This window comes from Miscanthus floridulus, chromosome 3, assembly GCF_019320115.1.
Source record: "Miscanthus floridulus cultivar M001 chromosome 3, ASM1932011v1, whole genome shotgun sequence".
NCBI lineage: Eukaryota > Viridiplantae > Streptophyta > Magnoliopsida > Poales > Poaceae > Miscanthus > Miscanthus floridulus.
Window position 1 is genome coordinate 82551997 of NC_089582.1, and position 144179 is coordinate 82696175.

Consider the following 144179-nt stretch of genomic DNA (forward strand, 5'->3'; position numbering starts at 1 on the left):
CGGATTGTGCATCGGATGATTGGAACCATCCCGACAGATCATCCGTCTTTTCAATTACTTGATACCACATGGAAATCTAGTTATTGCTTGCCCATTTTTTTCAATTCTTGTATAACCATTCTTGTTCTAGCTTGTACGTACTTTGATCTTTGTTTGGGTGGAAGAACCTTATTTGGCAAGTAGGTTTCTTTTTTATGCTTGTATGCTCTTAGTCATAGGTTTTAATTCTGCAACTAATAAGAACCTTATCTTTCTGTGACATGCAAGTTGTGATCCAAACAAAATCCCTAAATGTTAAATTGTAATCCATAGAGCATGCGTATTGCCCATATTGTTCATTATAAGTTACAAATTATTTCTTATCAAGCAAGGAATGACCAATGACTCTCATCTGCTTGTTTGTGCAGAAAGAAAGGGAAATATTATTCATCGACTCTGCGGCACCAAAAGTGAAGTGAAAAGTTGGGGTCAAATTTGAGCATGTTGAGTGCTCTAAGGAATGGTGGGATGAACACCTAGCTGTAAGCACTTTACTGTCATTATTCATTGTTCATTTTCAATGCTTTCATATTGTGTTACTTGCCTTATTTCAAAGGCGCTATTGGAGCTATAGACGGTTCACATGTTAAGGTTGCCGTTCCAGCAGAGGAAGTGGTTAACCACACATGTCGACATGGATATACATCTCAGAACGTGCTAGTTGTTTGTGACTTTGATATGGGGTTTATCTTTGCGGTTGCTGGTTGGCCGGGTTCAGCACATGACACACGAATCCTCAATCATGCATTAGCAAATTTTCCTTCATTTCCCGTGCCTCCCAAAGGTATGCATTGTTGGTTAAGAGTTAGTAATAGTTCTATTGTTGTTTTCCTTTGATGATTTGATTTGGTTTTGTAGGAAAATATTATCTTGTGGACTCTAGTTATCCAAACCGAGTAGGATATCTTGTCCCTTTCAAAGGAAGCACATACCACATACCAGAATTCTAGCTTCGTTCTGGGCATCCTCCTCAAGGGAAGTACGGGATTTTCAATTTTTTGCATTCATCCCTTCGAAATGTCATTGAGCGGGCTTTCAGAGTGTTGAAGCAGAAATGGCGTATTTTGAAGGACATGCCAAGTTTCTCCACTCGTACTCAGAAGCATATTATTCTTGCTTGCATGACATTGCATAATTTTATTGGTGAGAGCAATTTGCATGATAAAGTGTTCGATAGATGTGATGCTGATGAGGACTACCTACTACAAGAGACATGTGGCACAACCCAAACACAAGGAGATGAGAGTCCAGATGGGGAGAATGAGGATACAATGAATATCATTCATAGTAGAATAGCTGATGCTTTGGTTAGGACAAGAGGGAGATAATTATGTGGACCATATGTTAATGGTGGACATTTATATGAACCCTATATCTTTTGTCAAATGTTATCTATGTATTCATGTTGACAATATGGTAATGGTGGTTGCAAAATTAAAAAAAAAAATCCTTTCTAAAATGGTAATTTACATGTGATTAAGTGAACAACACAGTGTTTTACGATCAATTTGCATATCAACAGTCCCTCGTACCTTCCAGGGGCATTACATACCTTTCTTGCCAAACCTACAGTCTCATAGCTGTTTCAACAAAACGGCTTTCGGCTTTCTCACAGCTGACAGCTCACAGCCCACAACAGCTTTTCCACAGCTCACAGTCCAACCAAACAGACCCTTAGGGTGTGTTTTGTTGAGCTGTGGCTGTAGGAAAAAGCTGCTGTGGGCTGTGAGCTGTGGGAAAGCTGCTGTGGGCTGTGAGCTGTAGAAAAACTGAAAGCTGTTTGGTTAAACAAGTATAAAATATACCTTCTATCTTTATCTCTCTTGAAACAACTATGAAAAAACTTTTTATGCCACCAATTTCGAAAAGCAGAAAGCCAAAAGCCAAAAGCAGGGTCAGACCAGCTTTCAAAAATGTACTACGAAAAAGCAGCTGCTTCTGAAAAAGCAGCCTGAAAAAGCAGCCTCTTTGATTGGGCTTTTGGCTTTTTGGGCCAAAAGCCAAAGGCAAAAGCCCAACCAAACACACCCTTAGGCTTGCCCACATTCTCGACTTGGCAAGATGGTCGCACTCCTAGATTTATTTTATTTAGTAATTAATGGTGCTATTATATATTTTAGTGATATGTGATATGTCCATCTATAGCGTGCACGTGTGGTATCTTTATCAATCTGAGAATCTTTCCACGAGTGTGTTTGCGCTAGTATCGTGTTTCTTGACATAAAAAGGCTTGGTTGAATTTTACCTTGAGTTTGAGGCACTTCATGTAGCACCGTATGAATGTCATCTTCTTTACACCTTATGAAAACAACAAAAATCATGGCACGTGCAAATAATGCAGATTAAGAAAATTTTAATCCACAAAAGCAAGTCCATGTCAATTTCATTGTTTTGCTGAATCAAAATGAAATAGACATATAGTTGCAAAGTATATCTTTGGTTCTATAGCAGTACGCAATAGAGCAATGGTGTCTTAACTTTAAAAAGTTATGATAGGTACCATTTGTTCAGAAAAAAGAAAAAGATAATTATATGCGGAATAAGAAAAAAAATTGAAGTCGGACACAAATACAACCTACGACTTTCTGCAGCACCATTTTGATGTTCTACACTTTTTTTTTCAAAAGCTCGCAAGCCTGACCATTTATATATATAAAAACGGCGCCACATTTACAGGATAAGATTTTTTTTCTTAATGCATAGTTCATTTGGATACATTGACTGTAGTGTCTGGCCACCCTTCCACAGATCTCCAGAACTAAAGGAGAAGAGATCCTTAACAACTTTCAGACAAAAGAAAACAGACACCTGCTCTCAGAAAATAGCAGTTATCATGGCTATCAATGCAATACCGGCCATGAGAAGGAGAAAAGATCTGGAAGACAGGCAAAAAAAGATGAGCTCAGTATCTTGGTAGGAACTGTGGAACAATGGGAGCACTTATCAACTTTTGCAAAGTGGGATCCTGTGGCATTTCTCCATCCACCACCTTTATTTCACAAACGAGGTATGCACTGTTAGTGTGCGCCCCCGAAAGCTGTGTGCTCCCCACAAGCACTAGTATGCAGATCAGCTTTTTGCAATTTCCCATGCTAAAAAATTAAACACAACTAGATCAGCTGAATTAAACTACCTAGGTCCTTCTTTTCATTTTAGAAAAATTCGTAAACCTGATCGGCTCTAGTATACATGTACAGAGCAAACTGACAACCTCTCTTTATAGACCATGTAACCTTTCAGAAACATGGTCTAGTCGAAGCGAGGCACCCACTATGATTTTTTTAACATATTTTTTAAACTAATTTTAAAACTAACACTGTCTTTTTTTTTTTTTCAAATCTAACACTTTTGGCCGCGCCTATTCGTACGGGGCGGCGAATTAACGCTACCGCGCCATGCATTGGGGTGCGGCAAGGCTGCCACGTAGGCAGCGACAGGGCGGTTGACCGGTGACGTGGCCAGCCTTGCCGCGCCACTGATCATGGCGCGGCTGTGACACGCCACGCATCAAGGCACGACAGTGATGTGCCACTCGTCAGGGCGCGGCAGAGGTAAATATAGGCCCGTGGCCCAGTCCAGCCGCGCCACGCCACCGCACGCCTGCCGCCCACGCACGCTGGCCGCCGCGCCCACCGCGCCACGCACGCCGGCCGCCGCGCCCGCCGCGCCACGCACGCCGGCCGCCGCGCCCGCCGCGCCACGCACGCTACGCTGCCCGCCCCACGAACGCTGGCGCGCAACGGCCGCCGCCCGCCCGCCGCGCCCCCCGCCCACACACGCCGGCGCGCCACGCCCGCCGGCCGCCCGCCGCGCCCTCCGGCCACGCAAGGCGGCTGCCCGCCACGCCATGGATGCCCGCCGCGCCCACCACTATTGTCGCCGCCCTCACTGCCGCGTCGCTGCTGTACACCGCTCTCAACTTTCGCACGCCCTTCTCTCTATCCCGTGTCCACCCGCTGCCGCCGCTGAGGCCAGTGCCCACGCCTCCCGGTCCGGTCTAGCGCACCGCCGTCGCGAGGACGAGCGCACGCTGCTGCCGCGAGGACGAGCGCCGTTGCCGCGAGGTACTCCCCTAGTGTATTTGTTGATTGAATCGACATTGTTAGTATAGTAAGTTAGTACAATAAGTAAAGTTAGTATAGTTAGTAAAGTTAGTTAGTTTAGTTAGTATAGGCAGTATAGTAAGTTAGTTTAGTTAGTAAAGTTAGTTAGTTTAGTTAGTACAGTTAGTGAGTCTAGTTAGTTATTGTATTTAGTATAATTAGTTGTTGTAGTTAGTCTTGTATAAATGTTAATATTAGATTAGTTAGTATAGTTATAGTTAGAATAGGTATTAATATTACTATAGACAGTACGTACGACGATTTCGATGACTTGATGAAGTTTCTTGAAATGGATTGTTGTGTTAGAGTTTTTTACGGAGGAAGTGTTAGGAGAGAAGATGGTATGTTTGAGGATATGGAAGAAGAATTGGAATGGTTTGATGAACCTCCTATCTTCAACGACCTTTGTGTCCGTTTGAATGCAAAGTTTGGCGGTGATTTCGCACTGAAGGGGAGGTTTGATACTAGGAAGACTAGGGCACACTATGTCCTGATGCCCTTGCGTGACCTTGCTCACTGGTCCCTCTACACTAGGGAGCTCCAAGGTTCCAATGTGCACATGGCTGAGGTGGTGGTGGAGAATGGGTACAGGATACAGGGTGTCCTGGACGGGCCGTCCATTGACGGTGTTGGAGGCAATGAGAAAGAATTGGGGGTTGAAGGGGAAGCAACTCAGGGTAACATGGATTTGGACGGTCAGTTGACACAGGAGCAGTTTCATTCAAGTCAAGTAGGTTGTATAAGTAGTGACTTCGATGTTTACGAGTTTGAACTGGAAGAGGAGCAGGAGGAGGAGGACAAGATCGGTGATGTAGTTAGCAGTGATTCGAACGAATCAGATGATGACCAGGGAGATAGACATGCTTTGCCCACACCGGTTGATGCCATGCCAGTACCTATTCATGGTATACCATTACCAGTACCAACTGAGGTTTTGCATACTATCCAGGCTCAGGGTAGACTAGTCACAGATTTGCCAGCAGATGATACCCCTATGATTCATGGGGCAGAATTAGCGAAGCACAGCAGTATGTTCAACCACCACCTTACACAACGACTGAGCTTGAGCAACTAAGGTCGATGAATATACCTTTCAGGGGCGTTCCAAACTATAGGGATGTTAGCATGATGGATATGGCAGTTTGTGACACCGGTCTCCAGATGTGTAGGAAATCATTGTATGACCATGAGAAAGAAATCCATAGGAAGGGGATGATATTCAATACAATGTCAGAGATGAAGCTCTTCCTTCAGAACTATGCTGTGTATCATCATAGGCTATACAACGTTACTCATTCGGACCAGGAGTTGAGGTACCACATGATATGCAAAAACGATTGCATGTGGAGGTTAAATGCATGAAAGAGACATAGTGATGGAACGTGGAGGATAAGTAAAGTTGTCGAACCCCACACTTGCCTAACAAATGGGGGGAAGGAAAATCATCAGCAACTCACTGCACGTTACCTTGTCTGTCGTATATTGGGGCTCGTTGATGACAGTAACGACATTTCAGTGTCTTCTTTACAACACTCCATATCTGGATTCGTTAAGTATGATGTGAAGTACGGAAAGACTTGGCGTGCTAAGCAAATTGCCTTAGCGATTCGTTGGGGTAGTTGGGAGGAAGCGTACAATAGGGCGCCCCGCATCTTATGTGCAATGCATTACTACAACCCTAGCTTGAAATGGTTTGTGGACACCGGAGGGATGTATTTTTGGCACCCGTTGAGGCTTGTCCTCTATCGTGTGTTCTGGTCGTTCGCGCAAATAGAACACGCATTCCAGTTTTGTTGGCTAGTCATACTTGTTGATGGCACTTTCTTGATAGAAAGTACTAGGGCACCTTGATGATGGTTGTTGCTATTGATCCTAAAGACTAGATAGTACCCATGGCTTTTGCTTTGGTAGAGGGAGAGAACAATGAATCGTGGTCATGGTTCATGTGACTTCTATGTGTACAAGTGCTTGGCCCATCTCGCACTATATGTTTGATCTTGGACCATCACCCAGGGCTTCTTAATGCTGCAACTGAGCATATAGATGGGTTCCCGCCTCTAGTGCATAGATGGTGCATGAGACACTTTGCCGCTAATTTCTGACGGCGTCAGAGGAAGAAGGATGTATGTGACAAGGTAAAGGCTCTATGTTGTGTACGTACAGAGCACCAGTTCAAGACGACAAAAAGAGAACTAGACAAGATGCTAAATGAAGCGGGAAAGGCCTGGTTAGAGGCGCAGATGGAACAGAAGGATCAGTGAGCGTTAGCATATGACGAGGGGGTTTTAGGTATGGCATCATGACCACTAACTCCTCGGAGTCTTTCAACCATGTATTCACCGGAGTTCGATCATTGCCTGTGTCTGGAATTGTTGAGTTTTCCTTTCATAAGTGCAACAAATATTTTGTCAAGAGGTAAGAACTTGCGTAGAGGAATATAGCTGAGCAGGGGCATTTTGGAAAGGCCGGAGCAGAACATTTGGAGGAAGCCGACGAATTGGCCAAGCAGCACACCGCCAAGCCGTATGGACCCCACTGCCATATCTTTAGTGTACAGGGCAAGGGTGACGCAAGCTTGGGCGGCGAATGATATGGTGGATGAAACTACCGAGTTGAGCTTGAAAAAGTAGAGTGCAGTTGCAACATCCCTCAGATCATGCATGCCCCTTGCTCTCATATGATCACGGCCTGCAGGGTTCGTGGGTATAACTATGAGGATCTACCATATATGTCACCCTTGTATCTCCGTTCGAACACCATTAGTATTTGGGAGAGGAGCTTCGAGCCATACCTTGACCCGACATAGTGGCCACCTTATCATGGTTATGACTACGTGCTGCATCCGGATCTAATGATGGTAGGCAAGGGTAGGAGGAAGAAGAAGCGACTCAATGGGGACATGGACGCTATGAGAGGGTACGTCGAAGACATGTACGAAGGGGGAGACTTCAACGAGACCCGTGACAGGAATGTTTGCTCCGTTTACAAAGAACCTAGTCACAAGGTTAGTAGGCATAGAAGGCAAGGGCAGCAGGTGCATATAGCATACATTTTATTATATTAATGTTAATTGTTTGCTATGCTATTTAAAACTACTATGTTAGTACATTGGAACTTTGGAGCTATGTTTATTATGATATATGTTTATTCTATAAATTTGCATAATAATTTATTCCTTTTACATTTACTTTGTTTTTATGCACTAATGTTCCATCAAATTATAGTACTCTTAATGTTTATTCTAACATATACATTTGAAATTTGAACTAGGATGGGAGATCATCATCTGCAGTATCCTATTCTTGAGGTGCACTACGACAAGGACCACCGAGCCAAGCGCCTATCGGAGCTTCAGGAGGACTTGGTACATCTTAGACTATGCATGCACCAGCCGCACTGCTGGGACGAGCAATACCGCCTGTACATACAGTGTGCCAGCTTCCTTGAGATCGTCCACGTCTTCAACACTAGGCTACCGATCCTCGACCCTACACTTCTCACTGTTGCTGTGGATAGGTATGATTTGATACACGTTTGCGACAGTACAAAGCATTTATTTGTCTTATTGTTTGAATTAAAAAACTTCTTGTATTGAATTAAAAACCCATAGGTGGAGGTCAGAGACCCACACCTTTCACCTTCCTTACGGCGAGATGACTATCATGATGCAGGACGTGAAGATGATTCTATGTCTGTGGTTGGGGGGTCTTCTAGTGACTGGGATCCTTGATAACGATCACTAGATGGACTTGGTGGAGCAGTTCTGTGGCAGAATACCACCCAAGGACGAGGATGCTAAGAGAGCAAAGTAAGAATTTCTACGTTCCAAACATTTATCATTTTGACACCAGCACATGCAAGTCTTTGGTTGGTCTTTTATATCACAAATATATGTTATGGTCTAAGTCTGTCGTTGATCTACATATTCTGCAAATTATTTTACTATTTAAATAGAGGGTTTAGTACATAAATTTTATGATGCGTATTGTCTTTGCCTAATTTAATGTTTATTTTTGTTCCCTCAGCTCTCATGTAATTGTCCTTAAAAAATTGCAGGAAAACATCTAGTGTCAGTTCGGTCTGGATAACAGAAAACTTTAGGGCGCCGCTGCACCCAGACGCTCCAGAGTAGGAGATCGAGAGGTATGCTAGGGTGTGGCTGTGGCACTTCTTAGGTGTCTTCCTGTTCCCCGACGCGTCGGGTGACACCATCAGCTGGGCCTTCCTCAACGTGCTGAGCCTGCCATGGGAGAATATAGGAGCGTACAGCTTTGGCAGTGCGGTCCTAGCATGGATCTATCGTCAGCTCTGCGTTGCCTGTCGATGCAGTATAGGAGGTGCTAGCCTAGGAGGTTGTTCCTGCCTACTACAGATTTGGTGTTGGGACTGCATAGGCCCATTGTTCATGGTTTACTTGTAAGTGCATCAATTTTTTATTTTCTTCAAACTTGATGCCGCACTTGTGACTGACTATCCTATTCAATGCAGGCATGGAATCACATGGACGTAGGATCGACTGCTCTATACGTCTGGTAAGAAGCGAAGGTAGTTAGAGGGAACCCGAAGCATCGGTACAGGCAGTACTCGGACACGCTAGACGTCCTGACATTGCACTAGGTAATGACAACTTTGATACTGCTAGTCGGTGTTGTTGCTTTTTGTTATTCCAAAAAACTAACTGTAGTTACCTAACTTTCAGGTGAATTGGTGTCCTGGTCCAGATTCGAGCTAGAGCGGTACCTAGTCCTCGCACTAAGGAAGAGTCGGATGAGTGGCTTTTTAACGGGTCACTAATTTTCTTCCACGTGGTCGAGATGCACTACCCTATAAGGGTGTATAGGCAGTTTGAAAGATTGCAGCCATGCCCATCGCCGTTGTACACAACCAACAGAAAGTTGCACGGGTGCAACAACTAAAATATAATAATTTAGCAGTCATATTCATACATACAACCACTAACTTATGTTAAACTTGTAGGTACGATCGAAGGAACAGGTACATGGAGAAAAAATGGGACGTGACGCGCGCCTCGTTCATCCATGAATGGGACAGTCGGCAAAGGGTCCTGATCGCCGAGATACCGCCACACGACCAACGCAACTTCAACCGCTACCTCCAATGGTTGCATAGGAGTACCCGCACACATATGCAGGCCCCCTACACTAACAAGCCAATTGATGAGGACGAAGACGAGGATGACATCGCTGATGCATACGATGAGGTGACAAGGATGGAGACACAACTTCAGAGAGCTCCGGTATAGAGATACGTGGTAAGAAATTTGAATTTCAATACAACTGCATGTCGATGTTCCTATGAATTGAAGTGATACGAACTTAGCTCGCTTGTGTATGCAGGCATCACAGTTGACAAGTCTATCCAACAAAGCAGCCGTGCGACTTCATGAGACTAGAGGGGAGCCGCACGACATTCTACACGTCTTCGTTGATGTACATTCTATTCTTAGAGACATGACAGTGGTTAAATAGTTCCCATGAGTCATTCATCCGTGTTTTCTTTTTTTTGCAGAAAGTGAGGAGGAGCTGCAAGAAGCTGGCATAGAAGCTCATCTACGTGGATACTCCATGGGAGATGCCCTATGACCTGGACCTGTCTAGTTCCTTATGCTCAAGCACTATGCCGACATGAGCAGGTTCCTCCGACATGATGGCTGGTGGGACCTCTTATGTTCGTACTCTCAGCAATCGCGGCAAGGGTCCTGTAGAGCATGACGTTGAGGAGGACGAGGATGAGGAGGATGAGGACGAGGACGACGACGAGGAGGACTATGATGAGATTAGGATGTCTCAGCTTGGTGATGCATCATTTCCTACACAGTTCAACGCACAGCTACTTGAAACAACCCTTCACCATATACGTCACAATTACTTAAACATTGTAAGTAACGATGCCTATATTGTAATTGCAGGGTCCTAGTTACACTCAGCAGTACCACTGGGTGTACCGCCAGCAAGACCATACCGACGTTGGGTTCACCCCTAACGTGCTACCTTCACATCCAAAGAGGCAGCGACGTCCGCGGTCACCATATACTCCTAGGTCGTAGGAGTTCTTTAGGATGCACTTGTACTCAGACACCCATATACTGATGGAACTGTAGTATGTCGAGTAATGTCAAACTTATGTATTGTTGAACTTGCGTATTGATTGTCTCGTGCACTTATCCTTTCTGTTGACCTATTCATTAAATCGACATGACGACATAACAAAAGTGCCTTGTTCCTTTTACTGCCGCTTTGATCGTCGCGCCATGCTGAGCGCGCCATGCTCAGCAGTAGCATTGTAATACCATTTTTCGTGGCGAAAGTTTAATGAGATAACACAATGTCCGTTATAAAAATGAAACAATGTTTGTTACTTGGGTACAATACATAAATAGTTCAAATGAAACACAATGCAGCACCGAGAAAGTTCTACTACGATACAAATACCAAATCTAAAACGTTAAACTAGCACACCTGTACCAATACTCAGTCTGAAACATACTGAGTAAGCAACTCGTCATCCGAGTACCAGTCCTCTAACACAACCTCATTGCTGTGGCTAGGCTCACCGGCATTGCCCTGATCTGCCTATCGCCTATAGTAAGCTGCCTTCGCTTCACCCGCGGCCTCTGCGGCCTGAGTCAAGAATGCATCCTCCTCCGTCTGGCTCATGGGGCTAGGCTCACCTACATTGCCTTGATCTGTCTGTCACCTGTAGTACGCGGCCTCCGCTTCATCTGTGACCTAAGTGAAGAACGCATTGTCATCCTCCTCCACCTGCAAGCTCGCCTCTGCTAGAGCGATGAGCTCTCTCAGTCTACCAGTGTCGTCCTCAGCCTCCTCCACCTACAAGCCCACCTCTGCTAGAGCAATTAGCTCACTTAGTCTGCCAGTGTTGTCCTTAGCCTCCTCGGCCTGCAAGCCTGCCTCAGCAAGAGCGATGAGATCGCTCAACCTGGCAGTGCCGTCCTCATCCTCGTCTCCCTCATCAGACAACACAATCAGAGATTGAACAGTGCGACCAGCTCGCGTTATGTGCTCATGTAACTTCTTTTCCTCAAATCTTGCATGGGCCACCTCTGCGGCATGGTCCTCGCTATATCCAATCCCTTCATGTATGAAATGCAATAAGTAAGCAACGTGATTATATTACATTTAAAAGCAAGCAATGAAAATAACAAGGCTTCCAATGACTCACTGGCACATAATGCAACAACATGATCGTTCAAGACCTACATCTATACTCTTTAATCCTCCCTTGTCTCCTTCCTTGCTCTTTCCTCCTCTAACACCCTTCGTCTCTCCAATTCCCATTTGTCAAACCCAACATTGATCGGGTTACGAATACCACGCTGTCTAACAAACTCATGCATCTTGTTTTTGTGACGTTTAACGAATAGGTTGACGTAGTCAGGTCCATATCCCCTCTTCCGTGCAATTACTTGCCTCCCCTTTAGTTCATCCAAGAACTTAGCTTGACCATCATAACATTCCCACCTGCATTTCCTAGTGCTCTGTTCAAATAAAAAAATATATCATATGTCTTAGCAAAAGAAACAAAATATGATTTCATGTTTACCATAAAAATAACCAACCTCATCAGAGTCAACCATATGGCCACAATAATGTCCTATTCCAAGCTCCGAAGGGACTAGACCATAGTTGGATTTAACACTACATTCGTACTTGACTAGAGGTGCTTTATAAATTAACCTTTCTTTCTTCTTTTCCTTTGCCTTTGGTGGCTCCGGCCATTGATTCTTAGGACAGTAGAGCCACTCATTGAAATGACACTTCGCAAATCCATAACACTACAAGAGGATACATTAGTACACGCACACATATAGAGCTAAACATTTAAACAGATACACTTTTCACTTACTTCATGTTTGTTCGGACACACAAACTCCAACGTATTCTCAGGGTTTATCACAGCTCAATTTCCGCATTTGCACAGAGGAGGTTCCTCGAGTCGTCTAACTGCAGCTAGGTGCGTCTCCTTAGCCGTCATTGGCGGAGGGTTAGGGGGGTGGAACCCACCACTAGAAGTGCTCACGTGGATGTCTCCCTCTACACCAATCGTCGAAAAGGAGGTACCTAGGGTCAAACTTGTCTGCATCGTCGATCCACTGAAAGAAAAAGCACTCTCATGGTCCTACACAACAAGATTCCAACAAAATATTAGTAGCCTACTTACACAAATAAAGAAAAAAGATAGTGGAAACAATTACTTACATCAAAACGATTGCATGTGTAGAAGCAACGCGCCACTGTGTCTGGATGTCTCGATTGAAACACGTCGGCCGAGAAACCACAGTCACAGTTAGGGACAGGGAGGTCAGGAGGGACGAGGGCATCTTTGCTAGACGCGTCGGGGTATAATTCTCGAGGACGACGCCCTTTTCACCAAAACTCCTCCCGATACATTTCTTGCATCTAACAAAACAGTTGTAATTTAACAAACAAAAATCAAAACATAAGAAATTAATGTCAATCAGAACCATTTGCATTACAACAAATACAATATAACCTACACTTTGGTGCAAACTCTATCTTAGATGCAAACATGAAAACTATATAAAAACTATACTTTGGTCAGTAAAAAATAAAATTTGGCACATCAACAGTGTGTCCATATATTTATTCACATATAAAAGTTGAGATGTAAACTCAAACAAGCAAAATACATGGTAATCATAATTCTAACTAACCAATTAACCTTAACATTGACAATCCTAATCCTAATCCTTCAATCCAATGTTCTAATGAACTCATATTTTTCTCCATACCCTAACTACTCATTCAAATCATTCGATTCACCGTGGAAGACGAGGAGGAGCTTCATTACCTTGACAAGGCCGAGGAGAAGCTTCGGGAAAGATAGGGAGGGGAACGGCAAGGGAGGAAAATTCGGCGGTCGGCCGTGGGGGAGCCGGGAGACAATGGGAGGCGCGGCGGCGGGGGCAGGGCGGCACAGAGGTGGCTGCTGTGCGGCGCGGAGTGAAACAGAGAGGGAGAAAAGGGACTGAGCTGCGGGCCTATATTTGCCTCTGTCGCGGCCTGGCGAGTGGCGCGTCACTGCCGCGCCCTGATGCGTGGCGCGTCACAGCCGTGCCCTGATCGATGGCGCGGCAGAGCTGGCCACGTCACCGGTCAGCGGCCCTGGTCGCTGCCACGTAGGTAGCCTTGCCACGCCCCCATGCATGGCGCAACAGCGTTAATTCACCGCGCCGTGCGAATAGGCGCGGCCAAAAGTGTTAGATTTGAAAAAAAATAAATAAACAGTGTTAGTTTTAAAATTAGTTTTAAAAATGTGTTAAAAATAAAAAAATTCCCCACTACTAGGTGGAGTTGGCACATTGAACATCAATGATCAAAAGCACAAAGACTGTGTCGTCACAAATGGAGGAGTACACAAGATGGAACCATCGGTTTCAGACATGGAAATGGCACCAACTGATCAGGCTGAATTACATTACATAATGACACCAAGCCTGCTGATGGAGTTTGAGTGATGGCCTGAGTGTCTGACCACTCTAGCTTGTAGCCTATGGTGAATGCTTACTTGTGCACTAAGAAAAATCCGGTATCTTTTACTTCATGCCAAATCGATCACCTACATGTCAGCGAGGCCTAAAGGTTCAGAATTTATGGCAAGGCCTCATCAAAAGAGAAATAAAGAGGTAAATAGTACTACTTCAACCTTCAACAAAAACTCCCCTTTTGATTCTGCCTACTTTGCCAAACTAGATACAGCTGTTACATACATCACGGATCAAACCAAATTTAATTTTTAGCCATTGCGCTAGTCCTGAATAACATAAATAGAACAGTGAAGAAATGGCGTACCCAGTGCAGAGAGCTCCCGCTCTGTGCGGGGTCTGAGGAAGGGTGTCAGTGGCAAGCCTTATCCTCGCCTGTGCAATGTGAAGAGACCACGACTCGAACCCGGGACCTTCCAATCACAGACGGTAAGACTCTACCCGCCCTTCAGAACAGTGAAGAAAGATCTTGAGAATTTTCCTACTGATTGTTTGGCAGAAAAAACCAATCAATCATGCCAGGTCATGACCATCATGACACATGGACGGATGATGTGGAGAGGACCTTGAGCTTCAGATCATAACCACCCATCTTCATCTTGACATGTGAATATGGTTGATTGATTGATTCCGAGAACTGATAGTGAGGCGGCATTACTTTTGGATTCTAATAATCTTTGAGCGGCTTGGGTTTGGATTTGTGTGGTTTATATATATGGGCAGTTGTCGTCATGTGGGCTGTGTCAGCTTATTCACCCCATGCTTGCACATCTTCTTAATTAACTTATCTCTGGGTTCATGCGTTGCATAAATAACGTCAAGTCAATGAGAATCTTGAAGTAATTTATTCCAAAGCTTAGGTGCCTATTTGACTTGATGGTATGTCAATAACATATTAGAATAGTCTGCAGTCCATTGTTGGGCATTCAGATCTGAAAACTACCAGAGGGCAGCTTGGTCCTTGGCCGCTTGGATTGAATAGAAATACAGTGACTTAGTTTTTATAATGACACTTCTGAAAGGTCCTTGTGTGGTTTTAGTAATTGAGTGACAACTCTAGGGGGACTAATTGTGTTTATTTGAGATACACAGGTGATTAGTCAACAAGTACATGTGTGTGAGCAACATATGTCGTGAAGGTGAAAATGGTTTTGAGATGTTGCAAAGCTCACACATGTGATGATGAAGGAGCTTATTGCACATGAGATATGACATTGAGTCATGTGATCAAGGTGGAGAAGATCAAGACAAGACTTGGCTTGATGGACTGGTTGCAAACGTGAAGGACAAGTCGGAGGCTTTGAAGCGATGGACCACGTGGCGGTGAAGCTTGAGCAAGACTTAGCGCCGATGGACGAAGGCAACGGTGAAAACCAAGTGAAGTCAAGATCGATGAAGCAATATGATCACGTGATGATATAAAGTGGATCATATCATTGTTGATCATGTTGGTGCATATGTTGCATCGACTTTGGAGGAGATGGAATGAAATGCGCAAGGCAAAGATATAACTTAGGGCATTTCATTTCACCGGTCATAGATGTGTAGATAAGTTGATGACAAGATTTAGGATAGATGGCCATACTATCAAGAGGGGCAAACTTGGTTGCATATCAGTCATCTGGTGCCACTCGAGTGATCTAACTTTGCATCATCACTAGGATCGAGTGACGTGGCAAGTTGAGTGACTAATCCTTTGGAAAATATTTGTGAAAAGCTAACACACATACACATGGTGGTGTTGGCACATTTGCAAAGGAGAAGAAGTTAGAGTTGTTGTGAATCAACTTAGAGAAGAGAAAAAGATTTTTCGGTGTACTCCAAACTATAGGATGGTCCTTGGATTGGAATACTACTTTGATCCATTGTGATTTGGATCAATTATGCATGTGGGATGTGTAGCCCTCTGAGTAAGCTTTCCAAAATGTCTAAGATCATCGAAATTGGAGTTCGGAGCTAAGAGTTATAGCCGTTTTAGCGCTGAAAGGTCTATGACCGGACTCTGCAACCTGAGCGTCCGGTCAGCACCTGCGTGTCCGGTCTCAGCGTCCGGTCAGTGATGACTGGACGCGTCCAATCGCTGAAAAACGTCTCTGGAACCTCTCTGTGAGTGATCGGACACTGGAGCATCCGGTCCTTATGACCTACGCGTCCGGTCAGTACGCACTTTGCTCAGTAAAGGGGTAACGGCTATTTTAGCCCTTGGGGCTATAAAAGGAGTGTGTGGCCGGCCTTGGGCTGGCAGCTGAGCACCCTCACGCTTATGTGGCTTGTGTAGGAGTGCTTGGATGCCCTCTAACTCACTTGTGCTTGCAAGAGTGTGAATCAATTGCGAGTGAGTGTGATTCTAGTGCGTTGCATTGTGAGATTGCATCGAGTGGTACTAGGTGATCGAGTTACAAGCCGGTGGTGCTTGTTACTCTTGGAGGTTGTCACCTCCTAGATGGCTTGGTGGTGGTCTCCACTGAAGCCCGCAAGAAGCTTGTGTGGTGCTCTGAAGAAGAGCTTTGTTACGGGCATTATGCTCGCCCTGGGGGAGCCACAAAGAGCAACTCTAGTTGAGCATGTCATTGAGCTACCCTCACTTTCAGGGTAGGTTCTTACGGTGCCCGATGTGCGGGCTTGGTGGGTGATGCTAATTAGCCGCTGAACCACAAAGTGAGCGGTCAACACAACGGGGACGTAGCGTGTTGGCAAGCACGTGAACCTCGAGAGAAAATCACCGTGTCAACCTTGTTCTTCCTGTTGGTTTTCAATCCCCTTACACAAGCTTGTGATTACTTTTATATACATTGTGCTTGTGTAGTTGCTCTTGTGATTAGTTAGCTTGTTTAGCTCACTAGTTACCTTCTTACTTGTGTAGCATAGAAGTAGCTCCCTTGCGTGGCTAATTTGGTTTGTGTAATCTTGTTAGTCACTTTGCTTAGTTTGTGTAGCTAAGTATTTTCGCTCTCTAATTTGGCATTGATTGCCTTGTTATTGAGCATTGCTAGTGAGCTTAGTTGGCTTTGTGCTTTTGCTTACTAGCATGTGTAGAAGCTCCCTCATTGCTTAAAATACTAGTGGCATAGGTTTATATGACCTTGCTCCTAGAATTGGTTAGGTGAGCTCTAGTTGGCCTGGCATCTTTATTGCTTAATTAGGATCTTTACAAGGTGCCAGAGAACATAGATAGAGGGGTGTAGTCTTGGCTCGACTGATAGTTTTAATTCTACACTTGTTTCGGTTAGTTGACGCGATTAAGTTTTAGAAACAACTATTTACCCCCCTCTAGTCGCCATCTCGACCCTTCAAGTGGTATCAGAGCTAGGTCTCTCATTTGTGGTCTTCACCAACCTGAGAGGATGATGTCTAGTGGGCTAGATGTTTGTGAGACTTACATTTTTTATGGCACAAACTTTGTATTTTGGAAAAATCACATGCTTGATCATTTTCATGCAAAGGGACCTAAGTTTTGGTGGATTGTCACTAGTGGTCTCACCCTTGTCTTAGACCATAGAAATCTCACCAAAGCTCAAAGAGTTCTCTATGAACTTGATGCACATGCTTGTTGTTTTCTAATGGATGCATTGAGTTTTGATTTGATGAAACAAGTAAACTACACGGAACCACTCGTGAGATATGGGAGTCCATCAAGCGCACCTTTGGTGATTCCTCCACATGGGATGATGTCAAGTTCAAGGAGGATGAGCCTAAGAAAGTAGTGCATGAGGATATTGGGCATGACCACAACTTGGTGATTGTGGAAGATTGCTCCACCTCATGGTCAAGTAATGATGATGATCAATCTACCATAAGTTCACTTGACAAGGTTGATGATGACACCACAAGTGTTGCACATGAAGATTCTACCTCAAGCACACTTGATGGTTATCTTGATGATGATGGTTCATGCTCGGACCATGATTGTGATGCTACTACAAGCTCTTTTCCATCACCACCATGCTTCATGTCACAAGGTGACACCAAGGTATCAAATGATAATGTGGTTGATCATGTTGATTCATATGATGAGCTTGTTAGTAGACTTGCTAGCATGACCATGTCTTCAGAAAATGAGAAAGCTAAAACAATGAAATTAGAAAATGAAAACTCATTTCTAAAGAACTCTTGTGAAGAACATAAGAAATTACTTGATGCTTTTAAATCTTCACATGATGAGCTAAAATTGAATCATGAGACACTACTTGCATCTCATGATAAATTATTAGAACAACATGCTTCTCTCATTAAAGTGTTTACAAAGAAACTTAAAAATAATGAGAGCTCATCACATGGATCAAATGATAAATTGCAAAATATTGCTAACCCTTGGGATGTAGGCAAGAAGCATGTATCCACCTCTTGTGATGATTTATTAGAAATGCCATGTTCTTCACAAATAGATGCTTGTTCTACTTCTATGTCGTGTGAGACTAACCTTTTGAAGGAGAACAATAAGCTCAAAAATAAAGTGAAGAATTTAAGCAACAAGTTAGAGAGGTGCTACAACTCAAAAGTCACCTTTGAGCACATGTTGAAGACTCAAAGAAACTATGGTGACAAGTGTGGCCTTGGCTTCAAGAAGAAGATGACAAAGGGCGAAAGAAAGAGAGAAAGAAGGATGAAGAAGCTGCAACAAAGAAAGCTCTCTCATACCATGTGCTACCGGTATCATGAAGCGGGACTCCTTACAAATGGTTGCCCTAACATTGAGAAGCTCAAAAAGATAAAAGAAGAAGATAGGCTCAAGCATGTGAAGTGCTTCAAGTGCCGCACTTGGGGTCACCTTACCTCAATATGCCCAACCAAGCAATTAGTGAAGTAACTAGAAGAGCCTCAACCAAAGCCACAAGTTGAGCAAGAGAAGGCACCCCAAGAGCAAATCAAGATCAACCATGAAGATGGTGGTGATTTGATGATAAAGAAGAAGAAAGCAAGAAGGGGTGGAAAGGCAAGGCATCCAATGCAAACTCAAGATGCTAAGATGATAAGCAAGAATGAAGATGAGAAGAAAAATTATGCTCACATCAAGTGCTTCAAGTGTGGAAGTATAGGTCACTTTGCCTCTAAGTGTCCTACCAAGCTTGAGAAGAAGGCTTAAGCAATCCATGAGAGGCAAGGCAATGAGAAGCACCACATGAGCAAGGAAGAGAAGGCTCAATCAAAGAGAAAGTGCTACTCATGCCGGGAAAGGGGACACATGGCACATTCATGTCCCCTAGGTAACACTTCTAAGCCTATTTCAATTGATGATGATTCTATGCTTAGGAAGGATGATAATGGTACCTCTATGGTTGCTATTGCAAAACATCCCGCTACTCATACTAAGGCTTTGCCTAAGTATGTCGCTCCTAACTTGAGAGGACCCAAAATTGTTTGGGTACCATTAAAAAGTGGATGATTGATTGTAGGTACCATTAGCATTGGAGACTTGATTCAATTGACTTTATATTGATCATCATATGTTGAGTCAAGTTATGAAGCCTAGTGCACATCCAAACCCAATGCCATGATAATTGAGTGAAGTCCAAATGTGCTACAACATACAAGTGTCATATTCAAGTTGTTGGTGATTCATTGGATTGTTTGATGGCTTGCAAATATTTGAGTTGAAGCTTGCTAGTTAAATGATCATGAGCTAATCAAGGTATATCTCTTATTGATTATTTTATATGGGTGCATATAAGTTGATTGAATTAGATAAATATGCAATGCTGCTTGCTATAAGATGTTTGAATAGATAATTTGATTAGTAATTAAGTTTGGATTGATTTGTGTTGGATAAATTTTTTAGATGACTTTTAGTAAGTGGTTTGAATGGATATATGTCTTATGGAAGTATTCAAACAAGTTAGTTTTAAGTTTAATTCATATTTGATGAAGTATGCCTCAATTGTTGAAATCTGTCCTATATTACAAAATCTGAGCTAGCTGTGATCTTAGCCATATTTGAGTCATAAAAACTTATTGGATTGGCATAAAAATTGGTGTACATGCTCTAGACTTTTGGTATAAGATGTTGTATAAATTTCATGAGAATTGGATAAGAGATGCTTCGGTTTTAGAGTGGATCTTGTCAGCTATAATGCTGCAGTTTTCAGCATGTAGCACTGGTGGAAGAATTGAAATCTGATAGCAATCTAGAAGTCAAATGAATCTCAAATTTTTACAGCTGCTATATAACTTAGCGATGCACACCTCCATCAAATTTTGTGGTATTTAGATGTGTACTTTGGGAGATATGCATTTTAATTTAAAGAGTACAAAATCTGTCAGAAAAGTGACAAGTGTTGGATTGATCTAGAGTCACTTTGATTGAAAGGTCCTCAAGTTGAAAACATGTTTATAAGTAATTGAGGCACCTAAGTTTGGTTTTGAGATGATCTAGAAGCATGACAAGCAAAGAGTACAAGGCCATTTGATTGTGGAGTATACTTTGCACACTTTTGGTACTCAAGATGAAGATCAAGATCATACTCAAGTTGAAGATGAAGTTTAAGTTCTAGATATGATTGGAGATCATTTGGTAGAAAGAAAAGGACTTAAAGAAGGAATCAAGGTTACTCATCAAGTTAAGTCCATCACTTGGATCAATCAATCAAGTTATTTCAAGTGAGTATCAAGAATGGTTCTTGGTGAGAGGTCACTTATCCCTATTGTAGGGGTTTGCCGCTTATGAGTAGGTAAACCAAGTGTGGTACTTGGAAGGCTAACATGGAAGTGGTGATCCGAGAAATATTTAAGATGCTTAGTTGAAGCAATCAAAAGGGTTGACCAAGAAAAGCAAGCAACACCGAAATGAGAGCTAATCATAATATTTCAAGTGGTATTCTCACGTTGATGCTCTCATGCAAGCATTGATCAAAAGATGAAGCAAGCCATCCACAACAAGAAAGTGCACTTGATCATAAGTGGTATTCATTTCATATGGGTGAAGAATGGAATTCAAAATGGTATCTATTGGTCTTCACCAAGCTTATAATTGGACTTCACATTGTAATGTGCATGATCATTTCATCCCTTACTAGTATGTGGTTAGTGCATATAGTATATACTTCATAGGATCATGCATAACAAATGAAATGTTTACATTCATAGCCTACCACTATTGCTTGAATGATTAATTGATCTAGTGGTTAGTATATGAATTTGTTCATAAGCTAAGTAAACCCAAGTACTTGATTTAATTTGGATTGCCAACAAGTGACAAGTACAACATTGACAAGATAACCCTTGCAAGAGGTGTGAAGAAGCTTGTCATTGGTTCAAACTGGACTTAGAAGCTTAGGTAAATCAATTTAGTTCAAGAAGCTCATGATGGTGATAAGAGTACAAGCACAAGACAACAATACAAATGGATATCTAGTTTGTTACAAGTGGTATCTAAACTCAAGTATTTCATCAAGAATCTACAAGTGATATCTAGATCAACTCACAAGTGATATCCTATAAGTGGTACTCATAAAGATAGCAAATGTTCAAGAAATAGTTTTTATTGATAAATCCAACAAGTGGTTCTGTCGGGGACCTAATACCGGGGTACCCCAGAAGGTGGAACCAATAACCACCGAACGTGAAAAACTTCTGGACGTATAAGGGCTCCGTTTCATCCCTTGTTCGAGTGACAGGAGTTTGGTTCTGCCTCGCCCGATGCCTTTGTGAGATAACTCTGCCTCGCCCGAGGGCTCAGGGTTAATCTTCGTCTCGCCCGACGCCTTTGGGACAGGCTCGGTCTCGCTCGAGGGCCGAGGGATAAACTCTGTCTCGCCCGATGCCTTTAGGGCGGGCTCGGTCTCGCCCGAGGGCTGAGGGATAGATTCTGCCTCGCCCGACCCCGGAGGGGCGAGGTTGGTCTCGCCCAAGAGATAGGAATTGGTCTCCGTTTTGCCCGACGGCAAGGAACGAGTCTCACCCTGCTCCATATCTAAAGATTGGATTCATCTTAACTGACAACTTCTCCCCATTCCCTCAAGATGATAAGTACAGGGCAAGACAAGACGTTCGGGTCAACCATGGCTCCAAGGACCATACCCTGCGCCCTAGCAGGAAAAGTACTACCAGGGGATGACAGGATAGGTGCTTTAGACCCTTCCGGGCACCGCAGAGCCCGAAAGGTTGGATAGGTGCGTGCTCCTTGCCCTATAGAGTTGTAGGCGCCGCCTTCAGCCCTGGGACACGGAACCCGACGAAGATATACGACAACCGCTACGCTCCAAAAAAGGATTTGCTATCCCCACGAACGACGGATTTTTCGTCACCACACTATGGACCCAAGGGAGTGGCGCCTGCTTCCCGACCCCTTAGGTCCGCCAAGTCAGAAGGCCTTGACCACAGCATTACGCCGGATCCCGACCCCTCGTCCCTTCGACGAAGACTCACAAGAACCAGAAGGTGTGCGGAGCAAGGCTAGGGGAGGCTAATAAGTCAAAACCACTGTACTACAGCCCATACCCTGCGCAGGGCAATGTTCTGTGATCAACCTAACATTCTACAGAGACATCAACAGTATTGTAGGCACTTGTCTTCCTTTGCACTCATCAGAATGAAGGAGGACTGGGTAGACGTGAGCCACAAGAATAAGGTAGAGCCCTCATCCTTGTAAAGTCAGCCCCTTCATCTATAAAAGGGGATGTGCTTCCTCCATCAGAGGGACGGACTCTTGAGACCAAACAATACGACACACAGATACACACAGTCAAGTTGCTTCGAACCTCTTGACCTACCTTCAACCCTTCCATCAGAGACTTGGGACTAGTCCCTCTCTTGATTGTTTGTACCCCTTACTACAGACCATTCACGGTGCTGATAACACGAGCAGCAACAAACTGGACGTAGGGACATTCGGCCTGAACCAGTATAAATCTTGTGTCCTTTAGCGCATCATCCGAGCCTAACGCGCATTACTATAAATTTACTTGCCGGTGCTCGTATGAAACATCAACAGTTGGCGCGCCAAGTAGGGGAGCTTGCACGTTCCAAATTAGGCCTCGGATGGCCACCCACGCAATCAACTGGGCCCCGGGCGCACACGTGCGTTTCAGTGACCTAGATTTCATCATCACACTAGGAGGAGAGCTGGCGCTGACCCACTCAGCCGCCCCATCTCTCCCTTCCATCAACCTCGGCCGTCTTAGGCTTGAGGGCCCATCGGGCAACTCCCTGGGAGTCTAGTCACCAAGGGAGGCCTCTCACAACGCCACCCTATGTCCAGAAGGGTCCATTCAGAGCGCCTCGACGGCATTTCCATTCGGTCTCCGCAACGCTACGGCGACCGCTGGCCGCCTTCAGGCGCTACATATGGCTCAGTCACCCACGGACATCGAGTTCATGGGGGCGATTGAGCACGATACGGAGACCCTCTATGGGCTCCTCAACAAGGAGCCAGGATCATTCTCTAGCTTGGATTCCAGTAGGGGGAGCCACCACCCTTCTCGAGAATGCTTCATGACGCAGACCCCCGAGGGTCACGTCGAAAGTGTCTCCAGGGAAGAGGTCACCTCTACGAACAACCCTGATAGCAGATCCAGGGAAGAGACGACGGCCCCATCTCGCCTAAGGATGGAGCAGCTGAGGGCCTGTCAGCAAGAGATCGATGAGACCGAGTAAGGGCTCGTCCGGGAATACACGGACATCAATCGCGAGATTGAACGCCGCAAAGACGGGGGGCACGCATGCGCCACGGCCCGCACCATACATCAAAGGATCCTCACCGACGATGGGGCCCTTCCTCACTTTGCCCGAGCTAGCCAGAACATCGCCGCAGCAACCACCTTGCTGCATGGCCTTTCGGAGGCCGCGACGTCCGAGGATCGCCGCGCTCGCCGGGAGATTCGCACGTTGCTCAAGCGTGCAGTGGTGCAGCAGGCGGAGAGTTCGTTGTCTCGACGATGCGAACCCGACACCAGCTAGCGCACCCCCTCAGTGCGTCCCACCAAGGACGCGTCCGTTCACCAAACACTGCCAGCCGACAGGCAGCCCTCCGTCGTCCCAGTACATCAACGCCTCGGCCATGGCCGCGACGTACGCAGCATCATCGACGCTCGGAGACGTGCCCACGGCGACGATGGAGAAGCAGCACGCCACGGCTATCATCCCCGACATGGTGGATGCTACGACAGCAACGAGGACCGAAGCCCAAGCCTCGGCCTGCCAGGCCCTCAGGCCTTTGGCCGACACATCCTCAACGTTGCGTTCCCCCTAAGGTATCGACCGCCTACCAACATCCCTAAATATTCTGGCGAAACAAATCCCGAGCTTTGGCTCGAAGACTATCGGCTGGCATGTTAGGCCGGTGGTGCGAGTGATGACAATTTCATTATTCGCAATCTCCCGCTGTTCTTAGCCGATTTGGCACGAGCATGGCTGGAGCACCTACCGTCCAATGCTATTCGGAGTTGGGCGGATCTGACGGAGATTTTCGTGGGCAACTTCCAGGGCATGTACAAACACCCTGGAAACCCATGGGACCTCAAAAACTACCGCCAGAAGGCCGATGAAACCCTTCGCGGGTACATTCGGTGCTTCTCTCGACAGTGCAACGAGCTCCCTAATGTCGCCAACGCCGACGTGATAGGAGCCTTTCTGTCCGGAACAACCTGTGAATCCCTGGTCCATAAGTTAGGACGTAGGGGCCCGCAAACTACCAAGGAACTCCTGGACATCGCCACCAGTCACGCCTTTGGAGAGGAGGCGGTCGGAGCCATCTTTGATCGCTCCGACGAAAAGATGAGGTGGGACAAGGACGCCGGCGAAGGCGCCTCCAACCGTCCCGCCAAAAAGAAAAATAAAAAGCAACGGCGCGATAACTCGCTCATGGCCGCTGCCGACCGCAAAGGTGGCCGGAAGCCCACGGAAGGCACTCCGAACCACTTCGAGAAAATGCTCGAGGGGCCATACCCAAACCACGCCTTCCTGGCCAAGCATCTATACAAGGATTGTGGCCTCATGCGCAAATACTTGGCCGGGGGCCTCAACAAAGGGGAGCAGGTGTAGGAACCTGTTCCCACCACAGACGATGTAGAGGAGAAGGATGACGCCTTCCCAACGCCGACCGACGCCCTCATGATCTTCGGAGGATCAACGATCTACGACTCCAAGCGTCGCTAGAAGCTCGCAAGCCGCGAGGTCTATACAGCTGGACCAGCCATGCCAGCCTTCCTCCGGTGGTCGGAATCCTCCATAACCTTTGACCGGACTGACCATCCAGATGCCATCCCACATCCGGGAAGGTATCCGCTTGTCGTCGATCCGATCGTCGGACCTAAGCGGCTCACGAAAGTACTGATGGACGAAGGCAGCGGCCTCAACATCATGTACGCCAAGACGCTCGACGAGATGGGCGTCGATCGAACGAACCTCCACCCCATCCGAGCGCCTTTCCATGGCATTGTGCTAGGTAGGCAGGCTATGCCACTGGGGCAGATCGATCTGCCCGTCACTTTCAGGGATCGGTCCAATTACTGGACCGAGACCCTCACTTTCGACGTAGTGGGGTTTCCGGGGACTTTCCACGCCATCTTGGGACGACCATGCTACACGAAGTTCATGGCCGTCCCCAATTATACGTACCTTAAGCTAAAGATGTCGGGTCCCCGCGGGGTCATCACCATCGGCACCTCCTTCCTGCGTGCTTACGAGTGCGAAGTCGAATGCTGCGGACACGCATCCGCAGTCATTGCCTCCGAAGAGCTTGCCACCCTTAGGGAAGAGGTCATTGAAGAGGCACCCGACGCGAAGAAATCAATCGGGTCGTTCGAATTAGCAGAAGGCTCCAGGGAGGTCCTCTTGGACCCCAGCAGCTCCGAGGGCAAAAAAGTCCGTATCGGGACCGCGCTCTCCTTCGAATAGGAAAGCACGCTCATCGACTTCCTCCATGATAACAAAGACATCTTTGCATGGAAACCCTTGGATATGCCAGGCATCCCGAGGGAGGTCGCCGAGCATACTCTCCAGATCCTCCCGGGCTCCAAGCCAGTGAAGCAACGCCTGCGCCGCTTCGACGAGGAGAAACGCAGGGCCATCGGCAAAGATATAGCCAAACTGCTGGCCGCAGGATTCATTAAGGAGGTATACCACCCAGAGTGGTTAGCAAATCCCGTTCTTGTGTGAAAAAAGAGCGGGAAATGGAGAATGTGTGTCGATTATACCGGCCTCAATAAAGCGTGTCCAAAGGATCCGTTTCCTTTGCCACGAATAGACCAAATAGTCGATTCCACCTCGGGGTGTGAAACCCTCTACTTCCTTGACGCATACTCTGGCTACCATCAAATCACGATGAAAGAGTCCGACCAGCTCGCGACATCTTTTATCACCCCCTTCGGATCGTTTTGCTACGTTTCAATGCCATTCGGTCTAAAGAATGCTGGGGCAACGTACCAGCGCTGTATGCTCAATTGCTTTGGAGACCTCATCGGGCGAACCGTTGAGGCCTATGTCGATGACATTGTAGTCAAAACCAAATGAGCTAACCACCTTGTCGCCGACCTTGAGCAAACCTTTGCGAAACTCCGGGCAAATGGCATCAAACTCAATCCCGAAAAATGTGTTTTCGGGGTCCCAAGGGGCATGCTGCTCGGCTTCATCTGCTCCGAGCGTGGCATCGAAGCCAACCCAGAGAAGATATCAGCCATCACAAGGATGGGCCCGATCCAAAACATAAAGGGGGTTCAGCGGATCATAGGGTGCCTCGCCGCCCTCAGCCGATTCATTTCGCACCTCGGCGAACGAGGACTCCCCCTTTATCGACTCCTAAAGAAAGCTAACTGCTTCGAGTGGACGACCGAGGCTCAGGAGGTGCTTGACATGGTTAAGCGATTTCTAACCAAACCACCGGTCTTAGTTCCTCCATGCAACGGAGAATCCCTCCTACTGTATATATCATCCACCACCCAAGTGGTCAGCTCTGCCTTAGTAGTAAGAGGAAGAGGGGCATGCCTTCAAGGTGCAGCGCCCTGTGTATTTCATCAGCGAGGTGTTATCTGACTCCAAAACCCGCTACTCCCAAATCCAGAAACTCCTCTACACCATCCTCATCACCAAAAGGAAGCTACACCACTACTTTGAGTCATGCCCCGTGATAGTAGTGACGTCGTTCCCCCTCGGCGAGGTCGTTCGTAGCCATGACGCTACGGGAAGAACCACAAAGTGGGCACTCGAGCTGATGGATCAGGGCATTTCCTATGCTCCCCGAACAGCGATCAAATCTCAGGTACTAGCTGACTTCATCGCGGAGTGGACCGAGGTCCAGATGCCACCAGCGGCTGTCGATCAAGAGTACTAGATAATGTACTTTGATGGATCGCTGATGAAGAAGGGCGCCGGTGTAGGACTAGTCTTTGTATCTCCCCTCGGGGTCCACATGAGGTACATGGTTCGGCTCCATTTCCCCTCAAATCGCCATCATCAAACAATACTGCAGAATACGAAGCGCTCATAAATAGCCTACGAATCACCATTGAGCTGGGCATCTAATGCCTCAACGTCAGGGACGACTCTTAGCTGGTCGTCAACCAGGTTATGAAAGAGTCATGCTGCCATGACACCAAGATGGAGGCATACTGTCAAGAAGTCCGACGGCTGGAGGACAAATTCGATGGCCTCAAACTCAATCACATCCCCAGGCGCCTCAACGAAGCAGCTGACATGCTCGCAAAAGCAGCATCCGGCCGAGAGCCAGTCCCAACTGGCGTCTTTGCCAGTGACCAACACAAACCCTCAATATGCTACGTGGGGTCGAAACAAGCCAACGATGGCCCTTCTAGTCCGACCCCAGGGGCCGATCCGCCAACTGCTCCACCCGACCTCGAGGTCATGGAGCTTGAAGAGGACCCAGCAGTGGAGTCCGACCCTCCTAATGACTGGAGAATGCTTTACCTCGACTACCTCCTCCATGACACACTACCGGCAGACAAGACGGAAGCCCGACGGCTCGCACGACATGCCAAGTCCTTCGTTCTTGTAGAAGGCGAACTCTACAAACGGAGTCACAGCGGGATTTTGCAACTCTGTATCCCTGGCGAACAGGGAAAACTCCTGCTGAATGACATCCACGGTGGAGTCTGCGGTCATCATGCCACACCAAGAAAGTTGGTTGGGAATGCATTCCGACAAGGTTTCTACTGGCCCACCGTAGTAGCCGATGCCGAGCAAATTGTACGCACCTGCGAAGGGTGCCAGTACTACGCTCGGCAAACACACCTCCTGGCCCAGGCTCTCTAGATGATCCCCATCACGTGGCCCTTCACGGTCTGGGGGCTCGACCTGGTTGGGCCGCTCAAAAAGGCGCCCGGGGGCTTTACCCACCTGCTTGTCACCATAGACAAGTTTACAAAATGGATTGAAGCTCGACCAATATCCACGATCAAATCCAAGCAAGCCGTGCTATTCTTCCTCGACATCGTCCATCGCTTTGGAGTACCGAACTCCATCATCATAGACAATGGCACGTAGTTCACCGGTAGGAAATTCGTTCGATTCTGTGATGAACAACACATCCGAATTGATTGGGCAGCCGTCGCACACCCCCGGACGAACGGGCAGGTCGAGCACGCAAACGGCATGCTCCTTCAAGGCCTCAAACCCAGAATTTTCAACCGATTGAACAAATTCGGCGCACGCTGGCTAGCTGAGCTCCTGGTCGTGCTCTGGAGCCTAAGGACAACTCCTAGCCGGGCCACCGGCTACACGCCTTTTTTCATGGTCTATGGTTCCGAGGCCGTTCTCCCAACGGACCTTGACTATGGAGCACCAAGAATTAGAGCATACAACGAACAGGGGGCCGAAGCATCTCACCAAGATGCCATGGACCAGCTAGATGAAGCTCGTGGCATCACCCTCCTCTGTTCGGCTAAGTACCAGCAGGCGTTGCGACGGTACCACAGCCGACGGGTGCGGGGTCGAGCCTTCAACATCGGAGACCTCATCCTCTGTCTTGTGCAGAGCAACAAGGACCGCCACAAACTCTCCCCACCCTGGGAAGGGCCCTACGTCATCATGGAAGTACTTCGCCCAGGCGCCTACCGGTTGAAAACCATCAACGGCGAGGTCTTCACCAACGCCTGGAACATCGAGCAGCTACGTCGTTTCTATCCTTAAAATAAGCTTACACTCTTCCTTATCAGATTTTGTCATAACAAAACCCCGATCCTTAGTGACTTCTGACCCCTACAAATTGCGAGGGGTCAGACCTCACTCAGGGGCTGGCACATGATTGTAACATATGACATATGTAATACAAGTATTACGCTTGCAAAAAAACCTCCTGTGTTATATTTACAAACATTCTCTAAGTTTTCCATTCGTCTCATAAACGAGTCTCAAGGGCTAAGATTTTGGGAACCAATTCTGAATACAACTGGTAGGACTACGAGACACCCACGCCCCAGCGGCTACAACCTCTTTGCTCACCAGTTCAATCAGAATTAGTTCACCCACATTCCTAGCTTCTTATGACTTAGACCATGAGAACGGTCGAAAAGCACTAAAATCATTCCTACAGAAAGGAGAAAGATAAAAAATTGCTTGCCATAAGCAAAGGATGTAATTTTGTTCATTTTTTTGCATAAATTCATCACTTACAAAGCAATTTCATTACAAAAAGGAACAATATACTTATAAATTCAGAGGACTGTTTACTCGGGGGCTTCCCCACAAAGTTATTTCATTACAGTCTCTGCTTAGCTCTACTACAAGTACTACTATGGTCGCCGTGCCACGCTCTCCATCGGCGACGCCTGGGGCATGTACATGGGCCAGCTCATCTACTGCGGTCGCCGTGCCACGCTCTCCATCGGCGATGCCCAGGGCATGTACACGGGCCAACTCGTCCACTATGGTCGCCGTGCCACGCTCTCCATCAACGACATCCTGATATCCCGCCGCTTCGCTGGATCCTCGAAGGCGCCACCATCTGCAACGCCTCCGTCGGAGCGTCCGGGGACTATGCCATCGTCGTCAGCCGCAACCCCGACAGCGATGCCTCCGCCGGAGCGTCCGGGGACTACGCCATCGTCGTCAGCCGCAACCTCGACAGCGACACCACCGCCAGGGCGTCTGGGGACTATGCCATCATCCCCAGCCACAACCCTAACAACGGCGTATGGGCAGAAAACGCCTCCCGCCAAAGGAGGAGCACAGCGGACGACGGCATAGTCGACGACGTACGACGCCCACCGGCGCCTCTTCTCCTTCGGTAGCAGTGACTCCTCAGCAAGGGCGGCACGCACCATCTCATCTACGTTGGATAACCTCCGGCTCGACATCACGCTCCAGATTCACGAGCGAATCTGTAAGTTTTCTCTCTCTTTGGCATTACTCTTCCTCACTCAGGAACCACCGCGATGCACGAACGCATTTGGTGGAAAGGAAGGAGAGATAGTGGCTCGGATGTAGAAGATGAGGTGGGATGAGAACTCCCCTCCCCCTCCCTATTTAAAGAAGAGCCATTATAGCTAAGGAAAGGCGAAAGGTTGGACGAAAAACCCTCTCCCTTCTCCTCTTTAAATACAAAATCAATGCTGATTGATACCTGAGGGGACGCGCCGAAACTGACGGGACGCGCCCCGGTCGATGAGGCGTCCTCCCTGGTCAAACTGAACACTGCCTGGGTATGGCCCACCACTGACCTGCTCCGGCCGCGGCAATTAAGGCGCCCACATAGGCAGACAACCCTTCGCCTCCCCATGCAGGACTACGGGACGATCCGACGGCACGACCTTTTTTGGATCTCCTGGGCCGGCCATTTGGCCCAGAAGAGACGACAAACGAACGTCCAAAGAAAGATAAGCATCTCAGCTTTCTTACTTTATGCGTTAAAATTCATTCTCGAGCTTCCAACCCCGTCAAACGGCGGAACACGAACATCACTCGGGGGCTACCGAGGATGTCTACCAGTCTAGACATCCTCCCCACCCGACCCCCTTCGTACACTTGAAACTAAGGATGCGAAATACGGGCATAAAACTTTGAGTAAAAACTGGACGAACTAGCAGACCCTACGCCTCGATAGCTACGGAGTTTCTTTTCACCAGAAAAACTATGCTCAACGCCCTTCGCGTCTCTGGCTTCAACATCTGCCTTCTCAAGAAGGGTTTGGAGGGATCTGGCTACAGAGTCTCTCCCAAAGGAGAAGCTGTCAGGCTGCCCAAGTTAATTAAATGGCTTGGATCGCCACTGAGATACGAAAAACAAAGAATAGCAATTCTTATGCAGGTTACTCCGACCTCATCGCGAACATCAGGGTCCGAACCCCGCACGGACACATTTGGCAGGAGCTTTTTTGTCACTCATATCGCCACGGTAACGTTACCGACCCCGCCTTCATTTCAATTATATTATACATATGCAAAACATCCCAACGCTTCGTGTTGCATCACGAAACAGCCGTCGCCTCATTCGATATAGGCGTCCACAGGCCGAGGTTTGAAGGTCGGTCCATGAAGGGCTCGAGGCCACCTCATGCCAAACAGAGCCAGGGAGAAATAACTAAGACAAGCCCTAGCGGCCCTGCCCGACTCCGCTCAGAAGCGGACAGGGACGTCTTAACCTTTTCTCGTTTGATTCTAACCCCGAGCCAAACCCACGGAATCTCCATCGAGGAGAGGCCATCAGGCCACCAGAGCCTATCGAACGGCTCAGGCATCTGCCGGGAGGTGGGTTAAGAAGTTATGGAGTGCCACCAGAGGGCTCTGCCGACCCCATCAGCAAATGATGGACCCGGATTCCACACGAACGTACCCGTTAGTGAGCTCGTTGAGCGCGATACTCGAGCCGTCGAGGCAAGTGTCGTTCACTCAGCCCCTCCGATTGCGAAAACCGAGGATGGGGTAACACGCAAATAACGGCCGACCCCTATCAGACCCTAACAAGGCTCGGGGGCTCGAGCCAATCAATACAGGGACACAGGTTCGAAGGCCCCACCTTGCCGAGCCCATAGAATCCCTAGTTGGGGATTTCTATTGGAAGACAGGGCGGGGAATATTGCGATGTCATCCATGGGCTTCGTCGACCCTGTTACCAAAGCCACGGTTCCGATCTCCAGTAACCCCCGACCCCAGCAAATGCAGGGGGTCGGACCTTACTCGGGGGCTGGTTAAGGTACAACTACCTCCTTTCTTTCTTTTGAAACAATCTCCTCGCATCATGACCAGCGGCATAATTCAGGGGAACCGATTGGTAAGATCGCAAAAAATCAAACAAAACAAAATTACGACGCAAAATCACAAAACCGCGTCCAGACTCGAAAAATACCGACACTTGTCCACATATTACATATAAGTTGTTCTCAAAATTGTTCGACTAATTACTCCTGCGGAGTGAGAACCATCTCTTTCAGATTGTCTGCCAGGTTTTTCACAAGGGGAGCAACCGTCTCCTCCATTTCCTCTAGCTCTTCATCCTCATAGGTGGACGGGAAGCCTTCGCTCATCACCTTCAGCTTGCAAAAGATCGTGCTCATCGCTCTCAACCTGAAGGGCCCTTCGTGCATGGGTAGCCTCTTTTTCTAGCTTGACGGAGACGTTTTCAGCGCTCAACCTTTGGTTCACCGTGTCACCGAGCTCCGCCCGGAGAGAGCGGACCACCTCGACGTCCTCGTCCACCTTCTGCTAGAGGGCCATGGCCCTACTCTCGGCCTTCCGCCGGAGGTCCCACTCCATCTCCAGCTCCTTCAGGACTTCGCCGGCCTTCTTATTAGCCGCGACATTCCTCTGCAGCAGCTCGTCTCGCTCCTTTTGGAGCTTGGCGATCTCCTCCCCATCCAGCTTGGACCTCGTCGACAAATCCTCAAACATCCCATGGGCCTCCTCCGCGTCTTGACACGCCAGGGCCTCTCGCTCCTAGGCGGTAGCAAGCTGTGCAGCCATGTCTACTCGCAGCCGGGCCTCCTCGGAGAGGCGATCCCACTCCGCCTTCTGCTCGCGGAGGAAGCGGGATTTATTCTGGCTACGAGCAACAAGAACCTGAAGAGGAAGAAGACTGGAATTAGAAATGCGAAAACACAAAAACATGCGGAGAAAGAAGAAAATCAGGCAAGTACCTGGGTAGTAGGAACGACAATTTCATGCAGGGCTCCTCTGGCCTGGTCTAGGGCCTCCAGCATGGTCGAAATTCTGATGTCAAGACCCTCCCGCTCCATGCTCTCAGAATGATCATCGAGTGAGAACAGAGCTGACGTCGGGTCCTGGGCAGCCATCCACTGAAGCGGCGGCTCCCCCCGCGCGGGGGAGCGGCTTCCACCCGACAAAGGGGCTAGGGGCGGCTCCCTCCTAACCCTGTGCAGCACCACCGCCGCACTCGAGGACCCTCCGGCTGGACCCTCCTCCCTCTGGGTTGCTTTGAGCGCCACGGGTGGATCCACCTGGGCCCCTGGTGGCGTGGATTGCACTACACCCTCGAGCGCCACCATGACCGCGCCCGGCTGATCCTGACTTGGCGCGATCACGACCACCTCCACCGAAGGTATGCGGCCCTCGGCCGGCTGTTCCACGTCTGCCATGGAGGAGGCCGCCCACTCAGTAACCTCCGCGGGCGTAGGAGCCACCACGGACGCCGTCGGGTCGGCCAACGCGGCCCCGACGTCGGCATCACTCCCACCCGAAACAGGGGTGACGCCAGGTGATGCTGTCTGTCCCACTTGAATGGCGAGACTCTTCTTCGGCGCCAGCCCTAGGGGGTGACCCGTCCGCAAGAACCTGCACAAAGGTATTAATCATTAGACCAAAATAGAAATGAAAAAAGGATGAAAACAGGGGAATCAGCAGCTCACGTTGACGTCCTTAGCCGGCGGAAGCGTTTTGAGGACGGACCCTAGATCCCTGCCCAGACTCATCTGAGCGGGACTGTTTCGAGCCTACTCCCTGCTCCGGGGTAGGGAGGCTTACCTCGGGGGGGGGGCGCGGCTCCAGACCCGCTTCCCTCCATCGTCTCATGGGGCGCGGCACTAGAGCCGCTCCCCTCCATCGTCTCATGGGGTGCGGCACCAGAGCCGCTCCCCTCCATCGTCTCATGGGGCGCGACACCAGAGCCGCTCCCCTCCATCGTCTCACAGGGCATGGCACCAGAGCCACTCCCCTCCCCCGTCGCTTCGGGGTCAGCAGCGGCAGGCCCACTTTCCTCCAACCACCGGTCCTCGACTGGCACGCCATGCGAAGCAACGGACTCGCCGGCCTCCACCGACCTCATCGATTCACTTCCCTCCATGTGGAAAGGGAAGGGTCCCTGCACGGATGGGTGGCCACTCGTCAGCGTGTCCTCGTCCTCCAGGATGTCCCAATCCACGCCGACGGCTACCTCGTCGTCATCATCATCGTCGTCGTCTTCATCCTCACTGCTCACATCCTCCCCCCGATCCCGTGCCTCCTGCTTCAATCGTTTCGCCTTCTTCATCTCCTCCCTTGCTTTCCTATCCCGCTCGGCCGCGAGTCAATTCGCCGCCGCCACGGCCTTGTCCTTCGGCAGCGGAACTGGACTATCCTTGAAGACTAGCCCCCTCGACTGATCCCAACGTCACAAAAGCAAGTATTAAAAAAGGGAGATTCAGGAGAAAGAAAAGAGCACGGGAGAAGAGGGCTTACGAATTCAAAGAACCTAGGCTTCGGCCGCATTGGGGGATGTCCGGGCACCAGATACACGATGTCGAGGACCCTGCCGGTGGAATCCTTCGTCGGCTCCGTCACCTCCTTGATGCGCTGCGCCACTTTCGAGTAAGGGAGCGCCTCATCAATGAGCACCGTCCCTTCAAATGACATCCTAGGCATCATCCGATGCAGGGGAAGCACGCGCGCCATCAGTGGCGCCACCCTCCTCACATGGTAGGCACCGATAATCCCCATCCCCTTTACACCCCGATCCTTCAGGGCTTGGAGGGCGAAAAGAAGGTCAGAGATGTGTTTCTTATCTTTGGACTAGACGCCCCAGCTCCATGACTCCGGAGCATCCACAATAAGGCATCCAGTGTACCTCGATAGGGTGGCACTCACATCATCCCTAACATAAAACCACTGTGAATGCCATCCCTTGTTGGATGTCGCCAGATGCATGTATGGGTAACCCCTCGACTGGGTATGGCGCAGATGGATGCTGGCACATCCCATCGACACGTTCATATCTTTTCCCCCAATCTTCCTCTTCGATAAACTAATGTTAAAGAAATATCGCCACAGATCAAAATGGGGATCGATCCCTAGGAAACCCTCGCACAGGGCAACAAATGCTGCCATGTGTTGAATCCCATTGGGAGTTAGATGCTGTAGCTCCACCTCGTAATAATCCAGCAACCCCCGAAGAAATCTATGCGTGGGTACCGTGAATCCCCGCTCATGAAAGATGGCAAAAGAGACAACATACCCTTCGGGCGGCACCGGCTCACCCTCATCGCCAGGTAGCAGCCACTCCTGGACGGCAGACAGTGGGTGGAGAAGGCCATGGCGGACGAGGCCCTCCAGACGCCGTGAGGTGATGTTAGATCTGCCCCACAACTCCATTAAAGCAATAGGGGAGGAGGGTAGGCGCGAGCTTGACAACGGCTGCAACACGAACACAACCTGGTCGGTGGTGGCGATACGGGCGTAGGAGGCTGGGGCGATTGGCGGTGGATGTTTCAGAACGCAAAGGCAGGGGAGCGAAATACAGAACCTTGGGGGTGAACCCCATGGTTTTATAGGGGGCGACGGACACAAGAAGGGCAACCGTCCGCCTCGATCTCCGGGCCTGCCACACACGCCACCGCGTCACGTCGCGGGACACGCGCCCGCAGTCCCTATCCTCTCACCCCAAAAATCTCGGCGGACGATTCGCCTTCCCCAGGCGAATCCAAACTCTCTACCCACCTGGGAAACGCAAGCCACGAAGGCCTTTTCTTTTCTCTTTGGCCCCCCTAGGGCCCAGAAGCTCAGCGACCGGCCCAACTAAGGAAGGATCCGCAAACGATCCAAAATCAAGGGCAGAAGCACCAGTTAGGTCAGCCCTGAATCAGTTCCCAGCGAACGGGATGCCACGACCCACTCGGAAAAACATCCAGTTGATGAAAAACTAAGTCCTTCAGCCTTACCCGCGAAGGGACCGATACAACCCCCCAGGCGACTCTACTCGAATCACCCGGGGGCTCGGGGGCTACACCCATCGGGTGCGCTCGCGCGCACCCTCTGGCAAAGTAACTTCGACGAAGTAAAAAAAACACCCTCTAGGCGGTTCTACTCGAATCACCTAGAGGCTCGGGGCTACTGTCGGGGACCTAATACCGGGGTACCCCAGAAGGTGGAACCAATAACCACCAAACGTGAAAAACTTCTAGACGCATAAGGGCTCCATTTCATCCCTTGTTTGAGTGACAGGAGTTTGGTTCCGCCTCGCCCGACGCCTTTGTGAGATAACTCTGCCTCGCTCGAGGGCTCAGGGTTAATCTTCGTCTCGCCCAACGCCTTTGGGACAGGCTCGGTCTCGCCCGAGGGCTGAGGGATAAACTCCGTCTCGCCCGACGCCTTTAGGGTGGGCTCGGTCTCGCCCGAGGGCTGAGGGATATATTCTGCCTCGCCCGACCCTGAAGGGGCGAGGTCGGTCTCGCCCGAGAGATAGGAATTGGTCTCCGTTTCGCCTGACGACAAGGAACAAGTCTCACCCTGCTCCATATCTAAAGATTGGATTCATCTTACCTGACAACTTCTCCCCATTCCCTCAAGATGATAAGTACAGGGCAAGACAAGACGTTCGGGTCAACCATGGCTCCAAGGACCATACCCTACGCCCTGGCAGGAAAAGTACTGCCAGGGGATGACAGGACAGGTGCTTTAGATCCTTCCGGGCGCCGTAGAGCCCGAAAGGTTGGACAGGTGCATGCTCCTTGCCCTGTAGAGTTGTAGGCGCCGCCTTCAGCCCTTGGACACGGAACCCGACGAAGATATACGACAACCGCTACGCTCCAGAAAAGGATTTGCTATCCCCACGAACAACGGATTTTTCGTCACCACGCTATGGACCCAAGGGAGCAGCGCCCGCTTCCTGACCCCTCAGGTCTGCCAAGTCAGAAGGCCTTGACCACGGCATTACGCTGATCCTGACCCCTCGTCCCTTCGACAAAGACTCACAAGAACCAGAAGGCGTGCGGAGCAAGGCTAGGGGAGGCTAATAAGTCAAAACCACTATACTACAACCCATACCCTGCGTAGGGCAATGTTCTGTGATCAACCTGACATTCTACAGAGACATCAACAGTATTGTAGGCACTTATCTTCCTTCGCACTCATCAGAATGAAGAAGGAGGATTGGGTAGACGTGAGCCACAAGAATAAGGTAGAGCCCTCATCCTTGTAAAGCCGACCCCTTCATCTATAAAAGGGGATGTGCTTCCTCCATCAGAGGGATGGACTCTTGAGACCGAACAATACGACACACAGATACACACAGTCAAGTTGCTTCGAACCTCTTGACCTACCTTCAACCCTTCCATCAGAGACTTGGGACCAGTCCCTCTCTCGATTGTTTGTACCCCTTACTACAGACCGTTCACGGTGTTGATAACACGAGCAGTAACAAACTGGACGTAGGGACATTCGGCCCGAACTAGTATAAATCTTGTGTCCTTTAGCGCACCATCTGAGCCTAATGCACATTACTATAAATTTACTTATCGGTGCTCATACGAAACACCGACAGGTTCCATACTAGAAGATTCTTTCAAGTGGTATCACATCTACACATGGTATCAATCATGCAAGACGATGACTCCACAAGTGATCCTCAACTCTAAGTGATCATTAAATGAAGAATACATCCCTCACCTACAAGAACTCAAGTGTATCAAATGGATGACCCATACTATCACATAGGGGGAGGTGTCACACAAATTGGTATCAAGATCAAAGATCCTATGTGTGGTATCTCAAGAAGCCCTACACAAGATACAAGTGGTACAAGTTATAAATAGTATCTACAAGTGGTGTCATTCCAACAATCAAGTGATGTCCATAAAAATGTAAGATTCAAGTCTCAACCATCTACCCCAAATGCACACCTTTGCATCAATGAGAAGCATACCTTTTATGGAGATTGATGACAAAGGGGGACAGATTGTACAAAGATATGAAAGCTTTAAGATTGAGATTGTAGATATGAAAGCTGTGGGAGAGATTGAAACAAAGTAGAGGTTGGACATGGACATGGACAAAGAGGGAACAACATTGAAGAAAAGAGATGGATCAAAATTCTTGGACAAGAGAAGCACACAAATAGGTGGAGTAAGCTCATGAACTTTGATTGATTGCATTTGATATGTGCATATTCATGTGCTTGCTTGCATTGCATAAGTTCTTAAATTCAATATGCATGCTTGTGTGAGGTATGTTAGTTGTAGAATTTGATTGATGAAATAAAAACTAGCATGCATAGGATGATAACTAGACACTTGGTATGTTTTTCAAGTAATGCTAGTACCTTGGTTTTAATGTTAATCTCACAAGGTATCTAGTGATTTTATTTCCAAGTGATATCTAGCTAACCATGGTGCTAAGGATGAACTTAAAGGTGCAACTCCAATTGGTATCATGCTTCAAAGGTTTACTCCATACACCTTAGCATCATTTAGTAATAATTACTCTCCCACAATTTCAATCTATGCATATGTGCGAGCTTAAAAACAAACACTCTAGCACATATGTAGGGGGAGCTAATACTATCATTTTGGGTTTGTGGTACTTATCCAAAATCATTTACATATGGTAAAATTGTTTGGGCAAGCAACATGAATCCAAAAGAGCTTAATTTCCATATCTTTGTAGAGTTGTCATCAATTACTAAAAAGGGGAAGATTGAAAGGTCCTTGTGTGGTTTTTGTAATTGACTAACAACCCTAGGTGGACTAATTGTGTTTATGTGAGATACATAGGTGATTAGTCCACAAGTACATGTGTGTGAGCAACATATGCCATGAAAGTGAAAATGGTTTTGAGATATTTCAAAGCTCACACATGTGATGATGGAGCTTATTGCACATGAGACATGACATTGAGTCATGTGATCAAGGTAGAGAAGATCAAGACAAGACTTGGCTTGATGGACCGGTTGCAAGAGTGAAGGGCAAGTCAGAGGCTTTGGAGCGATGGACCATGTGGCAGTAAAGCTTGAGTAAGACTTGGCACCGATGGACGAAGGCAACGGTGAAAAGCAAGTGAAGTCAAGATCGATGAACCAATATGATCACGTGATGATATAAAGTGAATCATATCATTGTTGATCATGTTGGTGCATGTATTGCATTGACATTGGAGGAGATGGAATGAAATACGCAAGGCAAAGGTATAACCTAGGGCATTTCATTTCACCGGTCATAGGTGTGTAAAGAAGTTGATGACCGGGTTTAGGATAGATGGTCGTACTATCAAGAGGGGCAAACTTGGTTGCATATCGGTCATCTAGTGCCACTCGAGTGATCTAACTTTGCATCATCGCTAGGATCGAGTGGCATGGCAAGTTGAGTGACTAATCCTTTGGAAAATGTTTGTTAAAAGCTAACACACATACACATGGTGGTGTTGGCACATTTGCAAAAGAGAAGAAGTTAGAGATGTTGTGAATCAACTTAGAGAAGAGAAAAAGGTTTTTCGGTGTACTCCAAACTATAGGATGGCCCTTGGATTGGAATACTGCTTTGATCCATTGTGATTTGGATCAAGTATGCATGTGGGGTATGTAGCCCTCTGAGTAAGATTTCCAAAATGTCCAAGATCATCAAAATCAGAGTTCGGAGCTAAGAGTTATAGCCATTTTAGCGCTGAAAGGTCTGTGACCGGACTCTACGACTTGAGCGTCTGGTCAGCACCTGTGAGTCCGGTCAATGATGACCGGACGCGTCCGGTCACTAAAAACATCTCTAGAACCTCTCTATGAATGACCGGACGCTGGGGTTCAGCGTCCGGTCATTATGACCTGCGCGTCCGGTCAGTACGCGCTTTGCCCAGTAAAGGGGTAACGGCTATTTTAGCCCTTAGGGCTATAAAAGGAGCGTGTGGCTGGCCTTGGGCTGGCAGCTAAGCATCCTCATGCCTATGTGGCTTGTGTAGGAGTGCTTGGATGCCCTCTAACTCACTTGTGCTTGCAAGAGTGCAAATCAATTGCGAGTGAGTGTGATTCTAGTGTGTTGCATTGTGAGATTGCATCGAGTGGTAGTAGGTGATCGAGTTGCAAGCTAGTGGTGCTTGTTACTCTTGGAGGTTGCCACCTCCTAGATGTCTTGGTGGTGGTCTCCGTCGAAGCCCGCAAGAAGCTTGTGCGGTGCTCTAGAGAAGAGCTTTGTGAGGGGCATTGTGCTCGCCCCGGGGGAGCCGCGAAGAGCAACTCTAGTTGAGCATGTCATTGATCTATCCTTACTTTCGGGGTAGGTTCTTGTGGTGCTCGACGTGCGGGCTTGGCGAATGATGCCAATTAGTCACCGAACCACCAAGTGAGCGGTCGACACAATGGGGACGTAGCGTATTGGCAAGCGCGTGAACCTCGGGAGAAAATCACCATGTCAACCTTGTTCTTCCCGTTGGTTTGCAATCCCCTTACACAAGCTTATGATTACTTTTATATACATTGTGCTTGTGTAGTTGCTCTTGTGATTAGTTATCTTGTGTAGCTCACTTGTTACCTTCTTACTTGTGTAGCATAGAAGTAGCTCGCTTGCGTGGCTAATTTGGTTTGTGTAACATTGTTAGTCACTTTGCTTAGTTTGTGTAGCTAAGTATTTGCGCTCTCTTATTTGGCATTGGTTGCCTTATTATTGAGCATTGCTAGTGAGCTTAGTTGACTTTGTGCTTTTGCTTACTAGCATGTGTAGGAGCTCCCTCATTGCTTGAAATACTAGTGGCATAGATTTGTGTGACCTTGCTCCTACAATTGGTTAGGTGAGCTCTAGTTAGCCTGACACCTTTGTTGCTTAATTAGGATCTTTGCAAGGTGCTAGAGAACATAGATAGAGGGGTGTAGTCTTAGCTAGACTGATAGTTTTAATTTCATACTTGTTTCGGTTAGCCAACGCGATTAAGTTTTAGAAATGACTATTCACCCCCTCTAGTCGCCATCTCGACCCTTCAACTCCCTTGCCTTTGATAGGCAAGGGGACTCCCACTTGCTACAACAAATTCTAACCACTAAAGTGGATGCTGAGCATATTCCTAACACTAAGCTTGGAAGCCAAGGAAAGTAAAAATACATGAAAAATAAGATGCAAATGCTTTAGCACTAGGCTTATCTATCAATTCTCCTCCTAAGCCTTGTGCCGAGCACCGGAGGTGATCTATTGTAGCCCAATCCTCTCCCTCAATCTCTTGGAACTTGGACTTTCCTAGCGACTTGGTGAGAATGTCAGCCAGTTGATTAGTAGTGGCAATGTGGCTGGCCTTGATGCTCCCATCCTTCAAGCAATCCCTAATGAAGTGATACTTAATGCAGATGTGCTTGCTTCTTTCGTGGAAGACATGGTTCTTGGCCAGAGCTAGAGCAGACTTGTTGTCCACCTTTAGCTCAACCACATTTACCTTCCTGCCAAGGAGCTCTACCAGCATACTTGATAGCCATAGCACCTAAGTTGCAGCAGTGGTGGTGACGATGTACTCCGCTTCATAGCTTCAGAGGGCCAGCACCTTCTGCTTGAGGGACTGCCAGCTGACCAAGCAATCACCGAGGAAGAACATCACCCCGGTTGTGTTTTTGCTAGTATCCACATCACCAGCGAGGTCGCTGTCACAGTAGCCGATGAACCGCGCCGTCCTAGGGGCTCTTCCATAGTGGAGACCATAGTCAAGGGTGCCCGCCATGTAGCATAGGATTCGCTTGACGGCCTGCAAATGCTCCATCATCGGCCACTCCATGAACTGGCTCATGTACCCGACGATGAACGCAATGTCTGGCCGGGTATTGACTAGGTAGCGCAAGCTCCCGATCAACCACCGGTAATGGGTTGGATCGACCTCCTCCGTTGTGCTCTCCCGACTTAGCTTGAGCTTCTCCTCAATCAAGGTGTGAGCCAAATTGCAGCCTGTCATACCACCGAGCTCGAGGATGCGCTTGGCGTATTGGATTTGGTGGAGGGCGATCCTGCTAGCATCCTGGCGCACTTTGATGCTGAGGTAGAAATAAAGGAGGCCAAGGTCGCTCATGTTGAACGCCTTCTTCATCTACGCCTTGAAAACCTCCCACCTTCTGCTCTTCAGCGTTGGTGATGATGAGGTCGTTGACGTAGACGCCGACTAGTAGGACGCTGTGTTCACTGCCCCACCGGTACGCTGCCGCCTCATGCGCGCTTTGCTTGAAGCCCATCTTCTTGAGTGTGGCATCGAGCTTCATGTTCTAGGTGCGCGGTGCCTAGCACAGGCCGTAGAGTGCCTTGCGCAGGCGATACACCTTCCCTTCTTCTTCGGCGATGGCATAGCCAAGTGGTTGGTGCACGTAGACCTCCTCCTTGGGGTCGCCGTTGAGGAAGGCAGACTTCACGTCCATGTGGTGGACTAGCCATCCCTTTTGAGCCACCAGTGCGAGGAGGACACGGACTGACTCCATGTGTGCCATGGGGGCAAAGGCGTTGTCATAGTCGATCCCCTCCTGTTGGACGAAGCCATGCGCCACCAGCCATGCTTTATGCTTGATCACCACGCCTAGCTCGTCCTTCTTGAGCTTGAACACCCACTTTAGGGTGATGAGGTGGTGGCCATCAGGCAATGGCACTAGCTCCCATGTGCGGTTCTGCTCGATGGACTTGGGCTCTTGCTCCATCGTTGCTAGCCACACCGGATCACCCTATGCCTCAGCATAAACGGTCGGCTCATCGGCGTGCGTCAGATGTAGCTGGGCGAAGAGCCACTTGGGCTGGTCTGGTGAAGACTGGTCTCCAAGGATGTTTGCCACCGTGTCGTACTAGAGGGGCTCATCGTCATAGTAGGCGTATAGACGGTCTTCATCATCCTCCAACAGCATCGCGTACTCGACCTTCGGCTACCCTACGTGCACTAGTGTCATAGCGGGCGAGGTAGAAGATGCCGAGGAGGTCAGCTAGTGCACTAGAGAGGTCGGTGCTATGCTAGATAGGTTGGTTGTGGTGTTGGAGAGGTTAGTTGCAGTGTTGGAGAGGTCGACGCTGCTGTCGATGAGCTCTCTACCACCACCGATGGACTGCCAACCACCGTCGATGGGCTTTCGAGCTCCCCAAATTTGGTGATGGCGAGCACGGCAGAGCTAATGAAGAGGTCAGCGCTGGTGAGAAGACCTAGTCACCGATGAGGATGCACCTTGTGCGCCCTCAGCACCTCCCGCCCACGCATACTCGACTGTGAAATTATGGAGCTCGACCACCGACCCATCGTCCACCGCCTTGTCCTAGGCCCAACCACGTCCTTCATCGAACATGACATCACGCACCATGCGCATGCACCGTTTCACCAGGTCAAGCACACGGTAGGCCTTAGACCCCTTTGCATAGCTGATGTTGACCCCTAGCGAGCTGTGATCGTCGAGCTTGCCGATGTGGTTCAGCTCCTTGACAAAGGTGAGGCAGCCGAAGACGTGCAGGTAGTTGATCGTCGGTTTGTGCCCGTGCCAGGCCTCATATGGCATCTTGCCGTCAAGAGCACTGGTCGACGAGCAGTTGAGTAGGTATATGGAGGTCATCACGACCTTGCCCCAGTATATCATCGGCATGACGCGCTGCTTGAGGAGGGCGCGTGCTGTTGCCACCACCATCTGATTGCGGCGCTCGACCACGCCATTCTACTGCGGTGAGTAGGTCGTGGAGTAGTGGCGCTGAATCCCCTCATCAGTGTAGTATGCCACAAACTCGGCTACCATGAACTCACCACGGTTGTCCGTGTGGAGCACCCGGAGCTTGAGGCTACACTCCTTCTCCATGGCTGCCTGGTGGCACTTGATGGCGTTTGTCGCTGCCACCTTGGACTCGAGCAGCACGGCCCACATATAGCGGGTGGCATCGTCGACAAGCGGTAGGAAGTAGCATCAACCTCTAGGAGTGGCCGGTGACACTGGACCACAGAGGTCACCGTGCACCAGCTCGAGTTGCTTGGTGGCATAGTAGGAGGCTCGACGCTGGAAGGGCTGGCGCTTCAGCTTGGTCACCACACAGGTGTCGTAGAGCTACTAGACATGGTCGATGCAGGGCATGTCGTGGACCATCTCCTCCTTGCCGAGCTGCTTCAGGGCCTCGAAATTAAGATGCCCGAAGCGCTCGTGCTAGCGCCACATCTCATCATCCTAGCGCGTGGCAAGGCAAAGGGGGTGCGCCACCTACACATGGAGCACATAAAGGCAGTTGCTTCCCCTGTTCACCTTGGCAAGAAGACGGCGGCCTCTATCCTAGATGCGTAGCACGCCGTCCTCAATCTCCACTAGCGAGCCATTCTTGTCTAGCTGCCCGACGCTTATGATGGAGTTCCTCAAGGCCAGGATGTAGTACATGCCGGTAAGGAGGCGATGCTCCCCTGTCTTGGCCTTGAAGATGATCGAGCCGACTCCCTTGATCTCGATAGTGGAGGCATCACCGAACTTGACGGAGCCCTTCATGCTGGAGTCTAGGTTGGAGAAGAACTCATGCCGACCAGTCATGTGGTGCATGGCACCGGTGTCGAGTTACCACAAGTCAATCTTGTCATCGTCGGCGCCTTTCCTGAAGAAGGCATGGGCACACGGTTCATCAAGGTGGAGATGTGCAGAGCCAGCTGACATGGAAAGGGGCAAGCATGGACCTTTAACCCCCTCCCCTGCTTCTTGCTGTGGCTCAACGAACCTGAGCACTAGGAACAGAGCATCATCCTCCTCCCTGCTTATACGATGTGAGCCTGACCACCGCGACATGGAGGAAGGCGACGGTTGTTGCAAGTGTCATCTCGGGTCACCTTGTGCTCGCCGGCGGTGCCGCCATCAGCGCCTGCCTGACCCTAGGGCCCCTTCTCCTCCTTGTTCTTGCTATCACATGGACACCGGCGACGATCCTTGGAGGAGCCGGATGGTCTGGATCCTTTCTCCTCCTTCTTCTCAAAGGTGCGCCACTGCTCCATCGTGTATAGTAGCTTGCCTCCGGTGCTCGGCTCGGCATGAGGCCCCTCCTCACGATCCTGCACCGCCTCGAGCCTCCCAGTCATGTCCTCGACGGTGAGCTGCTCGAAGTCGAGGAGCGTCTCGGTCAACATGACGATCTACGTGTATTCCTCGGCATGCAGCGGAGAAATTTCTCCACCGCGCACTCCTCCATGAGGTCGGTGTCGCCGTTGCGTGCCATCAGCTCCATCAAGTCGGTCAGGCGAAGGGCAAAGTCGTCGACTTGATCACCATGCTGAAAGGCGAGGCCTTCCCATTCCTCTTGGAGGCGCTGCAACATCGCTTGGCACACACAATCTCCGCCAACGCGCGTCGCGGCGATTGACTCCCACGCCAGCTTCGTCGTGGCCTTGTTGGCAATGTAGGCGCCAAGCTTGGTGGGGATGGAAGCGCACAACGCCTCCAGCACCCGATGATCATCGTCGTAGTCGACACCGCCGACGTGGACCGCCTCCCACAGTCGTCGAGCCTGCAGCTTGACCTTCATCAGCAAACTCCACTCGTGGTAGTTTGACTTGGTAAGCATCAGCCATGGTGTTCCCACTCCGGTGTCGCGGTATACTGTCTACAGCACCGGAGAGCGGCCGCGGCGACCATGACGCTGCTCTAGTGACGGTGACTAGCGACGGCGCCCAATCGGGCTACGCAATCCTCCTACTGGCTCTAGCTCCTGCTCCATCTCGGCGCTTAGCGCCGCAGCGGCAGCCACCACGGATTAAGCCACAGCCGCTGCCTCTGCGACAGTGAGGCATGTCGTGCGGTCATCGGCTCCTGCTGCATCACCGCCGGGGTTGATCACCACACCGGCGCTCCGATACCAATTGTTGGTCCGATTGGATCACAGATTCAGATCTTGGAACTATCAGAGGGCAGCTTGGCCCTTGGCCGCTTGGATTGAAGAAAAATGCAATGTCTTAGTTTTAAAAATGATATTTCCTTGCCTTTGTAGGCATAGGGGCTCTCACTTGCTACAACATATTCTAACCATTAAAGTAGATGTTAAGCATATTCCTAACACTAGACTTGGAAATACAGAAAAATAAGATATAAGTGCTTTAGCACTAGGCTTATCTATCATCCATTACTCACAAAATTGATGAATGTGTAACACTGATTAAGATATGAGGAGGAAGCAGAAGACTGGTGTCTAAAAATGAAATCTGAACTCATGATTTCTCGAAAATGCATTCGATATATACGTGATACCAAGCAAACGAACTATTATGAATTTTCAACCAGTGCTGTTGAAAACTCTAATTAGGAACTGCTTGCCACCACTGCTGTTGTGCCACTCCTACTTCGACGGTTTTCAACATCCGGGCCGTGCTCTCACCTTTGATGGAGTCCATGCAATCAGAGCTGGTAGAACTTGAGTGCAGTTCGTTTGGACAGAGTGATGCAGCCCCTCGAGGAGGAGGCTTATACATTGTAGGGCCCCTTTTGAACGTAGGAAACTTTTGAACGTAGGAATAATACAAGATTTTCACATAAATCGGTTTATTTTCACATGAAAAACACAAGAAACTTAAAAATTTCCTGTGTTCTAAAGAGGGCCTTAAGGGAAGTTGTGGCTGGCACATGTGGCCACCCAATTTGGAGTGTGCAGAGCCTCATGGAGAGCATACGAGCTTTTTGGGCCCTGTTCTCATGTTCACCACTTTGGTGTGTGAGGATACACGTGTGAACACTCTAGACTCCATTGTTGATGAGATGGACACTAGAACTTTTGTTGCAGCTCATAGAGACATAGGCTCTATCTCCAATGATGTGGCTATAAAGTTGTGCAACATAGAGATCCACCAAAAGATGCCCTTAGAGCAGGTCATCCAGGTGCCCTCATGGACTGCCACTGGTCCGATGATATATCATACGTTGCTTCAGGTCATCACTTTTGTTGAGGATTTTGTTCTTGTGGAGGATGCATTTAATGACGAGCAAAGTATCTTAGATACACATTTGACAGTTGAGGATCCTGTCTTGCTCATTACCATCGAAGATGGCCCTTGCATTTCTATGCTTGAGGTCAAGGCAACATGAGTCTCAGTTCATAGAGGATCCAATGGTAAAGGCAACATATTCTTTGTCCACCATAGCTAGAATGGGCGTTGGCCTTGCATCCCCTCCTATTCTTCCTTCTTAGTCACCAACCATGACGGCAAGGCATCGACGTAAGTCCTATGATAGATTGTCACTTCATAGAAGTGTCCGCCATGCATAGCGTAGTGTTTTAAAAGATTTGGGTGTTGTTGAGAATGATGAAGAACCCAATGAGAATGTAATTCGAGACAACGCAGATCACCTTTAGGAACTATTATTGTCGGGCCATCTCAACCCTTTGATGGGGTTAAAGTGTCGAGCCTTCCGACCTTTCAGGACTTGTTGGTGGAGGTTTCTTTGCCTTTTCGTTACTTTATCTTATTTCTGGGTGTTGTTCTTGTAGGTGTGTTGGTGTCACGAGTGGTTTGTTGTTGATAGAGTTGTCCTAGCTGTTGTAGTCGTTGTTTTTTTTGAAAGAACTAGCATGAGCTCTTCCTTCCAATTAAGCAAAAAAGAATTTATGTACAAGAATGTGGCTTAAACCATTGATCATAGGGAATCGCCCTCGCAATCTACACTCCCGGTCTACGGTCTACTACCCTTGCAAATCTAGCACGGACCTTTCTCTATTGTACTAAACATCCTTTTGTTTTTTCGGCGACCTATAGCACAGTGAGGTACTCATTTTCAAAGAATCTTCTGTTGCGCTCTATCCAAAGGTTTCACGTTATATAGATGGTCGTACCATTAATATTGCATCTTTGGCTTCTGTGTATTTACTTAGCCACTACGACCCACCATCTCTAATGTTGTCAACATTTGTGGGGATGCATACTAAGGGATGATGAAACCTTGTTGTTTAGTAACCCCCTTCGGGTGCCATTGTTTGCCTAGTCTATATCTTCTTCTTTATTAATACTAGAAAAGGATGCGCGCTTCGCGGCGCCCTACCAGCAAAATTGTAAAACAATGGTAAAATATCTCCAGCCAAATTTATCCAATGCCAAAAGATATTCATAGATTATATAGAACTTATATACAACTTGTTATAGGAATTCATCCAGCAATATGCGAGACCATCAAACAGACAAGTAGTCCAGGAAAATAGTTTTAGCTAATCATAGCAGAAATGGATCAAGAGTGGTGTGTATCAATATAAACTCGGCAAATATTGCATCACAACTTGTTAAAGAACAAAGCACTGAACTACAAGCGTGATCAGGACATGCTCACTGATGATATTGAGCTTAATCTGTAACAGAGAACAGAGAGCTATAAAAATTACCATCTTTGAACAATAACAATTAAGCTACATCTTAAAATAGATCCTTGTAGCCATAGGGTTCTGTTTACCCATATATTACATTTGACACCAGAATTCATTGCTACCAATATTATTAGAAGGTAGTTTAGAGTATACTGGTTTAAGCCTACATCCGAAGCACTAAAATAATTCATGATGCTAATAGAGAAAAGGAAGCACACAGTTTGCAGCATACAACCATGCTGATCACCTAGATATCCAGTCTGACTACAATAGTAGCAGGGTAGTCTAAACAGTCAATGCCTGTATCCCATCTTGATGAAGCCAAGTCGTGGAACCCTATCTGTCTGAGGGAGTGACGCAACAGCGATGATGCCTGTCATCTAATAGAAACCTACAATAGAAGACACTACATGCTGATAAGAAAAGTAGATAAACTTATTTGTTGGGCCAGAATGTATAAAAAAGAAATACAGAGATATAGTAATCAATGTTGAGCTATGATCCAAATTTAAGTTTGGGCCGAAGCAAAGTGGCCCAGTAGCGTTAAGAGAGACTACATCATCTATTAGTTCCGTATTGCTAATAGACGAGGGTGTGGGGTTTTTTCTCCCTATATATACGGACCACCTTCCTCATAGGCATCATAGACTTGTATACGAGAAGGCCCCTAGGTTAGGGTATCCCCAAGTTGTAAATCTCCGGCGTTTGTAACCTCACCCGATATAGTGAAGTTTTGCTGGCTGGTGCCCGTGGTTTTTCCCTTCCACCTTGGGAGGGTTTTCCACGTTAAAATCTCGTGTCTCCTGTGTTTGATCTACTGTTCTTCGTCGTTTATATTGCCTATCGTTTATAACAAGTGGTATCAGAGCTTGGTTTGACCTTAGGGTTTTGCGATGGCATCGATGAAGTTTGATCTACCGCTGCTGGATTACAAGACGAGATTTGCACTGTGGCAAGTCAAGATGCGGGCGATTCTGGCACAATCTTCGGATCTTGATGAGGCGCTGGACGGTTTCGGAGGAAAAGGGCAGAAGTCATGGACCGCTGAAGAGAAGCGGAAGGATCGTAAGGCTCTGTCTCTGATTCAACTTCATCTACATAATGATATTTTGCAAGAAGTGCTGCAGGAGAAAACTGCCGCAGAACTTTGACTCAAGCTGGAATTGATCTGTATGTCCAAGGATCTAACCAGTAAGATGCACGTGAAGATGAAGTTGTTCATGCACAAGCTGCAAGAAGGTGGTTCGGTGATGAACCACTTATCGATCTTTAAGGAGATCGTTGCCGACCTAGTGTCGATGGAGGTAAAATATGATGATGAAGATTTAGCTCTTCTACTGTTATGCTCACTGCCTACTTTATTTGCAAATTTTCGAGATACCATACTATTAAGCCGCGATGAACTAACTCTTGCGGAAGTATATGAGGCCCTCCAGACGAGGGAGAAGATGAAAGGTATGGTTCAGTCTAATGTGTCGTCCTCCAAGGGCGAAGTGTTGCAGGTTAGAGGTAGGCCCGAGCAGAAAACCTACAACAACAACAATAATCGAGACAAGAGCAAGAATGGTAAAGGCCGTTCGAAGTCCAGAGGCAGGGATAAGTTCTACAGGTATTGTAAGAAAGATACTCATGTCATTGAGGATTGTTGGAAGCTGCAGAATAAGGAGAAAAGAAACGGTACGTATAAACCGAAAAATAAATCCGATGGTGATGGTAAGGCCTCTGTTGTCTCCGCTGTTGATAATTCTGATTCAGAAGATGTTCTGGTTGTTTTTGCTGGTTGTGTTGCTGGTCGTGATGAATGGATACTTGATTCTGCATGCTCGTTTCATATATGCTCTAACAGAGATTGGTTCAGTTCTTATGAGTATGTGCAGAGTGGAGATGTTGTGCGTATGGGAGATAACAACCCACGTGAGATTGTGGGCATTGGCTCTGTTCATATCAAGATGCATGATGGCATGATACGCACACTGAAAGATGTGAGGCACATACCAGGGATGACCAGAAATCTCATCTCCCTCAGCACGCTTGATGTCGAGGGGTACAGACACTCCGGTTCAGGTGGAGTGTGTAAGGTATCAAAAGGCTCTCTCATTTATATGATAGGTGATATGAACTCTGCAAAGTTATATGTTCTTAGAGGAAGTACTTTACATGGTTCCGTCACTGCTGCTGCTGTTTTAATGATGAACCAAGTAAAACTAATCTCTGGCATATGCATCTTGGGCATATGAGTGAACTTGGTATGGCAGAATTGATCAAGAGAGACCTGCTGGATGGCTGCACTGTGGGTAAGATAAAGTTCTGTGAGCACTGTGTTTTTGGTAAGCACAAGAGGGTAAAATTCAATGTATCTGTTCATACCACCAAAGGTACACTTGATTATATACATGCTGATTTGTGGGGGCCGTCTCGTAAGCCCTCTTATGGTGGTGCTCGTTACATGCTTACCATTATTGATGATTACTCTAGAAAAGTGTGGCCTTATTTTCTGAAAAGTAAAGATGATACTTTTGCTGCTTTTAAAGAGTGGAAAGTTATGATAGAAAGACAAACTGAAAAGAAGGTAAAATTGCTTCGTACTGACAATGACGGTGAATTCTGTTCGGATGCTTTTAATGATTACTGCAGGGAAGAAGGCATTGTTAGGCACCACACCATTCCGTACACTCCTCAGCAGAATGGTGTGGCTGAGCGCATGAACTGAACGATCATCTCGAGGGCTCGTTGCATGTTATCCAATGCTCATATGAACAGGCGTTTTTGGGCTGAGGCTGCTAACACTGCCTGTTACTTGATCAACCGGTCACCTTCTATCCCACTTAATAAGAAAACTCTCATTGAGGTATGGTCTAGTATGCCTGCTGATTATTCACAGTTGAGAGTTTTCGGTTGCACTGCTTATGCTCATATTGATAATGGAAAGCTAGAACCTAGAGCCATTAAGTGTCTGTTTCTTGGTTATGGTTCTGGAGTTAAAGGATATAAGTTATGGAATTCTGAAACTAAAAAGACTTTCATAGGCAGGAGTGTTGTTTTCAATGAATCTATTATGTTTAATGACAGCTTGTCCACAGATGTTTCACCAGTTGGTTCTGATGAGGAGCAAGAACATGTTAGCGTGCAGGTGGAGCACGTAGATGATCAGAAAACTAAAATTGTTGATAACAATGTTCATGATATTGTTCAGCACTCACCTCCTATTTTGAAGCCTCAAAATCAGTCTATTGCAGATCGCAGAACAAAGAGGAGTTGTGGACCTCGTCCACGTTTAATTGAGGAATGTGATATTGTTCATTATGCCTTTAGTTGTGCTGAACAGGTTGAGAACATTTATGAGCCGGCTACGTACACTGAAGCTGTTGTTTCTGGTGACCGCGAGAAGTGGATTTCCGCTATGCAAGAAGAGATGCAGTCACTTGAGAAAAATGGCACATGGGATGTTGTGCGCTTGCCTAAACATAAGAAGGCCGTTCGTTACAAATGGATCTTCAAGAGAAAGGAAGGTTTGTCTCCTAGTAAGCCTCCAAGATTTAAGGCAAGGTTAGTAGCAAAAGGTTTCAGTCAGATTCCTGGTGTTGATTATAATGATGTGTTCTCTCCAGTTATAAAGCATAGTTCAATTCGTACATTTTTTGGTATTGTTGCTATGCGAGATCTTGAGCTTGAGCAGTTAGATGTAAAGACTGCGTTTCTTCATGGAGAGCTAGAGGAAGAGATATACATGGACCAGCCAGAAGGGTTCATAGTACCTGGTAAGGAGGATCATGTTTGCAAATTAAAGAGGTCCTTATATGGTTTAAAACAGTCTCCTCGTCAATGGTATAAAAGGTTTGATTCTTTTATGATGTCACATGGTTTTAAGAGGTCTGAATTTGATAGTTGTGTGTACATTAAATTTATTGAGGGATCACCTATATACTTGCTGTTATATGTTGATGATAATGTTAATTGCTGCCAAGAGCAAGAAAGAAATCACTACGTTGAAGAAACTGTTGAGTAGTGAGTTTGAGATGAAGGATCTTGGTGCTGCTAAGAAGATTCTAGGTATGGAAATTACAAGAGACAGAAATTCTGGTTTGTTATTTCTTAGTCAGCAAAATTATATTAAGAAAGTTCTTCATCGTTTCAACATGCATGATGCAAAGTCTATTAGTACTCCTATTGCTCCTCATTTCAAATTATCAGCTTTACAATGTGCTAGTACGGATGAGGATTTTGAGTACATGTCAAGAGTTCTATATTCTAATGCTGTTGGTTCTTTGATGTATGCCATGGTTTGCTCTCGTCCTGATTTATCATATGCTATGAGTTTGGTTAGTAGATACATGGCTAATCCTGGTAAAGAACATTAGAAGACTGTTCAGTGAATTTTCAGGTACCTTCGTGGTACAACAAATGCCTGTTTGAAGTTTGGCAGGACTGATAAGGGACTCACTGGCTACGTGAATTCAGATTTTGCTGCTGATTTAGATAAGAGATCTCTCACAGGTTGTGTTCACTATTGATGGTTGTGCTGTGAGTTGGAGGGCAACATTGTTGCCCGTTGTTGCCCTGTCTACCACTGAAACAGAATACATGGCTATTGCTGAAGCATGTAAAGAATCAGTTTGGTTGAAAGGTTTGTTTGCTGAGCTTTATGGAGATGAATCTTGCATTAATTTATTTTGTGACAGTCAAAGTGCTATATGTCTCACTAAAGATCAGATGTTCCATGAGAGAACGAAGCACATTGATGTCAAATACCATTATGTTCGCGATGTGGTCACGCAAGGTAAGCTGAAGGTATGCAAGATAAGCACACATGATAATCCTGCTGATATGTTGACAAAGCCAGTTCCTGTTGCTAAGTTTGAGCTTTGCTCAAGCTTAGTTGGTATAACTGTTTAGTCCAAGAGGCTATTTGGCACCGAAAGTATTTCTTTGTTGTTTTAGGGTGAAGGTTCGTTTTATGCTACAAGAAAGAATTTGTCTCAAGGTGGAGTTTGTTGAGCTATGATCCAAATTCAAATTTGGGCCGAAGCAAAGTGGCCCATTAGCGTTAAGAGAGACTACATCATCTATTAGTTCCGTATTGCTAATAGACGAGGGTGTGGGGTTTTTTCTTCCTATATATACGGACCACCTTCCTCATAGGCATCATAGACTTGTATACGAGAAGGCCCCTAGGTTAGGGTATCCCTAAGTTGTAAATCTCCAGCGTTTGTAACCTCACCCGATATAGTGAAGTTTTGCTGGCTGGTGCCCGTGGTTTTTCCCTTCCACCTTGGGAGGGTTTTCCACGTTAAAATCTCGTGTCTCCTGTGTTTGATCTACTGTTCTTCGTCGTTTATATTGCCTATCGTTTATAACAATCAATATACCTTGCCACACTTCTGTCGTGCTAATATTGATATTTGCGTAGATTGTAGTTCAAAAGGTCCAGACTTGCAGCTTCATCTTTAGACCAAAATATGGCAAAATGTGTGTGCTCCAGATAACACACATATCAAAAGGGCTGACCGCAAATAGGGAGACAAAATGTGTGTGCTCCTTTTCAAGCAACTAAGCATCTGTGTTTGCACTGGAATTAGAAAAACATTAGACACATACATGTGGATATGTGTATGTTTAACAAGTATGAAGGAGCAAAGAATTACCTAGGCTCAGCAGAGCCATCTGCAAAGCCTTGATCGGTGTCACCCCCCGCATCTTCATCAGTGAACAACTTCTTTGCAGCTTTCTTGTTAGGTGAAGGACGCGACCTAAAAAGTGAACCATTATGTTTCCAAGTAATTAAGGCCATAACATGAAGGAAAACAACCCATACCCTGCGTAGGGCAATGTTCTGTGATCAACCTGACATTCTACAGAGACATCAACAGTATTGTAGGCACTTATCTTCCTTCGCACTCATCAGAATGAAGAAGGAGGATTGGGTAGACGTGAGCCACAAGAATAAGGTAGAGCCCTCATCCTTGTAAAGCCGACCCCTTCATCTATAAAAGGGGATGTGCTTCCTCCATCAGAGGGATGGACTCTTGAGACCGAACAATACGACACACAGATACACACAGTCAAGTTGCTTCGAACCTCTTGACCTACCTTCAACCCTTCCATCAGAGACTTGGGACCAGTCCCTCTCTCGATTGTTTGTACCCCTTACTACAGACCGTTCACGGTGTTGATAACACGAGCAGTAACAAACTGGACGTAGGGACATTCGGCCCGAACTAGTATAAATCTTGTGTCCTTTAGCGCACCATCTGAGCCTAATGCACATTACTATAAATTTACTTATCGGTGCTCATACGAAACACCGACAGGTTCCATACTAGAAGATTCTTTCAAGTGGTATCACATCTACACATGGTATCAATCATGCAAGACGATGACTCCACAAGTGATCCTCAACTCTAAGTGATCATTAAATGAAGAATACATCCCTCACCTACAAGAACTCAAGTGTATCAAATGGATGACCCATACTATCACATAGGGGGAGGTGTCACACAAATTGGTATCAAGATCAAAGATCCTATGTGTGGTATCTCAAGAAGCCCTACACAAGATACAAGTGGTACAAGTTATAAATAGTATCTACAAGTGGTGTCATTCCAACAATCAAGTGATGTCCATAAAAATGTAAGATTCAAGTCTCAACCATCTACCCCAAATGCACACCTTTGCATCAATGAGAAGCATACCTTTTATGGAGATTGATGACAAAGGGGGACAGATTGTACAAAGATATGAAAGCTTTAAGATTGAGATTGTAGATATGAAAGCTGTGGGAGAGATTGAAACAAAGTAGAGGTTGGACATGGACATGGACAAAGAGGGAACAACATTGAAGAAAAGAGATGGATCAAAATTCTTGGACAAGAGAAGCACACAAATAGGTGGAGTAAGCTCATGAACTTTGATTGATTGCATTTGATATGTGCATATTCATGTGCTTGCTTGCATTGCATAAGTTCTTAAATTCAATATGCATGCTTGTGTGAGGTATGTTAGTTGTAGAATTTGATTGATGAAATAAAAACTAGCATGCATAGGATGATAACTAGACACTTGGTATGTTTTTCAAGTAATGCTAGTACCTTGGTTTTAATGTTAATCTCACAAGGTATCTAGTGATTTTATTTCCAAGTGATATCTAGCTAACCATGGTGCTAAGGATGAACTTAAAGGTGCAACTCCAATTGGTATCATGCTTCAAAGGTTTACTCCATACACCTTAGCATCATTTAGTAATAATTACTCTCCCACAATTTCAATCTATGCATATGTGCGAGCTTAAAAACAAACACTCTAGCACATATGTAGGGGGAGCTAATACTATCATTTTGGGTTTGTGGTACTTATCCAAAATCATTTACATATGGTAAAATTGTTTGGGCAAGCAACATGAATCCAAAAGAGCTTAATTTCCATATCTTTGTAGAGTTGTCATCAATTACTAAAAAGGGGAAGATTGAAAGGTCCTTGTGTGGTTTTTGTAATTGACTAACAACCCTAGGTGGACTAATTGTGTTTATGTGAGATACATAGGTGATTAGTCCACAAGTACATGTGTGTGAGCAACATATGCCATGAAAGTGAAAATGGTTTTGAGATATTTCAAAGCTCACACATGTGATGATGGAGCTTATTGCACATGAGACATGACATTGAGTCATGTGATCAAGGTAGAGAAGATCAAGACAAGACTTGGCTTGATGGACCGGTTGCAAGAGTGAAGGGCAAGTCAGAGGCTTTGGAGCGATGGACCATGTGGCAGTAAAGCTTGAGTAAGACTTGGCACCGATGGACGAAGGCAACGGTGAAAAGCAAGTGAAGTCAAGATCGATGAACCAATATGATCACGTGATGATATAAAGTGAATCATATCATTGTTGATCATGTTGGTGCATGTATTGCATTGACATTGGAGGAGATGGAATGAAATACGCAAGGCAAAGGTATAACCTAGGGCATTTCATTTCACCGGTCATAGGTGTGTAAAGAAGTTGATGACCGGGTTTAGGATAGATGGTCGTACTATCAAGAGGGGCAAACTTGGTTGCATATCGGTCATCTAGTGCCACTCGAGTGATCTAACTTTGCATCATCGCTAGGATCGAGTGGCATGGCAAGTTGAGTGACTAATCCTTTGGAAAATGTTTGTTAAAAGCTAACACACATACACATGGTGGTGTTGGCACATTTGCAAAAGAGAAGAAGTTAGAGATGTTGTGAATCAACTTAGAGAAGAGAAAAAGGTTTTTCGGTGTACTCCAAACTATAGGATGGCCCTTGGATTGGAATACTGCTTTGATCCATTGTGATTTGGATCAAGTATGCATGTGGGGTATGTAGCCCTCTGAGTAAGATTTCCAAAATGTCCAAGATCATCAAAATCAGAGTTCGGAGCTAAGAGTTATAGCCATTTTAGCGCTGAAAGGTCTGTGACCGGACTCTACGACTTGAGCGTCTGGTCAGCACCTGTGAGTCCGGTCAATGATGACCGGACGCGTCCGGTCACTAAAAACATCTCTAGAACCTCTCTATGAATGACCGGACGCTGGGGTTCAGCGTCCGGTCATTATGACCTGCGCGTCCGGTCAGTACGCGCTTTGCCCAGTAAAGGGGTAACGGCTATTTTAGCCCTTAGGGCTATAAAAGGAGCGTGTGGCTGGCCTTGGGCTGGCAGCTAAGCATCCTCATGCCTATGTGGCTTGTGTAGGAGTGCTTGGATGCCCTCTAACTCACTTGTGCTTGCAAGAGTGCAAATCAATTGCGAGTGAGTGTGATTCTAGTGTGTTGCATTGTGAGATTGCATCGAGTGGTAGTAGGTGATCGAGTTGCAAGCTAGTGGTGCTTGTTACTCTTGGAGGTTGCCACCTCCTAGATGTCTTGGTGGTGGTCTCCGTCGAAGCCCGCAAGAAGCTTGTGCGGTGCTCTAGAGAAGAGCTTTGTGAGGGGCATTGTGCTCGCCCCGGGGGAGCCGCGAAGAGCAACTCTAGTTGAGCATGTCATTGATCTATCCTTACTTTCGGGGTAGGTTCTTGTGGTGCTCGACGTGCGGGCTTGGCGAATGATGCCAATTAGTCACCGAACCACCAAGTGAGCGGTCGACACAATGGGGACGTAGCGTATTGGCAAGCGCGTGAACCTCGGGAGAAAATCACCATGTCAACCTTGTTCTTCCCGTTGGTTTGCAATCCCCTTACACAAGCTTATGATTACTTTTATATACATTGTGCTTGTGTAGTTGCTCTTGTGATTAGTTATCTTGTGTAGCTCACTTGTTACCTTCTTACTTGTGTAGCATAGAAGTAGCTCGCTTGCGTGGCTAATTTGGTTTGTGTAACATTGTTAGTCACTTTGCTTAGTTTGTGTAGCTAAGTATTTGCGCTCTCTTATTTGGCATTGGTTGCCTTATTATTGAGCATTGCTAGTGAGCTTAGTTGACTTTGTGCTTTTGCTTACTAGCATGTGTAGGAGCTCCCTCATTGCTTGAAATACTAGTGGCATAGATTTGTGTGACCTTGCTCCTACAATTGGTTAGGTGAGCTCTAGTTAGCCTGACACCTTTGTTGCTTAATTAGGATCTTTGCAAGGTGCTAGAGAACATAGATAGAGGGGTGTAGTCTTAGCTAGACTGATAGTTTTAATTTCATACTTGTTTCGGTTAGCCAACGCGATTAAGTTTTAGAAATGACTATTCACCCCCTCTAGTCGCCATCTCGACCCTTCAACTCCCTTGCCTTTGATAGGCAAGGGGACTCCCACTTGCTACAACAAATTCTAACCACTAAAGTGGATGCTGAGCATATTCCTAACACTAAGCTTGGAAGCCAAGGAAAGTAAAAATACATGAAAAATAAGATGCAAATGCTTTAGCACTAGGCTTATCTATCAATTCTCCTCCTAAGCCTTGTGCCGAGCACCGGAGGTGATCTATTGTAGCCCAATCCTCTCCCTCAATCTCTTGGAACTTGGACTTTCCTAGCGACTTGGTGAGAATGTCAGCCAGTTGATTAGTAGTGGCAATGTGGCTGGCCTTGATGCTCCCATCCTTCAAGCAATCCCTAATGAAGTGATACTTAATGCAGATGTGCTTGCTTCTTTCGTGGAAGACATGGTTCTTGGCCAGAGCTAGAGCAGACTTGTTGTCCACCTTTAGCTCAACCACATTTACCTTCCTGCCAAGGAGCTCTACCAGCATACTTGATAGCCATAGCACCTAAGTTGCAGCAGTGGTGGTGACGATGTACTCCGCTTCATAGCTTCAGAGGGCCAGCACCTTCTGCTTGAGGGACTGCCAGCTGACCAAGCAATCACCGAGGAAGAACATCACCCCGGTTGTGTTTTTGCTAGTATCCACATCACCAGCGAGGTCGCTGTCACAGTAGCCGATGAACCGCGCCGTCCTAGGGGCTCTTCCATAGTGGAGACCATAGTCAAGGGTGCCCGCCATGTAGCATAGGATTCGCTTGACGGCCTGCAAATGCTCCATCATCGGCCACTCCATGAACTGGCTCATGTACCCGACGATGAACGCAATGTCTGGCCGGGTATTGACTAGGTAGCGCAAGCTCCCGATCAACCACCGGTAATGGGTTGGATCGACCTCCTCCGTTGTGCTCTCCCGACTTAGCTTGAGCTTCTCCTCAATCAAGGTGTGAGCCAAATTGCAGCCTGTCATACCACCGAGCTCGAGGATGCGCTTGGCGTATTGGATTTGGTGGAGGGCGATCCTGCTAGCATCCTGGCGCACTTTGATGCTGAGGTAGAAATAAAGGAGGCCAAGGTCGCTCATGTTGAACGCCTTCTTCATCTACGCCTTGAAAACCTCCCACCTTCTGCTCTTCAGCGTTGGTGATGATGAGGTCGTTGACGTAGACGCCGACTAGTAGGACGCTGTGTTCACTGCCCCACCGGTACGCTGCCGCCTCATGCGCGCTTTGCTTGAAGCCCATCTTCTTGAGTGTGGCATCGAGCTTCATGTTCTAGGTGCGCGGTGCCTAGCACAGGCCGTAGAGTGCCTTGCGCAGGCGATACACCTTCCCTTCTTCTTCGGCGATGGCATAGCCAAGTGGTTGGTGCACGTAGACCTCCTCCTTGGGGTCGCCGTTGAGGAAGGCAGACTTCACGTCCATGTGGTGGACTAGCCATCCCTTTTGAGCCACCAGTGCGAGGAGGACACGGACTGACTCCATGTGTGCCATGGGGGCAAAGGCGTTGTCATAGTCGATCCCCTCCTGTTGGACGAAGCCATGCGCCACCAGCCATGCTTTATGCTTGATCACCACGCCTAGCTCGTCCTTCTTGAGCTTGAACACCCACTTTAGGGTGATGAGGTGGTGGCCATCAGGCAATGGCACTAGCTCCCATGTGCGGTTCTGCTCGATGGACTTGGGCTCTTGCTCCATCGTTGCTAGCCACACCGGATCACCCTATGCCTCAGCATAAACGGTCGGCTCATCGGCGTGCGTCAGATGTAGCTGGGCGAAGAGCCACTTGGGCTGGTCTGGTGAAGACTGGTCTCCAAGGATGTTTGCCACCGTGTCGTACTAGAGGGGCTCATCGTCATAGTAGGCGTATAGACGGTCTTCATCATCCTCCAACAGCATCGCGTACTCGACCTTCGGCTACCCTACGTGCACTAGTGTCATAGCGGGCGAGGTAGAAGATGCCGAGGAGGTCAGCTAGTGCACTAGAGAGGTCGGTGCTATGCTAGATAGGTTGGTTGTGGTGTTGGAGAGGTTAGTTGCAGTGTTGGAGAGGTCGACGCTGCTGTCGATGAGCTCTCTACCACCACCGATGGACTGCCAACCACCGTCGATGGGCTTTCGAGCTCCCCAAATTTGGTGATGGCGAGCACGGCAGAGCTAATGAAGAGGTCAGCGCTGGTGAGAAGACCTAGTCACCGATGAGGATGCACCTTGTGCGCCCTCAGCACCTCCCGCCCACGCATACTCGACTGTGAAATTATGGAGCTCGACCACCGACCCATCGTCCACCGCCTTGTCCTAGGCCCAACCACGTCCTTCATCGAACATGACATCACGCACCATGCGCATGCACCGTTTCACCAGGTCAAGCACACGGTAGGCCTTAGACCCCTTTGCATAGCTGATGTTGACCCCTAGCGAGCTGTGATCGTCGAGCTTGCCGATGTGGTTCAGCTCCTTGACAAAGGTGAGGCAGCCGAAGACGTGCAGGTAGTTGATCGTCGGTTTGTGCCCGTGCCAGGCCTCATATGGCATCTTGCCGTCAAGAGCACTGGTCGACGAGCAGTTGAGTAGGTATATGGAGGTCATCACGACCTTGCCCCAGTATATCATCGGCATGACGCGCTGCTTGAGGAGGGCGCGTGCTGTTGCCACCACCATCTGATTGCGGCGCTCGACCACGCCATTCTACTGCGGTGAGTAGGTCGTGGAGTAGTGGCGCTGAATCCCCTCATCAGTGTAGTATGCCACAAACTCGGCTACCATGAACTCACCACGGTTGTCCGTGTGGAGCACCCGGAGCTTGAGGCTACACTCCTTCTCCATGGCTGCCTGGTGGCACTTGATGGCGTTTGTCGCTGCCACCTTGGACTCGAGCAGCACGGCCCACATATAGCGGGTGGCATCGTCGACAAGCGGTAGGAAGTAGCATCAACCTCTAGGAGTGGCCGGTGACACTGGACCACAGAGGTCACCGTGCACCAGCTCGAGTTGCTTGGTGGCATAGTAGGAGGCTCGACGCTGGAAGGGCTGGCGCTTCAGCTTGGTCACCACACAGGTGTCGTAGAGCTACTAGACATGGTCGATGCAGGGCATGTCGTGGACCATCTCCTCCTTGCCGAGCTGCTTCAGGGCCTCGAAATTAAGATGCCCGAAGCGCTCGTGCTAGCGCCACATCTCATCATCCTAGCGCGTGGCAAGGCAAAGGGGGTGCGCCACCTACACATGGAGCACATAAAGGCAGTTGCTTCCCCTGTTCACCTTGGCAAGAAGACGGCGGCCTCTATCCTAGATGCGTAGCACGCCGTCCTCAATCTCCACTAGCGAGCCATTCTTGTCTAGCTGCCCGACGCTTATGATGGAGTTCCTCAAGGCCAGGATGTAGTACATGCCGGTAAGGAGGCGATGCTCCCCTGTCTTGGCCTTGAAGATGATCGAGCCGACTCCCTTGATCTCGATAGTGGAGGCATCACCGAACTTGACGGAGCCCTTCATGCTGGAGTCTAGGTTGGAGAAGAACTCATGCCGACCAGTCATGTGGTGCATGGCACCGGTGTCGAGTTACCACAAGTCAATCTTGTCATCGTCGGCGCCTTTCCTGAAGAAGGCATGGGCACACGGTTCATCAAGGTGGAGATGTGCAGAGCCAGCTGACATGGAAAGGGGCAAGCATGGACCTTTAACCCCCTCCCCTGCTTCTTGCTGTGGCTCAACGAACCTGAGCACTAGGAACAGAGCATCATCCTCCTCCCTGCTTATACGATGTGAGCCTGACCACCGCGACATGGAGGAAGGCGACGGTTGTTGCAAGTGTCATCTCGGGTCACCTTGTGCTCGCCGGCGGTGCCGCCATCAGCGCCTGCCTGACCCTAGGGCCCCTTCTCCTCCTTGTTCTTGCTATCACATGGACACCGGCGACGATCCTTGGAGGAGCCGGATGGTCTGGATCCTTTCTCCTCCTTCTTCTCAAAGGTGCGCCACTGCTCCATCGTGTATAGTAGCTTGCCTCCGGTGCTCGGCTCGGCATGAGGCCCCTCCTCACGATCCTGCACCGCCTCGAGCCTCCCAGTCATGTCCTCGACGGTGAGCTGCTCGAAGTCGAGGAGCGTCTCGGTCAACATGACGATCTACGTGTATTCCTCGGCATGCAGCGGAGAAATTTCTCCACCGCGCACTCCTCCATGAGGTCGGTGTCGCCGTTGCGTGCCATCAGCTCCATCAAGTCGGTCAGGCGAAGGGCAAAGTCGTCGACTTGATCACCATGCTGAAAGGCGAGGCCTTCCCATTCCTCTTGGAGGCGCTGCAACATCGCTTGGCACACACAATCTCCGCCAACGCGCGTCGCGGCGATTGACTCCCACGCCAGCTTCGTCGTGGCCTTGTTGGCAATGTAGGCGCCAAGCTTGGTGGGGATGGAAGCGCACAACGCCTCCAGCACCCGATGATCATCGTCGTAGTCGACACCGCCGACGTGGACCGCCTCCCACAGTCGTCGAGCCTGCAGCTTGACCTTCATCAGCAAACTCCACTCGTGGTAGTTTGACTTGGTAAGCATCAGCCATGGTGTTCCCACTCCGGTGTCGCGGTATACTGTCTACAGCACCGGAGAGCGGCCGCGGCGACCATGACGCTGCTCTAGTGACGGTGACTAGCGACGGCGCCCAATCGGGCTACGCAATCCTCCTACTGGCTCTAGCTCCTGCTCCATCTCGGCGCTTAGCGCCGCAGCGGCAGCCACCACGGATTAAGCCACAGCCGCTGCCTCTGCGACAGTGAGGCATGTCGTGCGGTCATCGGCTCCTGCTGCATCACCGCCGGGGTTGATCACCACACCGGCGCTCCGATACCAATTGTTGGTCCGATTGGATCACAGATTCAGATCTTGGAACTATCAGAGGGCAGCTTGGCCCTTGGCCGCTTGGATTGAAGAAAAATGCAATGTCTTAGTTTTAAAAATGATATTTCCTTGCCTTTGTAGGCATAGGGGCTCTCACTTGCTACAACATATTCTAACCATTAAAGTAGATGTTAAGCATATTCCTAACACTAGACTTGGAAATACAGAAAAATAAGATATAAGTGCTTTAGCACTAGGCTTATCTATCATCCATTACTCACAAAATTGATGAATGTGTAACACTGATTAAGATATGAGGAGGAAGCAGAAGACTGGTGTCTAAAAATGAAATCTGAACTCATGATTTCTCGAAAATGCATTCGATATATACGTGATACCAAGCAAACGAACTATTATGAATTTTCAACCAGTGCTGTTGAAAACTCTAATTAGGAACTGCTTGCCACCACTGCTGTTGTGCCACTCCTACTTCGACGGTTTTCAACATCCGGGCCGTGCTCTCACCTTTGATGGAGTCCATGCAATCAGAGCTGGTAGAACTTGAGTGCAGTTCGTTTGGACAGAGTGATGCAGCCCCTCGAGGAGGAGGCTTATACATTGTAGGGCCCCTTTTGAACGTAGGAAACTTTTGAACGTAGGAATAATACAAGATTTTCACATAAATCGGTTTATTTTCACATGAAAAACACAAGAAACTTAAAAATTTCCTGTGTTCTAAAGAGGGCCTTAAGGGAAGTTGTGGCTGGCACATGTGGCCACCCAATTTGGAGTGTGCAGAGCCTCATGGAGAGCATACGAGCTTTTTGGGCCCTGTTCTCATGTTCACCACTTTGGTGTGTGAGGATACACGTGTGAACACTCTAGACTCCATTGTTGATGAGATGGACACTAGAACTTTTGTTGCAGCTCATAGAGACATAGGCTCTATCTCCAATGATGTGGCTATAAAGTTGTGCAACATAGAGATCCACCAAAAGATGCCCTTAGAGCAGGTCATCCAGGTGCCCTCATGGACTGCCACTGGTCCGATGATATATCATACGTTGCTTCAGGTCATCACTTTTGTTGAGGATTTTGTTCTTGTGGAGGATGCATTTAATGACGAGCAAAGTATCTTAGATACACATTTGACAGTTGAGGATCCTGTCTTGCTCATTACCATCGAAGATGGCCCTTGCATTTCTATGCTTGAGGTCAAGGCAACATGAGTCTCAGTTCATAGAGGATCCAATGGTAAAGGCAACATATTCTTTGTCCACCATAGCTAGAATGGGCGTTGGCCTTGCATCCCCTCCTATTCTTCCTTCTTAGTCACCAACCATGACGGCAAGGCATCGACGTAAGTCCTATGATAGATTGTCACTTCATAGAAGTGTCCGCCATGCATAGCGTAGTGTTTTAAAAGATTTGGGTGTTGTTGAGAATGATGAAGAACCCAATGAGAATGTAATTCGAGACAACGCAGATCACCTTTAGGAACTATTATTGTCGGGCCATCTCAACCCTTTGATGGGGTTAAAGTGTCGAGCCTTCCGACCTTTCAGGACTTGTTGGTGGAGGTTTCTTTGCCTTTTCGTTACTTTATCTTATTTCTGGGTGTTGTTCTTGTAGGTGTGTTGGTGTCACGAGTGGTTTGTTGTTGATAGAGTTGTCCTAGCTGTTGTAGTCGTTGTTTTTTTTGAAAGAACTAGCATGAGCTCTTCCTTCCAATTAAGCAAAAAAGAATTTATGTACAAGAATGTGGCTTAAACCATTGATCATAGGGAATCGCCCTCGCAATCTACACTCCCGGTCTACGGTCTACTACCCTTGCAAATCTAGCACGGACCTTTCTCTATTGTACTAAACATCCTTTTGTTTTTTCGGCGACCTATAGCACAGTGAGGTACTCATTTTCAAAGAATCTTCTGTTGCGCTCTATCCAAAGGTTTCACGTTATATAGATGGTCGTACCATTAATATTGCATCTTTGGCTTCTGTGTATTTACTTAGCCACTACGACCCACCATCTCTAATGTTGTCAACATTTGTGGGGATGCATACTAAGGGATGATGAAACCTTGTTGTTTAGTAACCCCCTTCGGGTGCCATTGTTTGCCTAGTCTATATCTTCTTCTTTATTAATACTAGAAAAGGATGCGCGCTTCGCGGCGCCCTACCAGCAAAATTGTAAAACAATGGTAAAATATCTCCAGCCAAATTTATCCAATGCCAAAAGATATTCATAGATTATATAGAACTTATATACAACTTGTTATAGGAATTCATCCAGCAATATGCGAGACCATCAAACAGACAAGTAGTCCAGGAAAATAGTTTTAGCTAATCATAGCAGAAATGGATCAAGAGTGGTGTGTATCAATATAAACTCGGCAAATATTGCATCACAACTTGTTAAAGAACAAAGCACTGAACTACAAGCGTGATCAGGACATGCTCACTGATGATATTGAGCTTAATCTGTAACAGAGAACAGAGAGCTATAAAAATTACCATCTTTGAACAATAACAATTAAGCTACATCTTAAAATAGATCCTTGTAGCCATAGGGTTCTGTTTACCCATATATTACATTTGACACCAGAATTCATTGCTACCAATATTATTAGAAGGTAGTTTAGAGTATACTGGTTTAAGCCTACATCCGAAGCACTAAAATAATTCATGATGCTAATAGAGAAAAGGAAGCACACAGTTTGCAGCATACAACCATGCTGATCACCTAGATATCCAGTCTGACTACAATAGTAGCAGGGTAGTCTAAACAGTCAATGCCTGTATCCCATCTTGATGAAGCCAAGTCGTGGAACCCTATCTGTCTGAGGGAGTGACGCAACAGCGATGATGCCTGTCATCTAATAGAAACCTACAATAGAAGACACTACATGCTGATAAGAAAAGTAGATAAACTTATTTGTTGGGCCAGAATGTATAAAAAAGAAATACAGAGATATAGTAATCAATGTTGAGCTATGATCCAAATTTAAGTTTGGGCCGAAGCAAAGTGGCCCAGTAGCGTTAAGAGAGACTACATCATCTATTAGTTCCGTATTGCTAATAGACGAGGGTGTGGGGTTTTTTCTCCCTATATATACGGACCACCTTCCTCATAGGCATCATAGACTTGTATACGAGAAGGCCCCTAGGTTAGGGTATCCCCAAGTTGTAAATCTCCGGCGTTTGTAACCTCACCCGATATAGTGAAGTTTTGCTGGCTGGTGCCCGTGGTTTTTCCCTTCCACCTTGGGAGGGTTTTCCACGTTAAAATCTCGTGTCTCCTGTGTTTGATCTACTGTTCTTCGTCGTTTATATTGCCTATCGTTTATAACAAGTGGTATCAGAGCTTGGTTTGACCTTAGGGTTTTGCGATGGCATCGATGAAGTTTGATCTACCGCTGCTGGATTACAAGACGAGATTTGCACTGTGGCAAGTCAAGATGCGGGCGATTCTGGCACAATCTTCGGATCTTGATGAGGCGCTGGACGGTTTCGGAGGAAAAGGGCAGAAGTCATGGACCGCTGAAGAGAAGCGGAAGGATCGTAAGGCTCTGTCTCTGATTCAACTTCATCTACATAATGATATTTTGCAAGAAGTGCTGCAGGAGAAAACTGCCGCAGAACTTTGACTCAAGCTGGAATTGATCTGTATGTCCAAGGATCTAACCAGTAAGATGCACGTGAAGATGAAGTTGTTCATGCACAAGCTGCAAGAAGGTGGTTCGGTGATGAACCACTTATCGATCTTTAAGGAGATCGTTGCCGACCTAGTGTCGATGGAGGTAAAATATGATGATGAAGATTTAGCTCTTCTACTGTTATGCTCACTGCCTACTTTATTTGCAAATTTTCGAGATACCATACTATTAAGCCGCGATGAACTAACTCTTGCGGAAGTATATGAGGCCCTCCAGACGAGGGAGAAGATGAAAGGTATGGTTCAGTCTAATGTGTCGTCCTCCAAGGGCGAAGTGTTGCAGGTTAGAGGTAGGCCCGAGCAGAAAACCTACAACAACAACAATAATCGAGACAAGAGCAAGAATGGTAAAGGCCGTTCGAAGTCCAGAGGCAGGGATAAGTTCTACAGGTATTGTAAGAAAGATACTCATGTCATTGAGGATTGTTGGAAGCTGCAGAATAAGGAGAAAAGAAACGGTACGTATAAACCGAAAAATAAATCCGATGGTGATGGTAAGGCCTCTGTTGTCTCCGCTGTTGATAATTCTGATTCAGAAGATGTTCTGGTTGTTTTTGCTGGTTGTGTTGCTGGTCGTGATGAATGGATACTTGATTCTGCATGCTCGTTTCATATATGCTCTAACAGAGATTGGTTCAGTTCTTATGAGTATGTGCAGAGTGGAGATGTTGTGCGTATGGGAGATAACAACCCACGTGAGATTGTGGGCATTGGCTCTGTTCATATCAAGATGCATGATGGCATGATACGCACACTGAAAGATGTGAGGCACATACCAGGGATGACCAGAAATCTCATCTCCCTCAGCACGCTTGATGTCGAGGGGTACAGACACTCCGGTTCAGGTGGAGTGTGTAAGGTATCAAAAGGCTCTCTCATTTATATGATAGGTGATATGAACTCTGCAAAGTTATATGTTCTTAGAGGAAGTACTTTACATGGTTCCGTCACTGCTGCTGCTGTTTTAATGATGAACCAAGTAAAACTAATCTCTGGCATATGCATCTTGGGCATATGAGTGAACTTGGTATGGCAGAATTGATCAAGAGAGACCTGCTGGATGGCTGCACTGTGGGTAAGATAAAGTTCTGTGAGCACTGTGTTTTTGGTAAGCACAAGAGGGTAAAATTCAATGTATCTGTTCATACCACCAAAGGTACACTTGATTATATACATGCTGATTTGTGGGGGCCGTCTCGTAAGCCCTCTTATGGTGGTGCTCGTTACATGCTTACCATTATTGATGATTACTCTAGAAAAGTGTGGCCTTATTTTCTGAAAAGTAAAGATGATACTTTTGCTGCTTTTAAAGAGTGGAAAGTTATGATAGAAAGACAAACTGAAAAGAAGGTAAAATTGCTTCGTACTGACAATGACGGTGAATTCTGTTCGGATGCTTTTAATGATTACTGCAGGGAAGAAGGCATTGTTAGGCACCACACCATTCCGTACACTCCTCAGCAGAATGGTGTGGCTGAGCGCATGAACTGAACGATCATCTCGAGGGCTCGTTGCATGTTATCCAATGCTCATATGAACAGGCGTTTTTGGGCTGAGGCTGCTAACACTGCCTGTTACTTGATCAACCGGTCACCTTCTATCCCACTTAATAAGAAAACTCTCATTGAGGTATGGTCTAGTATGCCTGCTGATTATTCACAGTTGAGAGTTTTCGGTTGCACTGCTTATGCTCATATTGATAATGGAAAGCTAGAACCTAGAGCCATTAAGTGTCTGTTTCTTGGTTATGGTTCTGGAGTTAAAGGATATAAGTTATGGAATTCTGAAACTAAAAAGACTTTCATAGGCAGGAGTGTTGTTTTCAATGAATCTATTATGTTTAATGACAGCTTGTCCACAGATGTTTCACCAGTTGGTTCTGATGAGGAGCAAGAACATGTTAGCGTGCAGGTGGAGCACGTAGATGATCAGAAAACTAAAATTGTTGATAACAATGTTCATGATATTGTTCAGCACTCACCTCCTATTTTGAAGCCTCAAAATCAGTCTATTGCAGATCGCAGAACAAAGAGGAGTTGTGGACCTCGTCCACGTTTAATTGAGGAATGTGATATTGTTCATTATGCCTTTAGTTGTGCTGAACAGGTTGAGAACATTTATGAGCCGGCTACGTACACTGAAGCTGTTGTTTCTGGTGACCGCGAGAAGTGGATTTCCGCTATGCAAGAAGAGATGCAGTCACTTGAGAAAAATGGCACATGGGATGTTGTGCGCTTGCCTAAACATAAGAAGGCCGTTCGTTACAAATGGATCTTCAAGAGAAAGGAAGGTTTGTCTCCTAGTAAGCCTCCAAGATTTAAGGCAAGGTTAGTAGCAAAAGGTTTCAGTCAGATTCCTGGTGTTGATTATAATGATGTGTTCTCTCCAGTTATAAAGCATAGTTCAATTCGTACATTTTTTGGTATTGTTGCTATGCGAGATCTTGAGCTTGAGCAGTTAGATGTAAAGACTGCGTTTCTTCATGGAGAGCTAGAGGAAGAGATATACATGGACCAGCCAGAAGGGTTCATAGTACCTGGTAAGGAGGATCATGTTTGCAAATTAAAGAGGTCCTTATATGGTTTAAAACAGTCTCCTCGTCAATGGTATAAAAGGTTTGATTCTTTTATGATGTCACATGGTTTTAAGAGGTCTGAATTTGATAGTTGTGTGTACATTAAATTTATTGAGGGATCACCTATATACTTGCTGTTATATGTTGATGATAATGTTAATTGCTGCCAAGAGCAAGAAAGAAATCACTACGTTGAAGAAACTGTTGAGTAGTGAGTTTGAGATGAAGGATCTTGGTGCTGCTAAGAAGATTCTAGGTATGGAAATTACAAGAGACAGAAATTCTGGTTTGTTATTTCTTAGTCAGCAAAATTATATTAAGAAAGTTCTTCATCGTTTCAACATGCATGATGCAAAGTCTATTAGTACTCCTATTGCTCCTCATTTCAAATTATCAGCTTTACAATGTGCTAGTACGGATGAGGATTTTGAGTACATGTCAAGAGTTCTATATTCTAATGCTGTTGGTTCTTTGATGTATGCCATGGTTTGCTCTCGTCCTGATTTATCATATGCTATGAGTTTGGTTAGTAGATACATGGCTAATCCTGGTAAAGAACATTAGAAGACTGTTCAGTGAATTTTCAGGTACCTTCGTGGTACAACAAATGCCTGTTTGAAGTTTGGCAGGACTGATAAGGGACTCACTGGCTACGTGAATTCAGATTTTGCTGCTGATTTAGATAAGAGATCTCTCACAGGTTGTGTTCACTATTGATGGTTGTGCTGTGAGTTGGAGGGCAACATTGTTGCCCGTTGTTGCCCTGTCTACCACTGAAACAGAATACATGGCTATTGCTGAAGCATGTAAAGAATCAGTTTGGTTGAAAGGTTTGTTTGCTGAGCTTTATGGAGATGAATCTTGCATTAATTTATTTTGTGACAGTCAAAGTGCTATATGTCTCACTAAAGATCAGATGTTCCATGAGAGAACGAAGCACATTGATGTCAAATACCATTATGTTCGCGATGTGGTCACGCAAGGTAAGCTGAAGGTATGCAAGATAAGCACACATGATAATCCTGCTGATATGTTGACAAAGCCAGTTCCTGTTGCTAAGTTTGAGCTTTGCTCAAGCTTAGTTGGTATAACTGTTTAGTCCAAGAGGCTATTTGGCACCGAAAGTATTTCTTTGTTGTTTTAGGGTGAAGGTTCGTTTTATGCTACAAGAAAGAATTTGTCTCAAGGTGGAGTTTGTTGAGCTATGATCCAAATTCAAATTTGGGCCGAAGCAAAGTGGCCCATTAGCGTTAAGAGAGACTACATCATCTATTAGTTCCGTATTGCTAATAGACGAGGGTGTGGGGTTTTTTCTTCCTATATATACGGACCACCTTCCTCATAGGCATCATAGACTTGTATACGAGAAGGCCCCTAGGTTAGGGTATCCCTAAGTTGTAAATCTCCAGCGTTTGTAACCTCACCCGATATAGTGAAGTTTTGCTGGCTGGTGCCCGTGGTTTTTCCCTTCCACCTTGGGAGGGTTTTCCACGTTAAAATCTCGTGTCTCCTGTGTTTGATCTACTGTTCTTCGTCGTTTATATTGCCTATCGTTTATAACAATCAATATACCTTGCCACACTTCTGTCGTGCTAATATTGATATTTGCGTAGATTGTAGTTCAAAAGGTCCAGACTTGCAGCTTCATCTTTAGACCAAAATATGGCAAAATGTGTGTGCTCCAGATAACACACATATCAAAAGGGCTGACCGCAAATAGGGAGACAAAATGTGTGTGCTCCTTTTCAAGCAACTAAGCATCTGTGTTTGCACTGGAATTAGAAAAACATTAGACACATACATGTGGATATGTGTATGTTTAACAAGTATGAAGGAGCAAAGAATTACCTAGGCTCAGCAGAGCCATCTGCAAAGCCTTGATCGGTGTCACCCCCCGCATCTTCATCAGTGAACAACTTCTTTGCAGCTTTCTTGTTAGGTGAAGGACGCGACCTAAAAAGTGAACCATTATGTTTCCAAGTAATTAAGGCCATAACATGAAGGAAAAGGTACAATTTTTTTTTTTATTAGTACAGCTAACCTTTTTTTCGTAGCACTGTTCTGTGTCTTGGTTGTAGAGGAGCCACCTGGTGCATCTGCATCTACCAAGATTTTCAGCAATCTAAGGTAACACACAGGAATAAGTGGTCGTGTCCCATTTCACTTTTCATAACAATTAACACACATGTGGCAAGTTTGAATAGATTTGCTATATGGAACATAGACATCTAACTTCAAACATATAAAATTCATGAATTTATATATGTTGTTCTGAAAAAAACAGAATAGGTTTGAAAGTAAACCTAACTATATTTATCTCAGCTATATTGTCCTGTGTCGGTGCTGGTGACTTCTCAAGTGTTTCTGGAGCATCGACAGACTCTGATGAGAGTAAAGTCTTGGCACTTGTGTCAGGAGTGGTCTGCATATCACATAATTGATGCAATAAATAGTTAGCGGGTTACAAATGCAAAGCCATACCTTAAACAAAAATGAGTATCTTCATGAGAAATCGTATACCTTGTATTCAGCAACAGCTTTACCACCTTGTGGTGTTACCGGTGATGAAGGCAAAGTAAGGACTTCGCCTTTCTGTGGAGTACCCTGCATTCTGTTACTTGCATCTTGAGAGAGCATAAGTGACGATTGCTGTGATCCTGCTGGTGACATTGGGAGATGAGTTCCAGTATCTATCTCTGCAATAGTTGCATTGACCTGGAAGGAGACATTTCCAGATTGTATTGTGTACTCGGAGAAGCTGACATTCCATATGAAAACCTTTTCCAAGAGCCTTGTGATCTCGTTTGGAATGAAACCAACTAGATTCCCAGCAATCAATGTATCAACTGACTTTTTGATGAGGCATTGAGCAACACGTCCAAAGAGAACAAATTCAGTGTCACCTGTCTCGTCTCCAGCAAAGATAGAAAGTTTGTACCTATTTGTTGGGTGAGAATGTGTTAGCAAGGTCAGTAAAGGTCAATGAAATTAAACAAGCGTAGGAAATCAGAACATCCAGCTATTAAGAAGAAAGTGAAGGAAGATGTCATCTGACCTATGGTCAGGCACGCCAATGGTACCACATTGTGGGTCGATGCATTTGTAGGAGTCACCATGAGGTATGGCTGTGTGAAGACATTTCTTGCACGAGTTGTAGCACCATGACTTGTCAATCTTCTTAATTGTCACCGTAACCAAGAACTCCTTTTTCTGCATTATAAGGAGGTAATAAAAGAGGTCACGGAATGGACATAAGATTACAGACAGGAACTTTGAGAAGCAAGAAACGACCTTATTTTGAAAGGGATTGAGATAAATTATATCAGAGATTTTTTTTATCCTCAACAGCAACAGTGGGCTCCCTTGAGGTGAGGAGTTGATTCCATTTTATTGGTTTGTGTACGCTTCTTGCACTGGTTAGTTAGAACAATTGAGCATTCATTCGTTAGGATAAAATAAGTTTGCTACCAGCTGCATCTATCCAACATACAGATGAGAAGACTACCTGGCCATGAGGCTCTTTGCTTCAGGCACATCTGGATTAATGTACCATTTGCATGGTGACCCCCCTGACAAACACAGGCCATCTGAAACACAAGACGTTAGATTTAGGCATGTAATATTTTTTTTAGTTTAATGCACCATTCATAGATATACGACTTGTATTATCACAGTGGCATCCTGATCACCATACAAATAAAGAGTAGCCATCTAGAACTAACCTTGCATTGTGTATAACAATAGTCCTTTTTAAGCTGTCAACCTGTCGTCCTCTTGTCCGCAGGGACGTAACACTTGAGACAGAGGTAACTATCCCAATGACATCTATTTTGAGTAACAACAGTTATTGTATCATTACTGTAGAAATAGATTATCAAGAGTACAAACAAACTGTATAAATATACCTGTGTAGTGCTCCTTCTGGTCAACAAGTGTTTGCACTTGCTCTATCGGAGTAAGGGAGTAGGTATATGTAGGAAAAGCCGGTGGGATCTCAACAACCTCCTCCACTGAAGTCCATCTTGTAAAGTTGATCATGCTAGAATTTGGAACTGGGTTGTAATTCATGTTTGTCTTCTTGACTTTGAAATATGTGATGTTGTAGACTGTGCCTTCTTTTAATAGAGGCTTGAAACTCTCTATCAGAGGTGGGTAGATCTGCACATGTATGGCGTGTCCCTGGCCAAAAGAAAAACCCTTAGAACTAATAGCGCAAGAAGTTGTACCATAGTAAATATAAGCATAACCATTTACAGATGTTACTTATTCAGATTAGACTAATTTCTTATGGTGTTCTACCTATATTCAGCTGTGTCCATAGTGAACCTACCAAGTCTCTAATACTAGTCATAATCTCCTACCATCTTTTTATAGGAATGTGGCATAACCAATCTGACCAGAGTTGAACCTAGGTCATGAAATTCATAAAATCTAATCTCATAAAAATTGTTAGAACCTTTCCCCCAAAACCTAGAACATGAATTTAGTAAAACCATTTCTTAAATTCATGTTAGTCTACGAAGGTAAAGGGTACTTTATACCTCTTCATTGATCAGCACCAGATCAGTGTGTAGTATCTTGGTCTCATCCTGGGGATCACAGAAATCCCAAAGCCTAGAAGCACACACGCATATGGGTGCACAGCAGTCTCCAATCATAAGACTTGGAATCAAAGCATCAGCCATCTGAACGAATAGAAAAATGTATAGATTTTAGGGGATATTTATAAGAACCTGGATTAGGTAAAGTTCTGTAAATCTTCAACATGCAAGGACAAGACTACCTTGGAGCAGAGCATAAAACATGGATTAGCCCTAGGTGGATAGACAAACATACAAAGACGAACAAAACCAACCCAGCCAACAACTGCTAACAAATATTTACACATGAACGCTTTGTACAGATTAGAATCGGATCATATACCAAAAGTTCTAAGCTGATACTGCATTAACGGCATCAAGGACCTCTCGGTACACTACGTTTCGAGTCTGCGAGCCGCATGAACCATCGTCATTGAAAGCAATAAGGATTGCGTGGAATGATAGATTAATTGATTGGAGAGACCTATGTACATATATATAGGGGAGAGGAGATCTCGTGGTTTATAGAAATAGAACCAAACCGAGATCTCCTCATATCTCTCTAACCAAATAGAGGACCGGCCGGCTATACCAAGGCCCAGGCCCATATACACACGCATATATACATTTACAGTCTAACACCCTTCCGCAGTCACAGCGTCGTGTTTGCGAACGTTGAGACTGGACCGAAACTCCGTGAAGACAGAAGAAGGCAAGCCTTTGGTGAAGATGTTAGCGAACTGGAACGTCACCGGGACGTGAAGGACGTAGACAGCACCAAGAGCCACTCGTTCTCGGACGAAGTGAAGATCGATCTCAATATGCTTGGTACGCTGATGCTGAACGGGGTTGGAAGACATGTAAACTGTACTGATGTTGTCACAATACACCAACGTTGCTTGACGCAGAGGTGTATGTAGCTCGGACAATAGCTGGCGCAACTAGGAAGCCTCTGCAACCGCATTAGCTACAGCACGGTACTCAGCTTCAGCACTGGAGCGGGAGACAGTGTTCTGGCGCTTGGAGGACCAGGAGACCAAGTTGTCACCGAGGACACACAGCGTAGCCCGAGGTGGACTTACGAGTGTCAGGACAACCAGCCCAATCTGCATCTGAGTAGACCACAAGATTAGACTGACTGGAGGCACGGATATGAAGGCCCAAGTCCAAAGTACCACGAACATAGCGAAGAATCCGCTTCAGAGCTGCAAGGTGAGGTTCCCTCGGGTCGTGCATGTGTAGACACACCTGCTGTACTGCATAAGCAAGATCAGGTCGTGTGAAGGTGAGATACTGCAATGCGCCGGCAAGACTGCGGTAATCTGTAGCATCAGAAATAGGATCACCATCGGCAGAGAGCTTCGGGTTGATACCAACTGGAGTGGCACACGACTTGCAATCAGCCATACCAGCACGTTCCAAGATGTCCAACATGTACTGGTGTTGTGACAAGAATAACCCAGAAGCAGTGCGCTTAACTTGCATGCCCAAAAAATGATGAAGTTCGCCTAAATCCTTCATAGAAAACTCACGTTGTAGGGCTGCAATAATGCGATGACGCAAGTCTGGAGAAGAAGCTGTCAGCACAATATCATCCACATACAACAGAAGATAAGTAGTCTCAGAGCCACGACGGTATACAAAGAGTGATGTATCTATCTTGGCTTTCACAAAACCCAACTGAAGAAGGAAACTGGCGAAACGACTGTACCATGCACGTGGCGCCTATTTGAGTCCATACAGAGAGCGATTCAGACGACACACATAATCTGGGCGAGAGGAGTCCTCAAAACCTGAAGGTTGAGCGCAATACACTGTCTCTGAGAGATGCCCATGAAGAAAAGCATTCTTCACATCGAGCTGGTGTACCGGCCACTTGCGAGAAACAGCTAGAGACAGAACGGTCTGGACGGTAGCAGGCTTCACAACAGGGCTGAAAGTTTCATCATAGTCAATGCCAGGGCGCTGAGTAAAGCCACGAAGAACCCAGCGCGCCTTGTAGCGCTCGAGAGAACCATCTGCCTTGAATTTGTGCTTGAAGACCCACTTGTCAGTCACCACATTGGATCTAGATGGGCGTGGTACAAGATCCCAAGTGTGGTTGGAAAGCAGTGCTGAAAACTCGTCCTGCATAGCGGCACGCCAATTTGGATCAGCAAGTGCGGCGCGATAAGTCCGCAGAAGAGGCGATAGGGAAACCGCCTGAAGAGTGACCGGTTGTCGGAAACCGGCCTTCCCACATGTACGCATGGCATGTTGGTTAACCACAGGGACATTGGGAACCGCCCCGACGGGGAGGCGAACAGGAGGAGCTGGTGGTGATGGTGGTGCAGCGACCGGAGACGTAGTAGCTGGAGCGACTGGGGCCATAGAAGCAGATCGCGGACGTCGGCTATACATCAGCCGAACCGGAGGGACCGGCGCCAGGATAGCCAAATCGGGCGGAGGAGGATGTGGGCGTTGGTGGTAGACGAGGCCAGCCCAACGCTGAAAGCCATGCGGCGGTCCGGCCGGGGTGGGCACGACACGACCGGCTGGAGGTGGTGAGCAGCCGGCCATCAGGCACCCCAGGGAGGTGCTGCTGGCCGCTGGGTGCCGCGACGGGGAGCTGTGGCCAGCCGTCGGGGAAGCAGCCAGGCCGGTTGACGAGGCAGCTGTAGGCGAGACCTGGCCGGCTTGGCAGGCCACCGGAGTCCAAGGGAGCAGCAATGACCTAAGGGGCGCTGCTCCCTGGAAGAAGGGCCGCACGTGGCTGTGCGGAGTCACTGGGAGTGCCTGCAGGTATAAAAAATGACGGCGCTGGGGGAGCCATCACAGGGTCAGTGGAGCTCAAAAACTCAAAATCCTAGGGTGAGGGACGACCTGGATCCTCAGAGAACGGGAAGGACGCCTCATCAAAGACCACATGACGAGAGATGATGATCCGGTTGGATGACCGGTCGAGGCAGCAGTAGCCTTTGTGATGAGGGGAATACCCGAGAAAGACACAGAAGGAAGATCGAGGGGCGAGTTTGTGGGGAGCAATGGCGGAGAGGTTGGGGTAGCAGCGACACCCAAAGACACGGAGGTGGTCATAAGAGGGTGGAGACCCATAGAGCACCATGTGTGGGGTGGAGAAGTTGAGTGTCTTGGTGGGAAGGCACGGTGATTATACCAGCGTCTGAAGTCATGTGGTTGGAGGCTCCAGAGTCGAAGTACCAGTTGGTCGATGTAGGCTGCTGGAGCGACATGGTCTGAAAGTTCGCAGCGAGGCTAGAAGCGTCCCAGTCGGGTGGCGCGATGGTTGGGCTGTACAGACCAGCCGAAGGAAGCGCCCACTGCTGGACGCTAGGATTGACGCCCCAGCCTTGCTGAGCGCCAGTCAGAAGCGCCTGAGGGAGCTGCTGTGGTCCACCGGGCCCCTGCTGTACACCAGCGAGAAGTGCGTGCGAGTGTGGCAGCGTCGAGGGCCGATGTCCAAGCCACATGTTGATGGATCCGGTCCATGGCTGATGAAGATTGGGCCACTGCTAGTGCTACTCGGCGCTGCTGCCGTTGGGGAAGGCGTTGTTGGAGTTGCTGCGCCTGACCCCGCTGTGCTTGCCTCGCCGCGCGCGCTTGCCTCCCCTAGACTGCTGCTGCTGGTTCGGCAGCCGTTGCTGGGGAGCGGCTAGTGGAGTGACGGATGCGAGCGCAGACGGCCGAGTGCTGCCGGAGGTGGCAGTCAGGGTCGTAGACGAAGGAGGCAGAGCAGACTCCACCATAGTGAGTTCCTCCGAGAGCAAATCGTTGCGGGCTAGTAGAAAGGTAGGAAATGGACGTCCGCGGCGAAGGTGAAGCCTAATGGCTTCGAAATGGCCATTGAGACCGCGTAGGAGATTGAGGACAAGAGTCCTGTCGTTGACGGGCTCGCCGAGGTCGTGGAGGGCGTCTGCCATGCCCTTGACTTTCCGACAGTACGCACTGATGTCGAGGTCGCCTTGCTTGAAGTTGCGGAAGGCGGCATCGAGGTGGAGAGCACGAGTTTCGCGATTGCCGCGAAACTGTGACTCGATGGCATGCCAGGAGGCGCGGGCGGTGGTGCCGAACTCGATCACGGCCTCGGCAAGGGCGTCGGTGATGGCGCCGGTGATCTAAGTTTGCACGACGCAATCCATGCGCGCCCAATCCGAAGAGTTGGGGGCGGCAGCATTAGAGAGGACATGGCTCTCCAGGGAGTAGCGGCCGACGACGACGAGGAACGACTGACGCCAGCGGCCATAGAAGGAGGAAGCGACGTCGAGGACAAGCGGGACGATCAGCCGGATGTTCTGCACGACAACAGCCTAGGCGTGCAGGTTGAGGAGGGCCGCGGCCTTATGCTGAAGCAGAACGGCGCGAAGATGGGGATCGTCGCCGTCGGCAGGGCGAAATCCTCAACATCCTCGGCGTCGTCAGGGGCAGCGTCGTCTTCCAGAGGCGGAGCGGCCGCATCGTGCTCCTGAGTCGCGCGGTCAAGGGCGGCCTGAAGTCACGCATCAGCCGCGTCCCGCTCCTGCTGAGCAACGGTGGCTTCGCGCTCGGCGTCAGCCGCACAAGCAGCGGTGGCGTCGCGAGCGGCCTGAGCCGCGCGGGAGCGCTCCTCCTTGGTGAGTCGAGCCGCAGCGACCTGCTCGGCCGAGCGGGCACACGCCTCCATGGACTGGAGGGCAGCGGCAGTAGCGGCCTGCTCGGCCGCGCGGACGTGCGTCTCCGTGGACTGGAGGGCAGCGGCAGCGGCGGGGTCGGCCTGCGAGGCAGCGCGGGCGCGCTCCTCCCTGGACTCAGCAGCAGCGGCGTCGGGATCGACGACAGCAGCAGCGGAGGAAGCGGTGGTGGGGGTGGCGCCGGCCATGGCAGGGAGGAGGCGGGCGACAGCCAAGAAAGGAAGGAAAAAAACTAAGCTCGTGATACCATGAAAGCAATAAGGATTGCGTGGAATGATAGATTAATTGATTGGAGAGACCTATGTACATATATATAGGGGAGAGGAGATCTCGTAGTTTATAGAATCAGGACCAAACCAAGATCTCCTCATATCTTTCTAACCAAATAGAGGACCGGACGGCTATACCAAGGCCCAGGCCCATATACACACGCATATATACATTTACAGTCTAACAGTCATTCTCAATCAAAATTCTGAGGCCACTCCTAGACGTAGATCTCGAAAAAACAACATAAAGTTGACCGTGTGTAAAGACAGGTTTCTTCAGGTAAAGGCCAACCCTCGACAGGGTCTGCCCTTGGCTCTTATTTATCGTCATTGCATAGCATATTCCTACCGGAAACTGCCTTCTTTGCAGCGTGAAGGGCCACTTCACATCTGTTGTATTAAGTGCTACCCTTGGTATAAAAGCTTTCTCACCAACATTGGAGCCTGTTAGTATTATGCATTGTAGAAGGCGCTGCCCAAGTTCAGTAACGAGCAGTCTTGTGCCATTACACAGACCTATATTCTGGTTCAAGTTCCGCAAGAGCATTACAATAACACCTTTCTTTAGCACAAGTTTATGGCAGGGGAAATTGTTTGCATCAATTGAATTTAAAAATTCAGTAGGGTAAAGTATATCAAAGTCTGGTATGTGCTCAGATGACTTTGCTATTGTATCACAGCTTAGGTAATGTGTACTATCTCCAGGGAGGATGGAGACAATGTAATCGTTTATTTCATCAACTGTCATATTATTTGGGCAAACAATCGCACGTGAGGCCAAATACACTGGATCCTTATAGTTTGTGAGGAATTTGGGGTACACCTCAGAAACAAGGGCTGCTATCTTATCGCCTTCAGTTTGAATTAGCAAATCATCAGGAATAGCAACCCACGAAGCTTCACGCTCTTCCCCCGTTTTTATGGCAGGGACAGTACCATCACCAATGGCTAAATCTCATTTGCCAAATTTTTCTAGCTCATTACGATCATCTCCTTGTAAGGACGGGTTGACAAGTCGCATGTTGGTACGCAATCTAAGAAGGGCAACATGCTGCCACAGTCTAGGGTTTGTAATAGATGCATTGACTATGGAAGATCGAGATCCTTTGCGCACAACGGGTAGAATCTGGCGAAAATCACCTCCAAGGACAACAGGCTTGCCACCAAATGGGACAATTGCATTCGCAGGGTTATGTTCAGAAAGAATCTCTCTCATAGTTCTATCTAAAGCTTCAAAGCAACATCGATGTGTCGTTGGTGCCTCGTCCCATATAATGAGAGAAGATACTTGTATAAGTTCAGCAATCATAGTACCTCTTTTTACATTACACGTGCTAGCATCAGTTATGTCGAAAGGAATCTTGAACCTCGAATGTGCAGTACGTCCTCTTGGTAGTAGCAAAGATGCTACACCAGATGAAGCTACTGCAAGAACTATTTTCTTTTCAGATCTTAATCTCGCAATGATAGCATTCCACAAGAATGTTTTGCCTGTGCCACCATGGCCGCACACAAAGAAAAAGCCAGGAGATCCACTAAGAACACGTTGAGTTATCACATCATATACATTTTTTTGGTCTGTGTTCAATTGTAAAACCAAAGAGGCAGCATGCACGGATAGCATCAAGGGTTCAGCATCAAGTTCATCATTAATTAGTCTGTTGTCGCTTATGCCATTAGTTTGTGTTGTGTGCTTTGGAAGGTTATAGTCATCTATGTTGCCACCACTATTAGCACAGACATCTGTGAGGTTCTGTATAAGCAAAGACATGAGTTGCTCTTGGGGTACAACATAATGTGGGTTTCCGAGTGCAGATCTAAGCCTATGGTGTATATCATCTACAAAGTAAAGCCAATATTTATCAAACAAGGCACGAACATTACCAACCGAGCAGAAAAGCACAACAGTAACGAACAATTGCCTTAGCTGATATGCCGAAGCTGATACAATCGCCTCATCAAACAAAAGATGCCACTCATTATCTCCTTCAAGTAGACCTCGTGCCTCACACGTGTCCCGAAATGTATCGTACACCCTATTATCAAACGTTCTTACATTAGCATAGTTCTTTGCACCTTTAACTATCATAAGTAGCATGCGCAAGTAATACAACTCTCCAGCAGCGGGGTGAACATAGTACATACGACCAATTTTAGCGCAAGGTGTTCTTCTACGCCACAAACACTCAGATGCATTCCAAGACCATTCTTTTGGGAAGTCACAATACGTTAAGTGTCTAGCCTCTTCATGTTTTGAATTAGCTTCAAACCATTCGGTTAACATTGTGCTTTTTGCTGCACGACTCGCTAGAAGCGCAGGTAAGTTAGCCCCAGGTTCATATCGCACATGGTTCATGCCAGGAAGATGGACAGCTAGTCGCTCCACTAGAGGCACTCTAAAGTGAATGTCAAATTCGAAAGTACGCCATAGGGCTTCACATGAAGACTGGAATCTAGCATCAATGTACTCTTGTATTTCATCCCGTGGAGCTAATTGAGGTCCAGGTGACGCATTAGATGTCTTAGCAGTAACCTCAAAATATACTCTCGCTCTATCACTTCCTTTTGTAATGTATTTAAAAAGATATTTGATCATGTTTGACTTGTTGCACCACTCAACATTGATGTGCGCATTGTATTTCTTTAATAAGTGCATGTTGTATGGAACAACATTTCTGTTGTCTAAGTTAATGCCATTTTTAGGAACAGATCTACCATCATCTCTCCGTCTGTAGATAGTGAACCCAAAGTCATCTAATACAGTTTCATCTTGGAATGGCTTAGGGAAATTTTTTGAACACTTGTCATCTTTCATGCATGGACACTTTTTATTATAATCACGACATGGACCATGAATCATGAATTCATCAACTAAAGCGTAACCTAGTGGGTCAAAATTGACATCAGGAATTTCCGCGCATATGAAACTATCAACAATAGAAGCGCTGAAATCTTTGCTACCATTAGCTAGCCACGCAAGGCAGTGTATATGTGGTAGACCACGTTTCTGGAACTCAACAGTGTATAGAACTGCATAAAGAAGACTAATTGTGAGACTCAACACTAATTAATGGAGATGTAGCATATCCTGCCAAACTACTCTACACAATATTACCTGCAAGGACAGGACCAAACATCTTCCCTTCCTTGATATCTGCTATAAACTCATCGACTTTCATATGGAAGACTCTAACGATGAGATCAGAACGATCGCATGGTTGCTAGCCAGGCTCAAAACGTAAAGCATCCGCTATTTCTCTCCACTTAGTGTTGCACGTGAAAGTCACAAAAAGGTCAGGAGGGCCATAAACTCTGCAGATAGCCATTGCATCCGGATAATTCATTACATGATACCTCCTACCACCAGTAAAGCTAGCAGGGACAATTACCCTACCACCAACAGCATCAGCGCCAATAAGACCCTTATCAATGGCATCAGTTATTCCTTGTACCGACTCAGACCGTAGCTCTCCTTGGTGGTCAGCTATATATTGTAGTCTAGAGCCCTCAATTGTCGAGTATGAATCAACATCGATCTGGTCACTCAATCTACCATAACTAGTGTATGGGTTTGCCTCATTTAATTTGTAATGCACGTGACGTCTAACAAATTCAAGCATCGTGACATACTTACGTCCAGTCGCATCATCAGCATCAGTATATCTAATACCAAGGTGGAAACCGTGTTCATCGTAAGGAAACAACAATGGGTATTGCAAAGCCATATAAGCCGGGTGTGATGTAGACTAGGTCCGTTCTTTCGAAAGGTATGATAACGTCGATTGGTGGAAACTCGACGTTCACAATCTAGGCTTCGAACCAAGACTGATTCGGACCCCCGCAACCGTTACACCACTGCTCCGTTAGTTATCAACCACGCGAACACGATTGACCTCGCCGACAAGGCTTTCCTGCAAGCGAATCGAGAGCACAAGCAAGAACGGGATGAACGCAATCTGAAATTGCAAATAAATATAAGGCTTATGATAACAAGAAAGAGTTCAAGTCTTTATTCGAAAGGACTAATCCCCACAGGTGAACAAGATAAAAAACTGGGGCACTGGTTCACAGCAAGCAGCCTTAGCGGCACAATTGCAGCAAAACGATGTCTGTTTCACAAGGAAATCAAGAACTAAACAAAACTCAAACCATAAGGAGAGCGACGGCTGCTATTTATAGAGTCTTGGGCGTCACCTCCCTTGGACGCTGTGGGGGTATTAACCCCTATACCCTTACGGCTAGGCTTGGGCCGGCCCGGATCAGGGGGTCTGGCCCACTAGAAGACGACGCGTGGCCCGGCCAATCTGTTCGGAGTCCCGCGCAAGAAATCAAGGCAGATTTGGAGGTAAGCTAGATCCTGGTCGGTTAGAATAGGAATCCTTATCTGGCCACCTATGGCAATTGTAATTGGCTAGGATTAGTTTCCAGATCTATAACCCTGCTCCCCGGACTATATAAGGTGGGCAGGGGACCCCTCTAAAAACATCTCTCATTGACATACAGCAATACAATCAGACGCAGGACGTAGGTATTACGCCTTTACGGCGGCCGAGCCTGGATAAAATCTTGTGTCTGTCTTGCGTCACCATCTTGTTTGTAGCTTGCGCATCTGTCTGCCGATAATCTACTACCTTGGGCATACCCCTAGGTAGACTGCCGACCATATTTCATCGACAGTGGCGCGCCAGGTAGGGGGTATGCGTACTGCTCTCCAGGCGAACAAGATGGTCATCATCCCCGGTTCAATGGCTACGCCGAACGACCTCACGTTCACCATCGGCTAGATCACCTAGACCACCGGCTCCGACGACTTCATCGCCATGACCCCAGAGGAGGCGCGGGTTCAATCTGCGCCGACCACTGCTTCACCTGCATCGGCTACGGCTCCGACCACGCCAGCGTCGTCTTCAGCCACGCCAACAACCCGTGGTCCGCTTCCTCGCTACAAAAGGAGGCAGATCGACAACACCGACTTACTCGACTCCATCTATCGGGTCGGCACCAAACTTGCCGAAACCCTGGCTTTGGTAAATTCGATTCAAAGTCAACCTAATGAGCAGGTAACTATGACCCACAACAGATCTACCCGACCAGCTCGGGCCAGTCATCCTGCACAACTCGGTACGGATCTCGTGGTCACATCTACTCCTGAAGGGCGCTCCGTTCGTTGCCGGCCAGCCCCTGCGACGGGTCTCCGGCTCTCCGAGCACAAAGCCTCGATGGAGAACCACCAGGTCCAGCCCTACGGCCTGCGCAACTTCGTCAACATGGTCCGAATTGAGGATTATCAAAAAGGATCGGTCCACACAGTCCAAGAGGGTGGCTCAAGCTCCTCATTCGGCATCGCATCTAATGCCTCCGTTCACACCGAGCTCCAGCATCATGATGATGAAGGCGTTGAATACGATCTGGATATCCCAGACCACGCCCCGGGATTCCCACGATTCCCATCCTTCCCACCAAGGCGAGGGGACTTGATCAATGTCGTCAGTAACGATGAACCATCGGCAGTCGGCGAAACAGAACAAGAAAGGCTAGCACGCGAAGCACGCAATATTGACCGGTTTAATCACCGACAAATTGAAGCCGAGGCAGAAGAGGAGGCCCGACGCATAAGGGTCCAACCACGTGACCTTAACAATGCCTTTGACAGGGTGGGGGACAAGCAGGTCTTTAGGACTCGAAGCGCCAATGTAGCTGTTGCTATGGCAACAATGCAACGACTACCCAACACCCCAGAAACACAGGCAGTTCGTGATGATATACAAGCTTACCTGACGGCTGCTATGGCCCAGACCACAGAGATTGTAAATCAAGCCCGAGCTCCATCCGTCTCAGTCAAATGAAGCCATAGCCGCCAATACTCAAGTCGCTCACAGCCACCCAACCAACGTGGCTCGCGCAATAACGACCCATCAGACAACCGTCAACGCGAGAACGGTGGCCATGATGGTGGTCGGGACGACAACCACCGTCGGGATGACAACTGCCGTGACTTCCGGGACGACAACCGCCAAGACAACCGCGATAATCGCCGTGATAACCACGGCCGCAGGGTTAACCAGGATGGCAACCGAGATCGCCATGATGGCAATAACGATCTTCGCCATTACCTCGGAGGACGCGATCTGCGCGATCGCATCAACCAAAGAGCCAACGATCATGCATCCCATGAAAGCTATCGCCATATGGAATATGATACTGCCCACGGCCCTCTGGGTTTGAAGCAGTTTACTCCGCACCTTCGCCAAGTCATATGGCCCAAGAACTTCAAGCTCAAAAAACTTCAGAAGTACGACGGCAAGGAGAACCCCGAATTATGGGCCATGCTCTACGAAATTGCATGCAGATCAGCCATGGCTGACGAGCACGTCATGTCTAACTACTTCCCAGTCGCTGTCGGCCATGCAGGCCACCAATGACTGGTCAGCTTGCCGGCAAACTACTTTGATTCTTGGCTAGAGCTCAAGCAAGCTTTCATCGACAACTTCATCGCTACTTGCGAGCAACCCGGCAACAAATATGATCTGCAACAGATTCGAGACCAGAAAGATGAGCCACTATGCGAGTACGTCCGGCGTTTCTCGGAGATGCGTATCAAGGTCCCGTCAATCTCCGACAACAAGGCAATCGAGGCTTTCATCACTGGTCTCCGCTTCCACGATGCCCTACGGGACAAGCTCCTTCGCAAGAGACCTGAATCAGTCACAGCGCTCCTGGCCACAGCCAAGAAATATGCGGATGCCGACGATGCTAAAAACATAATCATCGAAGAAGCAGCAAGGGTTCCACGCTCCGACCACCCCCCACACCGCGACGACTACCGCAGCAACCGTGGTCAGAACGACAATTTTGATCGCCGCAACCAGCGCAACGACCCCCGCGACCACCGCGACCAGCGTAATCAGCGGCGTAATCGTCGTGACGATTACAGGGGCAAGCGTGTTCGGGAAGACGACGACGAGGTCCACACCGTTAAGAAAGGTGGTGGACGTCGCAACTACAAAGAAGACTATGCCAAAGCATTAAAAGGACCCTGCCAACTCCACCCCAAGTCAAACCATACCATAGAGAATTGCCGCGTTCTCAAGTCTATCTACACGCGTCAACAGGCTCTGGATACGTCCGACAAGCCTAACGACACAGGGGAACAGCGCAACAAAGACAACGATGATGAAGACGCAGATCCCCGTCACAAGTACATCAAGCCAACCGATCGCGTCCACATCATCATTGGAGGCAAAGTGTCCATTGAGACCAAACGAGAACGCAAGCTGCTCGCCCGTGCCTGCTTGAACATGGCCAACACCGACAACCTCATCGCCGACCCGCGGCTCCCTCCTTGGTCTCACCGCGAGATCTCCTTCAGCAGAAAGGACCAATGGGCTGCAATACCTGAGCCAGGACGTTTCCCCTGGTCCTTGATCCTTGTATCAACAAGGTTTAGTTTGATAGAGTGCTGATTGACGGCGGCAGTTCCATCGATATACTGTTCAAGAACAGTCTGCCAGCCCTGAAGATAACCCAGGCGGATCTCAAACCATACGAGGAACAGTTTTGGGGTATTCTCCCCGGACAGAGCTCTACACCTCTCGGGCAGATCACGCTACCTGTGCAGTTTGGTACCTCGGACCACTTCCGCACCGACTACGTCAACTTCGTGGTTGTTGACTTCGACGGCACCTACCATGCTATCCTTGGTCGACCATCGCTCACCAAATTCATGGCCATACCTCACTATAGGTATTTGGTGCTCAAGATGCCTACCGAGAAAGGGGTTCTAACTCTCAGGGGCAACGTATACGCAGCTTATACCTGCGAGGACGACAGCTTCAAAATAGCAGAGGCTCACGACCTCTCTATTCGCATGGCTGAGACCATGCTCGACGCCAAGAAGACCTCAGCCGACCACCTGGAGATCCCAGAGCTCGAGGTTCCACGCAAGAACATCAAGTCCAAGGAGCACAAGGTGGTCCAGCTGGTCGACGGTGATCCTAGCAAAACGGCCCTTATCGGGGCCAACCTGGATCCTAAATAGGAAGATGCGCTCGTCAGGTTCTTGAGGAGCAACATGAGTGTGTTCGCATGGAAACCTACCGACATGCCCGGTGTACCTCGGAACTTGATCGAGCACAATGGCAAGGCCAAACCTATCAAGCAGAAGCTACGATGGTTCGCTCACGACAAAAAGAAGGCGATTAGGGTAGAAGTTACATGGCTTTTGGCAGCTGGATTTGTCAAAGAAGTGTATCATCCGGAGTGGTTAACCAACCCGGTTCTTGTACGCAAAAAGAATAATGAATAGAGAATGTGCGTTGATTACACTGATCTCAACAAACACTGCCCTAAAGACCCCTTCGGCTTACCTCGCATAGACGAGGTCATAGATTCAACCGCCGGTTGCGAGCTACTTTCCTTTCTCGATTGCTACTCTGGTTATCACCAGATCGCTCTAAAAAAGGACGACCAGATAAGACGTCCTTCATCACGCCTTTCGGCGCCTACTGCTACACGACAATGTCGTTCGGGCTCAAGAACGCTGGGGCTACCTACCAACGCGCCATACAGGCCTACCTCAAAGACGAGATAAAAGACGACCTCGTCAAGGCTTATGTTGATGATGTAGTTGTCAAAACCAAGGAAGCACATACCCTTGTTGACAACCTAGAACGCACCTTTGCAGCCCTTAATACATTCCAGTGGAAATTAAACCCAAAGAAGTGCATCTTTGGTGTTCCTTCTAGTATACTGCTTAGCAACGTCGTTAGTTACGATGGCATACGCCCTAACCTGGAGAAAGTCAAAGCTGTCTTAGACATGAAGCCACCCAAAAAGGTGAAAGATGTCCAGAAGCTTACCGGATGCATGGCTGCTCTCAGTCGTTTCATATCAAGATAAGGCAAAAAAGGACTACCGTTTTTCGAGCTGCTCAAAGCATCCGAGAAGTTTGAGTGGTCGGAGGAAGCAGACGCTGCCTTCACACAGTTGAAACAATTCCTTACATTACCTCCGGTCCTCATTGCTCCCAGAGAAGACGAAACCCTCCTGCTTTACATCGTGGCAACTAATCGAGTGGTCTCCACTGCCATGGTGGTCGAGCGCGATGAGCCTGGCCACGCCTACAAGGTACAACGACCAATCTATTTCATCAGTGAAGTACTCAATGAATCCAAGACCAGGTACCCACAGATTCAGAAACTGATCTATGCCATATTGATAACATCCCAAAAGTTGAAACATTACTTCGACGGATATCGTGTGGTGGTCATGACCGAGTATCCTCTAGGGGACATCATTCGCAACAAGGATGCGAACGGACGCATCGTCAAATGGGCAATGGAGTTATACCCTTTCTCCTTAGAATTTACAAGCCGTACTACAATCAAGTCTCAGGCACTCGTCGATTTCATCGTCGAGTGGACAGATTTAAGCACACCTGCCTCTCAGGGGCCCGATGAGTATTGGAAGATGTACTTTGACGACTCTCTCAACATCGACGGCGTAGGAGCAGGAGTCCTTTTCGTGTCACCATCCAAGGAGTAGCTCCGGGACATCCTTAGGATTTATTTCCCAGCATCTAATAACGCCGCCGAGTACGAAACATGCCTACATGGTTTGCGCATTACGGTTGAGCTCGGTGTCAAATGTCTCTATGTCTACAGAGACTCGGCTCTGGTCATCAACCAACTCAACAAGGACTGGGACACGACCAGTGAAAAGATGGATGCATACTGCAAATCAATCAGAAAGCTGGAAGGCAAGTTCTATAGCATCGAGTACACACACGTGGTCCGAGACAAAAATCAAGCAGCAGATGCGCTGTCAAAGTTAGGATCATCCCGAGCCAAAGTCCCACATGGCGTATTCGTTCAAGACCTGATCACGCCTTCCATCGAAGAGGAAGATCCCACGGTCGACAAGCCTTAGAACAGTTATTGGTGGCTACGGTTCCGGCGCCGAGCACCACCGAGCCACCTCCGACCACTAATCAGCCCGACTGGAGAGTACCTTTCATCGAATACCTGACAGATGGCAGCGGTTATACTGATCGGATAGAAAACGAACGCCTGATGCGTCGCAGTAAGCAGTATCTGCTCGTCGATGGCAAATTATGGCGCAAGAACGCAAAGGAGGAAATCTTGATGAAGTCTATAACCTAGGAGGATGGTGAACAACTCCTGGACCAAATCCACTCTGGCTCCTGTGGCAACCACGCGGCTTCGAGAATGCTGGTTGGCAAGGCTTTCCAAGCAGGTTCTATTGGCTAATGTAGAGAAGCTAGTCCATCATTGTGAGGGTTGTTAGTTCTTCGCCAAGAGAATCCACGTACCAGCACACCAGATCCAGACAATACCAGCCTCTTGGCCCTTCGAATGCTGGGGACTAGATATGATCGGGCCCTTCAAACCGGCTCCTAGGAAATTTACATGTGTCTTTGTGCTGATCGACAAATTTTCTAAGTGGATAGAGTACATGCCTCTGGTACAGGCATCTTCAGAAAAGGCTATCACGTTCATCGACCAGGTCATCCACCGCTTCGGCATAACCAACAGCATCATCACTGATCTGGGTACTCAGTTCACCGGGAACGCTTTTTGGGACTTCTGCGTTGAAAGGAGCATAGTAATAAAATACGTCTCGGTGGCGCACCCTAGAGCTAATGGACAGGTCGAGCGGGCAAATGGTATGATCTTGGACGCACTTAAGAAGAGGATGTACAGAGAAAATGACAAGGCTCCTAGAAGGTGGCTCAAAGAGTTACCAGCCATGGTCTGGGGCCTCAGAACCCAGCCCAGTCACAATACCGGCGTATCACCATACTTTATGGTTTACGGCGCTGAGGCAGTGCTCCCAGCAGATATAGCCTTCAGATCAGCACGGATAGAGAACTTCGACGAAGACAAGACCAATGAAGCACGGGAGCTAGAAGTGAATAGTGCAGAAGAGAAGCGGCTCGATTCTTGCGTACGTACGGTCAAATACCTTGCTGTTTTGCGTAGGTACGACAACAAGAACGTTAAGGAGCGGTTCTTTATGATTGGGGACCTGGTCCTGAAGTGGAAGACGAATCAGGCTGGTGTCCACAAACTCGCAACTCCATGGGAAGGGCCCTTCATGATCAAGGAAGTTACACGACCAACGTCTTACAAGTTAGCCCACCTAGACGGTACGGACGTACACAATTCATGGCACATCGACAAGCTTAGGTGTTTCTATGCTTAGCTAGTAAGATATATACTCCTCTTGTACTTTCGATTTAATTCAATAAAGCTATTATTATTTCTCCGACCACTCTAATGTGTCACTTCAAAGTCTATTATTATCCTAACTCAAACAGTCAAAACCGACCACCATTCCTTCCCGGGTTTTCGGAGTAGGCCCTGTCTCCGGTTCTTCCCAACGCGTGCATGGGATCTGCTCTCTACGCTATGGGTGATCGGTAGGTCCCCTCTGGTTTGACTTGTCTGCGTCTACGTGTGCACAGGCTACGCACCTCACACTCTGACCACAGGACAAACCAGGGCCATACAAATCTGTCAGGATGACGTGTCGACTAAACTGGTACAACTAAACAGAACGCTAACATGTTCTCACTTAGTTACACCAACACGAGATCCAAGCTTAAATATGTTTTCCACAAAACAAACAAGCTTATGCTGATATACAGTTACATTATTACAAGCTTGCCTGAGAAGGTCTAAGTTTACAATAACACAACTACATCTTCTTCTACAGCTATAGCCTATACTATTGGCTGGTCGGGTCACGCGGCACCTGCTGCTCGCTGGGCCTGACATCATGCTCGAGTCCCGAGGACTCCTGTACTGGTCGAGCTGAAGAAGATGGCCCCATCGATGCCTGGCTGGTCGAGACCGCAGGCTTCGCTAGTTGGCTCAAAACTGATGGCGTTTCCAACTGACTTGTTGATGGCGTACCCTGTACAGGTGCTGTCCCGTGTCCACACAGGTTAATGTCACCAATTATTTTTAAGGACAAGTCCAGCTGGGTCATCCGAAGCTCCTCAGCCTTATCTAGATCTACCTCCTTCGGGTATCCAGCCTCTAGGCGCTTAAGATCGATCAAGGGGTAGTGAGCACGTACCATGCTTAGCACATGTGCGCCTGTGTACTCACCCGCCTCCTTCACGAACTCTTAGAACCATCCCCATGCCTTTCGGCATCTATCGACCAGTCTGAGCTACGCCGTCCTTGGCACGTCCTCTGTAAGCGTTGGGTCAATAAGGTTGAGGACCGGCAAAATGCCCGTTGCCACCTCCTAGCACCGGTCTTTCCATGTGTCCCGATCCTCGGTGATCTCTTGGCACCGCGCCTTCCAGCCGTCACGATCTTTCATCATGGCTTCCAGATGCTTCTTGGCATTGACTTTTAAAACTGCAAACCGCACAAGCCATTAAAACGTCATACCACGACAAGATAAAGCGGACAACAAAAGTGAGCAAAGGGGATTGGAAAACTTACTTTTCAGTTCCTCTTTCATCTTGGTCGTGTGGTCTCGGAGCTATGACTGGTCATGCGCTAGTTTTCTGTTGTCCTCCTTCAGGCGATCACACTCCACGACCGCACGATTGTTCTCCTCTCGGAGACGGACCACTTCGGCTTCTAAGCCTGCACTACAGCTGTTACTACCAACAACGCAACAACACTTGTCATGCACTCGTTGTGATAAAGTGACTACTTACTTGTTCTTTCCTGCTCCTTGTTACTAAGCAGGACGACCAAGTTCTGGTTCTGGGACTCTTGTTCCGTCCTCTCACGGTTGGCGGCTTCAAGTTGGTGACGCAAGCATTCCACTTCCGCCGTTAGCTCTTTATTGCTTGCAGTGATCCCCTCGATCTGGTCGAAGCATTTCTTATGGTACCTTGCGGTCTTCATTAAGTCCTATGTGCAAAAAGCTAAGTAAGAAAGTTTGACTACACAGCAAGGTCAGGTGATGAAGCAAAAAATACCTGGATCTCCGTCACAAGTTGTTTCACCGCTTGTTCAACCTTCTTGATCTCTTCGACCTCTGGGATTTCCTCATGAACAACCCATTGGTTGTTTCGCCAGCGCGACACATATACATGTTGTTGCCTGTCCTGTGTACGGCCCAAGACCTCTTCTACTTCGTCCTCTTCGGCCTCTTCTTCAGGTACCAGTGCTGGTCCGGAGTTAGCAGTTTCTGTGATCACTATGGCCTTCCCACGGGCTGCAGCATCGACAAACGTGCTCTGTGCTCTTGACTCCGGCCGCTACTCCTCGGTCTGACCCGTTACCCCTGGTGCTGAGGTGTCGCCCTCTGTAGGGTTGGTGCTCGGAGCACTTGTGCTTGCCTCGGCTCTTCCCTCGACCACCTGCTCGGGGACTGTTGTCTGGCTGCTTGTGTGCTGAGGCTCCGGCGGACCTTCTACTGTGGTTTTTTCCATGGCCAGCTGCTGGGCAGTCTTCTCTGAAATTGCTGGCGGAGCCACGCCGCTCCTGGCTAGTTGGTCTAGATTTTCGGTGGACGCCGACCTAGTATATCCGAGATAAGTTCAGAGGGTAACCGTAATCAATATAAATTGCAAGCTTACATCAAGGTTACAAATACTTACATGTTGGAAGCACGGAATGATGTGGCGAAGGCGCGCCTCTTCGGCCGTGCTTGCTCCACATGCTGTGCGGGTGACACCTGGTCTCCCTCTACATCCAGCACTGACGCTGGGGCTTGGTGCTCGACCCCTCCACCGCTTGTCCTCTGCGCTGCAGTGGTCAGCGATGCGGGTCCCACCGGCACAGAGGAGCCACCTTGCTCTGTCGACTCCAGTTGCCTCCTCTTTCGAGGGACGAGTCGAAAGATGTCTGCATCCTCTGTGTCGTCGTCTGTCGACGAAATATGGTCGGCAGTCAACCTAGGGGTATGCCCAAGGTAGTAGATTATCGGCAGACAGATGCGCAAGCCTCAAACAAGACGGTGACGCAAGACAGACACGAGGTTTTATCCAGGTTCGGCCGCCAAGAAGGCGTAATACCTACGTCCTGCGTCTGATTTGTATTGCTGTATGTCAATAAGAGATGTTTTTTAGAGGGGTCCCCTGCCCGCCTTATATAGTCCGGGGGGCAGGGTTACAGATCTGGCAACTAATCCTAGTCAGTTACAATTGCCATATGTGGCCGGATAAGGATTCCTATTCTAACCGACCAGGATCCTGCTTGGTCGCCAAATCCGTCTTGATTCCTTGTGCGGGACTCCGATCAGGTTAACTGGGCCGCACGTCGTCTTTCGGGTGGACTGAACCCATCGATCCGAGCCAGCCCAAGCTTAGCCGTAAGGGTATAGGGGTTAATACCCCCACAGCTAGTCCCCGAGCATCATGTATTATGCTGCGACACGCCATTTTAACCTTCTCCGACAAGCAAGGCTTGAATCCTTAACGCCTCCGACCACCATCATCACCGGAGAAATAGGTTGTCCGAAGAATGTATGGTGCTCTTAAGAAAAAAGAAAAAGATTTTTGTCCTGAGAAGTGTGCCCACTTGTATTTCTGAAAAGAAATGTAATTGGTCTTAGCATAGCGTCCTTGAACATCAGAAGCGTAGGGGTCGAAAAACAAACACATTCACCGCAAGGTGAAGTGTGCCCACTTAGTCCCCGAGCCTGGTAGTAGGTGACGTAGGCACGTGGTGCCAGGGTCTAAAAAGAATTCATAGTTTAGTTGAAAACCGAATTGCCATACAGGCAAAACGTGATGCACCGGCAGGTGCATCGTACCGACGTAGTCCCCGAGCTTGCTGGAAGGCAAAGTATGAGCCTTGTAGCAAGGTCTAAAGAAATGTCTCTTAACTGTATATGAGTACAAATCACATGTAGCCAAGAAGAACCATTATTCAAGCAGTGGTCGGGACAGTCCCCGAACATATTAATAATCCTTATAATCATTCAAAGCACAGGGGTCGATTTAAACAAACACATTCACCGCATGGTGAAGTGTGCCTACTTAGTCCCCGAGCCTGGTAGTAGGTGACGTAGGCACGTGGTGCCAGGGTCTAAAAAAGAAATTCCGATGAAGTTAAGAATCCAATTGTCGTACAGGCAAAACAAGATACACCGGCAGGTGCATCGTACCGACGTAGTCCCCGAGCTTGCTGGAAGGCGAAGTATGAGCCTTGTAGCAAGGTCCAAATAAATGTCTCTCAACTGTATGTGAGTACAAATCACATGTAGCCGAGGAGAGCAAAACTCCAAGAAGTGGTCGGGAGAGTCCCCGAGCACAGCGGTGGTCATAGCAGTTCCTGAATATGGTAATGGTCGGAGCAGTCGCCGGCCGTGGTCGGCGCAGTCCCCGAGCACAAAAGTGGTCTGGGCAGTGCCCAAGCACAGTAGTGGTCTGGGCAGTCCCCGAGCACAGTAGTGGTCTGGGCAGTTCCACGATCACGTGCGCTGCTTGTACTATTATTTGGTCTATTTATTTTTCTCTATTCTCTGCCAAGTCTAGTCTGACACGTCTGGTCAAAAAAGTAAATAGGTATAGTACGTCATTCTGTCTTCTTCTTTTTTTTTTTGCAAACAGTCTTTTGACACCTGTATTGAGGTGTGCCAGTGTAGGCCCTCTTACACCATCGACGAAGAGGCGCGTACACTGTTAACGAAGGAGCGCGTTTATTGGCGCAGATTTCGAGGTTGTGTGAACAACCGTCTGCGGCGCGTGCGCACGACGCCCAATATTCTCGGGCGAACGAAACGACGGTGCTCTTTGTTTTATATAATGTAGATCTGGTAAGTTACTCACACCGTTCCCCACTGTCATCCGCCGCCGCAACCTTCTTCCTCCTGCCGAACCCTATTCCCCCAAAAATCATCGCCAATCCCCTCGGTCTCCCGCATCCACCCCCTTAGTAAGGACGAACTAATGGCGAAGAGAGACGCCCAGAAGAAAGGCGGGGTCATGGCGAAGGAATGGTGGAAATCGCGGAGCAATGAGCAGACCATCGAGGACCTCGTCGCCATGGGAGTGCTCCACAACAAGGTACTTGCGGGATGGCGTGCGCCGGAAGGAGAAAGCTTCCCCGATCCACAACCAGGTGAGATTGTGGTTTTCGAAGACTTCTTCAAACGGGGTTTTGGGATTCCAGTGCACCCTTTCCTTCAGGGTCTCTGCTTGTACTACGAGATTGGGATTTGCAATCTGCATCCCAACTCGATTCTTCTTGTCTCCACCTTCATCCATCTCTGCGAGGCTTATGGTGGCTTCCAGCCCCATTTCGACCTCTTTCGCCACCTGTTCTGTCTTCGGAAGAAAGGGAGCGGTGGCTCGAAGATCGCCGGAGGCGTCTACCTGAACCTGCGTGACGGCATGAAGGCTCAATACTTGCACTGCCCCTGGAACACTTCATTGGACGAGTGGTATAAGAAGTGGTTCTACATCCGTGAAGAGCCGAACACCATCACTCTGTGCGACGTGGGGCTGATTCTAGAGAAGAAGAATAGCTGGTCGGAGAAGCCCGAGAACTTGGAACAGATCGCCGAACTGCTCGGGATGATCCCGTGGGGAAGGCTTGATGGCCCGAGCGTGGTCGGCAACTTCATCAGCCGAAGAATTCAGCCCTGCTAGAAAAGGATTCATCCTGGCTTCGAGTACCAAGGAGGCGCTTATCCAACGAGGACCAGGAAGGAGCCGCTCGACAAGATGGAAATCAAGGCCAGGATTGGAGAGCTGTTCAACCTGGCCGATCCCAATTATGTCGCGCTAAACGCCATCGAGCACGCCTTCAAGCTGGCACGACCTCCCTCAAAGGTAAATGACGCCTCCTTTTAACTGTAGAGTCATGTTGTAGCAAGAAAATAACTGTTTGTCTCCATTTTGTGTCTCAGTATAATAGTCGTAACCGGGCAGCAGTGTTCGTGTCGCCTCCCCCCGGTGTAGAATGGCCGCAAGCTACCGGCCCAGCCGCCCAGACCAGCGCCAGGACCGACGACGTTCACTGGGCGGTACTCGAGACTGTAGAGGACGCATCGACCAGAGCCGCTGGCAAGCGTACGGCTGCCAGCAAACGACGCCAAGCCATCTTCCCTCTGTCAGACGACGAAGCAGAGGATGCGGACATCTTCCGGCTCGTCCCTCGAAAGAGGAGAAGGCAGGTGGGACCCACGGAGCAGGGTGGCTCTTCTGGGCCAGCAGTAGTCACAGCACCGACCGCTGCAACCCAGAGGACAGACGAAGGAAACGTCAAGCATCATACCCCGACGCCTGTGCCGGAGGTGGAAAGAGTCCCGTCGAAAACTGCCGAGCAAGCGGAGCAGGGGCGGTCGAGGAGACGTTCTTTCGCCACATCATTCCGCAAGTCGAAGCTGTAAGTATCAATATTTTTGATGTAAGCTTGCATTTTGCATTGGATACTATTATCTTCTGAATTTTTATCTGATGCATTAGATCGGCATCCACCGAGAGTCCCGACCAGCTAGCTGGGTGCGGCACGTCTTCGCCAACAACAGGAGGTCAAACTGCCCAGCAGCCGGCCGTGGAGGAGCCCATAGTAGGGACTCTGCCTGGGCCGCAGCAAGCAGACGACCAGACGCCAGTCCCCGAGCAGCTGGTTAAGAAGACAACCGAGCAGAGTACAAGTGCCCCGAGCACGAACCCCGCTGAGGCGGATACCATGGCGAGGGAGCTGGATCTAGCCGAGGAGCAGCAGCCAGAAGTTTCCCAGATGGGGCATGAGCCAACGCTTACGGCTCGTGGAAAAGCCCTGGTGGTCGTGGAGTCTGCAAACTCCAGACCAGCGCCGCCTCCCGAACAGGAGGCTGAAGAGGAAGAAGTGGAAGAGGTCCTGGGCCGTCCCCAAGATAGGCGACAACATGTATATGTGTCGCGCTATCGGAACGACGAATGGGTCATGCACGAGGAAATCCCAGAGGTCGAAGAGACCTTAAGAGTCGAACAGGCGGCCAATCGTCTGGTAACAGAAGTCCAGGTATATTTGGCTTGAGTCCTTGACCCCGTTATGTAGTCGAACTGTCTAACGTAGCTTGTCTGTATGCAGGACTTGATGAAAACTGCAAGATACCGAAAAAGGTGCTTCGACCAGATAGATGGAATCATGGCGACCAATAAGGAGCTCACAGCGGCGGACTAGCTTCTCTGCGTCGGCTACTGCTGACGGCCAATAGAACCCTGCTCGAAAAGCCTTACCGACCAGCGTTCTTGAGGCCGCGTGGTTGCCACAGGAGCCAGAGTGGATTTGGTCCAGGAGATGCTCACCTTCCTCCTGGGTTATACACTTCATCAAGATTTCCTCCTTTGCGTTTTTGCGCCATAACTTGCCATCGACGAGCAGATACTGCTTACTGCGACGCATCAGTCGTTCGTTTTCTGTTCGATCAGTGTAACCGCTACCATCTGTTAAGTACTTGATGAAAGGTGTCCTCCAGTCCGGCTCATGAGTGGTCGGAAGCGGCTCGGTTGTGCTTGTTGCCGGAACCGTAGCCACTAATTGCTGGTCTGAAGCTTTGTCGATCGTTGAATCTTCGTCTTCAATGGAAGGCGTGAGCAGGTCTTGGACGAATACGCCATGTGGGATTTTGGCTCGGGATGATCCTAACTTTGACAACGCATCCGCTGCCTGGTTCTTGTCCCGGACCACGTGTATGTACTCGATGCCATAGAACCTGCCTTCCAACTTTCTTATCGATTTGCAATATGCATCCATCTTTTCACTGGTCGTGTCCCAGTCCTTGTTGAGTTGGTTGATGACCAGAGCCGAGTCTCCGTAGACATAGAGACGTTTAACACCAAGCTCAACCGCAATGCGTAGACCATGCAGGCATGCTTCATACTCGGCTGCGTTATTAGATGCCGGGAAATAAATCCTGAGGACGTACCGTAGCTGCTCCTTGGATGGTGACACGAAAAGAACTCCTGCTCCCGCACCGTCAATGTTGAGAGAACCGTCGAAGTACATCGTCCAATATTCGTCAGATCCCGGAGAGGCAGGGGTGCTTAAGTCTGTCCACTCGACGATGAAATCGACGAGTGCCTGAGACTTGATTGTAGTACGGCTTGCAAATTCCAAGGAAAAGGGGCATAGCTCCATTGCCCATTTGACGATGCGTCCGTTCGCATCCTTATTGCGAATGATGTCCCCCAAAGGATACTCGGTCATGACCACCACCCGATATCCGTCGAAGTAATGTCTCAACTTTCGGGATGTTATCAGTATGGCGTAGATCAGTTTCTGAATCTGTGGGTACCTGGTCTTGGATTCGTTGAGTACCTCACTAATGAATTAAACTGGCCGCTGTACCTTGTAGGTGTGGCCCGGCTCGTCGCGCTCGACCACCATTGTAGTGGAAACCACCCGATCGGTTGCCGCAATATAGAGTAGGAGAGTTTCGTCTTCTCTGGGAGCAGTAAGTACCGAGGGTGATGTAAGGTATTCTTTTAGCTGCGTGAAAGCAGCGTCTGCTTCCTCCGACCACTCAAACTTCTCGGATGCTTTTAGCAGTTTGAAGAACGGTAGCCCTTTTTCTCCTAACCTTGATATGAAACGGCTTAGAGCGGCCATGCATCCGGTAAGCTTCTGAACATCTTTCACCTTTTTTGGAGGCTTCATGTCTAAGACAGCTTTGACTTTCTCCGGGTTAGGGCGTATGCCGTCGTAACTGACGACATTGCCGAGCAGTTTGCCAGAAGGAACGCCAAAGATACACTTCTTTGGGTTTAATTTCCATTGGAACGTATTGAGGGCTGCAAAGGTGCGTTCCAGGTTGTCAACAAGGGTACGTGCTTCCTTGGTTTTGACAACTACATCATCCACATAAGCCTCGACGAGGCCGTCTTTTATCTCGTCATTGAGGCAAGCCTGTATAGCTCGTTGGTAGGTAGCCCCGGCGTTTTTGAGCCTGAACGACATAGTCGTGTAACAGTAGGCGCCAAAAGGCGTAATGAAAGATGTCTTGATCTGGTCATCCTTTTTGAGAGCGATCTGGTGATAACCAGAGTAGCAATCGAAAAAGGAAAGCAGCTCGCAACCAGCGGTTGAATCTACGACCTCGTCTATGCGAGGTAAGCCGAAGGGGTCCTTAGGGCAGTGTTTGTTGAGATCAGTATAGTCAACACGCATTCTCCATTCATTATTCTTTTTGCGTACAAGAACCGGGTTGGCTAACCATTCCGGATGATACACTTCTTTGATAAATCCGGCTGCCAAAAGCCGTGTAACTTCTACCCTAATCGCCTCCTTTTTGTCGCGAGCAAACCGTCGTAGCTTCTGCTTGATTGGTTTGGCCTTGCTGTGGACATTTAAGGAGTGCTCAATCAAGTTCCGAGGTACACCGGGCATGTCGGAAGGTTTCCATGCAAACACACCCACGTTGCCCCTCAAGAACCTGACGAGCGCGCCTTCCTATTTGGAATCCAGGTTGGCCCCGATGAGGGCCGTTTTGCTGGGATCACCATCGACCAGCTGGATCGTCTTGTGCTCCTTGGACCTGATGTTCTTGCGCGGAGTCTCGAGCTCTGGGATCTCCAGGTGGTCGGCCGAGGTCTTCTTAGCGTCGAGCATGGTCTCGGCCATGCGAATAGAGAGGTCGTGGGCCTCTGCTATTTTGAAGCTGTCGTCCTCGCAGGTATAAGCTGCGTATACGTTGCCCCTGAGGGTTAAAACTCCTTTCTCAGTAGGCATCTTGAGCACCAGATACCTGTAATGAGGTATGGCCATGAACTTGGTGAGCGACGGTCGACCAAGAATAGCATGATAGGTGCCGTCGAAGTCAGCGACCACGAAGTTGACGTAGTCGGTGCGGAAGTGGTCCGGAGTCCCAAATTGTACAGGTAGCGTGATCTGCCCGAGAGGTGTGGAGCTCTGTCCGGGGAGAACGCCCCAGAACTGTGCCTCGTACGGCTTCAGGTCCGCCTGGGCTATTTTCAGAGCGGGCAGGCTGTTCTTGAACAGTATGTCAATGGAGCTGCCGCCGTCGATCAGTACCCTGTCGAACTGAACCTTGTTGATACAAGGATCGAGGACCAGGGGAAAACGCCCTGGCTCGGGTATGGCGGCCCACTGGTCCTTCCTGCTGAAGTAGATTTCACGGTGAGACCACGAAGGAAGCCGCGGATCGGTGAGAAGGTTGTCGGTGTTTGCCACATTCAAGCAAGCGCGGGCGAGCAGCTTGCGTTCTCGTTTGGTCTCAATGGACACCTTGCCGCCGATGATGGTGTGCACGCGATCAGTCGGCTTGACGTATTTATGACGAGGGTCTGCATCGTCGTCGTCGTTGTCCTCGTTGCGCTGTTCCCCCGCGTCGTTAGGCTTGTCGGACGTATCCGGAGCATGTTGACGCGTGTAGATAGTCTTGAGGACGCGGCAGTTCTCCATGGTGTGGTTCGACTTAGGATGGAGCTGGCAGGGCCCCTTCAATGCTTTGGCGTAGTCGTCTTCGTAGTTACGACGTCCGCCGCCCTTTTTCACGGTATTGACCTCGCCGTCGTCTTCCCGAGCACGCTTGCTCCTGTAATTGTCACGGCGGTTGCGCCGCTGATTACGTTGGTCGCGGGAGTCGTTGCGCTGGTTGCGGCGGTCAAAATTATCGTTCCGACCACGATTGCCACGGTAATCGTCACGGTGTGGAGGGTGGTCGGAGCGTGGAACCCTTGCTGCTTCTTCAACGATTATCTTTTTAGCGTCGTCAGCGTCCGCGTATTTCTTAGCGGTGGCCAAAAGCGCTGTGACTGATTCAGGTCTCTTCCGGAGGAGCTTGTCTCTTAGGGCGTCGTGGAAGCGGAGACCGGTGACGAAAGCCTCGATCGCTTCGTTGTCGGAGATTGATGGGACCTTGATGCGCATCTCCGAGAAACGCCGAACGTACTCGCGTAGTGGTTCGTCTTTCCGATCTCGGATCCGTTGCAGATCGTACTTGTTGCCGGGTTGTTCACAAGTAGCGATGAAATTGTCGATGAAGGCCTGCTTGAGCTCCTGCCAAGAGTCAAAATAGTTCAGCGGCAAGCTAACCAGCCATTGGTGACCTGCATGACCAACAGCGACTGGGAAGTAGTTAGACATGACGTGCTCGTCAGCCATGGCTGATCGGCACGCAGTTTCGTAGAGCATGACCCATAATTCGGGGTTTTCCTTGCCGTCGTACTTCTGAAGTTTCTCGAGCTTGAAATTCTTGGGTCATATGACTTGGCGAAGGTGTGGAGTGAACTGCTTTAGACCCGGCGGACCGTGGGCGGTGTCATACTCCATACGGCGATAGCTTTCATGGGATGCACGATCGTTGGCTCTCTGGTTGATGCGAGCACGCAGATCACGTCCACCGAGGTAATGGCGGAGATCATTATTGCCATCGCGGCGATCTCGATTGCCATCTGGATTAGCCCTGCGACCGTGGTTATCACGGCGATCATCGCGGTTATCACGGCGGTTGTCACCTCGAACATCGTGGCGGTTATCCTCCCGACGGCGGTTTTCGCCCCGACCGCCATCATGACCACCGTTTCCGCCTTGACGGTTGTCCGACGGGTCGTTGTTGTGCGAGCCGCGTCGGTGGAGCGGCTGTGAGCGACTTGAGTATTGGCGGTTGTGGCTTGATTCAACTGAAACGGATGGAGCCCGGGCTTGATTCATCTCTGCGGTCTGAGCCATAGCAGCCGTCAGATAAGCTTGTATGTCGTCACGGACTGCTTGGGTCTCGGGAGTGTTGGGCAGCCGCTGCATTGTCGCCATGGCAACGGCTACGTTGGCGCTTGGGGTCTTGAAGACTTGTTTGTCCCCCACCCTGTCGAAAGCATTGTTGAGGTCACGTGGTTGGACCCTTATGCGTCGCGCCTCCTGGTCTGCTTCAGCTTCGATTTGCCGGCGATTAAACCGGTCAATATTGCGTGCTTCGCGCGCAGTCTTTTCTTGTTCTGTTTCGCCGACTGCTGGCGGCTCGTCATTGCTGACAACATGGATCAAATCCCCTCGTCTTGGCGGGAAAGACGGAAACTGGGGGAAAACCGGGGCGTGGTCTGACAGATCCAGATCGTATTTGACGCCTTCATCTTCGTGACGCTGAAGCTCGGTGTGGACAGATGCGTTGGATGCGATGCCGGACGAGGAGCTGGAGTCACCCTCTCGGACTGTGTGGACGGATCCTTCTTGATAATCTTCAATCCGGACCATGTTGACGATGTTGCATGGCTTCGGCCGAGATCGGTGTATAGGACATAGATCCGAGCGGCGTCGTAGGTTGTACGCGTAGCTGGAGGCAGCGTTTTGCAGGCCATAGGGCTGGACTTGGTGGTTCTCTGTCGGGACTTCGTACTCGCAGAGTCAGAGACCCATCGCGAAGGCTGGCTGGCGACGAGCGGAGCGCCCCTCAGGAGTAGATACGACCACAAGATCTGTTCCAAGTCGCGCAGGACGACTGGTCCGAGCTGGTCGGATAGATCTGTTGTGGGGAGCTGTTACCTGCTCATTAGGTTGGCTTTGAATCGTACTTACCAGAGCTAGGGTTTCAGCGAGTTTGATGCCGACCCGATCGATGGAGTCGAGCAGGTCGGTGTTGTCGATCTGCTTTCCTCTGTAGCGAGGAAGCGGATGACGGGTTGTCGGCGTGGCTGTAGGCGTGGTCGGAGCCAGATGTACCGTGGTCGGAGCCAGATCCATCGTGGTCGGAGCCGTATTCGTCGTGGTCGGAGCCGTGTTCACCGTGGTCGGAGCCGCGTTCACCGTGGTCGGAGCCGCGTTCACCGTGGTCGGAGCCGTAGCCGATGCAGGTGAAGTAGTCGTCGGCGCGGGTTGAATCCACGCCTCCTCCGCGGTCATGGCGATGGAGTCGTCGGGGCCGGTGGTCCAGGTGAACTGGCCGACGGTGAACGTGAGGCCGTTGGGCGTAGCCATGGAGCCGAAGATGATGACCATCTTGTTTGCTTGAAGAGCAGTACGCACACCCCCTACCTGGCGCGCCACTGTCGACGAAATATGGTCGGCAGTCTACCTAGGGGTATGCCTAAGGTAGTAGATTATCGGCAGACAGATGCGCAAGCCTCAAACAAGACGGTGACGCAAGACAGACACGAGATTTTATCCAGGTTCGGCCGCCAAGAAGGCGTAATACCTACGTCCTGCGTCTGATTTGTATTGCTGTATGTCAATGAGAGATATTTTTTAGAGGGGTCCCCTGCCCGCCTTATATAGTCCGGGGAGCAGGGTTACAGATCTGGCAACTAATCCTAGTCAGTTACAATTGCCATATGTGGCCGGATAAGGATTCCTATTCTAACCGACCAGGATCCTGCTTGGTCGCCAAATCTGTCTTGATTCCTTGTGCGGGACTCCGATCAGGTTAACTGGGCCGCACGTCGTCTTTCGGGTGGACTGAACCCATCGATCCGGGCCAGCCCAAGCTTAGCCGTAAGGGTATAGGGGTTAATACCCCCACATCGTCCGACAAAGTCAAGATCACCTGACGACGCTTGTTGGTCACCGGCCGCTTACCAGCAGCAATGTTCGCTGCTTCCTCTCCAACTCCGAGCACGGCCCAGTCAACATCCTCGACACCGACGCTGGTCTAGGCGGTTGGGTCAGCAACTTGCGGCCATTCTACACCAGGGGGTGACGACATAAACACCGTCGCTCTATCCCGACCATTAATCTGGGAAACAAAAAGGAGATAACACAGTAAGTTCCTATTACAATATAAGATGGGTTACCTTTGGGGGAGGTCGGGCGAGCTTGAAAGCGTGCTCGAAGGCGCTCAATCTGACATAATTTGGATCAGCTAAGTTAAATAGCTCTCCAATTCTGGCCCGGACTTCGATCTTGTCAAGCGCCTCCTGCCTCGTCCTCGTTGGGCCTGCGCTACCTTGGTACTCGTAGCCGGGATGTACCCTCCTTTGGCAGGGCTAGATCCTTTGGCTGATGAAGTTCCTGACCACGCTCGGACCGTCCAGTTTCTTCCATGGGATCATCCCAAGTAGTTCTGGAATCTGTTCTAGGTGCTCGGGTTTCTCCGACCAGCTGGTCCTCTTCTCCGGAATGAACCCCACGTCGCACAGTGTGATCGTGTTCGGCTCTTCGTGGATATAGAACCACTTCTTGTACCAGTCGTCAAGCGACGTGTTCCAAGGGCAGTGCAGGTACTGGGCCTTCATCCCGTCATGGAGGTTGAGGTACACACCTCTGGCTATCTTCGAGCCGCCGCTTCCTTTCTTCCGCAGGCAGAAAAGATGACGAAAGAAGTCGAAATGGGGCTAGAAGCCGCCATATGCTTCGCAAAGATGAATGAAGGTGGAGACAAGGAGAATCGAGTTGGGATGCAGATTGCAAATCCTAATCTCGTAGTACAGACAGAGCCCCTGAAGGAAACGGTGCACTAGAACCCCAAAACCCCGCTTGAAGAAGTCTTCGAAAACCACAATCTCACCTGGTTGTGGATCGAGGTACCCCTCGCCCTCTGGCGCGTGCCATCCTGTGAGTTCCTTGTTGTGGAGTACTCCCATGAGGATGAGGTCTTCGATGGTCTGCTCGTTGCTTCTCGACTTCCACCACTCCTTCGCCATGACTCCTGCTTTCTTCTGGGCGTCACTTTTCGCCATGAATCCGGCTTTGCTGATGAACGAGGATACAGTGGAGGATTGATTTGGTGGTGATTTCGGAGGTATTAGGGTTGGCAAGAGGAAGAAGAAGGCTACGGCGGCGAATGGTAATGGGGTTCGGTAAAAAGTAACTTACCAATTCTATACTATATTTAACGAAGAGTTTCGCCGTTTCGTCTGCCCGAGATTCTTGAGAGACGTGCGCACGCGCTGCAGATGGTTGTTTTCACAACCTCGAGATCTATGCCAATGTATGCGCCTCTTCGTTATCAGTATATGCGCCTCTTCGTTACCAGTGTGAGAGGGCCCACGCTGACGCACCTACTTACAGGTGGCACATAACTGTTTGCTTGAAAGGACAAGGCAGTATGACATGCTATACCCGTCTATTTTTTTGACCAGACGTGTCAGATTGGACTTGACAGAGTAAGAAGATAAATAAATACACAAAATAATAGTACAAGTGGCATTTGGTTCTTCACCGCACCTCTTGTGCTGAGGGGCTGTCCCGACCACTTCCGTGCTTGGGGACTGTCCAGACTACTACCGTGCTCGGGGACTGTCCAGACCACTACCGTGCTCGGGAATTGTCTAGACCACTTCCGTGCTCGGGGACTGTCCAGACCACTACCGTGCTCGGAGACTGCTCCGACCACTAACATGCTCAAGGACCTTTTAGACCACTACCATGCTCGGGGACTGTTCCGACCACTGCTCGGAGACCGCTCTCCTCGGCTACATGTGATTTGTACTCACATACAGTCGAGAGGCATTTATTTAGACCTTGCTACAAGGCTTATACTTCGCCTTCCAGCAAGCTCGGGGACTACATCGGTACGATGCATCTGCCGGTGCATCTCGTATTGCTTGTACGACGATTGGATTCTTAACTTCAGTGGAAATTCTTTTTAGACCCTGGCACCATGTGCCTACGTCACCTACTACTAGGCTCGGGGACTAAGTGGGCACACTTCACCTTGCGGTGAATGTGCTTATTTTATTGACCCCTACGCTTTGACTAATTGCCAGAATTACTATTGTCCAAGAGTCACTTACATTTCTTTTCAGAAATACAAGTGGGCACACTTGATAAGGAAAGAAATCTTTTTCTTTTTTCTTTAGAGCACCATGCATTCTTCGGACAACCGAAATCTTTGGCTATAATCGTGGTCTACTGCTCTCTGTTCTGACCAGAATGCTGGCACATTCGATTGGTCAATGTTTCAATCAGTTGGAGATGACATGAAGACGGATCGCATTAGTCGAAGGAGATCGAACGGCGTGTCGCAGCATAATACATGGTGCTCGGGGACTAGCTGTGGGGGTATTAATCTCTATACCCTTACGGCTAGGCTTGGGCCGGCCCGAATCAGGGGGTCTGGCCCACTAGAAGACGATGCGCGGCCCGGCCAATCTGTTCGGAGTCCCGCGCAAGGAATTAAGGCAGATTTGGAGGTCAAGCTAGATCCTGGTCGGTTAGAATAGGAATCCTTATCTGGCCACCTATGGCAATTGTAATTGGCTAGGATTAGTTTCCAGATCTGTAACCCTGCCCCTCGGACTATATAAGGCAGGCAGGGGACCCCTTTAAAAAACATCTCTCATTGACATACAACAATACAATCAGACGCAGGACGTAGGTATTATGCCTTTACAGTGGTCGAACCTGGATAAAATCTTGTGTCTGTCTTGCGTCACCATCTTGTTTGTAGCTTGCGCATCTGTCTGCCGATAATCTACTACCTTGGGCATACCCCTAGGTAGACTGCCGACCATATTTCGTCGACAGACGCGCCCCCTAATGGGCCCAAACACGATACACGGTCCAACGGACCATAAGACGGTGTCGTAGCACCCTGGCAGATTCTGGACGCTGACTTGTTTCGACGATTCCTGTTGATTCCGAAGGTCTTTTGACGTGAGACCACTTGGATTGGCTTCCTTATTAAATTAGCTTTCCAACCATATGTGGATCGTCGAAAACGAAGTCCGAATGCGTCCTGGGTGACCAGTTTAAGGCAGACTGGTCCTAGAGGCCGAGACAGACTCGAACTTGAGTTGCTTTGGGTGTCATATACACGGGTGTCAAATATGATCATATACACGGGTGTCATGTCCTCATCATGGTGTAAGCAGGAAACACGCCTTAAGCCATACTCTTTATCGTGCACAAGGACATCATAAGTGTATTCGTCAGCTGAGTAGTCACCCACTATAATAGCAGCAATCTCACCACTCGAGGGTAAATTGTATTGAACATCATGTCTTGTGTTGCAGCCTAGCAATCGTAGTGTTATCTTTTGGTTACCAGCTTGTTCTAGGCGTTCTTTAGCGAAACGAAGTGCTCTAACAAGTTCATAATGCTCATTCAACATATTTAACAGAGATATGGCTACATCTGGGTCTGGCTGATCGGGAGCATTGTCATCCCCCTCAAATATGTCTAATCTATTTTGCGGTTCATGCTCTGTATCGTATATATAAAGTTGTGCAAATTTGGGTCGTGTTCCATGGCGTGGCAGCAAGGTACCTATACGATGATGAACCACTCCATTAATTTTGAATACATAAGGTGCTGTACCATGATTTATCGTTCTGTCAACAGCAGCACCTAGAGATGTGAATGCGAATAGCGAATTGTAAGATCGAATTTGCCTAAGGAACCTTTTTGATCGTATATCGCCATCAAAATGTAATAGGTTAGCTAGGATATAAGGTGGCTTTTTGTAAGGTTTCAAATTAATTTTTCCTCCTTTACAACAAAGGTTGTACATAATTTTTCGTTGTGACACAACAGACGCTCTTTTCACACGCTCCTGGAACCAGAAGACAGCACCACAGTACGGGCATTCGTGTTCTGGGCCTCCATAATACGATCGATCTGGGTACGCATCTACAATGGTACAATGGGAAAGCAGTATTGCTGAGAGAACATCAAAGTACACAGTCAACTATAACACAGGAATATCACACACATCTTTCAAAGCCTCGATGTAGGCTTTATCCAAAGGAAGCATGGTACCACTGGAAACGTATGACAGATGGTTATACGATCTCCTATAGTGTCTTCTATTGTTCCGATGCTGCCTGTTGGAGGCGGCAGCTTGTGTAGAAAAGGTCATCAAGGTCCTATCTCCTACTTAATGTGAATCTAGATGTATTATCTATCTGTAGATTTTTCCACCTAGAACAGGCATGACTATGCAAGCTATACTCACTTGTTCCTTCCTGAGGAACTGATGGCAGATTAGAGGGGCTTGGCTGGCTAGACATGCACTCCTTATCAGCCATGCATAGCTGTTCACTGTTGGCACTAAAGACCGGGCGTCCGAAGAAGCCTAAGTATTGTCATATCCATTAAGCGTAGGTTAGCTGAGGACAAGCATGTTATTCTATATCACCAGCACTGCACATATCAATATTTCAGACCTTGTGCAATTGCAAGATGCCTTTGTCTCCTTTTCTCACGACAACGTGCAACTCTCTCACACGAAGGACCAGCCATGACATCGCAGACTTTAAGACACTAAGAATTCGCATCGACAATAGACCAGCATATAAACAGCAGATTATCACAATACGATTCATAAACTCATAGAAAGGGGCAATAGTATCGCAACATATCATGATAACGAAACCAAACTGTAGCAGGCAATGGGAATATACCTCTGTAACACGTTGGTAGACGCACGACGGAACACAGCGACAATTTCAAGTAACAGTAGATGGTGACAACATATCCTTCTTGGCAATTTTCTTCACCAATGTCCTAAACAAGGTAGAAGAACACGTAGTTTGTCACAAGAACAAGCAGACTAATATAACAGCAACACATGCTAACCTCGCCCAATACAAATAGGCGAATCTATGGAACTAAGGCTGGATAACGAGCCGGCTCGGCTCGTTTCGGCTCGGCTCGTTCTGGCTCGTTAAGATAACGAGCTAGCTCGGCTCGACTCATTATCCTAACGAGCTAGAAAGCCAGCTCGGCTCGGCTCGTTAAAAGCTCGAGCTGGCTCGTTAAGCTCGCGAGCCAGGTATAAAAAATACACAAAATATAATATTTGCATTTATCTAAAGTTTGAGAATAATAATAATACAAAAGAAATGAATCTAACAACCTTAAATCGAATAAAAAAAATTAATATGCGCTAATATATATACAAGTATAATAAAATACTATAGTATTCATGCATCTAACTGCCTTAATTGATACTTTTTTTCCTGGAAGCTTGGCTTGTTTAGCTCGCGAGCGGCTCGCGAGCTGGCTCGAGTTGGCTCGTTATAGCTAACGAGCTAAAATCTTGGCTCGGCTCGGCTCGTTATCTTAACGAGCCGAGCCGAGCCGAGTCGAGCCAGCCACGAGCCGAGCAAGCTAACGAGCTTCGAGTTTTTCGTCCAGCTTTATATGGAACCACCATTATTCTACCAATACACAAACACTTATAAGACCAGGCCCTACAAAGAATTTATCAGTTTCTACCATCTATCACAACCACCAGAAAGAGGCCCTATAGAGAGTACGACACCCTACCAACAATCTGAATTCCTAGGTAATCTTTGCATCATAAGATACCATACCAACATTTAAACCATAAAAAACAGGTAATGAAGTGATATGAAAAGCAGTAAAAAAAACTAACCACTGATCAGTAGGATATTGGTCGATCTCTGTTATTAGCCAAAGAATGGTTCTGGTGGTGTGCAGCCAAAGAGAAGACCTGTAATTTGTCACCGGTAACACTTAAGCACGTAGGAAAGAAAAAGGGCTCAAGTGCAAGCCTTTCCATAATGTCATTGAACCTACCTTCCGAAGCCTGGTGCAGCGTACAGCAACAGTGGGCAGCAGAGACAGATTCTAAGAGCTGCCTGAGAATCCGGGGACACAGTAACCACGGTTTAATCATAAAGCGAATATAAAGCATATATACTTTCTAACGTAGGAAGCAAGATCTATCTAGTGATTAATTAATGACCATAAGCACCAAGAGGATCATCGCTTTTTTTCAGAATAAATAATCAAAACAACAGTTCCAGGAGCACAAACCACAATACCAAAGCCATCGAGCCAAGAAAGAATATTACTGTATTTTTTTCAACCAAAGAAAAGACATTTAGGCCACCACGCATGGTCAAGTAAGCAAGAGTGATGAACCACGGTTTCAACCAAAGAAAAGACATATAGGCCACCATGCATGGTCAAGTGAGCAAGATCGATGTATAAGTTCCTAAAGACGCAAAGCCTCAGACCATATACAAAGAAACATAGCACCACAAGCAAACCTAAGCCACAAAAAGATGCGTGCCCAACCATAGACCTTATAAATAACCTCGATTCGTAACTTCAAAAGGCCAAACGAAATTGCCGTCTCAAGAAGGCAAGGGAAGGACATGCAGGCACGCGTACTACCTAAGAAGACCTCGCAGACTCATGTCACCGACGCCATCACCAGCAGAACAGACGTGGGAGAGAGAGGCCTCAAGATCTAGTTCTCACAGCACAAATACCATGGGAGTGTGTACGGCAAGATGAACGAATGAAATTTCGGTTCTAGTTCTCACAGCACAAACGGAGAGGGAGGGAGGCTCAAACCGGAGCTGTAAGGTACAGTTACCACGAGACCCGATGGCCGAGAGGGGCGCCGCGCCCATGACCCCTACGGCGAGGGGCGATGCCAGCCTGCTCCCTACTCCGATGGGACGGCAGCGCTGACCTCGCACTGTTCCGATGTAGCGGGGCCCAGCCACCCGTAGGGAGGAGAGGCCGCGCATGCGCCGGCAGCCACTGTTCTGATTTGATGTTCTCGGCTCGGGGAGGATGAATCCGGCGTCTGAAGTTCGGAGGAAATCAATGGCTACGGCGGCGTATCTACAGCATCCTTTTTTTCACCTACACTCACCACAGCTGAGCCCGGACGAGTACATAAGGCCCACCAGTCAGCGACCACCGCGCTGAACTCAACACAGCGACCTCACCTGCAAGCGCCGCGAGCGCGTACGGAAGTGGCCGCACATCGAACCATGCGCAAATAGACGCCCACACGCGCTGGCGATCACCTCCTGTCGTTGCTGGTAGGGCCATATAAAATCTGGGACCACACGTCATCTTCTAATCTCCACGTGAAACAAGCAGCAAGGCGACGGTGAACGTCTCGTATGCAAATTCTCACACCGTTCAACTCGTACCCATCCTCTTTCACGCGTGGACCTGCAACCAGATGGTACCCACCTGTCAGTGTTGCACCCCAGGAATCCAAAGCATTGCACGACGCTGGACCGAGCACGACGCCTGGCGCGCTCCACCGTGGGTTCGCGCGAAGCCACCGCCACGTGTCGAAACACCGAGTAGTTCGCGAGGCCGAGAAGCGCGGAGGGAGCTCGAATTCGCGGTAGATTTCAAGATCTCTGATTATCGGCAACTAGGAAATGTAAACGGATTGGATTCACAAGGAATCGGATTTGGATATCACATTTAATTTCGAATTTGAATACGGATATGGATATTTTGGAATACAAAAACAAAATGGATGTCTCGGATTCATATTTCAATTCAGATATTTACTCAATTCAACTCAAAGTGTATATTGTTAAATTTAACATACATGAATAGAATTTTACTAGTAAATTCATTGATAAAAAGTAAAATAAAATCAAAGTACACTTCTAATAATCATCAATATCGAAGCAAACTGAAATATAATATAGATCATATTTAATAAAATAACAGGTCAAGCGAAGAATTTCAAATAAGACTTTTAGACAACAAGTAGCCATTATAATTTATCAATGTTTTTGTAATGACAAATTTATTACACAAGTAGATATTAAAGATGTGGTTATATAACATAGACAATGACAGCTCATAAGAAATAAAATACTTATCAATAAATATTTAATAATTAAATATATAATTAATTAATTATTATTTATATAATATTTATCTTAAAATTATAAATTATATAATTTACAACAAAACATATATTAGGTTTAAACTAAATTAAAAAAAATACTATGATTAATTTATCCTTTATGTATTAATAATAATATTAAATTGATATTAAAATTTATTTATAAATATACTATTAAATAGTTTCAATGCAGCATTAGTAGTATTAAAATTAAATAATTAGTCACTTGTTATGGAGAGAAAACTTTTAAATAGATTTATTATACTTTGTTCTTCACGAATACGGATAAATGTTGGATATTGCATATTTTTGTGGAAGACTGATCTAAAATCGGACAGAGGAAAATACTGAAAAACGAATTCAGATTCGTCCATTTAGTATCATATTAAAAACGACTACGAATACAGATATCTATATTATCAATTTTAGTGGATACCAATAAATTCGGATATCCATGTCTATCTTCTATCTCTATCGGCGTTTCAGAACAAAAAAATGAAACGAAAAAGGCAAACACGGAGCTTGCTACATGCATAATAAAAAAGTAAACACGCTAATCAATCAATGTCACATCGAGAATTGCAAAATAAAAAATTTGCCACGTCTAATAGATCACGGATACATAATTGGATAAAAAAAATCTTTCCTTATTTATTCTATTCTACAAAATAAATAAATAAATATTCACGTATTCCCTTGTTCTCTCTCAAATTATAAGTCATTCTAACTTTCTTGAGAGTCAAAGCATCTCAAATTTGATCAAAATTATAGAGAATTATAAAGATTTATGACATCAAATAGGTATATAAAAAATATAATTAATAAAGAATTTTATGATATAATTTGATCAGACTTAAGATGCTTTGACTCTACAAGAAAGTTAGAATGACTTGAATTTGGGACGGAGGGAGTAATAGATAATTATAACCATTCAAACTAATTAAATGAATGATTTACAATTATTTTGGAATAACGCAGCAAAGCTCGTCACATTTCTATAGGCCAGTGCAAATGGTGTGCTCTGTTATAGTGAATAAAAGAGATAAATGAAGTAATGGAACGCTCTTTGTTGAGTTTTATGTGCTTGGCTTTAATAGAACCAATGGTTATTGGTTACCACCAACTTGCCATTCCTCGGTAGCAAAATAATTGATGGACCATTTCTCATTCAATTGAAACCCCTGCTCCATTGAGGCTGGATCAACCGGAAACACATGCCGGCCGGTAAGCTTGGTACAAAATTCTCAACCAAAATAAGCTAAATAATCTCTGAAAATGATAACGACTGGTTACTTGATCAAATCAATTGTTCATATCACGTATGAAGCTTTGATCTCTGTGGCTACCTGTTCACTGTCCACAATTTGGTAGCCTTTGGTATCATGCTCCAGTTCTGTACAGAAAGCTGCCACTGATTTCTGATTCTGGAATTTGGATACTCATCCAAACTATGTACAAGTACGACTACATATGTCTCACAGATTCAGGCCAAAATTGCAGCTAACAGAAGCCTACCAACAAACAAAGAAATAGAAAAAGGCATGTCCAAACATTTACTTGCTCCTAATTGCTTGATCAATCATGCCAGGTTATGAGCATGGCTACGCATCGGCGGATGATGTAGAGCCTGGCCTTCTGCTGCTTAAGCGCCTTCCTGAGCTCCTTGAACTTGAGATCATGAGCACCCATCTTTATCTTCATCTTCAGGCGCCAAAAGGTTGTCGACTCCAAAGATGATGGTGAGAAGAAGGATTTCCAGTTGGGTATGGATTTCTGAATGGAACTTTGGTGTTGGTTTGGTCCAGGCATGGAGTTGTGCAGTTTATATAGGCAGTTATCATGTGGGCTACGTCAGCTGATAGCCGGACATCTATCTTAATTAACTTAACATTGAGTTCATGCTTGCCGTAAAGAAATAAAGTCTTATGTGATCTTGGAGTTATTTACTCAAATTCGCTGATGCCTATTTGACTTGATGGTATTCTAATATATAGAACTGTGTGCACTGCACGATTCATGAGTCATGACAATTATCAGCAGGATACCAGGCACCAGACGGCTGTATGACAAATGAATTTGTTTGTCTACTAAAAAAACCATTTCCAGTTACTTATACGGCTCTTCATAAAACGGTTAACCCGGGCTATAACTGTACAGTGAAATATTTGTTTTCATATAAAGGCTTTGTTTGGATGCATGTATATCCTCATCGATTCACATATGTTGTAGTGGAATGGAACGTAATTTAGTTTAATTCTATTCCAATACACTTCAACACATGTAGATTGAGATGAATACATGCGCGTTCAAACGAGGCCGAAGAAGGGAAATGCGGCCTCTGGTACGGGATTTTATTATTTTTTTTTAAACGAACTGGTACGTGATAACACAATGTAAACCGGCCGGAGTAGTAAGTTTGAAGCGGAAGCGTTTATTTACTGGAATAATGTGGCTTCAGGTTTAGGGATAACGTAAACAAATCATGGAAGGAAAAGGAACTCAAGTAAGCCAACGCCAATTAAAGCAAAGTCAAAGGCTACAGTTTTGTATGGGGATACAAATAAAAATTAAAGGTCAGCCTGTAATTTACACTGATAAATGCAAAGTAATGTCAACGAACTTATTCAATATATGAGCAAGGTTTTGACCTAACAAAAACATATGACGACAAACGAATCTATATTTGTACATAAACTAAAATTGAGCCCACACATCGTCGATGTTTACTCACAATGGACGCATGGAGCATTATATTCCTGGTAGTTTCCTCACAATGTCAGCTCAGAAAAGATCTACGCTCATTTTTCATTCATCTACAGTGAGCTCTGACGACTGGCTGTTGGGGGGGAACAACTAGTAAGAACAGAGCAAGGAAACTGATCGAATCTTCTGATAATGTAAAGGTCAACAGGAAGGGTGGTAACAAGAGAAAGTAAAGTATCCATAGTCAACTACTCGTACTTCTGCACAGTCAGCACAATTGGTAATCAACGAATCCTAGGTGTGGGCAGTTACAAGTCAACTAAGGCCATGATCATATCGTCACAGCACATATTCAGTTCAGATAGGTGAAACTCCAAACAATACGCGTTTGACCAAATTAAATTACATCCCTTATTATGCTAGTAGTACTTACGTACAATGCATCTGCCACTAATTGCTTACTTCTCCAGGTTAATGAAATGATTCGATACTTGCTCCTGATAATTAATTTGTTTTTGCAGGACGACAGTCCTGGCCGAAGTTACAACAAGCAAATTATGCATATGGTGAAAAAAACAATAAGGTCGAACATTATTACAATTCACACAAAAAAATGACATTTATATTAAGATAAATCTGAGATACTCTAAAGTACTCTATATATATTCGGAGGGATGACTAACACTGATTAATTCAGTCTTAAGTAGTCTACCCATGTATATGATATCTTTCTTTGCAATACCAAGAGGGGTGCTTAAGAAGCTAGATTATTTTAGATCTAGTTTTTTTTTTGGCAAAGTGACAACCAAAGAAGAAAGTATCGCCTTGCCAAGTGGAGCATACTATGCCAACCTAAGGAACAGGGGGGTTAGGCATCCACGATTTGGAGCTAAAGAATACTGCACTTCTAAGCAAATGGTTGTTCTGTTAGAGATATTATGGGCTTAGCCCATATAATATTTAATAAATCAAATAAAACTCTATGACCTGTAACATTAAGCGTTGTATGGTTTAATACCGTACATAATTTTGACTGAATATTGACTCAACTTATTTGTTTGGAAATTATCCATCTTAATTGAGAAGCTGAGAAAAGGACATAGGAGTACCACACGCGCGCGCGTGCCGCCACCACTGTCGGCCGGGCCGGGCCGTGAGTGTGAGCGATAGGTGGCAAGCGAACGGGCGGGCGTGGCCAGGTTTTGCCACTTAATCCATATAATTATGGGAGTTTCTCTCTTTTATGGTGGAGGCGAGTTGATTGCGCCAGTTACTGTCTCTTCGTGTCTCCGTCTCCTGAGTTCCTCCGCTGGCTTTCTCACTCCCCGCCGCAGGCATAAAAGTAGAAGTCCTCTGTCAGTCCAATTTCCCCTTCGCTTTTGAGAGACCACATCTCAACCGCCCTTTGGTTTTTCCCATCTCGCACCTCTGCGCGCACGGAGCAACGGGAGAGCAGGTGCCTCCGAAACCCTCTTTCCGCCTACGAACCTTGCACGAGGTGTGCGGCGATTAGGTTTTTGGGGAGCGATTCCATGATTGCTCGTTCACATCGCAGACATCTTCTTCCTGGTGATCGCTCGTGGAACAGCAAGGTGTCTTCTTCCTGGTGACCGTTCGTGGGACTACACCGCGAACACCTTCCTGCATTGACTGTGGTCCACGACTTCGAGCAACGCACTATGTCTGGTGTGAATGGAGCCTTGGATGTCCTCATCATGGGATCCTCCGCTGGTTACACTCTTAACTCTATGATTATCGTACTTTGCGTACTTACTATATCGATCGATATATCATACTTGTATGATGTAGCGTTTGTTAGTGATATATACATACACATATATGTCGTCACTAAGGATGAAAACGGAACGGAAATATCCCGAACCGAACCGCATCGTTTTTTTATATTTAATCCGATCGAATCCGCATTTTCTTGTCCGACTTTACCGTTTTCGCTTTCGCATTTCAGATGTTTCGTATTTCAAATGTAAAAGTAGAAAACGGTTTAGACATTTTTCCGTCCGTTTTCTACTTTTCAACTTTTAATTTGAAATATTCCGAATTGAAAATTCGGTTTAAACCGAATTTGGCCAACTGCACAGGTCATACAGCCCAATTACAGGTTGTTCACCACGCAGCTGTGTTCTTTCTACTGGTGGCCAGCTGCCCTCTCTTATAGACGGCACTCAGCCTCGTCTCTCTTCACCTCATGAGATGGTGCTAAATGTCAGGAAACCGGCAGCATCTACACGAAAGCCCACCTAGGCCATAGCCCATCAAGCTCATCGGTTTAACCCCCACCTGCAAAGTCAATCATTTGATAGTTTTTGCATCAGCCGAATAAATCTTTGTTACTCAAAAGAAAAATCTGAATAAATCTTTAAAATAAAATACTACATCTATTCTAAAAAGATTAATAAAATTATTCTGACTCAGTTCGAGTTCATGTTTCTATAATATGCACTTGTTAATTATTATATGCACTTGAACTTGATCATGTATGCACTTAGTCATGCACTTGGTCTATGGGTCGGTATTCCGTATTGAGTTTTCGTATACCGACCGTGTTCGATATAATTCCGCTCGAATTGTTTCGTTTTCGAAATTCTCGATATTCCGTAAGTTCGTGTTCATTTTCGTGTTCGGTTTGTCCGCTTTCGTTTTCGTTTTCGTTTTCGTATTCAAATGTAAAAGTAGAAAACGGTTGAGGAGTTCTCCGTTCGATTCCGTCTGTTTTCATCCTTAGTCGTCACTACCTGCTGATGTTTTATTTCTGGATTAAATTGACCATGAAATTGCCTAATTATCTAACAATCCAAAAACCTCATATTAGGCAATTTTCTGTCAGTGGTTTTACTGCTGCTTTGAAGCCGAATAACTTTGATGGTAAGAATTTCATGATATGACGTGTCAAGATGGTGTTGTGGTTGACTACTATGAACTACTATCACGCCGCACAGAGAAAGCCTGAACAATTTACTCCTGAGGAGGAGCAAAAGTTCTTGGCTGCCGATAACCTATTTCGAGGTGTCGTGATTAGTGCACTTTATAGTAAGTATGAGAAAAACTACATATCTTGCACATCAGGCAAAGAATTATGGGATGCTCTTGAGGCAAAGTTTGGAGTTTCTGATGTTGGTAGTGAGTTGTACCTTATGGAGCAGCTGTATGACTATAAAATGATTGAAAACCGTTCTATAGTGGAATAGGCTCATGAGATACAAACGCTAGCAAAGGAACTATAATATTTTTCATGTTTGTTGCCCGACAAGTTTATGGCCGGCAGTATAATCGCTAAGCTGCCACCTTCTTGGAGGGATTTTGCTACTTCTCTAAAACACAAGAGACAAGAGTTTAGCGTGGCTGAGCTTATTGGATCTCTTGATGTTGAGGAGAGGGCGAGAGCAAAACACAACCGTAGAAAAGGAGTTGAGTCTTCCGCTGCCAATATGGTGCAAAAGAAAAACTCATTTGCATCCCATAATAAAAAAGAAGAAGAACATGCAAGAGAACAACAATACAAAGCCTAAGCAAATTGCTGAGTTTAAGAAGAAAAACAACAAGAAAGGTGGAGGTTGCTTTGTTTACGGGAGTGATAAGCATTGGGCAAGTGCGTACCTAGACCACAAATATAAGCAAGGAAAGAAATCAGCAAATGTGGTGATTAGCGAGACTAGAGGAGGAACATCTGGGTATGGTAATTCTTTATCTTTTGTTCTTTCAGTTTGTCTTTCACCTGAGTGGTGGATGGATAGCGGTGCTAATATTCATGTGTGTGCTGATATTTCTTTGTTTACTTCCTATCAAGCCGGTGGGACTGGAGCCTTGCTGTTGGGAAACAGTTCGCATGCGTGTGTTCTTGGTGTTGGTACAGTCGTTCCAAAGTTTACTTTGGGAAAGACGGTGCTATTAAAGAACATGCAGCATGTCCCCTCCATCAAAAAGAATCTTGTTAGCGGTTCTCAAATGTGTCGTAATGGCTTTAAAATTGTGCTTGAGTCCAATAAGTGTGTTGTGTAGAGATATGGAACATTTATTGGAAAATGTTATGATTGTGGAGGCTTGTTCCACTTATCTTTGCTTGATGATGTGTGTAATAAAGTAGTGAACAATGTTAATGTTTCAGATGAGTCGAATATATGGTATTCACGACTTTGTCACATTAATTTTGCCTGTCTCATGCGTCTTGCAAATCTAAATTTAATCCCAAAATTTAACTTAGTCAAAGATTTTAAGTGCCAGGTGTGTGTGCAATCGAAGCAACCGCGCAAGCCTCACATGGCTGTTGAGAAGGAACTTGACACCATTAGAACTCGTTCATTCTGATTTATGCGAAATGAATGGCAAATTGACTAAAGGCGGTAAATGATACTTCATAACATTTATAGATGATTGTACTAGATTTTGCTACGTGTATTTATTAAAAACTAAAGATGAAGTGTTGCATTATTTTAAAGTCTATAAAGCTGAGGTAGAAAATCAACTTGAGAAGAAAATCAAATGTTTACGGTCCGATCACGGGGAAGAAAATCAAACGTTTACGGTCCGATCGCAGGTAGGCAGGTGACGAGCAAGTAGACGGCCATTGCTGTGAGCATGGGCAGGCGGCGAGCAAGCGGCCGGCCGTGGCTGTGAGCGAACGGGCGGGCGTGGCCAGGTTTTGCCACTTAATCCACATAATTACGGGAGTTTTTCTCTTTTATGGTGGAGGCCATGGAACAATTTTCATTAACTAATAGATCTACTCAAGATCGGACATGCCTTAACCACACGCTATGCACGATTAAGATTGACGCAAAACAACCGATAAAAAACATAACTCATCGCTTAAGATGTAGATTAGATCAGTTTTAGATTAGCAAACGATGAGTTAAACAAGATATAAGGCCGATCTAGATCAATCTCGATCGGGCAGAGTGATATTGCTGTAATTAGATAAATAATGAAAGCAATTAGCAAATCACTAACTTAATGAATCTACCAAAGACTGCCATACTAAGGTAGAGCTGATAACTTGACCTTGATCTAATTCAAGCAGTGGGGTGTGAGACAGAATTACACAGGCCATACTTGAATTAGACAAGAATCGATAACTAGCCTATACCAGAGTCGCAGTGGGGGTCGACCGGATCGATGCAGCCATACGAACAGAGGTATAAACCATAATGGTACTTACAGACAAGCAATGGAGGTCGACCTGATCGATATAGCCATACTCGCTGAAGAACTCGTCGAGATCTACTCTACTCCTACTCCTAAGGGGTGGCCGGAGCCGAAAAAAGTAATTGACTTTATATTTGATTGATTGTTTTTTACAATAGCCAGGGTTTGGTATTTATACCCGGAGTCTAAAAATGAACCTTGCTCGAGTACGACTCAATACAATCTTTGGCATAATGAAAACATTCCTAATTTAAGATAACTTGGACTCTAATCTTTCCCTTTTTGTAGAGTCTAGCATGCCTCATCCTAGCACCGATCATAGCCTCTGTCGTTATCTGCTGGCACTATCTGAAGAAAGTCAATTCTAGAGCTACATCCGAATCAGCTGGTTTCGATCTGTACGCAATTGATCCCTTGCTGACATGATCTTAGGAGCGCTCAAGCTTCTGAGATCCTTCTTCTAAATTCTGGTGTAAACACAAGCCCCCCCAATTTTGGGATAAAAGTAATTTTATTCCAAAATTATCGTGTCTATATCCTTGATTGGTCCACAGTCACGGGTAGAGAACTTTGATCTGGGGGCCACTGTTTGTTGCCGCTTGTGTCCATTCACGAGCCTATGTCTCAAAACTTCTTACAAGAGCATCACTGTTTCACGGGCACTTAGATTCATTTTCCTAGGCCGACTATAAAATGCCCATCCGACTCTGGCGAGAGCAACTCAACAATTCAGCCATGCTTTGTTTCCATCTACTCTTTCAAGTGCCTCTAGTTCCGCCCGACCCCCCATGGTCTGCCCTTTTGTTATGAAGACCTTTGAGCGGCTAGAAGAATTCTTGTGCATAGGGTGATTGCATTACTTATCCCAGCACCTCATTGAGCGAGAAGACCAGTCACTGCGGTTAGAAGAATTCTTGTGATATCACCTGAGTCTTCTCTCCATGCTCGCAAAGTTGTTCTAGTGTTTGCGAGGGCTAGAATGTGTAATCACCTTCCCCTTGTTATTCCTCCAAACACCCACTAGGAAAGCCTCAGGCTTCTTTCCCATAGTTCCTTAATTTATTGAGAAATCTATTGAGCATATGCTAGCCAGGCGACCTTTCTTCCTCTCGGATATAACTTTATTGATGGGCCGATGCGACTTGGTTCACAATGAGTTTCGGCCTTGTGGAAATTCGGATTCCCTTCAATCCAAAGAAGTTCTGGTGAGTTAATCCCTGGTCAATGCATCCACCCCATGATATTTTGTAATTTAGGGAAGTAATAAATTCGAGTCCGTTATCTCTTCATTATCCATCCCCTAAACTTCTGGAGTGCCGTTCCGCTTCTGTTTCTGATTCCAAACTCATACCCCTGGTGAAGCCTATCTTCTTGCCTTCCTAGGCTATATAAATGGGCCTCGGTAGTGGATCTAACAATAACTTGCTTCACCTCAAACCTTCTGCAATCTTAGCATAGTTCCTGCTTTTCTGTAGGTTAGAGATCATGGAGAACAGCAAGAGATTTCCTGCGAAGGTCTTCATCGGATCTGCATCATCACGTCAGTGCCTTCGTCGTTAGGAGGGTATATCTTGTGATGTCCCCACTGCCTTGGGGAGTAGGGCCAACTTCATTCGGCCTTTAGGGCCTTCTTCATCGATAACTCGCCGCTAGCTCCCTTGTCACCAAAGGAGGCAGATTGATAATGATGATCTGCTTGCCTCCATCGATCGGCATGTCTAGAGTCTCGCTGAATGTCTTTCCCTTATAGAATCGACCCTGACCATGGCTCGATGCTGATCGTCCCCCGTGGTTGATTTAGTGTATGATAAATTGGCCAAAGCTAAGGCCAGAATCATGGGTGAAATATCATAACCTTTGTTTCCTTTCAACTTCACCTTCAGGATTCTGATCATCTCCCTTTTGAACTTTTTAGATTTGTTCGCTCAACTGGAGAGCCTTCAACTAGCTATGGAGCACGCAACAGGATTTGTCAATGCCAGAGGTGCCGTCCCAATAGTTCGCCTGTATGACATCCTGAATCATGTCAGGGAGGTCGCTCTTCATGGCGTCCATCATGGTGCTGCCACGGCGTTGGCTACCGCACAGGCCCATTCTGGCCACAATCTTTGGCTTCTTCCTCATGGTTTTCTAGATGCGGTGCACCCTGGGGATCACGAGCATTTGACTAAGGTTTTCCTTAGCACCGTCGATTCCGTGGCTTTCAACACCCTGACCGATGATATAGTAGGCAAAGTGTCTTTTGGCCCATAACTTGTAATAGGTGGTATTTAGCAAACAATTTCTTCGTCTTGAGTGATTTCTCCTTTGTTTTATACCCCACATTACATGCATCACTTTGTCAGCATAATTGATACGCATTGTACCGGCTTTCACCCCTTCGGGCGTACTTTCTAGCTAGCAACGATACCCCTCCGGTATTGGCTACTAAAACTGATGACCGAGCAAATCGGTTGTTTAGTATCAATCCAAATGCTAGGGTAATATTCCTTAAAATATTTCCCATTTGATTGCTCTACCGAATTTTCTTTCTCTTCTCAGTATCTACAAGTATCACCAGGCGCATAACATTTGATTCGATAAGGTTCTTCCCAGTTGGCTAACCTTCCGCCAAACCTGTTGTTCCCTGACTTGATCGGTGACTTTATTTTCTAGACTAAGTCTTCTTTAGAAAATTGCTTGATCTTGACCTTTTAATCGTAATACCTTGCAATCCTCAATTTATTGGTTTCAGTATTTTTCAAGAACATGCAGCCGAAGGCACCTCAAGTCTTTAAAGTCATCCATCACAAAATTCTAGTAGACTTCGGCTTGATAAATCATTTTGCAACGCAACACACCTTGATCCAGTTTGAACTTCCCAAAGAAAGACTGCATTGTATTTATGCACAAGTCCATAAGGCGATCACATTAGCTCCTCTGCTCTTGGTCATCAAGGACAACCTATTCTCTGCCTTCCCCAGAGTCTTGTCTCCCTTTTACATTTTTGAAGATCAGGTCCTGAAGGTGAAACAGGTTTAGAGGAGTTTGTTTGACCGCAAAACCCCTTTGGCCAAGGGGCATTCGAACAGGCGGGAGGTTTAAAGAATCACTACAGTCGACTAATCACCTCCACTTCGGCTAAAGAGCTGATTCTTTGGCAAAATAACCAATTCCAGACTCTCGATCTCAATCCCACTTAGGTCTAAAAATATGACTTTTGTCAAGAGAGCCCTCCGATCTCCTATCCTTAGTTATATAGCGCTGTATTTTGATATTTGTGGAGTGGCGTTTCGCCTTCTATTAATTACAGTTGCCTTTTGCGTGTCTCGAGGCATCCACCTATTCGCTTCATGTCTTCAAATAACAACCAAGGGCTTCGGCTTCAAACGCCTCTTTATTTGCAACTGTTCCTTCGCTTTCTTCCGTCTGCCAAAACATTGCAGTGGTTCCATTCCTCTTTTCTACAGATTCAATCATTCGTCATGGCCGGCGAAGGTAATTGAGGTAAGCATGTGGTAGAGGAGATCTTGGCAGAAGACATGCCGATGAACCAGCGTCTCCGACGCATAAGGTAAGATTGGCAACCCTTGTTCATGATGATGATCTGTTCTGACTTGCCTATAAGCTCATTGTGAATGATAGCCTTCACCCTTTTCCTAGGACTGACAATCCTGCCGACGCCGCATCTTCTGCGCCGGCTTCATCATCGGGTTCTTCCAACTCGTATGATGGTGATGATGCCCGGCGCTTCTTCCGAGAATGGAGGGCGGTCAAGGACCGCTATTCTGAGGTGATTCGAAACAACGACCAACTAGAGATTCATCTAGGAGTCCTCCAGGCTACTCTTAATGTGGCGGAGGAGGAGACCAACGTTGTTCGAGCGCGGCTGGCAGAGTCTAACGCCGCGGTAGCAGGTAAAATGTGCCCCATAAATGTTTCCATTCTGTTTTCCGTTGCTTTCGTCTTGATATTCTTCTGCAATCGCTAGCCCAAACGGTGCAACTGGAGTCTCTTCAATTTGCGGCGAACGCGGTCGTGGACACCATCAATGCTAGGGGTTCCCTTATTGATGTTCGTCTCCAAGACATCTCGGTCTGTGTCTAGGAGATTGCCCTTTATAGCGTTCGTTACGGTGCGTCGGTGGCGCTAGCTGCGGCGTAGGCCCAAACCAGGCATGATCTCCACACCATGGAGGTTGGCTTCCCGACCGATGATGGCCCTGAGGGACATGAACATCTGATAGAAGATTTCACCACAGCGGCAGAGGCCATCATGGGCATCACACCCACTCAAGATGTAGTGAACAAGGTCTTTGATTAGTTTGTACTTAGGGTAACCTGATGAATGAAGACTCCTGTTCTTTCTTAGTACAACGCTCCTATGTATGACTGTTCTTATCTTTTTTGTTTTTGCTCTATAGGCGATACATATCGTATCGGCTTTTACTATCTTCGAAGATCTTTCATTTTTGAACTAGAGGCAATACCTTCCTAGTACCGGCTATTGGAGCCGAGAACGAATTGGCTATCAAATTCAGATGTCAGAATAACATCTCTTCATGCATTTTTCATTCCAAAGATCAAATGATCGATCAATCCAAGTCAAGCATCCTATTAAGCGAAACAGAGCTTCTCTTAAGAAATACATCAACTCTGAATCGCACTTACACTTTAATTCAGCATTCACCTATGTTGGCCTAAACCCATTTCCAATACTCAATGTTTATTTTTCCTTAACTCAATGGCCGACGCGATGCCACAATTATTGATTAAAACAAACTTTTAGAGCCAATTGCTTGAACTGGTTGTTGGCCTTCATTGTTAATCCTGATGAAGCCTCCTTCCCATGTTTTGCCAGAAAGGCATTTGAAGTCTCCTAATTCCCAAAACACAAGATCGGCTGTTGCAATGCTCACAGACTCATCAGCGTGAACCACCTCGACATCATCCCCATGCCATTGAATCAAACATTGATGCATGGTTGATGGCATGCAATAGTTTGCGTGAATCTAGTCACGACCGAGGAGTAAACTATATGAGCCTTTTCCATCGATGACAAAGAACGTGGTGAGCAGAGTTTTAATCCCGACTGTTAACTCAACGTTTATTGCCCCCTAGGTCTTAGATGTATTCCCTCCAAAGTCTCTAAGCATCATGTCGGTCTCAAGCAAATCTCTTGGTCCCTTGCCAAGCTTACAAAAAGTAGTGTAAGGCATAAGATTGACAGAAGCACCTCCGTCCACTAACATTTTGTTCATTGGCTTCCCATCAACAAAACCTTTCATGTATAAAGCCGTCAAGTGCCGATGTTTGACTAACTTATCAAATATCGCTTGGTGTGTAACCGTCAACTTGGCAACCATCTCTTCATACTCTGATTCATCAAAGTCTGAGTAAACTTCCTGATCCACCGGAGCTCTAAATTCTGACGACAACAGAAAAGCCATTTGGATATTAGCCGATGGTTGTTTCTTATCAGCTATTTGCTTTTTATGCCACACTTGAGTTTCACCAGATGACTGAGCCTGTTCCATCTCCTTATTCCTTAGGCGCTGCACTCTTCTCTTCTGACTTCTTGTTAAACCTTCGGGGCACCATTGGCCTTCCTGCCAAACATGTTCCCTCTGGTTGTTTACTTCTTCATGATCAGCCCAGTCTTGGTCAACAACTCTCTTTCCCAACTGATCATAAATACTTTTATTTTTTAAGCGCCGATCCATGTTATTATGATGATATGCATTCTGGGCATGGATAGACCAGCGGTTGATTTGAGATTGTCTAAACTCCCGATATTGATTACTACATTCCGAATAGTCATGTCTGGTAGGCAATTTCAAACCTTTGTTCTAGCAGTATCTGAAGAAAGGACAATTCCAATGTGATTCAGCTTGCTTCCTTTCATACCTTTCTTCTTCTAGTTGACGCTGGTATTCTTGATCCTCTAACCATTGCTGATGATCTTTTTCCTTCTGCCACTGCCACTTATTCAACAGGATCCGAGATGTGACTCATGGCCTCATCGCTCCATCCTTTGATGTTCCCCCTGCTCATATCGGCTCTTCTGCTGATCATGACGTTTTTTAATCTCTCTGTATTCATCAGCTGATATTTGCATCTTGGGATTGACTGTTCCATCTTTTCTTGATTTGGCCGATGTTGGGACCTTAGTTTTTCCTTTGAATATCCCAACATCAACCATATTTTGATCTCCTGGGAAAGGATTATCATCAACTTTCATCTTTCGAGGCGTATCGAACTTGAGTCTCCCTTGCTGAATAGCCCTCTGTATATGCTGTCGGAAAATTCTGCACTCATTAGTGGAATGAGAAGTAGCATTATGGAACTTGCAGAACTTCTTATTCTTCAACTATTCAGGGGGCAACATAACATGATTATTCGGCAATTTGATCTGGCCCTTCTCAAGTAAAAAGTCAAAGAGCTTGTCCGATTTCATGACATCAAAGTCATAGCTTTCCTCGACTCCTCTTCCCCAAGGATTTGGCACCATTACTGTCTTCTTGCTCTAATTCCATTCAGCTGCAGCAACCTCCTCTTCTTCATCTTCATAGCCATCATCTGCTGAGTATAGATCATAAGCTTCGGCTACGGTGATATTCTTCTGGAATCGAGTGTCTCTACGCATACTCTAGAATTGGCTATTGAGCGCTGCTACTCGTTGAGCCAATTGACCCAAGTTATCAAATTCTTGTCCTAGTAGCTTTTCCTTCCATATTGGCAGCATTCCTTGGACAGCTAAAGCAGCTAGCTGATCATCAGCCAAACCCAATGAGAAGCACAAATTTCTAGTCTCTCGGAATCTCTGAAGAAACTCAGTGCCTGATTCATTTGTCCTCTGTCTCATGGTCATCAGATCGGTGATCTTCTTTTCTCTAGTCCTAGTGTAAAAATATATATGAAACTTCTTCTCCAAGTCAGCCCAATTGGTAATGGAGTTGACTGGTAGTGATGAGAACCAAGTGAAGGCTGGCCCCGATAGGGATAAGGAGAAAAAAATGAACCCGATGGGCATTCTCAACTGATGCTTCACCCAATTGTGTAAGATACCGACTGACATGTTCTATTATGCTTGTACTGTCCTAACTAGTGAACTTGGTGAACTCTAGGAGCCTGTAATTTATAGGAAGAGCGACCAAATCATACCATTCTAGATATGGACGTTTGTATGAAAATGTCAGCCCCTTCGGTTTTAGACCGAATTAATTCTTCATCATCTCAGTCACCTTTAGCAGCAACTCATCAGCTTGCGGATTTGGATTTCTCAGTACTTGCTGACCCATCTATGGATTGAAATCTCGCGTGTCTTGATATCCTAGATTGGCATCATGTGGAGGGTTTTATAATCCGTGCCATAGTGATAGCCTTGTGGAATCTCAATCTATTGGGTCCTTTGCTGGTTTGCTGCTTGAAGTCTCTGATTATAGACATAAGGATCTATATCTCTATGGATCTTTTGAATTGATGGTGCTATTTTTTGAGCCAATGATGGTATGTGGCCTGATGTGCCAAAATTGATCATCTGGTTCTGACTTTGCCCCGTCGGCTGTTGTACATGCTGTATTGACGGTCTAGGATTGTACTGTACCTGATTCGTAGCAGTGCCTGGAGTTTGTTCAGATGAACCTTGAAGTGTATGGACATCACCACTACCAGCTAGTACTACTTCTTGATGGCTGGTACCGACTTAATTAGTCCTTTGAGTCGACAGATCTGGAATGTTGTAACAAGTCGATCCAACCTGACCAACTAGAATCCCATGAATCGCCTCTTTCATGGTGTTGTGAAATGCGTCAACGAAAGCTTCATTGCAGCATGATATGGCATCACGAACAGATTTGTCTATGGCTTCTATAAAGAAACGCCTGTCTTCAGCTTCAACTGTATCTGTCTGCCCGTGTAGTGAAACTCTTGGTAGTGGAAATTTCTGAATAATTATGCTGTCATGTGTTTTGGTGTAGGACAACAAACACTTCTTCTAAAATTCTTCTATAGCCTTGCCAATGGTATCCTTATCCTCATTAGGTAGGTCTTCATAGTATACCATAAGGATGTTGTCATCGTTGTGAACCACCATGATGATTGTGGGGTCCCACCGGGCATGCCAGAAACGTGTGTCAACATAGAATTTTCGCCTCCATGCCGAGGACACACGCAACAAGCCAGAAGGGTCCGCTCGATGGAGTAGATCCGCCTAGCTTCAGCGCAAGGGTGGTCGATCCTGCGCAATCCTCCCGAGACGTGCTAATCAATTTGACCCTGCAATTGACAAGGAGAGAAAACTTATCAGTAATTAAGGGTGGAACGTGCTGGTGTTGCCAGACAGTCCCGAATGTGCGGCTCTGAGAGCCAATATGAGAGGAAATCGACTAAAAAGCCGATCCCAGCATGTTCACAAGAATGAATCGATTAAAGCTCATGGGGTTGTATAAGAAGGATCGGTTATCATTCAGGATAAATGTTATTTAAGCAAATATTAATCAATGACAATAAGATATCAATGATGATTGGTTTATACTGAGCCAATGATTACAAGTAACCGAACTCCTTTTATTTAAAGAAACAACTCAACACCTCTTAACCATTTAATAAAGGTAAATCTAATGAACATGTTAGATCTCATCTATCGCCATGACCAGTGGGGCATGAGGCAGAATCATACAGGCCATAGAAACAACAATAGACTCGACAACCTTAACTCATTACTAATATCAGTGGGGCATGAGGCAGAATCATGCAGGCCGTAATACCATAACAAGATCATGGGGCTAACACATCTTTCAACTTATCTCTACTTCAATGATCTCGTAATGTGAACTGTTTGTGAAAGCATTCGATATCGGCTAAACATCCGATTCAGGCATAGCGCACAGTTAAGGTCATGTCTTCTCAGGAACAGGTCTACTAACTAACGATCCCCACTCCATGGTGCCAACAGTGGGGTGAGAGGTAGAATCCCACAGGCCATGATGACGGGCAATGGAACGGTTTTAATTAACTAATAGATCTACTCAAGATCAGACATGCCTTAACCGCACGCTATGCACGATTAAGATTGACACAAAATAGCCGATAAAAAACATAACTCATCACTTAAGATGTAGATTAGATCAGTTTTAGATTAGCAAACCATGAGTTAAACAAGATACAAGGCCGATCTAGATCAATCTCAATCGGGCAGAGTGATATTGCTATAATTAGATAAACAATGAAAGCAATAAGCAATATCGGTAACTTAATGAATCTAGCAAAGACTGCCATACTAAGGTAGAGCTGATAACTTGACCTTGATCTAATTCAAGCAGTGGGGTGTGAGGTAGAATCACACAGGCCATACTTGAATTAGACAAGAATCGATAACTAGCCTATACCAGAGTCGCAGTGGGGGTCGATCAGATCGATGCAGCCATATGAACAGAGGTATAAACCATGACGGTACTTACAGACAAGCAATGGAGGTCGACCGGATCGATGTAGCCGTACTCGCTGAAGAACTCACCGAGATCTACTCTACTCCTACTCCTAAGGGGTGGCCAGAGCCGAAAAAGTAATTGACTTTGTATTTGATTGATTGTTTTTTACAATAGCCGGGGTTTGGTATTTATACCCGGAGCCTAAAAATGAACCTTGCTCGAGTATGACTCAATACAATCTTTGGCATAATGAAAACATTCCTAATTTAAGATAACTTGGACTCTAATCTTTCCCTTTTTATAGAGTCTAGCATGCCTTGTCCCAGCGTCGATCATAGCCTCTGTCGTTATCTGCTGGCGCTATCTGAAGAAAGCCGATTCTAGCGCTGCATCCGAATCAGCTGGTTTTGATCTGTACGCAATTGATCCCTTGCTGACATGATCTTAGGAGCGCTCGAGCTTCTGAGATCCTTCTTCCAAATTCTAGTGTAAACAGCTAGTTACCGTCTCTTCGTGTCTCCGTCTCTTGAGTTCCTCCGCTAGCTTTCTCCCTCCTCGCCGCAGGCATAAAAGTAGAAGTCCTCTGTCAGTCCAATTTCCCCTTCGCTTCCGAGAGACCACATCTCAGCCGCCCTTTGGTTTTCCCCATCCTGTATCTCTATGCGCACGGAGCAACAGGAGAGCAAGTGCCTCTAGAACCCTTGTTCGCCTGCGAACCTTGCATGGGGTGTGCAGTGATTAGGTTTTTGGGGAGCGATTCCATGACTACTCGTTCATGTCGCAGATGTCTTCTTCCTGGTGATCGCTCATGGAACAACAAGGTGTCTTCTTCCTGGTGACCGTTCGTGGGACTACACTACGAACACCTCCCTGCATCGACTGTGGTCCACGACTTCGAGCAACGCACTATGTCTGGTGCGAATGGAGCCTCCGATGCCCTCGGCATGGGACCCTCCGTTGGGTACACTCTTAACTCTCTGATTACCGTACTTTGCGTACTTACTGTATCAATCGGTATGTCATACTTACATAATGTAGCGTTTGTTAGTGATATACACATACACATATATGTCGTCACGTACCTGCTGATGTTTTATTTCTGGATTAAATTGACCATGAAAATGCCTAATTATCTAACATGTTCAAGTTGCTGACATCTGATGGGATATGGCAACAGATAATTAGAAATAAGTATTTAGGCTCAAAGCCTTTATCCCAAGTTTATTGGAAAAGTGGGGACTCTCATTTATGAGGAAGCCTCATGAAGGTGAAACATGATTTCCTTCATTTTGGCTCATTTGTAATCAAAGACGGTTCCCAAGTGTGGTTTTGGGTGGACAAATGGCTCGGATACTCACCTCTAAGTGAACAGTATCCTTGCTTATATAACATCACTAGGCATAAGCAACAAACTGTAGGTTTTTTGAGTTCATCACCATTGCTTTTATCATGGAGATGTGATTTGATTGGACCTAAATTAACAACCCGGAGTTCATCACCATTCGCATTGCTAATATCCGGCTCACTCAAGAACAAGTGTTTTCCATTGGAATTTGGACCCAAAGGGCCAATTCTCGGTGAAGTCACATTATTCGGCCTTGATCCACCAAGATGTCCCAAATCTAAATAAAATCATCTGGAAAACAAAGGCCCCACTGAAGATAAAGATTTTTATGTGGCACCTTCGAAGGGGTTTTATTTTAACAAAAGACAACTTAGTAAAACACAATTGGCAAGGCAATGAGAAGTGTTGTTTTTGTCACGAGAATGAGACAATTAAGCATCTTTTCTTAGAATGTCGATTTGCACGGGTAGTTTAGGGTTGCATACAAGTTGCGTTAAATCTCCCTCAGCTCCGCAGCATTTCCCACCTTTTTGGGAGTTGGCTTTGAGGGTTTCAGAAAGATCTCAAACCTTTAATTTTGTTGGGTGCGGCGGCTACTTATTGGCTGCTTTGGATATGCAGAAATGATTTGGTATTTGAAAAAAAACATATTTACTCTGCCTTGCAGGTGGTTTATTCGGTAATCCATTGGCTGCATACATGGGTTATCCTCCAAAAGTGTTACGCACAGGCTTTGGTGCAGAAGGCATTGTAACAATTGATGCAAACGGTTACGGTGTTTTTCTCCCGGGCACATGGGTGGCGATTTAGTCCTAGAATTGATTTGACACTAGAGTGTCAGGTTTCTTTCTTTTAGGCTTTGTGTTTAGGTAGAAGCCGGAAGTGAATTTACTTTTATTGTATCAACTCGATGTAATGACTGTGAATTAATAAAATCCTTCCTTTATCAAAAAAAATCTGCAGGTAAAGTTTTTTTGAAAAAGAAATTGTAAGGAGCATATAAGAGTTAAGAAGTGAAGCTACAAACATCTCATACTACATTACTAATGCAAAGTCAGCTCAAATATCTAATTAGCCGTTTCCAGTTGACGTCAATGAAACAAAACCCTTCTCCCAAAAGGTAGGCTCCGGGATCTGCAGACAACAAAGTTTCCCACCGAATCTCAGTACAATGAACCTGCTGAGTGCTGACTGCTGTCAATTAATTGATTTGTTGGATGCTGGCTATCACTAATCTCATAAATTTGGTGAATCTTAAACACAATCTAACATATGTATATATCAATGAAATCGCAAGAGATGTTCTCAAGTTACCTTTTTCGAAAAATGTAAAAAATACAAAGTGACTATGATCTTGTCATCCCCTGGCCTTTTGGCTGAGATGCGACCGCCATGTTGTTCATGCCGTTGTCCTAATTGTTTGGATGGCGAGTCTCGGCTGAAAGGTCTTGTTGTTCCTTTTCCTTTCCTTTTTTTTTACCTCGACTAGTATATTTTGCTGCAAAGCTCTTGCTGATCCTTCTAAAAAAAACTATGATCTTGTCATCCAAAGGCGACAAGGATGGCAAGAGCCAGCAAGTGAAGCTAAAGTATGAAGGTTCGGTAGACAATCAAATGTGGCCCCTGAACTTGACGCACTGCCAAGCTACCACTTGTGTGTAATATAAGTCAGAGCACTTGATAATTAATTACCAGTCTAATGGATGTCAACTAAAATCCTGCTCTAAAAAAATGTAGGCTCGGAAGACAAACCGGCACATGCAAGCTCTAAATTTCAAAAACAAAATCTGGCCAGACGAATTTTAGTAAGGGCATGTTTAGTTTGCACCTCTTAAAGTTTAGTCACATAAACCATCTCCTAAACTTTAGTCAACCCGTTTAGTTTGGTGGACTAAAAGAGGCCTTTTAGTCCCTTTTAGTCATGGTGTTTAGCTCCAAAATGACTAAAAGGTGAGGCAGCCTGACTAAAAGGTAAGGTTTAGTCCCACTTAGCAATATTTGAGTAACTAGTTGGCTAAAACCCATTTAGTTTCATTTAGGCCATGTTTGGTTCCTAGCTCCTAAATCTAGTCAGCTAAACTACCTCCTAAATTTTAGTAAGACCATGTTTGGTTAGTTGACTAAACCTGACATGTACATGTTTATAAAGACCAAAACACCTCTCATTAATGCTAACTTGGTGCCCCTGGCATTTGGCGCCAATAGTGCCGCGCTGCTGGCTCCTGCTAGCTCGGCTGCCTCCCGCGTGCGTCCTTGACGCCAAATCCACGCCTGGCTTGCTGCTCTGCTTGGCCGCAATGTACATTCTCACAAATAATGTTCAAATGGTTTACAAAAAACTTCATTATTACAAACCATGGCGATGCTATGACCTTGTAAACAAACCATTCGCTATCCAATCATGAAATTGATTCATGTTTTCATCTTCGTCTCCAAAACGTGTGGTGCCTCTAGTTGCTTGAGTTGAAGTTCCTTCCTCTATTGGTATATAGTTTTCGTCTTGATCACACAAGTCAAAGAGGTCATCCATCATACCACTCTGTCTAATGAAATTGTGCAGTGCCATGCATGCCATTATTATTTTGCTTTGCTTTGTCCTGGGAAAACTAGGCAAATCCAACAAAATTCTCCACTTCATCTTTAGGACTCCAAAAGACCTCTCCATAACATTTCTAAGTGAAGAATGTGTGTAATTGAAGAGCTCTTTTTTACCTCTAAGTGTAGGCCCTTCTCTCCATTCGGGCACATGGTATTTTGTACCTCTGTACGGTGCAAGAAAACCCGGTCGATTTGGGTACCCCGAGTCAACAAGATAAAATTTGTCTACACAACACAATACTTGTGTAAGTAACATGACAAATACTATGACAAAGACAATGAAGAAATGTAAAAGCCCATACGTACCTATAGGTGGATGTGGAAACTTGTCACTAAATTTCTCAAGTGCATCATTGAACACCCTCATATCATGAACTGATCCTGGCTATCCGGCTAGAACAAAAGTAAATCTCATATTAAAGTCGCATATGGCTAACACATTCTGTGTGGTGATTCTTTTCCTTCATGTGTACTGGATTACCTTCTCAGTTGGGATAGTGATGGGTACATGTGTCCCATCTATAGCTCCAATGCATTTATCAAAGTACGGAGCAAACCGAGGAGATTGTAACCTTCTATGAATAGTTGAAAATTGTGGATCCTTTGGCCTAATGATATCAATTGCTAGCTTCATCACACTAGACAATACCTTATCAAACTTGTAGCTACATGTCTCTAGTGACCTCTCAAATCTATTATCAGCTTGTCTCATGGACTGAGGGGCACCACACATCTACAAAAATATTGCTAGAGCCTCTATAGAAGTCATTTTTGTAGTGGACTACAGACCATATCTCTCAACTAGCAAAGTGTGAAGGCTATAAAAAACATCGTTGTGCATCCTAAACATGTTATAGCATTGTGTCCTTTTTCCTAGGGTTCTCATAGTCCACTAATATCCAGTTTCATGTGGTACTCTATAATCAGCCTTGTTTATGAACTTGTCATAGTGGTACATACCTAGCAGCATGACAGCAGTAGCAATCCTTCTCCTCTTCTACTAACACCTAGTAGCATGCATCATCAAAACTACTTCCTCATCATCAGTGAAGTCCCCTTCATCATCAACATCTGACCAATCATCATCAGTAGTCCACTTGTCATCTGAGTCTTCAGTAGGGGCACCATCATCAATAGTACTCCACCAATCATCATCGGATCCTACACCAGCATCAAAAAGTCTAGCAGCAGCCCCTATACCAGCAGCAGCCCCTCCAATAGCAGCTCCTCCAGCAGCAGCCCCTACACCAGCAGCATGATCCACTCCAGCAGCAAATCCCACTTCATATGCTCCCTGGTCATCATAAGAAATAGATGTTAAAAGAGCATTGAATATTGACATGAACAAAAATACTTGGGTAGCATCACAACAACATCAACAACAATGGTAGCAACACCCATTACATTGTTCAACAAGTATTACAAGGTCCAAACATAAACCATGGTTCATTATGATTACATAGTTTATCATAAATTTAAGGTCCTAAGCAAAATAAAATTAAGGGTGCCAAATTAGAGACTCCATCTACCATTCTATCCTATCATCCTCATTTGTTTTTGGTAGCCCTCCTCAACCATGCCATCCTTTGCTCATTTGTATCAAGGCCAATAAAGACCAACCTGTTGTAGCTACTTCTAAACATCATGGTAGCCACATAGTATTCATTTGAAGCTTTGTCTGCCCTAGCCTCCATAGGCAAATTGAGGCACCTAGCAACATCATCAAATCTAGCTTGCTTTGCTTTTGCAGCTTCCCCTCTCTTGCTCTATGCTATTCGCTCCAATGCATTGACTTATTTCTCAGCAGCAATCTCCAATTGAGTGCCCAGCCCCTGCATGATAACATTCACTAGAACTTTTTTGTTCTTGCTAGAACTTGATGCTGTGTCAGTTGTGCTACTTCCCTCTTGTGGCTGTTTGTGATACTTGGTGAACTGGGCTATAAGCCACAGTCGTCTGGAGTAGCAGCACCATCTTCATCATCCTCATATATCCTTATGTCTTGGTCATGGCATGACAACCCTAGAATGATGGCAGTTGAGCCATCAATAGCAGTGTTCTGGAAGAGCTCAACCATCTGAGGAAAGAATCTAGGAAACCCATACATGAATTTCATATACTCTGGCTTCTTCTAAAAAATCACAAGAATCCACTGTTAGCACAAAAACCAACATGAAAGTAGAACAAGCAAACAAATTATTAGGCACAAAGATTACCCTGGTATGCCTATCCCACCAAGATAGAGGTGCATCTATCCCTCCATTTTCTTGGCGGCCAACACCTGTTTGTAGTTGTGCCCACTTGTAGGAACTGTACATGGTCTTAAGCTGGCTGAATCTATTCTTCATACATCTAAGATCATGCTTTAGGCCAGTCTGTTGCTCATAGAAATCTCTCAAATTATCATAACCTCTCCTTGTCATGGTCCGCTTATTTTGAATTGCCCTTTCTCATTTCATCAACAGCAAGACAAGAGAAAACAAATGTATTTGCATTGGACCAATTTGCCTTGTCAAACTAGTAGAGAAGCAGATCAGAGAACAAGAGACAAAAATTGAAATAGACCGATATAGATCAAACAAATACACAGTACTACATGAAACATGTACACACTTCAATAACAAACAACTAAACAGTAGTAGTTCATATAAACTTGTAGATCAAACAAATACAACCTAACACACACCTGTAGATCAAACAGATTAGACAAATAAAGATCTGTACATCAAACAAATAAAACCTAACACATCAGATCAATGAACAGTATGAGAATCTAGTAAAAAACCAGACATGTAGAACCATAAATAAGACATGCATAACATAGATAATAAACAGAGCAAAGTATGAATCAGATCAGAGAACAAGCTCACCTCATGCGGGATGTCGTCGTCATCTTCTGGCTCCATTCCTTTAGTTAGAGGAGCCAAGCTGCCCGAAGCAACTGTTCCACGCAGCCTAGCTGCAGGCGCACGGGCACGGCTACTGTCGGTTCCCACCCTAGAGCGGTGCATAGCAGCGTGAGAAGCCAGGCGTTTCCTAGATCTGGTCGCTCCTACGGTCGGCCAAGGAGGAACGAACCCTCCAGCACCGGATCTAGAGCTAATGCGAAGAGGAAGGAGCCCTCTACCATCGGGAGCGAAGTCACCTTAGAGGAGGCCCTGGTAAGAGCCCATGTAGGGGAAGCCGACGGCGTCGATGTTCAGATCCAGCCCCTCCATGCCACGTCGAGTGGAGGAGCCCACACCATACAAAGTTGCTTGGGAGAAGACGCCGAAGTCGCCAGCGATGGGGGGGGGGGGGACGATGGACCGAAGGCATTCAGATCCACCGGAGAAGAGGACTACAAGTAATAGTTCAGATACTTGAACCCGTGGCCATTCATGGTGGAAGCGGTGAGCAGAGGAGCTGCTACGCCGGCGGAGGGGTTGGGAGGAGCGGTAGCGGCATGGAGCGAAGTGGTGATGATAGCGCGGAAAGCAGAGGAGAGCGAGCGTGAGAGGGAGAGAGTGAGCGAGTTGAGAGAGTGAGGTGTGAGTGAGGGGGTACGGTGCACATTGATGAAGGGCAAGCCCTGTCCAGACGTGGTTTTAGGAGCTGCTAGTAAGGTTTGGGTGACTAGCTAAGCCTCGACCTAGCGCTCCTCTTCGGCTTGCTCGCATCGCTTGGGTTGGCTGGAATCACCCAGCGCAGCGCGTTCTTCCCCATGACCAGCCGGAGCTCCACCATGATCATCTCACCGTGGTCAAGCCACTCCGGTGAGCCTCTCATCGATTCGTCTTGTGGTTTAGCTTCCCAGTGTCATCCTGTTGCTTGTATGCTCAGTTGTTTTCCCTGTCAGAGCTAGTCACGTCGGGGAGTGTCTTGCCACCATGCCCATGGCCACCATGGCCGGCGTGGAGCTTCCTCCGGTGCGCCTGCTGTTGTTTTGAGGGCTAGGATAGATTCGTGAGGTAGTGTTGGTCATGCAGGTATGGTCCGCCTCGCTGGAGCCTCACCGCCGGCGCGTTTTGGTCGACCGGAGTCGATAGCACTGCCGTGTGTCCTATTTATGTCGCTGACGAGCGGGGCCTGGCTGTCAGTGAGAGAGAGAGAGAGAACAGTGAGATTTTGTTAATTTCTGAATTTTGAATAGTGCAGCAACTTTGGAAATTTATAGGAAAATAATTACAGCTCTAAAAATTCTAAAAATTTATGTGTAGCTTCTATACATGTTCTGTTATGGTTTAAAAATATGAAAATTGAAATTTGAATAAAGTTTTAATGTTCAAAAATTCAGTCAATTAATTGATAAATGCAATTTCCATAATTTTGATACAATCAAAGATGGCATACTGGCCAAAGAAAGAAAGAAGATAGAATGAACTAGAGACTAGTCGGGTGACTTATCTTGAATGTTGGGTAATGTTGCCGACTATGTCGCTTAAAGGCCACTCATTGTGGATCTTCTGAACAAGACACTTTGTGGTACTGGTCACATACTCCGGTAAGCCTACTTTGGCTAATCCGATACTAAAACGAATGCCCATGCACTAGTAGTGGAGAGATGGCGGGAGTAGCATGTACCCTCATGGCTGGAATGTGGCTAGATTAGAGGTGTGCTGTGCTCTCGGGTGGCATGGAGACGGCTTAGTATAGGAGGATCCGGTAGCGAGGTTGATGTATGCAAGATTACGATCTACATATGTCGTGTGATAAGGAATCCCCAGCTGGGACTTGAATCAATTCAAATTGCTGGTGCTCCGTGGATATGGAGACTCGATTCATTATAGAAGCAATGTAGGACTGGTGAATTACTAAAACTTGAGAAAAGGAATGGAATGAGAAGGAATGGAACATGGGATATGAACACTTAGTTTGAGCTAATGAACTAAGAAGAATTAGGGGTAAAACTTGAAAATAGAATCAAGAATAGTAAGCTTTTGGTAAAGAACTTTTGAATCTTGCTACATCCTTACCTTGGCCCAACACCTGCATCTCTAAAGTCCTTCAACCCCTTTTTTGTCGGGTCAGTCTTGTTGAGTACTTTTGTACTCAGGGTTTGTTAACCCTTGTTGCAGGTGAGTCGCATGCGCAGGCTTGTTTTGGTCCCTGCTGCATGTTAGTGTTTGAAGTCGACGACGATGAGGAATGATGAATGGCCTTTGGACAAGGCACTAGTTTGTGTGAAATAAATAATGTTAATGTAATATTAACCCGCTACTATGGTTGTATGACACTTATGGTATTGTAAGTTTGAAACAACTGGTTTATAATATTAAAACTTAAGTCTTCCGCTTTATGATCTCTGATATGTATATTGAAAACTATTATAATCTGCAATGTCTGTGATTGGGATCCTATTCGAAAAAGATTCATGGATGATTTGGGTTTCCCGAGGACACCCGACAGACCTATTAAGTTGTGGGGAACTTGTGTATGCTATCAGAGGTCTGTTGAGACAACGATAGATGCACGTGGGCCCGATTTCTTAGGAGGTTCTACCACAGCTGGTATCAGAGCAGGTCCTATCTAAGATCTTTGTAGGTTACTTTGGAAAACCTTCAAACTAATTTGGATCAAAGAAATTAAACTTGATATTTTAAAGTTTAAATTTCTTTCTTCTTACCTCTGATCTAGCCTCTATCCTATATTATTTGAAAGTTTATGGTGGATAATATAATTAGGTTTGTCCTATGTATTAAAAAAATCTAGTACTTTTGATTATATAAATCTTTTGTACCTAGATTTGTAAGATCGATTCATGCATCATGCTTGAACACCTTGCATAATAATTCCCCTTAAAAGTGGTTGGGTAAGTATTGTTAATCCCATTCTTGCTAACCTCCATTATCCTCAAGCTATTCTTATAGTCCTACCCTAACTTCTATAGGCTATGGCAAAGACCAAGATAACCACACGCAAGTCCACCGAACCTCATGGAGTCCCTCGTCACCAGTTGGCACCGCGAAACCACGAGCTTGGTGAAGGAAGTTCTAGGAACTTAGGAGATGAAGGATCTTCAAGCAATCCCACCAACATCGAGAACCTTACCATGGAGCTCAGCACTCTTCGTCAAGCTCATACCAAAGATCTAGAGGAGTTGGCGGAAATGCGAAGGTACATCACCATGAACACCGAGTTGCGGAATGAAGCCTGGACATGAGAGGATGTGGCCAATGAACGCGTCCATGAGTTGGAGTTCTACATAGAAGACCTAGAAATGGACAATGCCATTCTTCATGAGAATGTCCACATGCTGTACACTCAACTTCATCCTCCTCATGGGGATGGTGAAGTTACAGATGAAGAAATGATTGTAGATCTAGGAGAAGTTGAGAATGAAGAAGAGGAGGAGGATCCTGAGGAGTTAGTGTACTTCTCAGATGAAGATGAGGTTTCGTCTGGTATGGACACGGACACCGATGACTGAGAGCTTGGAGTAGTAATAGTTCTTTTACTGCTTTTCTAGTAAACCAGGGTTGTCTTGTGGGATACAAGACATGTAATATAAATAAGTAACCCTTTGTAGCATGAAACCTTTTAACTGCTTTCAATAAATAATAATGTAAATCAATGTGTCTCTCTAACAGATGCCTCATCCTATCACCCAAGCTAGTGCTAGTGTCTCGCATGACAATGATGATATCCCAAATCCTCCACCAATGCCTCCGACTATGGCAGATGCCATAGCCGCACTCGTTAATGCAACGGCAGAGAATGCTACGTTGTTAAGGGAATTGGCTCAGAACCAACAGGCACCACACCCTAATCGTGGTCGTCGTAATAATGGAAATGATGAGTCAACCTATATTGATTTTACTGACACACATCCTCCTATGTTCTCTAAGGTAGAAGAGCCTTTAGAAGCTGACGATTGGCTTAAGACAATAGAGCAAAAGTTTGAGCTGATTCACTATACTGAGATTCAGAAACCAAGGTTTGCGGCATAGCAACTCCGAGGAGCTGCTGGTGCCTAGTGGGCAAATTTGGTAGCTATACAGCCCGCTGGTCACCAAATCACCTGGATGGAGTTTAAGGATGCCTTTAGGGCACACTATATTCTAGATGGTGTGATGACCATGAAGTTAGAAGAGTTTTTGGCTCTTAAGCAAGGGGATCACCTGGTGATGCACTATGTTGGACGCTTCAATCACCTGTCACAGTATGCTATAGAATATGTGAATACTAACAGGAAGAAGAAGAATCATTTCCTTAGAGGCCCGAACACTAAACTTCAGACCATGATGGCAACTTGTGGTAACACAACTTATCATGAGACAGTCAACATTGCTATCGCTTCAGAGGAGAATTATCGCCGACATAAGGAGGCGAAGAAAAAGAAAGTATCTGTTTCCGGATCATCAAGTGGAAAGCGTCAAAAGATAGTCTACCATCCTCAGAATCATAGCCGTGCACCATTCCGCCCACAACAAAGTCAAAGCAGGCAGCAAATCTTTATTCGCCCTGCAATTAAAACGCCTTATACTCATCAAGCACCGCAGTAGCAAAATAATACAAATAATGCAAACCGCACTGCTACTCCCTAGAATCACAATTATACATGTTATAATTGTGGTAAACCCAGACACTTTTCTCGAGAATATCCGTATCCCAGGAAGAATAATCCTAATGCACCTAAAGCCCCTGTTACTCAAGCTCAGAATTAGTACAAGGCCAATGCTCAGAACAGTCAGAAGGGTCAGGCTGAGAAGAAAACTAGAAGGGTCTTCTATACTCAGGTAGAATCTATTCCAGAAGGAGAACCAGTAATGATTGGTATGTTTCCCATAGCTAAGCATCCTGCAATTACCTTATTTGATTCTAGTGCATCCCATACATTCATCAATCGTACATTTATTATGAAGCATGGGATAACTATTAGAGAAACAAAAGAACTATATCATATACAGTCGCCTGGGGGACGAATCTGTACAAGGGAGGTAGTTCAGCATGTACCTATTAATTTGGGAGGTTATGAGTTCCCTACCAATATGCTGATATTAAAGGATCAAGATATAGATGTGATCCTTGGTATGAACTAGTTAACTCAACACGGAGCTATCATAGATGTCATGCGTAGAACCATAAGAATAAATGTACCTAACAGCAAAACCCAACTTCTCATCCAACTTCCCTTTCCTAAGAGTACGGTTGGAACAGCCTATGCAACTACTGTTGAAGAAGCCGAGAAAATTCCTGTGGTATGTGAATTTACAGATGTCTTTTCCAATGATCTGCATGGTCTGCCACCAGACTGAGATGTAGAGTTTAGAATTGACCTAAAACTAGGAACGACACCTGTGTCCAGAAGAGCATATAGGATGCCACCCAAAGAACTAGCAGAATTAAAAATCCAACTACAAGAGTTGTTAGACAAGGGTTTCATTCAACCCAGTTCATTACCTTGGGGATGCCCTGCTATCTTCGTGAAGAAAAAGGACCAAACCTTAAGGTTATGTATTGACTATCGGCCGTTAAATGAAGTCACCATAAAGAACAAATACCCCTTACCCCGAATTGATTTGCTTTTTGATCAACTTACGGGAGCTAAGGTGTTCTCAAAGATAGACTTGAGATCAGGCTATCACCAGATTAAGATCAGACGGGAAGATGTGCCAAAGATAGTGTTTACTACCCGATATGGTCTATATGAGTATTTAGTCATGTCTTTTGGGCTGACCAATGCCTTGGCTCATTTCATGTAACTGATGAACTCAGTTTTCATGCCCGAGTTGGATAAGTTTATAGTGGTGTTCATTGATGACATTCTTATCTATTCTAAGAGCAAAGAGGAACATACGAAACATCTCCGCACTGTTCTACAATGACTAAGAGACCACAAATTATATGCCAAATTTAGTAAATGTGCATTTTGGTTAGAGGAAGTATAATTTCTGGGTCATGTTTTATCTGCTGAAGGTATAGCTATTGATCCAAGCAAGGTAGTAGAAGTCCTTAACTGGAGAGCACCTACCACTATTCATCAAGTTCATAGTTTTCTGGGATTGGCAGGTTATTATCGTCGGTTCATCCCTAACTTCTCTAGAATTGCAAAGCCGATTACTGAACTGCTGAAAAATTAAACTAAGTTTGTATGGTCAACAGAATATGAGAAGGCCTTTCAAACATTAAAGAAGTTGCTGACAACTGCACCAGTATTAGCACAACCTGATATCGAGAGGCCGTTTGATAACTATTGTGATGCATCTGGAATTGGTATTGGCTGTGTTCTTATATAAGAAGGCAGAGTCATAGCATATGCTTCCAGACAACTCAAGAAGCATGAAGAACATTATCCCACCCATGATCTTAAATTAGCCGCAGTTGTTCATGCACTCAAGGTTTGGCGACATTATTTATTGGGCAATATCTGTCATATCTATACGGATCACAAAAGTTTGAAATATATCTTCACTCAGTCAGAGTTAAATATGAGGCAAAGAAGATGGTTAGAACTTATCAAAGATTATGACTTAGAAGTGCATTATCATCCGGGCAAGGCTAATGTGGTTGTTGATGCCCTGAGTCGCAAGAGTCATTGCCATTGTCTGACTGTGAAACCTATGCAACTAACATTGTGTCAAGAGATGGAGCATCTGAATTTACAAATCATAGAACAAGGTTCCCTGTCCAATATTGTAGTTGAGTCCACTATCAAAGATCAGATCATTGCTGCTCAACAGAAAAGTAAGGGTATAGCCCATATCAAAGATCAAGTCAGATCTAGAAAACCAACATGTTTCAATATTGATGAATCCGATGTCGTATGGTTCAAAGATAGATAGGTAGTACCCAAAAGTCTGGAGCTGTGAAAGCATATTCTTGATGAAGCTCATTCTACAAGATACTCCATTCATCCAGGTAGCAACAAAATGTATCATGATCTGAGAAAGAGATATTGGTGGACCAAAATGAAAATAGAAATAGCTCAGTATGTGGCCAAATGTGATACTTGCCAGAGAGTCAAGGCGGTTCACATGAAGACTACAGGTCCATTACATTCATTGCTAGTTCCATCTTGGAAGTGGGAAGATATATGTATGGACTTCATCGTGGGGTTGCCTAGAACATCTGCAAGCTATAATTCAATATGGGTTATTGTTGATCACCTAACCAAGATAGCTCATTTCTTACCAGTCAGAGATAAATATCAAGCGGAACAGTATGCAAAGCTTTATCTTGATAGAATCTTTAGTCTGCATGGGGCACCCAAGACCATTGTCTCTAACAGAGGATCATTGTTCATATCCATGTTTTGGAAAAGTCTACATGAGTCTTTGGGAACTAAACTTATCTATAGTTCTGCTTATCATCCGCAAACAGATGAACAGACTGAAAGGGTAAATCAAATTCTTGAAGATATGTTGAGAGCATGTGTCCTTTCCTATAGTGCTAAATGGGATGAATGCCTTCCCTTAGCTGAATTCTCATATAACAATAGCTATCAAGAGAGCATTAAAATGGCACCATTCGAAGCATTGTATGGCCGTAGATGCCAAACACCTTTAAATTGGTCAGAAGCTGGAGAACGCTGGTTCTTTGGGCCGGATGTGGTCAAGGACGCTGAAGAGAAAGTTAAACTCATACAAGCTAATATGAAGGTAGCTCAATCCCGATAGAAAAGCTATGCTGATAAGAGGAGACGATCGCTAGAATTCAAAGTGAGAGATCATGTCTACCTCAAGGTATCACCGATGAAAGGAGTTCATTGATTTGGGATTCGGGGAAAGTTTGCACCCCATTATGTCGGTCCTTTTCAAAACCAACAACGATGTAGACTGGTCTCCTATCGTGTCAAGCTACCAGATCACATGTCAGTTGTGCATGATATCTTCCATGTATCCTAGTTAAAGAAGTGTCTTCAAGTACCTGACCAAGTGATCGACTTTGGTGATGTAGAACTAGAACCTAATTTGACTTATGCCGAGTACCCCATTAGAGTCTTAGATCAGAAAGATCGAGTCACTCGAAGACGTACAATCAAGTTCTACAAAGTACAATGGAATCAACACACTAAAGATGAAGCTACTTGGGAGTCCAAGGATTACTTAGAAGAAAACTTTCCTGACTTCTTTGCTTCTATCTAGTTGCAATACTTTGTCTATATTGTAACTTGTTTCTTTTGTCAAAAGAACGGAAAACCCCCCTCACTAGCCTTTTGAATAAAGTTATGATGTGTTAGCTTGACACATTTCCTTTTCCATTACTTAATCCTAAGTTTTAAATCTCGTGACGAGATTTCTTTAAGGGGGAGGGTTGTAACACCTCTGGTGTTTTGACCTAGAATTAAAACTTGACATGTCATCATATGCATTGCAAAACATTCATAAAGTAGAAAATTTTGAATGCATTCACTAAATAAGCTTTATTTCATAGTTGTTATTTTATGTGATGTAATGTGATCCAAAACTCTAAATAAAGATCATGACCACAAGGGTCAAATTTCATGTGATCATGTGAGACCATGTGTCATTTGAGTCAAATAACCCTAATGGGCCATGTAATTGGTCAAAACCATAATTAAGTAAAAAGGGAAACAAATTAAATGTGAATTTAAATTCAAATCATAAAAGTCCTTTTTGCCCCTTTTGTCTATTTCAAAACCCATTTGGAATTTGGGTGTGTGACGAAAAGCAAATTTGAAGCTTATTTTATAAGGATCAACTTTGGTATTCAAAGTTTTTAAAGTTTACATATAAAATTTGGAGTAATTTTGAAATGATTCAAATGCTCAAATGCACCCCAAATTCAAATTTCAAAATAGAGGCAGAATTTGAAAATGTTCATTAAAGCAAAGTTGTAGAGTTTAAAAAGTTGAGAAACTTTCATTTTTGGAGATTTTCAACTTCTTTAGAAAATTTGTGAGTAATTTGCAAAATAAACGTAGTGGCAATTCTATAAATAATTAAAAAAATCAAATTGAAGCTGCCGGCGCCACGCAGCTACTTGCTGCTGACCGTCTTCGCCGCTTTCTCATGCAGTGACACGCCACTGTCTTCGTGGTGACCTCGTTTGGGAGCTATCGATGCCGGACGCCTCCTTCCCTTCTATAAATAGGAGCACCCGCCACCATCGTCCTTCCTTTCTTCTCTGCTCTGTTCCGCCACCGCTCAGCTCCGCCGCTCGCCGTAG

General features: G+C 46.5%; 4 protein-coding genes, 3 long non-coding RNA genes and 1 pseudogene across 7 annotated transcripts; 1 reads left to right on the forward strand and 7 right to left on the reverse strand.

Annotated features, from left to right (window-relative positions):
• The first annotated feature begins 373 nt into the window (after window positions 1-373).
• Window positions 374-1370, forward strand: LOC136543942 (uncharacterized; annotated as a pseudogene).
• Window positions 1371-41267: 39897 nt separating this feature from the next.
• Window positions 41268-41816, reverse strand: LOC136543943 (secreted RxLR effector protein 161-like). Its single transcript, XM_066536254.1, has one exon. It carries the CDS (start codon window positions 41814-41816, stop codon window positions 41268-41270), a length of 549 nt encoding a protein of 182 aa, XP_066392351.1.
• A 6333-nt stretch (window positions 41817-48149) lies between these two features.
• Window positions 48150-53795, reverse strand: LOC136546002 (uncharacterized). The gene is made up of 3 exons (XR_010781207.1): window positions 53689-53795; window positions 53413-53612; window positions 48150-48437 (listed from the first exon to the last, which is right to left on the reverse strand). It is a non-coding gene; the product is annotated as an uncharacterized lncRNA (long non-coding RNA).
• Window positions 53796-58304: 4509 nt separating this feature from the next.
• On the reverse strand, window positions 58305-58853 carry LOC136543944 (secreted RxLR effector protein 161-like). Its single transcript, XM_066536255.1, has one exon. The coding sequence runs from the start codon at window positions 58851-58853 to the stop codon at window positions 58305-58307; it is 549 nt and encodes a 182-aa protein (XP_066392352.1).
• Window positions 58854-65229: 6376 nt separating this feature from the next.
• Window positions 65230-109885, reverse strand: LOC136543945 (uncharacterized). Its single transcript, XM_066536256.1, has 15 exons — window positions 109561-109885; window positions 108753-108814; window positions 108589-108666; window positions 107612-107714; window positions 73419-73562; window positions 72783-73056; window positions 72600-72702; window positions 72428-72464; window positions 71933-72087; window positions 71398-71815; window positions 71186-71299; window positions 70919-70979; window positions 70726-70830; window positions 70450-70649; window positions 65230-65474 (listed from the first exon to the last, which is right to left on the reverse strand). The coding sequence occupies exons 5-14, from the start codon at window positions 73560-73562 to the stop codon at window positions 70528-70530; spliced, it is 1533 nt and encodes a 510-aa protein (XP_066392353.1). The 5' UTR covers window positions 107612-107714; window positions 108589-108666; window positions 108753-108814; window positions 109561-109885; the 3' UTR covers window positions 65230-65474; window positions 70450-70527.
• Window positions 77947-78309, reverse strand: LOC136543946 (uncharacterized). The gene has a single exon (XM_066536257.1). It carries the CDS (start codon window positions 78307-78309, stop codon window positions 77947-77949), a length of 363 nt encoding a protein of 120 aa, XP_066392354.1.
• Window positions 80366-81525, reverse strand: LOC136546003 (uncharacterized). The gene is made up of 3 exons (XR_010781208.1): window positions 81506-81525; window positions 81352-81420; window positions 80366-80426 (listed from the first exon to the last, which is right to left on the reverse strand). It is a non-coding gene; the product is annotated as an uncharacterized lncRNA (long non-coding RNA).
• On the reverse strand, window positions 90910-91779 carry LOC136546004 (uncharacterized). The gene is made up of 3 exons (XR_010781209.1): window positions 91358-91779; window positions 91091-91289; window positions 90910-91016 (listed from the first exon to the last, which is right to left on the reverse strand). It is a non-coding gene; the product is annotated as an uncharacterized lncRNA (long non-coding RNA).
• Window positions 109886-144179: the final 34294 nt, after the last annotated feature.

Coding starts and splice junctions, on each gene's coding strand:
- LOC136543943 (XM_066536254.1), bottom strand. CDS start 41,816: ATGAAGAAGGCGTTCAACATGAGCGACCTTGGCCTCCTTTATTTCTAC.
- LOC136543944 (XM_066536255.1), bottom strand. CDS start 58,853: ATGAAGAAGGCGTTCAACATGAGCGACCTTGGCCTCCTTTATTTCTAC.
- LOC136543945 (XM_066536256.1), bottom strand. CDS start 73,562: ATGGCTGATGCTTTGATTCCAAGTCTTATGATTGGAGACTGCTGTGCA. Junction 72,088..72,427: donor GGGGGGTCACCATGCAAATG/GTACATTAATCC, acceptor CTTATAATGCAG/AAAAAGGAGTTCTTGGTTAC. Junction 70,980..71,185: donor ATATAGCTGAGATAAATATA/GTTAGGTTTACT, acceptor AAATCTTGGTAG/ATGCAGATGCACCAGGTGGC.
- LOC136543946 (XM_066536257.1), bottom strand. CDS start 78,309: ATGGCCGGCGCCACCCCCACCACCGCTTCCTCCGCTGCTGCTGTCGTC.